At 38.5% G+C, this 141,714-nt stretch overlaps 14 protein-coding genes across 21 annotated transcripts in view; 6 read left to right on the top strand and 8 right to left on the bottom strand.

Annotated features, from left to right (window-relative positions):
- LOC140556139 (ATP-dependent zinc metalloprotease YME1L1-like) overlaps window positions 1-830 on the top strand; it is an 11,296-nt gene extending 10,466 nt beyond the window's left edge. For both annotated transcript variants that reach the window (XM_072679713.1, XM_072679712.1), the window contains exon 18: window positions 1-830. This exon is cut by the window's left edge and continues 598 nt beyond it. The gene's annotated coding sequence lies outside the window, so the exon portion shown is untranslated.
- Window positions 831-1,650: 820 nt separating this feature from the next.
- Window positions 1,651-11,182, top strand: pks1 (polyketide synthase 1). Its single transcript, XM_072678805.1, has 6 exons — window positions 1,651-1,705; window positions 1,786-1,939; window positions 2,677-2,837; window positions 2,945-3,148; window positions 5,308-5,489; window positions 5,620-11,182. Exons 1-6 carry the CDS (start codon window positions 1,657-1,659, stop codon window positions 11,134-11,136), a joined length of 6,267 nt encoding a protein of 2,088 aa, XP_072534906.1. The 5' UTR covers window positions 1,651-1,656; the 3' UTR covers window positions 11,137-11,182.
- Window positions 11,183-12,129: 947 nt separating this feature from the next.
- ptchd3a (patched domain containing 3a) lies at window positions 12,130-15,842 on the bottom strand. The gene is made up of 4 exons (XM_072678804.1): window positions 15,111-15,842; window positions 14,548-14,669; window positions 14,224-14,369; window positions 12,130-14,121 (listed from the first exon to the last, which is right to left on the bottom strand). Exons 1-4 carry the CDS (start codon window positions 15,840-15,842, stop codon window positions 12,161-12,163), a joined length of 2,961 nt encoding a protein of 986 aa, XP_072534905.1. The 3' UTR covers window positions 12,130-12,160.
- A 2,172-nt stretch (window positions 15,843-18,014) lies between these two features.
- fasn2 (fatty acid synthase 2) lies at window positions 18,015-25,198 on the bottom strand. Its single transcript, XM_072678803.1, has 6 exons — window positions 25,141-25,198; window positions 24,898-25,051; window positions 24,427-24,587; window positions 24,024-24,230; window positions 23,754-23,935; window positions 18,015-23,600 (listed from the first exon to the last, which is right to left on the bottom strand). Exons 1-6 carry the CDS (start codon window positions 25,196-25,198, stop codon window positions 18,015-18,017), a joined length of 6,348 nt encoding a protein of 2,115 aa, XP_072534904.1.
- A 7,759-nt stretch (window positions 25,199-32,957) lies between these two features.
- Window positions 32,958-36,497, bottom strand: LOC140555850 (patched domain-containing protein 3-like). Its single transcript, XM_072679170.1, has 5 exons — window positions 36,265-36,497; window positions 35,511-35,961; window positions 35,097-35,224; window positions 34,755-34,900; window positions 32,958-34,672 (listed from the first exon to the last, which is right to left on the bottom strand). The coding sequence occupies exons 1-5, from the start codon at window positions 36,495-36,497 to the stop codon at window positions 32,958-32,960; spliced, it is 2,673 nt and encodes an 890-aa protein (XP_072535271.1).
- An 856-nt stretch (window positions 36,498-37,353) lies between these two features.
- rdh12l (retinol dehydrogenase 12, like) lies at window positions 37,354-42,371 on the bottom strand. Of its 2 annotated transcripts, XM_072679710.1 has the most exons (7): window positions 41,694-41,982; window positions 41,292-41,404; window positions 40,964-41,119; window positions 38,827-38,931; window positions 38,529-38,738; window positions 37,823-38,015; window positions 37,354-37,688 (listed from the first exon to the last, which is right to left on the bottom strand). In XM_072679710.1, exons 1-7 carry the CDS (start codon window positions 41,705-41,707, stop codon window positions 37,586-37,588), a joined length of 894 nt encoding a protein of 297 aa, XP_072535811.1. In that variant the 5' UTR covers window positions 41,708-41,982; the 3' UTR covers window positions 37,354-37,585. The 2 variants fall into 2 exon arrangements, with proteins under 2 accessions (XP_072535811.1, XP_072535812.1); XM_072679711.1 differs by lacking the exons at window positions 41,292-41,404; window positions 41,694-41,982 and adding an exon at window positions 42,314-42,371.
- Window positions 42,372-43,141: 770 nt separating this feature from the next.
- ddx61 (DEAD (Asp-Glu-Ala-Asp) box helicase 61) lies at window positions 43,142-51,529 on the bottom strand. Its single transcript, XM_072679709.1, has 14 exons — window positions 51,402-51,529; window positions 48,823-49,654; window positions 48,133-48,196; window positions 47,751-47,855; window positions 47,354-47,483; window positions 46,958-47,104; window positions 46,733-46,827; window positions 46,250-46,372; window positions 45,832-45,960; window positions 45,501-45,617; window positions 45,338-45,401; window positions 45,145-45,246; window positions 44,773-45,000; window positions 43,142-44,021 (listed from the first exon to the last, which is right to left on the bottom strand). The coding sequence occupies exons 2-13, from the start codon at window positions 48,996-48,998 to the stop codon at window positions 44,786-44,788; spliced, it is 1,467 nt and encodes a 488-aa protein (XP_072535810.1). The 5' UTR covers window positions 48,999-49,654; window positions 51,402-51,529; the 3' UTR covers window positions 43,142-44,021; window positions 44,773-44,785.
- Window positions 51,530-54,860: 3,331 nt separating this feature from the next.
- Window positions 54,861-82,080, bottom strand: bcl3 (BCL3 transcription coactivator). The gene is made up of 9 exons (XM_072679720.1): window positions 81,227-82,080; window positions 80,306-80,411; window positions 67,767-67,872; window positions 59,290-59,494; window positions 58,217-58,305; window positions 57,891-57,968; window positions 57,261-57,428; window positions 56,834-56,900; window positions 54,861-55,921 (listed from the first exon to the last, which is right to left on the bottom strand). Exons 1-9 carry the CDS (start codon window positions 81,672-81,674, stop codon window positions 55,413-55,415), a joined length of 1,776 nt encoding a protein of 591 aa, XP_072535821.1. The 5' UTR covers window positions 81,675-82,080; the 3' UTR covers window positions 54,861-55,412.
- Window positions 82,081-82,719: 639 nt separating this feature from the next.
- On the top strand, window positions 82,720-105,275 carry cblc (Cbl proto-oncogene C, E3 ubiquitin protein ligase). 4 transcript variants are annotated; one of them, XM_072679724.1, is made up of 14 exons: window positions 82,720-83,215; window positions 88,909-89,021; window positions 89,113-89,219; window positions 95,248-95,394; window positions 95,666-95,822; window positions 96,708-96,829; window positions 99,009-99,146; window positions 99,229-99,316; window positions 99,470-99,601; window positions 101,120-101,302; window positions 101,766-101,921; window positions 103,316-103,362; window positions 103,603-103,652; window positions 104,614-105,275. In XM_072679724.1, the coding sequence occupies exons 2-14, from the start codon at window positions 88,974-88,976 to the stop codon at window positions 104,766-104,768; spliced, it is 1,530 nt and encodes a 509-aa protein (XP_072535825.1). In that variant the 5' UTR covers window positions 82,720-83,215; window positions 88,909-88,973; the 3' UTR covers window positions 104,769-105,275. The 4 variants fall into 4 exon arrangements, with proteins under 4 accessions (XP_072535825.1, XP_072535822.1, XP_072535824.1 ...); XM_072679721.1 differs by lacking the exons at window positions 82,720-83,215; window positions 88,909-89,021 and adding an exon at window positions 89,307-89,930 and having other exon boundaries at window positions 89,133-89,219; XM_072679722.1 differs by lacking the exons at window positions 82,720-83,215; window positions 88,909-89,021 and adding an exon at window positions 89,321-89,930 and having other exon boundaries at window positions 89,157-89,219.
- Window positions 105,276-105,368: 93 nt separating this feature from the next.
- Window positions 105,369-108,754, bottom strand: LOC140556145 (trypsin-like). Its single transcript, XM_072679726.1, has 6 exons — window positions 108,699-108,754; window positions 108,409-108,565; window positions 106,914-107,012; window positions 106,632-106,792; window positions 106,120-106,256; window positions 105,369-105,730 (listed from the first exon to the last, which is right to left on the bottom strand). Exons 1-6 carry the CDS (start codon window positions 108,736-108,738, stop codon window positions 105,578-105,580), a joined length of 747 nt encoding a protein of 248 aa, XP_072535827.1. The 5' UTR covers window positions 108,739-108,754; the 3' UTR covers window positions 105,369-105,577.
- A 1,424-nt stretch (window positions 108,755-110,178) lies between these two features.
- Window positions 110,179-113,455, top strand: LOC140556146 (serine protease 1-like). The gene is made up of 5 exons (XM_072679727.1): window positions 110,179-110,251; window positions 110,795-110,948; window positions 111,279-111,538; window positions 112,672-112,808; window positions 113,215-113,455. The coding sequence occupies exons 1-5, from the start codon at window positions 110,215-110,217 to the stop codon at window positions 113,362-113,364; spliced, it is 738 nt and encodes a 245-aa protein (XP_072535828.1). The 5' UTR covers window positions 110,179-110,214; the 3' UTR covers window positions 113,365-113,455.
- A 2,014-nt stretch (window positions 113,456-115,469) lies between these two features.
- On the top strand, window positions 115,470-124,008 carry irgq1 (immunity-related GTPase family, q1). Of its 3 annotated transcripts, none has more exons than XM_072678801.1 (3): window positions 115,470-115,523; window positions 119,811-120,521; window positions 121,565-124,008. In XM_072678801.1, the coding sequence occupies exons 2-3, from the start codon at window positions 119,818-119,820 to the stop codon at window positions 122,280-122,282; spliced, it is 1,422 nt and encodes a 473-aa protein (XP_072534902.1). In that variant the 5' UTR covers window positions 115,470-115,523; window positions 119,811-119,817; the 3' UTR covers window positions 122,283-124,008. The 3 variants fall into 3 exon arrangements, with proteins under 3 accessions (XP_072534902.1, XP_072534900.1, XP_072534899.1); XM_072678799.1 differs by lacking the exon at window positions 115,470-115,523 and adding an exon at window positions 118,841-119,118; XM_072678798.1 differs by lacking the exon at window positions 115,470-115,523 and having other exon boundaries at window positions 119,539-120,521.
- LOC140555538 (interferon-inducible GTPase 5-like) lies at window positions 116,409-117,596 on the bottom strand. The gene has a single exon (XM_072678802.1). The coding sequence runs from the start codon at window positions 117,594-117,596 to the stop codon at window positions 116,409-116,411; it is 1,188 nt and encodes a 395-aa protein (XP_072534903.1).
- An 877-nt stretch (window positions 124,009-124,885) lies between the features above and the next one.
- On the top strand, window positions 124,886-127,057 carry eif1b (eukaryotic translation initiation factor 1B). Its single transcript, XM_072678797.1, has 4 exons — window positions 124,886-125,114; window positions 126,158-126,321; window positions 126,544-126,645; window positions 126,730-127,057. Exons 1-4 carry the CDS (start codon window positions 125,084-125,086, stop codon window positions 126,772-126,774), a joined length of 342 nt encoding a protein of 113 aa, XP_072534898.1. The 5' UTR covers window positions 124,886-125,083; the 3' UTR covers window positions 126,775-127,057.
- Window positions 127,058-141,714: the final 14,657 nt, after the last annotated feature.

Raw genomic sequence — 141,714 nt, 5'->3', positions numbered from 1 at the left:
TTTGGGTGGGATTTAAAAAATTATTTTCCACAGTAATAGGAACTCTGTATACTTCAATATAGACATTAAACATCCTAGACCCCATTGATCTAATCTCACATCACCATCTCATTCTGTACTGATAGCTCTTGTGGAAGTGGAAGTGGTTGTCGTCTCAATCTCCAGTAATCTCCAGTTAGCACTTTACCATGTCAGGATACTTTTCTTTTTTAGAACAGCGAGGGCTTCTTGTTTGTTTGTTTGGGACACAATCTTTAAGGGACCTCAGTATCCCTGAAATGAAACTGGGATAGTTTGAGCTCTAGAATTATACTATCCTATTTTGTTGGAGAAAACAAAGATGTGGTTCTAGGAGTATGTGCAGGATTTTGCTATACAGCTAAACTAAGAGACGGATGTAACATCAGAACTTCAGTATTATTTTAACATCCCTTTTCTCATCCATGCATAGAGGGCAAAGTCCTCTATCTTTAAATCTAGAGGAAACATGTTTCTGATTTTGCCCTCCACTTTAGAATATGAAAAATCACACATCTGACCTAACTGGCACACGTAGATGATTATTTTAAGACACATGAGATTTTCTCACTTCTCAAAAGAAATGATGGGTGGAAAGTAATTAAGGTAGCTCACTGATGCAGGTTTCTTTTTTTCACATCAGCTGCAACTTTTTCTGAGGTGTGTGCATACACCAGCGATGTATTTATTTATTTGTCTAGTATTTGGCATGACGATGTTAAATACCTTTGCTTCCCTAAGTAGTGAAAAAGCTGTGGCAGCAACACTGTATATAAATGTGTTTGTAACTTTTTCTGTTGTTGTGTTTTGGGTGGGGCGGGGGGGTTTTACTTGGACATTTGGACAATGAACCAATAAAGTACTTTATTACCTATCTGGCTAATAAGTGTATTTTTAACATTCCTAAAATCACCATTAGAATGGCTTTAAATCGAACACCTAGCACTGCCTTAGTGCCTATTTACTGCATACATGTTTCATTAACAATGCTCTATTTAACTTCTCTCCTTACCTCAAAAATAATGAGGGGACTGTATTAAACAATAGCCTTTTCAGTTCTGTCTTAATGAAACGTCTGTGGTTGAGAGAGTCATCTGTATTTAAAAGCTATAGCATTCACTTGGCTATTTACTTTCCTCATCAGTAGTGCGTGTCAACATTAAAGCTCCTGTGAGAACTCAGTCAGAAATGAGACAGTTCTATACCACAGTATAGGAAGAAGGGGGAAAATGGGCCTATTATGCTAAATGTAGGAAGTACACAATAATTGGTTTTCTGTACTTTGCCCAAGCATGCAATTACTGGCTTTTGTTTCAAACCACTTTAATTGTGTGTTGCACTGAGGTCGTGGTATGCAACCAAAGACAACCCCCCCCTCCACCATCACCACCCTCCCCCTTAAAAGGACACCTTTGTTTAAATCCTTCTCTCTGAATTTGAGCCTTTATAAAGACTCTGGGGTGCTTTGGAGGATACATTTCAGAGCCATGGATGTGAGTACAAGTCCTCTGGCTTGCAATAAGTGAAGGTTGGTTTCCAGTTAGTATGGCTTTTACTGGGACCTATTTTACTTGGAAAAGATGGAAGTAGATGTTTCACTCTTGACTTTTCCGTCCTTGGCTGAGTAAGGAAACCACCATGGATGACGACATAGCTGTAGTTGGCATTGGGTGTAACTTCCCAGGAGGTAAGTGTTAGTGCTTTTTGCAATGGCTTCTTCTTAGGTGTGGTAAATAGGTCTGTCTAATGTTAGTTATATTCTCACAGGTGAGGGTCTTGACAACTTCTGGACAGTTCTTGTTAATGGGAGAAATTGTGCTGTGGAGATTCCAGAGGAGAGATTTGACGTATCACATTGGTATGATCCTGATGACAGTGTCCTGGGGAAAACACAGACTACTAAAGCTGCTTTCATAGATGGGTATGAGCCTGTTTTGTTTAATTTACAAGATAGAAACAGGATTGTTGTTGTAGTAGTGATAATAGCTTGTGAATGCTACAAAATTACATTTTCCATTAATTTAAACTTTACATTTCATTAAGGATAGAGTGTTAGAGAGTTCAGAATGTTAGCTTAAATATGAGCATATGTATTTATGTGTATTACCACATGACAACTTTAAGCACTGTAAATCTCTTTCAGTTAATGACCTCCTGAAATCTGTGACCCATAGACATCACTAGATCTTCCTGGTGCTGTTCTGTCATTCCAGTAATGTAGCAGTATGTTTTTAATCATTAGGCTGGGTGACAGAACAACTCAAGAGTTTCAAGGCATTTGCTTAATTTCTGAGCCTCATATCAGAATCCCTTTGGTTGCTACACATTATTTTTCATGCATTAAATATCAGGACTAGAATACAGTTAATGCAATTAATACAAATTGTTAATTCCATGTCATTATGTCATTTTCATAGTGTAAATCCAATGAATCCACTACAGTACGGAGCAATATTGCTGTGCAAATACATATGACTAGCAATGTGTCCAGTATTGTGCAATGAAGACAGAAGTGTAGACAAATACAAGGAGAGACTTGAGCCAAACTTTTACCATATACCATATATCCATATTGGACATGTTCCAGCAGCTGACTTCAGTAAATGATTTTCTCTGCTACAGAAAATAATGAATAATAGAATTATTGCTTTCCGTCAGGTTCAATGATTTTGATCACAAGTTTTTTGGCATCTCTGAGGATGAGGCTAACTTCATGGATCCCCAGCAGAAACTCCTTCTACAATGTTCCTATAGAGCACTGGAGGATTCTGGGATTCCCATGGAGAAAGTCAGTGGCTCCAGAACAGGAGTTTACATTGGTAATCAAACCATCCCAATTTTCATGAAATTATTTCAGTATTTAGCCAATTTAAGCACAGCATGTCTAATTTATTATGTTGCAAATATTTTTATTTTTATTTTACAGGGCTCATGAACAGAGACTATGAAACCATATTGAATAACAGTCCTGGTACAATAAACCACTTTAATGGCACAGGGACAGCTATGAGTATAGCTGCCAACAGGATATCCTATACTTTCAACCTCACTGGGCCTTCGTTTGCCATTGACAGTGCCTGCTCATCCTCCTTGGTTGCACTCCATTCTGCTTGTCAGGCTATAAGGCAAGGTAATGAAAATGTTAAACATGCTACTAAACATGCTGTATTTACCAAAGGGACACTTGCAGATATGAAAAAAATGCTGAACTGTTGAACTGCTTTTGGACATGGGTTTTGTTCCATTTGTTTGGACATTCGGAAGGAAGCCAGATAACTACTATTACTGCTAATAAGATCCACCCCAAATTGTCATTTTTAACAATGTCCTCTTAATATACCTATTGTGTATGTTTTTAATATATGCAATACAGGCCAGTTTCACAGATTGCTTAAGATATATTTTGATGCTTATTTTAACTGATCTTACAAATAAAAATAAATAACTTGGTAAATGAGCTGTTCTTCTCATACCCTATACTTTACTGCCCTAAGGTAGTAAAAAGATGATGAAGGCCACAGCAGGTTACAGGTTCTTATGTTTTTAGGTAGTCTTGCAACCTTGAGAATAGGCCTTCAGTTATTATATATATATTCTTTTTAAACTATTTGATTTATATATATATATATATATATACAGTGAGTCCAAGAAGTATTTGATCCCTTGCTGATTTTCTTTGTTTGCCCACTAATAAAGACACTATCCTTCTGCACTTTTAATGGTAGATATATTCTAACATGGAGAGACAGAATATCAAGACAAAAATCCAGAATATAATTTTAAAGAATATATTTTAATTAATTTGTATTTCAATGAGGAAAATAAGTATTTGATCCCTCTTGCCAAACACACTCAATACTTAGTGGCAAAGCCTTTGTTTGCAAGCACAGCGGTGAGACGTTTGTTGTAGTTAACCACAAGTTTAGCACACACACCAGGGGGAATTTTGGCCCACTCTTCTTTGCAGATCCTCTCTAAATCATGAAGGTTGGTGGGCTGTCGCTTGGCAACTCTGACCTTCAGCTCCCTCCATAGATTTTCGATCGGATTGAGGTCTGGCGACTGGCTGGGCCACTCCATGACCTTAATGTGATTTTTCTTGAGCCAATCCTTTGTTGCCTTTGCTGTATGTTTAGGGTCGTTATCATGTTGGAAGACCCAACCACGGCCCATTTTCAGATCCCTGGCAGAGGGGAGGAGGTTGTCCCTCAGGATTGTGCGGTACATGGCTCCATCCATCTTCCCAGTGATGCGGTGAAGTAGCCCTGTACCCTTGGCAGAGAAACACCCCCAAAACATTATGCTTCCACCTCCATGCTTGACGGTGGGCACAGTGTTCTTGGGGTCATAGGCAGCATTTTTCTTCCTCCACACATGGCGGGTGGAGTTGAGGCCAAAAAGTTCAATTTTGGTCTCGTCTGACCACAAAACCTTCTCCCAATAACTTGGTTCATCTTTCAAATGATCATTGGCATACTTGAGGCGCGCCTCCACATGTGCTCTCTTCAGCAGGGGTACCTTTCGGGCACTGCAGGATGTGAATCCATTGTTGCGCAAAGTGTTGCCAATTGTTTCCTTGCAAACTGTGGTCCCAGCTGCCTTCAGGTCATTTGCTAACTCCTGCCGAGTGGTTGCAGGACGATTTCTGACTGTTCTCAGCATCATTGCCACCCCACGAGGCGAAATCTTCTTTGGAGCACCGGGCCGAGGTCTGTTGATTGTCATGTTATACTCTTTAAACTTTCTGATAATTGCACCAATAGTTGTTACTTTCACATCCAACACCTTACTAATCTTTTTGTAGCCCATTCCAGCTTTGTGAAGGTCAACAATTCTGACTCTGAGGTCCTGTGACAGCTCTTTGGTTTTACCCATGTTGGAGACTTGAAATCTGTGTGATCTGTCTGATTCTGTGGACAGGTGTTTTTCACACAAGTGATTAGTGAGAACAGGTGGCTTCAGGTCAGGTAACAAGTTGATTGGGAGTGTCTAACTGGTCTGTAAAAGCCAGAACTGCTAATGAATACTAAGGGATCAAATACTTATTTCACTCCATGAAATACAAATCAATTAATATATATTCCTTAGATTTATTTTCTGGATTTTCTTTTTAATATTCTGTCTCTCCATGTAAGAATACATCTACCATTAAAAGTATAGAATGATCATGTCTTTATTAGTGGGCCAACGAAGAAAATCAGCAAGGGATCAAATACTTCTTGGACTCACTGTATATATATATATATATATATATATATGTTCTTTTTAAATGATTTGCTTTTTTATTAGGTGATTGTGAGATGGCTCTTTGTGGAGGTGTTAGCTGTATTCTTGAGCCACGGGTCTTTGTGGCTCTGAGCAAAGCGAAAATGATCTCACCTGGAGGTACCAGTAAACCATTCTCCAATACAGCAGATGGATATGGAAGAGGAGAAGGTTGTGGTATACTTCTGTTAAAGCCTCTGAAAAAAGTAAGTGTATTTTCAGGGAAATTGATATAATATTTAACATATTCTAAAAGCATATCAATAGCATGTTTTCAGTATATGGATGTATTAGTTACAGACTGCAAATCTTTTATTTGTTGGTTTGTTTTAACAGGCTCTCCATGATGTTGACCACATTTGGGGCATTATATGCAAAACTGCAGTAAACCAGGATGGTCATGCTGTTACGCCAATGACAAAGCCATCTATGGTCCAGCAGGAGGAGCTGCTCAACAGAATCTACTCTGCAGAGACCTACCGCTCTGATGTCCAGTACATAGAGGCTCATGGGACTGGGACTCCAGTGGGAGATCCAATAGAAGCAGGTAGCATTTCCAATGTCATTGCCAAGGCAAGACCTGCAGGTTTTGGGCCGCTCTGTATCGGCTCTGTTAAGAGTAACATTGGGCACACAGAATCTGCTGCTGGAGTGGCGGGACTCATTAAGGTTCTCCTAATGATGAAACATGAAACAATTGTTCCTTCCGTGTTCTACTCAGAGGAAAGCTCAGGTATCGATTCTAAAGCTCTCAATCTAAGAGTTCCCACCAAAGCAGAGAAATGGCATTGTACTGGTTCCCTCGGCAGGGTGGCAGGAATAAATAGTTTTGGATTTGGTGGCACGAATGCACATGCCATCATCAGGGAATATACACATGCTACGACCTTTAATTTAAACAATCTGAATTCAAGGAAATTGTTTCCATTGTCTGCTGCCACAAGTAAGTCTCTTGAGATGTGTATAGCTGATACATATCAAAGGATTAGTACAGACACCAAAACTGACATAAGAACTCTTTTGTATACATCAGCATGCAGAAGAAGTCACATGAAACATAAGTATAGGAAAGTGTTTGTTGCAGCATCTCTTTCAGATCTGGAGGAACAGCTGAAATCTAACCTGAACAAAGAAATTGTTCCGGCAAAATCAGACCTCAGGGTAGTTTTTATCTTTTGTGGAAACGGCGTCTCTTACAGAGGCATGTGCAAGCAACTTCTTAGAGAAGAGCCAATTTTTAGAGAAAAAGTCATGGAGATTGAAAACGTCTTTCAGAATTACAGAGGCCTAAGCATTTTGCAGAAGATCAACAGCTTTGACAATGATGATTTCTCAAAACCAGACGTTGTGCAGCCCCTTCTTTTTGCTACTCAGGTTGCCATCGCTTACCTGCTAAAGCACTGGGGTGTTAGACCTACTGCTGTTCTTGGGCACTCCATGGGAGAGGTTGCTGCTGCCCATTGCTCTGGGCTGTTGTCTCTTGAGGATGCAGTGAAGGTTATCTACTATCGGAGTGTTCTGCAATGCAAAGTCACTGGAGGCAAAATGTTGGTTGTTGGCAATATAGCTGTGCCAGACATTTTGAAACTTCTTCCAACATACCGAGGGAAGGTTTGCTTAGCTGCTGTGAACAGTCCAGTGTCATGCGTACTATCAGGTGAGAAAGATGCAGTTGAAAGTGTGTACCAAATGTTAAAGACCACATTTACGGCCAAGAACCTGTTCCTTCATGTCTTGGAGGTCCCCGCTGCTTACCATAGCCATATGATGAATCCAATACTGAGTCGCATTAAAGACAGCATAGGGTCTTTAAATGAACATGAAATGGAATGTGAGCTGTTTTCCACAGTGACTGGAAAGACTTGCTGCCCTGGAGACTTTGTAACTGGGGATTACTGGGCAAGAAATATCCGAAACCCAGTTGCATTTGAGCAAGCCGTGAAAGCTGTGGCCAACAATCAGAAGACTATAATCTTTGTTGAGATTGGCCCAAGAAGAGCTCTGCAGAGAAACATTGTGGAGACTCTAGGAAATGACACATTAGTGCTTTCCTCAGTCCAGCCAGACAAAGATCATGATACACTGCTTACGACTGTGTCCAAACTCTGGGAGCTGGGAGTATGTGTAAACTGGGATCAGTTCTACAGTGGCTTTGAATCCCCACCAACTTCTTACCCCAAGTATCAGTTTGACTGCCTTAAGAAAGAGGTGTATTTTGAAGACGTAAGACAAGGTCATAAAGTGATGTCTCGCTATCCTCATCCACTAATAAGTCCCAGTAAAAGCAGCAACAGAATGCTCAAATGCAGTCTGTCAGCAGAAACCACTCCCTACATTTGGGAGCACAAGAACAATGGCATAGTCATTGCTCCAGGTGCCCTGTATGTTGAACTGGCTTTTGCCTCAGTTCTTGAAACTGTAATCCCAAAGATGCCCCTCTCCTCACTTCAGCTCACTATCAACTTTCAGAACTTACTCGTTCTTAGTAAGAGCTCACATTTGCTAAACGTGCAGCTTGAGCCAGCAGAGGATAAGGCTGCTTTTCAGATACAGTCCTCTGCTGCAGTGCATGCCTCAGGTACTATCGCTTATACAATAGGACCAGCGGTAACTGAGCACCAAACCATTTTCTTGGATATCATTTTGAAGCGATGTTCATCAGTCATTGAAGGGGAGCAGGTCTATGCCACTCTTAAACAGGCAGGATTTGAATATGGGCCCACTTTTCGACAGCTAAATGACATCCACTATGGGGAGGAATTCAAAGAAGCAGTGGCCACTGTAAAGATCCCAGATGAACTGCTTAGCCAGCTATATGAGCACTGCTTGCATCCAGTTGTATTGGATTATTTTCTGCAGATGACCTCTGTTTTAGGCTTCAGTAACAGCACCATTAGACACGGATTTCCCTCTGCAATTGGCAGCATAGTAATATCTGCGCCTCTGTGTGAAGAAGTGGTCATCTATATGAAGGTTACTCAGGAGATGCCAGAATACTTTGAGGTGTGTGGTTGTTTCACAGACCAAAACGGACAACTCTTGATTGAACTGAAGCATGTCAGAATGACATTTCTAGAAGACGGTATAAAAATGACTGATTCATACTTCTTTCATAATGAAAGACTCCCTGTTCATGCCAGTTCCACCATTTACAGCAAGCCAAAAGCTGTTGTCTTTGAGGATACTTTAGGTATTGCTCATGCTTTGAAGCCATTCCTGCATCCTTCATCAGTGTTTTTGTCTCCTATTGATGTAAACTGGTCAGCTTCACCAGCAGAGCAGGTTATGGATTTGCTACTGCAATCAGATCAAAGTGCAGCAGAGAAAATTCTGTTTATCTGGAGCCTTCAAAATCTCAGCCACCTAAAACCCCAGGCAGTTTTAGAACACTTGATTGATGTCTGTGAGCTGTACCGTCAAGTTGTTTTGGCTATGAGGAAATGCAAGCATTTGCACACTATTCATGTCATAACGTACAGATCATCTGAGAACACTGTTGATCACATTAGTCCTGGATTTGTGCTATCTGGTCTGACCAGGGCCTGTGCTGCTGAGTTGTCGGAAATCTCTTTTCAACTTATAGACCTTGCCACAGTGTCAAGTGAGGACATAGAGGCATTAGTTTATGTAATTTGCTCCTATAAAAGTGCAGAGTACCCAGAAGTTACGATAAGAACAGGCCAGGTTCAATCAACAGTGATAACACGTACACCCATTAACACCGCAGCAGAATACAAGGGCTCTTTACTATCGGACTGCTTCACCCTACAGACAGCCAATCCCTATGGGATGGCTTCTTTGTCAGCCACACCCAATGATAGTGTAGTTAATCTCACTGATGGAAAAAACGTAGAGGTCCAGCTCTGTAGAATTTGTGTGCATTCCTCAGACTACTTTCCAGTTAGCATATCGGACTTGAAATTTGGTGACACAATATACTGGCATGAGCAGACTGTTCAGAACCACAAACTTTTAGCTCTCGACTTCAGCGGCATTGTCACAGCTGTGGGGAAAGACGTTAGAAAACTGAAAGTTGGAGACCATATTGCCTCTTGTTACCCCAGCGTAGCAACCTCCAAAGTTGTCCTTCCAGAAAATGCTTGCTACAAAACGAAGAAACTTCTGTTTTTGAAGGACATTCCCTGCGTTTCTTACGTTATACTTGCGTGGGAGATTTTGAACAGTGCTTTACGAAACGTCAAGCAAAAGAAGAGATTGGGCCTTTTCTCCACAGTTCCAGACTCCGCTCTGATGAAGGTCTTATCCTTCACAGCAAACAAGTCAGGATGGAATGTTGTGATGGAGAGGGAACTTGCTGGACTCCTCCAAAATTTAGACCAGTGTCCTGTTTGTGTTCTGATACCACCTTTTGATCAGTCATGGTTAGCACAAGTGGGCAGTTCTGCCAATGCAAACCATATTTATGTTGTCTGTGACAACAAGGACTCTATATCCTACCCATCAAGCTTTTTTCAGAGTGATAGTGAGAGTGTTTGCTTCCACTTTCTTAAGTTGGGTCACATTTTCCAAAAGGCTCATCTCAAGACCCAGAATGCTTACATATACAGATGGCTAAAAAAGATGACATTAGACAAGACATTTCTATCCTTACACAGCAACATTTTTCAGGTCACCCAAGCTAAAGCCATGAGTCACCAGACTCAGGATTTTGGGTCTTATTTCAGTGTGAAAACTGTGCCCTTGATTGTTTTGGGTAATGATGGGACCATGGCTGACGTTTCTCATATTGATTTACTACCAGAACGAAAGCAGCTCTTCACAAAGACCAATGTGTACATAGTATCAGGTGGTTTGTCAGGTTTGGGATTTGAAACAGTCAAGTTTATTTCACACTGGGGTGGGAGGTGCATTGCTACACTCTCAAGAAAGGCTCCATCTGAGGAAACAAAGCTGCAGATCAGAAGCCTTACCAAAAGATATGGAGTAAGAATCCTAACTCTTCAGTGTGATGTGTCTAAATCAGACCAGGTACTAGAGGCAATCACTATTATTGGACACAGGTTCCCTTCTTGTCCAATAAAAGGAGTCTTCCACAGTGCTGCCGTGCTACACGATGGGTTACTTGAAACACTTGACAAGTCTCTCTTCGAAAGAGTCTTGCGACCTAAAGTGAATGGTGCACTGAATCTTCACTATGCCACTCTGAACAGCAAAGTCGATTACTTTGTATGCTACTCATCTATCTCCTCTTTCACTGGCAATGCTTCTCAGGCTAATTACGCAGCTGCTAACTCATTTTTAGACACTTTGTGTCACTACCGGCGTAATATTGGACTTGCTGGACAGTCTATCAATTGGGGGCCTCTCAAACTGGGTCTTTTGCTAGACAAAGAGGACTTTCAAGCATTCCTAGAGGCCAAAGGCCTGATGATCATGGAAGTGCCAGAAATCCATGAAGCTCTGAAGCACTGCTTGTTAGAGAACAGGCCTCAGCAAGTTGTGTGCAAATTCAATTTCAGAAACTTGAGGAACAATGTTCTTTCTCAAAACGCTTCTCTAAAAGTTCGACTAACAGCTTTAGTTGAGAAAGATCTTGAAAGCAGGATAGTGAATGAGCCCAGGAAAAATCTGCAGTCTTCATTTGATGATTATGTAAGACGCATGCTCAGCAACATTTGCAATGTTGATGCCGATGAGCTTAAAGATGAAACTGTCCTTGCTACAGTAGGCATTGATTCAATGATGGCCATGACAATGCAAAATCGAATGTTCCAGGAGACTGGCGTGAACATTCCACTTGTTACTTTACTTGACCCTAACAACACTGTGTCGTCACTGATAACCCTTTTCAAAGAAAGCAGAGATGGATGTAAAAATGATGCTTATCTCTAATAATTGTTGTTTAACACATTTCCCCTCAAATGCTTTGTTTGTCCTAGTTTCTTAGCACTGATATTCAGATTTGATTGCTATCCATTATATTAATATGAGTCAGTTATTTGTTGAAACACAATGTAAATGCTTTGTTGTTCCTTATATAACAACTTTTATTTGGTTGATCATATTGATGCGATCATGAAGTATGAACATATGTTGAGGAATATCTGTCATTTGTTTGCAAGAGCTGAGATATATGTCCTATGTTGTAAGAATGCTCTGTTGTTAGGAATTTTAACCAAAATTTCATTTTGTCTGGACTGAGTAGTACAATTCAATACAAAAGTATGTGGCAAGTCAGAAGGGTCAAAGTGCAGTATTCTGCTGTACACATCTTAAATAGCTGTACCAAACTCACAAATCCACCCTGAGGTGCTTAGGCAAATATGAAGCATGTGCATGTACGGAAGATTTTAGCCACCGTGCAACCAAACACAAAAAAACGCTAGAGGTGAAAATCTGCTAATCCTTACTCAGACTGTTCTTTTGAAGTAAGACCATGAAGCTTGCCTCAATTTGGAATGTACCAGGAATGCGATTTGCTGGAAAGAAAAGTGGTAACAACACAAAGAGCAAAATGGAAGGCCCTCATGCATCAAAACATGCTCTCTTTTGAACATATTTGATGTGGACTATTGCTACATTTGTACAACAATTTTACTGTGATGTAATGTAAATTGGTTTAATGATCAATAAAATATAAAATACTGCATGGTACATTTGCATTTATTTATTTGATCATTGTTTTGGGACAGAACACATCAAACACACTCAATATAAATAATAAACTGGGGGGGGGTACTTATTTCAGAAAAAAGTTGAAAAATCTTACGCAGCAGTTCTACTATCAAAATTTACAAAATTCCAAATTTAGATAAAATACATGTAGGTAATTTCACATTCTTCTAGGTGATAGCAAAATGTTAAGAAAACTTAAGAGCATACAAAAAACAAATAAAAATATATGTAACTATGTATGTTATGATCCAGCTACATCTGAATAAGGGGATAAAACTGAAGGAATACTGTTAGCTGTAAAATGATTGACATTTCCAACACAGTTCTGATCATCAGGTCCGGATTTTGGCTGACCGTTGACAGCAAACACTGCAGTGTCATGGTGTGTGTACATGTGAACAGCATAGGTCTGACTATCCACTGTAAACATTGGAAGAGTGCTTATCATGCACATCTGGCTATTCTGGATGTTCTGGTTCATACCAGTGAGACTCCAGATTGACGGGCAGGGTTTGGGGTGACATGGTTCATTAATTTCAGACAAAAAAGTATGATTGTAGTAAATTTGCTTCTCTTTCAAATCACTTTCTTTTGTTTTGGGCTGAATGTTATTACCATGACTGTTTCCCGTGGCCTGGTCTTCCACACCTTGCCTATCCTTGTTGATTTTAACAGACATCCCACTACACATGTCGAAGAATGTTAAAAATACAGGGATGAAAGTGATGCCATGAAAAAGTCCGATAAAGATTACCAGAAACATTATTTTAAAGAAGGTTCTGAAAATATAGTTCTTCGAAGCAGAGAGCACTACCACGCCGAGGATAGTGGACACGGCGCCTTGTAAGATAGGGTAACCCAAACTGAAAAGTGCTTCTACGGCCTTCTCATTGGCGCTAAGCTTCTTGCTTGATACAAAGGCATATGAAATATGAGCAGAAAAGTCAACGGAAAACCCAATACAGACAACTAGAATGATCATGGAAATAGTGTCTAAATTAACATCCCACAATGCCATGAATCCAGTGACCCCCACAATAACAGAGGCAATGGAGAAAGTAACCCAAAGGGAACACAGGGGGTTTGGGATTAACAGGAGAGAGATGAGCAGCATGACAGCAGTAGTAACTGCAATATTCTGAATGGTATTGCTGACAATTACTGCATATTGATCATGATAAATAAAGGCAGGGTGGTACACAAGCAAAGGGACTGGACATCTCTGTGCGGTATCTCGCAATTTGTTTAACATATTCATCTCGTCAAGTGCGGTGGATATATTTACAGTCTGTATGAAGAAACGTGAGGCATGGATAGAATTATTGGTAAAATTAACATCCTGCCTGAAGTCAGAGTAGAACCTCAGAAATGTTCTCAAGTTATCTTTAAAAACATGTTCAGCACTGAGATTCAAATTTGTATGATATCCGTAATATTTGTATGACTTGATCCATGAAGTAAATATATCCTTTTCGATGAAAGATAAATTTTTGAAATCCTCAACACAGCTTTCCAGATCCAACATATTCTTTTCATCCCAGTATGAAAATTCCCCTCTTACGATGACCATTATATTCGGTCCATATTCAGAGAAGTACGCTTTTTCATCATCATAGTACCTCACTACATAGGAGTCGTCTGCGGCCAAATTACGGAGGTCAATTCCCTCTTTTATCTGAAAGCATCCATAAACGCTGACCGTCAAGTACAGCATGTAGAAGAGAATCACAAGAACCTTGGTCCCTGACTTTGTCAGGAAAGGACCATAGTACTTCTTGAAGAAGTGATTCATAGGCTGTACCTCCTCTGTACCAGTGTGGAGGTCATATGCCCCTCCAATGCAACATAACTCATACCACTTTGACTGGCCAATGGGGCACTCCTCCGGCACCTCTTTGCAGGTCAGCCAGTGCTGGTTCCTGTTCTCACGCCTCCCGTTTAGCACGAGGAACGCTCCAAAAAACGTGATGCTGTAGATGTAGCAGAACAAGATGGAAGTGCTGGTGTAGAGGCAGAAAGACTGGACGGACCGAAAGGGTGTCATGAGTCCAATGTAGAACGCTAAGACATCTGTAAGAGTGGTGATGGTGATAGAGATAGCTGCCTCTTTGTAGGTATCAGCCAAACGGTTTTCCACTCGATCGTGAACATTAGTCTGCTGCCAGCAGGAGATCAGAATGAACATATCATCAACTCCAATTCCTGAAACAAAACACATTGGAGAATTCAGACGTTTCTTGTACTTTACATCATACATGGCTCGTTTTGAAATGTTAACCCAGGGTAGTATTTAAAGACTGTTACCCAATATTAAGAAAGGTGAATTAGCCACGGTCATGACAAATGGGACTCCAATATGTAGCATCATTCCAAAAGACGAAAGCACAGCAAGCCCAGCAGACAACACACCAAAGGTAGCCACCCACACCTTGTTTCTCACACAGTCGAATCTATTGGATTATAGGTTAGAATGAGTTTTTAGCCAGCTATAACAAACCGTTTTACAAAACTGCTGTCTGTACAAATGTACACAAATCAAGCAAACTATTTTCCAAATCACCTGGAGATTTTTTTTACTACAGCAAATGCTACAATGATATTTTCATATTGGAAGACAGTTGCACATACCTTAAACAAGACAGGATAGAAAATGCAATGGCAATGACATATGTAATGGAAAACAAAGGGATGACATCTTTAGTGTTTGCTTCAAATTCCACCTGCCTGGACAGGGAAGTAGAGTAGGTGACCTAGAAGTACAAAATCATAACAAAAGATTATGGTCAGATTATGGTGGTTTTAATTCTGTAAAAAACAAAACAAAACAAAAAAAAAAACGAACCATGGCTGCCTTCACATGTTTGAGCTCTCCAAACCTTTAACAGCTTGTAAGGCAGCCATGTTATCACCTTTCCCTGTGCAAAGCCACTGTGTAGAACCACTGTTGTAGAACACCACGTGCACCAGGAATGTGAGGATTAATCAGTGCAAATCAGTCCAAGATATCCTCATTTTCCACTGAGCTTATCCTTGCTGGATGGTAGCACAATATGTGAAGGTTCATGGCTGAGGTGGAGATTACTGATTACCCTCTCCTGATAAAGTCACAGTGATGTGCATAGACATGGACACAGACAAAGCCTACTGATACATTTAGCTGACCAACAAGCAGGAAGGAAAGGTGCTCTTACCTTAATAAAGTTGGATGACAAATTGGAGGGAAACACCTTGAGGAATTCATTTAGCCACACATTTGTCATGGAGCGATTATCCTCCTTCAGAAAATAAAATAAGCGAATGGCTTTGGCACTCTTCAAAACTGTCGAGTTCACGCTCACCCCACCAACAGAATATCCCAGGAAAACGTGAGTAAATCCGAAGCGAAAGAACGGGAAAGTGAGCTGCGTCTTTTCGAAACGATCCCCGTAGAAATTATAAACATCCAGGATTTTGTTGGGAATGCACTTCTTGTATTTCCGGGCGCAAAGGCCATCGAAAGTGAGCACTTCACTTCCCACGGACACGTTCAGCGCTCTGACCTTCTTGTCTAGACTGATGATTTCCTTAAACGCGGCGTCGCTCAGGATGCTGGAGGATGTTGCCGCCGCGATGAAGGATGCGTACACGCCGTCAGTGTACAGCCTCTGGTTTGAGAAGACGGAGTCGTTCAGTGGGAAGTTCTGCTGGACGAACTGCCTCTCCAGTTTGGCAGGACCGTTCACAGGTGTAAACTGCTCCTCGATGTCATTGGACTCTCGGTCTTCTAGGAAATAAAATCCGCTCCCCAGCACCGCAGATATAATAAGAGGACAGGTGAAAAACCACCAGGGGTTAGTTCCAACAAAGCGTCCAAACTTCTGGAAACCGATGGAGATCGGCCTCTCCACGCAGTCTGTCTTGCACCCGGCCATGTTCACCGGCATTTGGAAAAATTACATAACACAAACATTAAAACCTAATAAAATTAAAAGAGTATCTGAAGATCATTATAGAGAACATCCTGTATAATGCAAGTATAACCGTCTTAACATCGCCTATAGTTTTTTATCCAATCCAGAAGTTTTGATTTTGCAAGTACTCGAAAGCATAATGCCTGGGTATTAAACCATCCTGACGCACTTGTGTGTGTAAATCTGCAGGACCTGCAGAGAGCGACCACTCATGGGAAGAACTGAGTGTTGAATATTCATATTTCAGTCAATATGTTTCAACTGAATTGAACAGAATAGAAGTCGATAAAATACCTGGATAAAAAAAATAAATAAGAAAAATAAAGGTTGATGATTTCACTATGACTTTCACATTCTTGTTACATGCAAGTAGATAAACTGGCCTGTCCTCCATCGAACTTATTAACTCTTTAATAACCCATGCAATGAAAGGATGTATTAAATTGAACTGATTTAACTGAAGTTTTCTGAAATATCAGTACTAATAATTTTTTAAAAAGTGCATAGACTTACGCGGCATGTTGAGATCTTTTTGGTGCAGAACCCAGAGTGATATGTGACTGTGAGGATGATCAGTGAGTTCATTAACGAGGAAAAAGCTCTATTCATGACAACAGAGTATGTGATTCAATTACTGTCACAAAATGGTTTGAAGGGGCCAGCAATTAGCAGGCAAATCTTTGGCCTCTCTATGCTCTGGCATGGAAGAAGAGAGAAATAGGACAGAGTAAACATAGAATTATAGTCAATGTATAAAATTCATCCATTTACAATTCTTTGAGAATAATTTTACTCATTACAACAGTAGCTAAATGATATTGAACTGGACAATAATTTATGAAGCAAGAATTTAATTATATTTCACATATAAATACAATACGAATAAATTAACACTTTTGCCTATATGTTTATTTAACTATTATCACAGCATGAACACGTATAGCACTGTGTAAATGTTTTAGGCCCCTAAGCACATGAAAGGGTTTTTGCTTGTGAAAAGTCCAGATCACATTAGAATGGATAAAAGTAATGTGAATACAGTATAAAATGATTGAGAATGTCTTATTTTGAAGAAAGTAGTTGGATATCTTGGTTCCAGATTTCTACTGGATGTCCCCAGCCAGTGTGTAGATGTATTAAATTCCATCACCAGCTCACCTGATTTAACATTATTAAGTACTGATTTACCAAACCAGCTGTTGGACGATAACTATACATATTTGACTCCCATTATGAAAATGGTTTAATGGACTTGTTTTGAGCTTTTTACAGGTACATTTTTACTTTAAACTTTTTGACAGTTGGAGAGAGGAGAAAAAAAAGCCATCAACGGTGCCACTGACACAGCAGAGACAGCTGCAAGGTGGCTGTGGCTCAAGAGAGGAGAGCTATGGGGCAGAGGAACTAGTTTGTCACCTGAACGCAAGCTTAGGTCTGATCAGCCCAAGCTGGGAGGAGGGTGTATAATTTTGAAAGGGCCGAAACACCCAATGAGTTAAGGAACATCAATAATGATATTTTTCCAGTATCAGAAGATATATATGCACAACTATATTCAGAAAAATATTAAAAAAGAGAAGTCATGTCATGTAGAACATATGTTTTTTAATATATAGTATAATCAAATGAGAACACTAATCATTATGAAAACTCCGTTTATTGAATTACATATATACATACGTCCATATGTAATTTGCATAATAAAGGTGTAAATTAACTTAACAATACACCATAATAGGACAAGAAAGGAAACAATCCAAAAAAAAATAAACAATTCAAACATTATTATGTCTGTCCATTGGCATGATGAGATATTAATTACTAATTACTAAATTAATTACTAATTAAATATTCAATGAGAAACGTACCATAGAAAGTCTTAATAGGTCTGATTCTGTTCACATTCTATGTAACAAGTCTCTGTATGTTTTTAAGCAAACCAGACCAGGCCACAACATTTAGTATACAAAAATCCTCAGAGGATGTGACACACAAAATATCCCAAAATATGCAGCTTTAATTATATACACAGTACACAACAACTACTAATCTAGGATAGAGGACTCCTGTAACCAAAAACAATAAACACATAACATCATCTGAATGAGAAGGAATCTGTTCAGTCTTATATAAACAACCACAAACCTAGAATCTTGTACTCTCCGCTCTGTTGTGTGTGAGTAATTTTTTGTCATCTTGATAATTTCTCTCATTCTCATTTTCTCCCTCACTCAACATTTTTACTAAGTCTGACAATGTGATGTCTGGATCAAGGAGGTTTACCAGAGGTATATTAACTCCTTTCTCCTGGAAGATAAGATTCTGCAGAGTCATGGCTAACATAGAATCAAGGCCCAGTGTTGACAGAGGAGTGTCATCATTCAGTTCATCTTGTTCAACACCAATAGTTTCACTGATCACCGACTTGATATATTCATTAGGCGATGAGACTGTGTTGGTCTGCTCAAGCCTGGAGTCAATCATATTAGCCTTCTTAAGGCCCTCCTCTACCAGTGCTGACAGCCGCATGGTGAGGGATTTGTTTTGTGAAAGAACGTTATACCTTATGTTCTTAAAATTGAACCTACACACAGCCTGCTGTGGTTTGTTGATCAGAAGGCACTGCTCAAGACTTTCATGAATTTCTGTCACTTCCAGGACCATCATTCCCTTCGCCTCCAGAAATCTTTGGAAATGGTCCTTGTTTAAAAGGAGACCCAAATTTAAAGCTCCCCAGTTAATTGACTGTCCAGGAAGGCCGATGTTCCTGCGGTACTGACAGAAGGTATCCATGAATGTGTTGGCCGAAGCGTAATTTGTCTGAGAAGCATTACCAAGGAAGGCTGAGATTGAGGAGTAGCACACAAAATAATCAAGATTGCAGTGTTTTGTGGCATGGTGAAGATTGATCACACCATTCACTTTTGGCCTCATGACTTTCTCATACAGTGATTTGTTCAAGCTTTCTATGAGCCCATCATGAAGGACAACTGCACTGTGGAACACACCTTTGATTGGATTTGATGGGAACAGTTTGCTGATTTGAGCAACAGACTGGTGAACGTGCTCTAATACTGAAACATCACATTGTAGGCTTGTGATTAATGACTGGCATTGATGTTGGATCTTATTTATTTCCTGTTCCAACAGCTGGTTTGGAGTACTTCTAGAGAGGATAACAATGTTCCCACCTCCTCTTTGAGCAATGAACTTCACCGTCTCAAAGCCAAGCCCTGAGAGACCACCTGTCACAATGTAGATAGAATTCTTCTGAAACAACTTTTTAGCTTTTGGTTTCAGTGGAATGACAGACAATTCACCTCTGGGGTCTTGTCTTAGGACCACCACAGGCAAGATCCGGTTTCTGAAGTAGGATTCTGATTCCTCTAAAGGCGAGCAATCAATCTTTCCATTGGCCAATCTTTGAACAGTCATTGATTCAAAAAAGACAGGCCTTCTGTCTAAATGCATGTTCTTCAGCCAGTGTTGAATGCATGGCTTTCTCGCTGTTATTGACTGCTTCTGCATTATGACTGAAGTGAATATGATTTTCACATGAACTCTGGCATTTTGACCGCTGAAAGCCAGTTGACTGACAGAGGTTTTCAACTGGTTGTCAAAGACAAGAACAATGTAGCGGACACCATTAACACTACATGCTTTAGCAATGAGAGTTTTGTCATAGGGAGGCAGGAGCACAATTCCCACCATCTCCTTGAAATCATGAAGCAGCCGACCAGCATTTGTGCCCACACTGACACCCCAGCCTGATTTGCTTGCAGTGAGGTGTAAGATCTTCACCAAAATCGAGTCTGGAATCGTGGAAAAAATACCTAACTTCATCTGTTGTTTGGCCTTTGGTAATGCACTGTGCAAGATCTCCCAAGCAAGTATAATGTAGGAGACACAAGGAGAGTCCTGCAAAAATGGAAGTCTCTTTGTTTTGTAGCAAGCCGCTGCAGGAATAACAGCTTCGCTAGAAGCTTCAACAGGGTAGCAGCAGACAACATGATCTCCAATTTTTAGCTTGCTAACATCCTTTCCCACTGCTGTCACAGTTCCACTGAAGTCAAGAGCTAAACAGCTGTGGTTCTGCGATGTGTATTTGTTCCAGTATAATGTCTGACCAAAGTTAAAGTCAGATACACTAACTGGAAAGTAGTCTGAGGAATGCACACATATTTTAGAGAGCTGCACCTTCACATTTTTCCCTTGAATGGGTTCAACAGATGTATCAGAAACAAATGCTGTCAAGTTTGTCATTTTGTAGGGATCAGAGGTCAGCAAGGTAAAACGTTCACACTCAAATGAGTGTATGCTTTGGGAAAGGTTGTCGGTAGTTACATTTGGTGTGTGGCTAATCTGAGGTTTCAGGATCTGGCCATCTTTTATGACAAGCTCTGGGTATTTGCTGCAAGGGTATGATTTGAGGACCTTGGCCAAGGCTTTGATGTCATCTACAGAAACTGAGCTCATGTCTATCAGCTGAAAGGAGAGATCTGGCAACTCAGCTGCACATGCTCTTGTCATTCCAGAGAGTACAAAACCAGGACTGATGTGGTCTACTCTGTCCTCTGATGACCGATAGGTTACCACCCTGATGGAGTTTCGGAAACTCATTGCCTTGAGGCCTGCAACAATCTTTCGGAAAATTTCACAACATGTTGTCATGCAGTCTAACAAGTTCTCTGTTTTGTATGAAGTTATGTCTGCGCTGCCCCACATGAACAAAACTTCAGCAAAATGTGTTGCGAAATTTGGAATTTTCAGTTGAGAGAGGAACCTTTCAAATTCCTGTTCCAGTAGTACTTTTGTTTGTGGGGGGGAAATGTATTTAGATAATGGGTCCAAGTACTGCTGCAGGCCTCCAGCAATTCCTACATCATCAGCAAAGACTAACGATGTTGGAGTTAAGGAGATGCTGTCATGTTCAGCGACAATGCTGTAGCTGTTGTGGTAAAAATACTCCTCTACCACATGAGAGCGGCTCCCTAGATATGTGATTGTCACATGCTTGAGTTCAACCAGAACTCTGCCGTCTTTGTCAGCAAAACAGCCACAGATGTTAAGTTCCTCAGTTCCCACAACTGTTGCTCTTAAATACACAACCATCTCCTTCTGCAAAGGCTCAAACACAGTTAAGCTGCCTATCTGAGAGGGGAATCCAGGCCTTCCCAAGTAGTGATATGTTCCTGTTACAGGGAGAAGTTGCATGAGGTAGTCTAAGACTACAGGATGGAGATAGTAGTCATGAAGCTGGGGCAACAACTCCTCTGGGACAGTCACTAATGAATAGGTTTCTCTAAGTTCCTCTCCATAAAAAACATCCCCCCTGTTTTTGAAAACAGAACTGTACTGAAATCCCCCCAAAGAAAGGTACTTATAGAACTCTTCAGAAGTTATAACTGACTGGCATCGTCTATAGACAGCGTCCAGTGAAATATATTGCTCCTCAGGCAGCATTCTGTGCGTTGACTGGACTTTGCCAGATGCATAGTTCACTGATGCCGAATGTACCCTAAACTGAAAGCTCTTTTCTGCTGTTTTTTCAATTGAATCCAGCTGCACTTTAATTTCTGGTGTATTTTGCGACAAAACACATGGAGTGTGGAATCTTATACTGAGCTGCACTGATCTAAGGGGCACTTTTGGTTTTGCAATTGTCATAAAGGTTGCCAAGCCCAACTCAACATAAAAAGCCCCAGGGATAATGGCAACACCTTGGTGTTTGTGGTCATGTAGGTAGGACAGTGACCCAGAGGAGATGTCACAGCTGAAAACTGAGCCATCTTTACTCATCTGTGTAATCACAGGATGGAAACTACTGGTATCAGAAAATGTTGCTTCAACAAGTACATCTCTCCTAACACTATCAAACTGATACGTCGGGAAAGGAATTGGCTCCATCTCACAGCCTTTATAGAACTGGTCCCAATCTACATTGACTCCCATCTCAAACAGTCTAGATACAACAGTGAGCATTGTGTCAAGATCTTTATCTGGTTGAACAGATGAGAGCACCACTGTGCCATTTCCTAGAGTCTCCACAATGTTTCTCTGCAAAGCCCTTCTAGGACCAATCTCAACAAAGATCGCATTCTTTGTCTGTTTTGCTGATCTAACTGCTTGTTCGAATGCGACTGGCTCTCGAATATTTCTTGCCCAATATGTGCCATTGATAAAATCTGTTGGGCATGCTTTATCTCCTGACACTGTTGAGAACAATTCTACCACCATATTCTGAGCCTCTAATGATCCTATACTATTCTCCACTTCTGCTACAATAGGATCCATCATATGGCTATGATAAGCAGCAGGGACATCCAGAACATAAAGGAACAGCTGTTTGCCATTATCTAAGTTGCTCAAGCTCTTGTGCAAACTATCAATGGCATCTGCATCTCCTGAAATGGTGCAAGACTGAGGACTGTTTTGTGCTGCCAAGCAAATCTTTCCAGAGTAAGAAGGGAGAATTCTCAACACATCTGGTACAGCCATGTTACTTACAACCAGCATTTTCCCTCCAGTTACCCTGCTTTGTAGACTGCTGCGATGGTACATGACCTTCACTGCATCCTCAAGTGTCAACAAACCAGAGCAATGGGCTGCAGCGACCTCTCCAACAGAATGTCCGAGAACAACATCTGGTCTAATTCCCCAGTGCATTAGCAGGTTAGTAATGGCAACCTGAACTGCAAAAAGGAGAGGCTGGATAATTTCTGGTTCTGTGAAATCATTATCTTCGTCAGACTGGTTCTCCAGCTTCTCCATTAGATTAATTTTTCTGTAGCTTTGGAAAAGACTTTCGATTTCTCTAATTTTCTCCCTAAAAACAGATTCCTCTTTTAGAAGCTGCCTGCACATGCCTCTGTAAGTAACACCGTTCCCACAGAACACAAAAACTAGTCTAGGATCTTGCTTGGATGGCACAGTGGGTTTGTCCAGAGCATGCATAAGCTTTTCTTTCAAATCAGGCAAAGACAAGGCACGAAACACTTTTTTATATTTGTGTTTGAAGTGACTCCTTCTACAAGCAGAAGTATATGCCAAGCTTTGCAGATCAGTTATGTTCCCTGCACTGATATTTTGTACAGTGTCTTCTATTGTCATTACAATTGATTTCTCAGTGGCTGCAGAAACTACAAAAAAATGATGTGAGTTCTTGACAGCCTCTTTTGGAAATTCTGTATGAATATACTGTCTTATAACCACATGTGCATTTGTTCCACCAAATCCAAAGTTATTAATCCCTGCAACTCTTACTGAGTTTTCTCTGGTGACCCATTTCTCAGCTTTGGTGGGAATTCTAAGATTGAGAGCTTGAGCATCTATAGTTGAGCTTTCCTCTGAGTAGAAGACTGAAGGAACAATAGTTTCATGTTTCATCATCAGGAGAACCTTAATGAGTCCCGCCACTCCGGCTGCAGATTCTGTGTGCCCAATGTTACTCTTAACAGAGCCGATACAGAGCGGCCCAAAACCTGCAGGTCTTGCCCTGGCAATGACATTGGAAATGCTACCTGCTTCTGTTGGATCTCCCACCGGAGTCCCAGTCCCATGAGCCTCTATGTACTGAACATCAGGCAGGTAGGTCTCTGCAGAGTAGATTCTTCTGAGCAGATCTTCTTGCTGGACCATAGATGGCTTTGTCAGTGGAGTGATGGTGTGACCATCTTGGTTCACTGCAGTTTTGCATATAACTCCCCAGATATGATCATGGTCTTGTAGAGCCTGTCAAAGCAAGCACATATATATATATATATATATATATATATATATATATATATAATGTCTGAAATAAGTGTTATTTTGTAACATATGTTTACTAAAGAGATATCTTAATCATTAAGTTTTAAGGTATCTAGTTTATGCATAGGGTAATACCTTTTTCAGAGGCTTTAGAAGAATGATTCCACATCCTTCTCCTCTCCCATAGCCATCTGCTTTGTTGGAGAATGGTTTGCTGGTGCCATCACGTGAGATCATCTTTGCCTTGCTTAGAGCCACAAATACTCTAGGCTGGAAAATGCAGCTAACACCTCCACAAACAGCCATATCACAATCCCCTGTTGAGCATGGTACAGTAAAACTACAATAAGATTTAAATAGAAGAGAAATATTTTACAAAATTATGAACAATGTTGGTTATTTTACCTTGTCTCATGGCCTGACAGGCTAAATGAAGGGCAACGAGAGAGGAAGAGCAGGCACAGTCAATAGCCAAAGACGGCCCAGTAAAATTGAAGATGTAAGAGATTCTGTTGGCAGCTATGCTCATGGCTAGACCAGTACCAGTGCAGTGGTTAATGATGACTGGGTTAACACTTGCCATGGTAAGCTCATAGTCTCGGTTCATTAAGCCTGAAACAACATGCATTTGAATTTGTTTAAGTTAAGAAGTTTGTAAGAAGTAGATTTGCATTTGTGCTTTATTTTGTGTGTTTTCCTTTAATCATTATTTAGATTATGTTTGATATCCATATATCTCTATAATATAGTCCATTCTATGTATTTAATATAACATTATTAAAATAAAAATCAATTAAACTAGTATTACCTACAAACACTCCTGTTCTGCTTCCACTGGCCTTTTCCATAGGTAGCCCAGCATTTTCTAATGCCCTATAGGTACACTGGAGAAGAATCTTGTGCTGAGGATCCATTTGCTCCACCTCAGCTTCAGTGATGCCAAAGAATTTGTGATCCAACTCATTGAACCTGTAGCACACAAAGAGTCAACAAAGAAATGATTTTGTATTAATAAATACATTTGTGGTAGTTCTGAAAGTAAAAAAATGTAAATACGTTTTTCTATACATTTAATGTTTTGCTAAAATAAAATAATAATAATAATAATAATAATAATAATAATAAATGTAGTAGAAGAATCTACCACAACCAGAGTCTAGAATCTTAGTTTATTCATTTGTACCATTTGTACCAGTCTCATTAAAAACTTTAATGTATTTTGTAATTTTCTAGTTTTATAATTAAATTTCTCCCTTTTTATAAAGAGTACAAGGCTCACCCATCAGCAAATGCTGCTTTTTCTGTCCGTGACTTCCCTGGTTTAGTATCATCTTCATCATACCACTGTGTCCAGTCAAACCTCTCAACTGGTATCTGCACTGCACAGTTCTTTCCCTCAAACAGAACTTTCCAGAAATTATCAAGACCCTCACCTAGAATACATGAGGGTATTCATCAGCTTAGACAAAGCAAACACAAAGACTCAGTCTGGATATAAAGTGCTGGAACTGAACCTTCTTACCTCCAGGAAAATTGCATCCAATTCCAACAACAGCAATATCTGGATCATCATCCATCATGGTCAAAGTGATCTAAAATCATGGAATGTTGAGGTACAACGATGGAGTGTACAGAGGTAAGTGAGACAAACATCATTTGCGAACTATTGAACACGTACCATCTGTTGAAATGTAAATGCCTAACTCAAATATATGAATGGAAATGAAAGGAAACGTACCTATGTAGCCACGTCTCATCATAAAATTGTGAAAATCAGATGCTCAACTCCCTTATAAGCAAGGGTCATTGGAAAAACAGCTAATTATTGACTGAAACAAGGACAAGGAACAAAGACACTTTTCATTAAAAAAATATGGTTAATGTTTATGCCAAAGACGCATGTGCTTGATAGACTTTACACAATGGAAAAAAAACAAGAACCACAATAATACAGTCCAAGGTTCAAAACACTAGCAAACGGAGAACTTTGTTATGCAGAATTATTAGACAACATTGAAACAGACGGCTCAACAATTCAAATGGGAAAATAATTTTCCTGTTTGATTTCATAACGTGCAATTATCATTAAAGATCTATTTCTATTAACAAAAAGAAGCACTGCTGAGGTAAAGGCAGCAGCAGGATAAAGCCAGTGGTCAGTAATCCAGCAAAGCTGAGTGCTGATAGATCAAAGAGTGTGTGAATGGGGGGTGGGAGGTATCACTATCAAAAGATATACAAGTAATCTTTTCCATGAGGCACTTAAGATAAGATATATGATGTTCTTGGGAAAGATAACTTGTATTATGATAAGCTCTATTAATAAATAAACAAATAACATCTAATATCTTTTACACACAAAACAGATTTTAGATTTGTAAGATTTTTAATTAGCCTAATTTAATTACGTAACTTATCAAACTAACACTGTGTTTCCTATGTGTTAAATTCTAAACGCTAATGATCATCCATGTGAGGTGACAGCCCAGTGCTCAGTGTTCTGGATCTGTAGACAATCCAGTCAACCTTACAGTTCTTCCTGCTACAGCATGCCCTGAATAACCCATGTTTTAAGTAAATACAGAATCTGGTTGGAGACAAACGGCAAAGTCCTATGAGGAAGAACCTGCTCGCTTAGGCAGGAGGGTGATGGGACACATCTGACCTGAAAAACAAATGTTTGGATTAATATTTCACATTCTTTCTTTCTTTCAACGACAGAAGCTGGATCAATGTCACGTTTTAAATATTGTTTTTCATGTGTATAGCTTTCTGTAATATACCTCAATAAAGTATGAATAGAACTAATCCATTAACATTACAGTGTCATACAGTGGCATGCAAATGTGGACACCCCTGGTTAAGCTTGAAGGTAAAGGTGACACATTTCTGTAATATTTGAAGTGTTTTTGTGTATTATTTAAAAAATGCAGAAGCAGACTTTTGGACACCCTGCATGTCCTTTGATTTATGAGGTTCTCAGATAAGATATTATAAGATAAAACAGATTAATATATAAACAATTAACTTGTAATATGATATAACACACAAAACAAGTTTGGATTTGTAATCATTTAATTAGCCTAATTTGATTCATTAACTTATCAAACTTTTATTATGTTTCCAATGTGTTAAATTTAAAATGCCAGCTCTGATTGATCCAGTGCTGCCAATATGATCTAAGGGTTGCTGGTTGATTCCCAGGTTATGCTACCTGCCATCAGCAACCGGAGCCAGAGACAGCTAAATTGGCTTTGCTCTCTCAGAGCTGGGTACCCGCTTTCCTCCGAGTGCATTGGTTGACATTACATTCAACTTCTCTATGAATTCACATATTCAGATTCACTTTCAAAATAATTTAAAGGCAAAAGCAGAATCCTGACGATAGAATCTCAGGAAATGTGATCTTAAGAAATTATTCCATTATTTCAGGAAATGTTCATTGTGATAAAAACAAATTGCTCCAGATCTAAAAAAAACATCTATTTTACTCATTATCAAGGAGAATCTTTGGGTCTTTAAGGCTTCTGTAGGTGTAAGGAACACCATGTTATCTGGTACAGCTACTAATCCTTAACTAAAATACTTAGTAGGGTGCTGAACAAGCTGAAACATAACTATAGTACAATTAATTTGTACGGCATAAACTTTACATGGCATGAACCTTTACCATTGACACTTCAATGTGTGAAAATCTGATGCTGATGCTGCTTTCGACAGGGTCAACAATTCTGACTAACTGTTACCTGGTAGATGAAAAGGTCATCATATACAGCAGTCCACTAGGCTAAAAAGCCAAACAGCTATCTGTTCAGCAGTGAAAAAAGCTCAAAAATAGCTTCTACAACAACAGTGAACAATATTTATTTTAAAAGAATGAAGTGTAGAGGATACCAGCAAATCTTCATAGCATCAGAAACTGAATCAGAATGCTGCTGATATGTCGAAAACTTAAAACAGAAGAAAAATTCACTAAATAAATAAGTTAGAAAGTAAATAATTTTTTTAGAAGACACACTGATTAATGACATAAGGGTAGAAAACACACATACAGGTATATATCTTGTTGCATTAATTACTGTATTAAAGAAGCCAGAATGTCTGTCACCATAAAGCGCAGTTTGGACCTACAATAGCATAAAACGTAGAACTACACTCTTAAAAAGAAACCTTTTTAGTGCTATTTTGAACATTTTTCAGAGTATTTTATAACTAGAATCTATAATAATGAGCAGGTAAAGTAGGAGTATCATATATATATTTTTATTTATAGTATTTAGAAATGATCTTTAAATAACAGACTAGCTAAGTAGTTCACTGATTACTGTAGTCAATGTAAATCTCCAAAGAATAAGAAATCTACAGCCATGCTTCACATTAAGCAAGGTGTCCTTTTAACGAAATGCTGTTTGGTTTTCTTTAAAGAGTAAGTGGTTCTTGGTTCCCCACTGCAACACCTTTTCTAGGTGAGAAGGTACAGTTGACCCTGCTGAGTTGCTTCTACTACCTTTTAGCAATTTGAGCCAGGATTCAATTTACATAGTAATTCTCTCTTTCACAGGGGCTCCTCTGTTATTTTATTCCAGTCCAGATCAGCCATGCCTGTGTTTTTCTCTGTCGTCCACTGAGAAAGTTACAAGTTGAATTACCTACTGTTTTTCACTAAACTTAATAGTTGTGTGATAATGTTAGTCCTGTCCGGATTCACATGTCTGTGTTTTTCCAAGTCAGAAAAGGCTGCTGCTATTTGCTGTGTTTAGTCTCCGATCACACATATCAGATATCAGATATCATGGATATTAAACACTTTCCAAATCGCTAAACAAAAATGTTCTGAAACAAAAATTAAATCAAATTATTAAACCCAGCAGGTTTGGATGTTGGACGCAGCTGTTGTGACTGTGATTATGAATCTGGACAAGCATCTCTCTTATAGAACTCTCTTATAGCAGAACTGCTATCAGTCACCAAGGGTGTCCCTCAAGGATCAATTCTTGGGCCAATACTACTTAATATCTAAATTAATGATGTTGTCATCTCTATTGTCATCCGTAAAATACAGTTATATGCTGGAAACACAATTCTTTGCTGCTCTGATGACAACACTGGTTCTGCAGTGGAACTACACTTAAACATTTAAGTTCTGTATATCACTCTGCTTTTCAGTCATTGCTGGTGACCCCTACAACACACATCATTGTTTACTGTATGAAAGGCTGGTTTGTCTTCTCTTGCTGTGCGTCAAGAAACACACTGGTATCTTTAAAGCACTCACTGGCCATATGCCACCATATATCACAACAATGCTCAATGAAAAGATTGCAACTTACCAGACTCGTTCCAGTGGTTGGCTCACCCTTTAGGTCCCAAGAGTTTTTACTGAACTGGGAAAAACTGCTTTTAGCCACAGTGCACCAGCGAGCTGGAACCTACTTCAGGAAACTCTTGAGCTCCGATTGCTGGTGTCACTCAATCATTTTAAACTCTTAGTCTCTAACTCCACACCTCCACACAGCTTGCAATTGTTTTGCAATTTGTTTTAATTGTTTATATTAATTTCATCATATTTTTATAGTTATTATTTTTAGATTACAATTTTGTTTTATTTTTCTACTCATTTATTTTTTATGTTTTTGCTCTTTGACGTGGTTTCATTTTTACTATTTTGTATGGTTTGCTTAAATTAGTTTTTTCACTCTTGGATTGAATTATTATAATTAATTTTAATTAATTTGATTTCTTATTATAATATTAGATTATGTAATCTAATAGGTTTTGATTCTAATAGGTTATGTAATCTAATTGATTGATTGATTGATTATTTTTATCAAACAATATAAACTCGCTTAACCTCTGGTGATTGTATTGCTGTCCAGATGAGGGAGTTTAATCACTGAGAAGACGTGTAAACATGTTTTACAGGCGACTCCCTAAAAACTTTTAAAATCGGAATAGATAACCTTAGCTAGCCTTAAGTGTGTTAACCTGGACCAAGGCTTTATTTTATTCTATCATTTTTTTGTTTGTTTGTTTGTTTTTGGCTTACAAATGTAAACAACAGTAGCAAGCTGTGAGCCATTAGAGCTAGGCTTTCAGTTCAGGCTGTAAACCCCTATGACATTAAATTTTTGGCAGTTTAGAAAGAGGCAGAGGCTGGCTCCATGTGTCTTGGAGTCAGCACATGCTAGTCTTCACCCTCCCAGGGAGCTTATAGAATGAGAAATTACTCATTTGGGTTGGAAAGAAAGACTGGGAAATAATAATAATAATTCAAAAACGGTTTAAATTATATTTAGTTGATTTTCTTACATATCCTCTACAGATTCTGTGCATTTGTTATACACACTTTCTCTTTATTTGCTTACTGATTGTTGTAATTTAACATAACTCCCAAATCCTACATGCTACAAGCCAGCTAACACTGTAGTGGTGAATGATGTAAGGGTAGAAAATGCCGAGTTTTTTCTAAAAACTTTTTATAAAAGGACAAGGGTTCTAGCAACAACCTCTGTTAATGGAAGTCATGCCTTTCAAGCATGATTGTCCATGTAAGGTGGCAGCCCTTCTGAAATTCAGCCCAGTGTTCAGTGTTCTGGATCTGCAGACAGTCCCAGTCAACCCTACAGTTCTTCCTGCTACAACATGCCCTGAATAACCCATGTTTTAAGGAAATACAGAATCTGTTGGTTGGAGATAAATGGCAAAGTCCTATGAGGAAGAACTTCGTTTAGGCAGGAGGGTGATGTGACACATTTGACCTGAAAAATAAATGTTTGGGTTAATATTTCATGCAGCTGTGCTTTCTTTCAGCCACAGAAACTAGACCAGTGTCACGTTTTTATTAATATTTATTTCAGTATATATTGATTTATGTAATATACTTTTAAAAAGGTTTAAAAAGTTCTTCCACAAAGTGGACATTATACAGGTCAGCCCAATAAACTATGAATAGAATAAATACAACAATACAGTGTCAACATTTTTGTTATAATTTAATGGCAAGAAAACATTAAAGATTACTCTTTTTATTTTACATTGTTTACAGTTTTTTTTAATAAAAAGAAAGATAACATTTAAGCAGCTTTTATATATATATACATATATATATATATATATATATATATATATATATATATATAGAGAGAGAGAGAGAGAGAGAGAGATTTTTTATTATATGAGGTACTTTGAAGCCAATGACATAACCTGCAGTTTTTGCCTCTTGGGGTATTCCATTGTGGATTTTTAGGTTTACTTAATTCATATCATTGTCCTCCACTTTACATTTTTATGTGCCATGTTTACTTTCATAATTTGTCTTGAATCCTTTTTGTCTTCTACCAGTGAAGTGTTCTCAATGCCTGTGGCTGCAACACAAAACACCAAAGCATGATCGACCTAGCCCGTGCTTAGCAGTTGGAGAGGTCTTTCTGAAATAATTCTGCACCTGTTTTTCTTCAAACATATATTTACAGTCCACAGGACTGTTCCTTCAAAAATTGTAATGCTAAATGTTCTTTTAGAAAGTTTTTTTGCTCATCCAGGCCACAGATACCGTGAAATCTCAATGCTATCCTCTTTTGGCCGTCACCTGTTTTGTAAGCATCAATTCTTTTCATTTTCAGAGTGCTAGGCAGCTGCTTAGAGAGCCCATAGCTACTGATTTTTGGGATAAGGTTTGATGAGTGAGAATATTTACTGTTTTTTTATTTACTTTATCTGGACTTTCCTAAAGATGACTGTGAACAAGTTACAGCTCTAACAAGCAAATTATGATCTGTGATCTTGGTTAATGCTATCTAAGTGCTCCTTTCCTTTTTCACTTTAAAATGTTAAAAAACTAAAATAAAACACTAATTTTACTTAAAAGTAAAAGCTTAGCACATTAACAGAAACCAGGGGTGCCTTTTGCATGCCACTGTAGGTATAATGGAATACATCTGCTTAATGTTGAATGTAAGTGTTTTAGTTGTAATATTTATCTGAAATATAGCTTGAAGCTAAATAAAATTATAGCAGTTTAGTTTAGATACAATCTGCCCATAAATATGAGCAGTTCAGGGGTTCTGAAATTCAGGCCAGTATTCAAAGTTTTGGAACTGACAACAATCCAGTCAACCCTACAGAACTTCTTACTATGGTGCCCCCAAAAAACAAATACATAATCTCCTGGTTGGAAGCAAATAACCACGTCCACTGCTTGTTTGGGCAGGAGGGTGACACACTCAGTGATCATTGTGTTGAAAACGTCTGGCTTGTCTGAGAAAAAAAAAGATTAATATTTGATGCATCCTTTCTTTCATCTACAGAAACAGTAACTGAGTCATATTAAATTTACAGGAACATTTATTTTGAACATTAGTATTGCTTTTCAGGTTCTTTAGAAGAACAGATTTGTCAGTAACCAGGTAGTGTGTGCCTTTTCTGAATGGGTAGAGCTATTGTTTAACCTGGACTTCCAATCTAATCTTCTTAATTGAAACCATTCACCCGCTTTGTGCGCTAATAATTATTAGAAATTCATTTCAAAGAGGGTTCCCCTTTTCTTGCAACTGTGTTTTAGTTATAGCGCCATTATAGTACATATGGCAGTGTTTTTTATATTGGTATTATATTATACTATGGCAGTGTTTTTATATTGGTATTATATTATACTATGGCAGTGGTTACTAGGTAAAATACTTTTTTTTCTGTAGGAAAATATAATTAATCTGTAACTAAAGCTACAGCCACACATTCAAACCCAACCTATATTGCCAGATACACAGATTTTGGAGAAGATCCTCCTACAACCAAGCTGACCAGCTTTTCAGGCCAGCTGTAGTTATATAACATCCTGTTTTTGTTTTTTTTTTTACCTTCCCCTAAACAACATTCAGCATTTTCATTTCTCTCTTTGTACACAAATGTAAACTGAGACATAAGTAAAAAAAACATGACTACATAAGAATAAAGAATAATGTTTTTAATAATCATTTTTATTAGTCATCATTCATTAGATTACATACTTTATAATTTGTATGCAATTTAGTTTAAAAATAAAACATTGTTCATACATCTATAATGGTTTATCTAATAATAAGTAGCTGTAAAATCGAACTAAATCTACATATGCATATTGAACACATATATTTAAATAAAGCTGTGTAATACAAATATGACAATTTGTCCTAAGAGATGACCCTCGGACCTCAGACTCCTTAGGTAACTCTTTCTGAGATTTTTGTATTGCTGTATTATACAAGTACAAGTACAGGACAGTAAACAACAATTCACAAAACATGATCTACTCTGAAGGAAAGAATCCTAGAAATCAGCCTCAATAAATACTGGATCATTGCATTAGGGACAATCAGGATCATAGTTATTCCTAACTGCTGAATTGCCGTCTTCCCTTGCTAATTCATGTGTATTCATTTTTATTTCGGGTGACTCCTTCTGATGAGTAAAATCTTTGTTTGAGTAAGGATAAGTGAACGGATTGTTCATATTATTGGGCTCATTTTCATGTTGGATGGAATTAAGCGCCTTACCACAATCTCCAAATAAGGATAGAAAAACAGGTAAGAACACGATTCCATGAGCTAGCCCAAAAAGAATGACCAAAAACATGATTTTAAAAAAAGTCCTGAAGATGTAACTTTCAGCTGTTGACAGCACCACTATCCCTGCAATGGTGGACACTGCTGCTTGTATCATTGGATAGCCAAGTACATAGAGAGCATCTACAGCCTTCTTATTTGCTGAAGGCTCATTACTTGAGACAAACGCATAGGATATGTGAGCAGAGAAGTCAACAGAAAAACCAATGCAAATGACCAGATTGATCATAGATATTGAATCAAGATTCACATCCCAGAATGTCATAAAACCAGCCACACCCACAATGACAGATGCTATAGCAAAGGTAACCCATAGAGAACAGAGGGGATTTGGAATCAACAGCAGCGAAATGACCAACATAGCCAGAGTAGCAACAACTACATTTTGGATAGTATTGCTAACTATGATATCGTACTGGTCAAAATAGATAAATGCATGGTGGTACACAAGCATATAACCTGCTTCTGATGAGCTTAAACATTTTTTAGCAGTTTCTCTAAATGCATTCAGCATGTTTTTTTCAGCCATTGCTGTACTAATGTTCACAGTCTGAATGAACATTCGAGAGGCAAGAATTTGGTTATTAGTAAAGTTAACATCCGGACTGAATCCTGAAGCTTTTAAAAATCCAGACAGATTTCGTTTAAAGTTTTCTTCATCATTTAAATCTAAATTGTGATTTTTTGCAAAAAGCAAGTAAGAATGAAGCCAAGACACAGGAGAATTTTTGGAGGTCATGGAGAGATTTCCAAACTCCTGAAGACATAAATTAAGGCTCTCTCGTGCACCCGTCTGCCAATACTGAAAATTCTCATCTTTGATAACCACCATGACATTGGGGCCATACTCTGAAAAGTACATTTTCTCATTATCGTAGTACTTAACAACATATGAATTATCTACAGCTAAATGTTTCAACTCAATTCCCTCTTGGATTCGGAGGCATCCGTAGATGCTTGCAGCCAAGTACACAGCATAGAAACAAAACACAAACCCTTTAGTCCAGGAATTTGTCAAAAATGGCCCATAATACTTCTTAAAGAATGAATGGATTGGCATTTCTTTCTCAGCACCAGTCTGTGTATCATAGGCACCTCCCACACAACAAATATTACCATCAGGACAGTCCTTTTCTTCCAGTACTACCTTACAGGTCAGCCAGTGTCTTCTGGCCTGTTCTCTTCTTCCATTCAAAGCTAGAAAGGCACCAAAAAATGTGATGTTGTAGGTGTAGCAAAATAGGACAGCTGTACCCGTGTACATACAGAAAGACCGCACTGATCGAAATGGAGTCATGAGGCCAACGTAGAAAGCTAGAACATCAGTCAGTGTGGTTATGGTGATGGATACAGCTGCTTCTCTATATGTTTTTGCAAGACGATCTTCAACTTGATCCATAACCTTAGTTTTCTGCCAGCAGGAGATCATAATGAACATGTCATCAACTCCGATTCCTAGAGAGAATACATGAAAAATGAGGTAATGTATGGCACACATAAGCTAACACAACATGTGAAATAGCATAGTACCACTCACCTAGAATCAAAAATGGAGATGTGGCCACAGTCATAGAAAAGGACACTCCACAGAAATGTAACAAGCCAAAACTGGACAGTACAGCCAAACCAGCAGAGAGTACCCCACATGATGCAACCCACACCTTGTTCCTCACACAATCCAAGCTACAGAAATTAATACATGATTGATGACATTTAAAGAAAAATAAATAAAGAAAACAAAACTAGCTTTTCAAAATAAGATTTAACAAAAACAACATTTTAAAGCACACCCACGTTTCAAAATCTGTTAAAACAAGGACATAAAAAAAATCAGAAATGCATTTTTATGTAGAGATTTGTGTATTTTTCTGTAACATACCTCAAACAGGATATAATTGAGATGTTAATGGCTAAACAATAAGTGATGGAAAAGAACAGAACCACAGAAGCTGAACTGCGTTCAAACTCCTCATCTCTTGATATTGAAGTGAAACAAGACACAGACACCTAAACAGACAGTAAATACAAATCAATTTGGCAGTTCATGTTCTCACTTTGATCATTTAAATAAAAGTTACCAAGCTTCCAAACTATAAATGTTTTCATTCCTTCTTAAAAATTGTTATTTTTTTTTCATTTAGTCACAGTTGATGCTAAACAATGCTACAAAAAAATCAGTCTAAATGACAGGTCCATCTAATTGATGCAGGCTGTATAAATGTAAGCACATCTTCATTTACTGGCAGCCACTGACAGACCAACACAAGACAAAAAAACAGCACAGTCTACTTACCTTTTTAAGTGTTTTGTAGTTGGAAAACAAATGTATGAAAGCCTTCAGCCATGTAGCACTCTCAGTCGAGTTTTCTCTCAAGAAATAGAAAAGTCTAGTAGCCTTTGCACTGATAATCTTAGAGTCTGCATTTAACTGTACACCCCCCATGGCAGACCCTAAGAAGATGCCTTTATGCTCTGGATATGTAAGAGGCATATTTTCAATTTTTCTGGCGGTGTTGTTTATCACGTCTAACACTGGATTCGACATGCACTTTCCCCTGCTTTGAGCACAAATGTTCGCAAACATTTTCCCTGAAAGATCTTTAACGTCATCGTCTAATTTAATTATTTCTGCAAATGCATCCACTGTTAATATGTTCTCCTGTTGCAAGCCTGTAATTATCAGGGAGGCATATGTTCCTTCGGTTGAGAGCCGTAACTGGGAGAAATCTCCAGTGTTTGGGAAAAGGATAAAGGATAAAGGTGCACGTATTCGTCACTGTACAGTGTGGACTGTACAGCGAAATGTGTCCTCCGCATTTAACCCATCTGGTAGTGAACACACTCACACACACACACGTGTTAGGGGCAGTGAGTACACACACACACCCAGAGCGGTGGGCAGCCAACTCCAGCGCCCGGGGAGCAGAGAGGGTAAAGGGCCTTGCTCAAGGGCCCAACAGTGGCAGCTTGCCGAGCCCGGGAATCGAACCCACAACCCTGTTATCGATATCCCGGCGCTCTAACCGCTGAGCCACCACTGCCCCAAGTAATCTTGTATAAACTTCCTCTCTTGTTTAGCGGGACCATTCACAGGTGTAAACTGATCCTCGATGCCATTTGCCTCCCTACCGTGAAGGAAAAAAAATCCTGCTCCTAGACCACCAGACAAGAACAGCGGTAAAAACAAAAAACACCACGGATTTCTACCAACAAAATGCCCAAGTCTGCTAAAGCCTAGGGATAATGGCTTTTCTAAGCAGTCTGTCCTGCATCTAGACATATTCCTGTGCAGGCTGTAGGTATGTCTAATTCAGCTGTTTGAAACCTAGTAAAGCCCCTGTCCCACAGCCTACCACACTGTAACTAAGCACTGAAAAGGGATACTTCTCAAATATATAAACAAAGGAACCCCTCAGGGTACTGATTAACCCACCAGGATACAGATTAACCCTGTGATGACAAAACATTATCATCAACTTGTCAAGTTCAAGTTTTTGCAGTAAGACTGACTGGGTTTAAAATGACAGTAGTAAAAGTCATTGTTGAAAAAGTCCTGCACACACAAGGCATAACATGTAAGGAATCTGAAAACCTATAAAAAAGTATTTTAATCAGCCATAACTGAACAATCTTTTTTTTGTCATGCACGTCCCACGTACGCTTGATGGATGGAGAATATGGAGGCCAAGACAACACCTTGAACTGTCTTCCATGTTCTTTAAACTATTCCTGAACAAAACAGTAGCTATTCTGTAGGATCGGAACAGACAGGTTAGCCTTCATTCCCCAAGTGCAGCAACAAGCCTTGAGCGCCCAAGTCAACTGTTAATTTGTTATTCTTCCTTGGACCACTTTTGGTAGGTATAAACTACTGCCTTCCTGGAATACTCCACAAAACATGTCTGATGTTTTGGAGATGCTCAGACCCAGACTGGCTCAGAGTCTTAAGCTTGGCCATTTTCCTGCTTTTAACACATCACCTTCAAGAACTGACTGTTTACTTGCTGTTTAATATGTAGCTCCCACCCCTTGGCAGGTTCCACTGTAACAAGATCTATCTGTTAGTGGTTTTACTGCTATGGCTGATGGTTGTGTATAGTATACCAAACAAGCTAATTCATGTTTAATAAGCCAATACATTTATTTGTAAACTTGTATTAAAATAAGACATCCTCCATTAAATCACTTTTACAGCTGTGAAAAATGTCAAATACAAAAAAAGCTAATAGAATTACATACACCTTCAAAACATAGTGTTCATGAATAAAGTCACTTAAACAAGCAGTGTTTCGTAATTGACAGTGCAGAGGTAAAACATAACAGTAAACGGTTCAAGCTAACGGCTCATTCTATTAAAGAATGAGTTGTTTAGTCCCATGTTATATTCAGCATCTGGCAGCTGAGGTCCCAGAGACGCTTTGCCATTTCATCATCCATAGCAGCAGCAGAGCAACTTGCAGGTGCACAGTCACTGTGGATAAGACAGGTGAATTAGATTGTTTAATCATTTTCAAGGGGAAAAAAAACATTGTAACAGACACTTCATCATGAAGACAGTAGTTTAGGTCACCACTAACATTGCTGTGTAATTCCTACTGATCTTACCTGTAATATTTGCCACTCTCGGTCTCCAGCTCAGGAGCTACTGCACAGTAGATGGTGGTTTGGGCTCCCTGCACGGATGTTTTGGTAAATGGCTTTATTAACCACATAGCTCCCTGCTGCACCCTATTAAGGTGTCTCCACAGTTCTGTCTGCACTACACCAGGGTGAAGGACATACGTTGTCACACCTGTACCTGTAGACGTGAAAAGTCTAAATAATTAAAACTTTAAGGGAAGGAATATGGTGCTCTTCTGTACGTAATAAAATGGCCTAACAAATCAGAATGTAAGAATAACAAATCTATGTAATAGAGAATAGCAGGCCAATTAGCATTTGCCTTAAAATAATTAACAAATACTCTAGAGGATGTACGCTGCCCTCCATAGCAACTTGACAGTATTCTATGACAGTAATATTTACTATTTGTCCAAATATACGTGAACACCCCTTCTAATGAATGCATTCAGCTACTTTAAGGTGTACCAATTGCTTACAAATCTGTGCAAATGCACATACACAGCTTGTCTAATGCCCATAAGTATTGCCAAAAGAGTATGTAAATATAAACCCATTGGCACCATGTCTAAAGACCCCAAGCACTGAGCTGTAACGCAGTGAAACGGTGTTCTCTGGAATGATGGTGCTCCATCTAATACTTTTTGGACCCCTAACGACAGATGTATAATTTAAAGGAAGTGGCACTTACCCTCTAGTTTTTTAGCAAGGCAGCGAGTGAAGAGCACATTGGCCAGTTTGCTCTGACTGTAAGCTCTTGACTTATCGTAGCTCTTCTCGCTGTTGATATCATCTATATTGATGCTCCCCCACTTGTGGGCCATGGAAGACACATTGATGATCCGAGCTGGTGATGATCTTTTGATCAGGTCCATTAATAGAAACGTCAACAGGAAGTGACCTACAAGACCATGAAGATAACAATGAGTGCTTCTCAGTGACTACATTTTTGTGTCAAATCAGTCTTATTTAAAGCAACTCAGACACACCCATGTGGTTGACCCCAATTTGCATCTCAAACCCGTCTGCGGTTTTCCCATATGGACACACCATCACTCCGGCATTGTTAATCAGGATGTTGACTTGCTTCTCCTCTAACAAAAAAAAAGTCAGATATGTTTTTAGGAAATAATCATACACAATACAGTATTTCAAATAAATATTTTTTTAGGTATGGTGACTGTTAAGTTGACTGTTAAATGAGCCCTAAAAACTGTAACTGTCTCCACTGTCCAGGAATGCTTTACTATATTTTGGAGCACTGCTGTGAGGATTTGATTGCATTCAGCAACAAGAGCATTAGTGAGGAACACCTGGCGTGGGCTATACGTCTCTACAGGGACTTGTAGAGTTGTGTGTGTGTGCATTTGCACATCTGTGTCAGCAATGGGTGCTGAATGCATTCATGAGAAGGGGTATCCACAAACAGTTGGACCTAAATGCAGTGTATAAATACCAACGGTTACCACAAAACACAGCAAAAATGGTCAAATCTACACAGTATTTGTGAATGTAATGCCAAAAGTACAAGTACAGAGTGTACTCTCCATATGTAGCACACACATATGGAGTCATATGCGTAGCTCATGTTTGCTCTGCTATCTTGATGTGTTTGGCTTCTGCAGCTTGGCCTTGGGTGAGTTTAATTCGCTAAGTTGGACGGTCAAGGGCCTTGAGGACTGCTAAACGCTGTGTTCAGTGCAGGAATAACAACCTACAATTGCAAGGAGATGCTGAGAACAGTGATTTTTAGATTTAGAGTAACATTTACAACAGTTACCCATCAGTTGCTAAACAGGCCAAAATACATTATGATCAGCAGTGAAACTATGCAGAGGTGGAAATTACACTGCACATATTTCAGTCATCTTCTATCGTCTTCTGTGCTTCACAGGCACAGTCTAGATGAATAGTCAGGTTTTATGCAACTTTGTAAGTCATGAAAGTAACTGATATTTCACCACAGATACTGAGCAATCTGACTTTGTGCAATCTAAAGGATGTTGTTAGAGCAAGACAAACCTATCGCAGTCACATCTTAGAATAGGACAAATTACTTTTATTGTTCAGAGAGGCATATATAGCCCACAGTTTGCTATCTACATGTTATCTGAATGTATAAAAGCATGACCTAACAGTATCTTGTTAAGTCAACTACAGGAACTTCTACACAGTGTTTCTGCGTATGACTCGACAGCCAGAAAGAGATTGCACAAGTGAATGGTTTAACTTCAAGATTTAAAAAAGACTGTACAGTTGACAGCCATCAATTCCCAAATGTGGAGAATATATATAAAAATACAAGGCTCAATTATTGATCCACAACACAATTAATGATAATTTACACAATGTAAGATGATACTTGAAAAAGAATATTTGTCATTATACAAGACAGCAATACCTTCAACCACCACAGGGAGCACTACATATAAGTAGTAGCAAGGTGTGATAAGGGCATTCACATAACAGCCACTTACGTGCTTGCCATACTTTAGACTGTTTGTGGTTGGTGCAGTTATGCTCCTCAGACCTTAGTTATACACCGATCAGCCATAACATTAATACACCTATTGTGTAGGTCACCCAGCTCTGACCCGTCGAGGCATGGACTTCACAAGACCTCTGAAGATGTCCTGAGGTATCAGCCATCAAGACATTAGCAGCAGATCCTGTAAGTTGTGAGGAGCAGCCTACGTGAGCATCAGTGAGACGTTAGTCTCCATATCACCAATGGTCCTTCCGCACTTTTGGTAGGTACTGACCACTGCATACTGAGTACACCCTGCTGTTTTGGGATTGCATCAGATTTGGCCTTGATAGAGTCACTCAGATTCTGACGCTTGCTTTTACCCATTTTTTCTGCTTCAACACACAAATAGCAGGAACTGACTCTTGTCTTGTCGCCTCATATATCTCACCCCTGACAGGTGCCACTGTAATGAGACAGACAATATTTTTACTTCACCTGTCAGTCATATTAATGTTACGGCTGCTCAGTGAAATCAAAGGGGTGGGACAGGCAGCCAGCAAACACTGGCAGCATAGGGACCCCCAATTTCACACAGGTTAAAATTCAACTTCTACAAGCAGGAAGCCCACCTAAGACAAGATGTTTAGCTCTCTTACCACTATTAATAGTCTGAGCAAATTCTCTGATTGACGCGGAGTCAGCGAGGTCAAGGTTTTTGGTGACGACATTCTGATTTCCAGAAGCTTCAATAACCTCTTTTAAAGCAGCATCAGCTTTCTTCATATCTCTACAAGCCATGATGATCCGTGCACCTGTCGGAAATTGGAAAAAGGATGTTAATCCCTGTCTTTACATTATACAAAACCTTAAAATGGCACAATACATGGTACATTTTGGGGGGAAATGATGGCAAAGGTGTACTGTATAAAATATTCCAAAACCACTGAACAGGAATCAGTCAGCTGGCCGAATCAGGTGGACTACCTCTCTTTGCCAAATCAATGGCAGTGTCTTTGCCAATCCCAGTATTGGCTCCAGTTATTAAAACAGTTTTTCCGTCCAGTTTTGCAGCAGACGACCACGGTCGGAAATAGTTCCTGGAGGGAAAAACACGGGAGATCGTCTCTGGATATATCGCTAGCTACACTGGTTTTGAGTGTATATATATGTATATTTACTATTAGTAAGTTTCGTTAAAGCGCTATCACAAGGGCATACACGCAGATGTTATTTAGTGCTACAGAAATCAGATCACTATAATAATCAGGTTTATCACATCTCCCTTCCTGCTCTCAGACAGCAGGTTTGGAGAAACACCAGCTAGCGTCAACAGGTTTCAGGGTAAAGGATGTCACAGTGTAAGATAACACGACTTCATGACCCTACCTCAGTCCTTGCATGTTTATGACGGGCAAAACGCCGATATAGGACAAAGTTAAAACTACAGACACCCCAGTCTCGTGCTGTCAGCGCTGAGTGAATGTGAGGCAAGTTGCGTAAACAGGAAGCTGAACGATTCCCTCCCATTCATTGGCTGGAGCTTCCCTGGAATCCACTCGCTTCACTCGCGGGTCATATTTGAGACTTTCGAGGTTTAGATCTTTCCAACACCACACGAGGAAATATATTTGATTTATGTAGTTAGTAATTCACGGGAAAACCACGAACGAGGTCGTATAGCGAAACGTAGTTATTGTATTTATACGTGTTGGCCACAAGAGGCCAGTAGAGGGCTGAATTTCAGCGCCCTCACCCTCCTGAAACGGCAAATTCAGATTATTATATATATTTAATAAATTAATTAATTAATAAAAATGAGCTGAACTAAAACAGGAATACATTTTACTAATGTAAACAGTGTAATTCTACTGCAGACTACAACTAAAGAAGAATACAAATAGCATTCTGTACCAACTTTGTGTTATGAGTTATTTACACAAGATATAGTAAAATCAGTACATTAAATAATATTAAATACAAAAATAAAATTGTAATTGAACACTAACCTAGACAATACATGCTCCGTCAGTGTCCATGATAGTAAACCTGGTGCTTATATGGTCCCTCACTGCGTCCAGAAATATGGCAGCTCTACTCAGAAGCCGAGTAGTACTTTTAGCATTACACTCACAAATATTTGACTATTTTCTCCAGCGTTCTGTGGTAACCTTTGGCATAAATTAATAGTGCTGAAGGCATTGCTCCTCTGTACTGTATCTGGGAGAGAACAGGATGAAACAGTTGTAATTCAATCCCATTTCATATTTATCACTACATACATTAAGATAATGAGTGTTATCGATTTGGAAATACTGCAGACCTATGCTAACATTATGATTTGGTCTGTAATCCCAAGGGTTTTAGTTTTACTCTCAGGTTATTTCCTTGTTGAGTTGCCGGAGGTCCTGCCACATTGGGGTAGTGTTGGGGATGCGTTGGTTTTTAAGGTACTTTCTGACTGCAGACAGTAGAAAAAAAACAAAAGCAAATCTTGTTTGTCTATTGATTGTGCTGAATGGCTGGCAACCTTATGACATACCATGACATAAGAAGCAGAATGGCAGGTCTGATTACAGCTTTGATAGTCAGTCTAATGCCACACCCTTGCAATATAAAAATTCCTGAATCCTGTTAACTCAAGATCAGAAGATCTTGAGTTAACAGTAAAGGATCTGTGACAATAATTGTTAAATGAATGCACATTCACAATAAAAATAAACTTAAGTGTATTTTTCCCCCCTTTTGAATTGTTTTCGTAAAGACTAAAACCCGTTCCAGAAAAATGGTCTTTGGATATGGAAGCATTGCCAATATTAAAAGAAAGACAACAAACATGGAGAAAACATTGGACTTTATTTATGTTCAAGAAAATGATGCAATGGGGATGCTGGCATTGGCATTTGGTGCAAAAAGCTTTGGCTAATCTCTCTCACACATCAATAAAAGCAAAGGCTTCTACTGCCAAAACATGACAAAGGGTACAACACAAATAAGGAGGAGAGGGGGGGGGGAAAGGGAAAAAAAAAGACAAGAAAAAAAAGTAGTATTCATTTGGCTCAAACTGGCACAGAACAGCTTTAAGAACTACACAGGTGAAGAAGGGGGGAGGGCAAAAAAAATACAAGACAACAGCCAAACAAAATTCATAATAGGGAGTTTTGCATTGGTCTGAGTGATCCAAAAAGGTCTTACAGAATTTATTTCAGAATGTGTTCTAGAAAAGCAAGACCTGATCAAGTTTACACTTTTTGTCCCTCAGCACACCATTAGGTCACTTGATCCCAAACCAGAGGATGCACAAGCTGACTCCACTAAGGCACCTGCAATGATGCAAGGACATTAACAGACTGCTGGAACTGAAAGCATGTACACATGTAGCTTGTAACATTTTGATGAGTTTGAAGTGAGGTAGGTTTCACACAGAACACTTAATGGTGTGGCTTTTCATATTTGGTAACAAGCACAACAGCATTACAATGAGTCAACTGTGTGGAGAATTGGCCATGCAAAACTCACACCTTAATGGCATGATTCTGGCAGGTGTAATGCATTTAGTCATAAGTGTCAGTATCCCCATGTGAGAGTCTGAGTTTGGTAGAGTCAGAAAATAAAAGGAAGTGACAAACTTTTTACAAATAACAAGAAGGGGTTTCATCCTTGTGCCTGTGTTTAGCAGAAGAAGCACAATATGCCAGTTACCATTCATCCATTCTCCTGTGGGAAAATTTAAAAAGACAAAGTTGGTTATTAAAACAAGCCTAAAAATGAACCTTTTAAAAAATGAAAACTCTGGGACTTTTCCCCAAAGCACCCCCTCACATGTCTATTAAATGAGGTATTTGTTCAAAGGCCAATTGCAGCAAAAAAAATATGCAGGTTTATTTATTCAATCTGTAAGTTAGTAAATAACCATGCATGGGTTAAAGCAGGGTTAGACTAAGACAATTCTTAACAAAATTGTAGTTCAAATTCTAAATCTGGCTGAGTGTGATGTTTGGCTCTAGTCTGCAGATCTGCAGTTAAAGTCAACAGTTGGGAGACAAACTCCTGTGGTGTGTGAGAAGCGACTGCATGGAATCTAGTAACGCATGCTGATCTGCAACTCAGTCTTGATCACTCAATAAAACTGACTTATTATATAAATCAAATGAAATGGCAATTAAACAGTCACAAGTGCAGTTTTTTTTAAATGGTGGGAACACAATAAAAGGTCTCTACAAACAACCATATAGCAATCCACAAACCAAAGGGTCTTGCATTTGCACAGCTTTGTCAGCAAATGGGTGCAACTTAAAGTAGCTGAATGCATCAGCTGAATAAAAAGTCTAACCTGGATATCCATAATCAAAGAAACTGTGACAAACTTAAACAGCCAAATAAGGCCAGACTCTAAAGTATTCTGTAACCAATGGATTAACTCCAGTAACTAAGCCCACTGTTTCATAACTTGAGCTTGCTCGCTCACCTCTTGTGGTACATTATGCTCTGCACTCTGCTTTGAGTGCAGCATCCCCATCCTCCTCCTCCTCCTCATCAGGGTTGGTGGAGTGGAACTCTGCCACATACAGGCTCTTATCAATGGACCCAGGAATAGGTTTAATGTCAGTCACCAACTGCTCCTCAATGGTCTTCAGATTGAAACGATCATCTGAAGTGATCAGGTTGATTGCCAGACCCAGGTGCCCATACCTCCCTATTTAGAAAACAGAATAGAACCTTCAATAATTGCAACCCCCAAAATGATAATGCAAGTTACATTAATTGAAATTAATTTGCAACGTTTTAAATACAAACTGAACAGACTGCCTTAATACAGGTGCAGGTATAGGACACACACCTGATCTACCAATGCGGTGTAGGTAGGTCTCTGCATTTTTGGGAAAGTCAAAGTTGATGACCACATTGACAGCCTGGATGTCAATTCCTCTTGTGAAAAGATCTGTAAAAAGCCAGCATAATGGTAAGCCACAATATGACAAATGTACAGAACTTCAAATGAGAACAGAATGCAGAAGACAGGTTTTCTTTACCTGTGCAGACCAGGTTCCTACACAGGCCATTTCTGAAGTCATGGAACACACGATTTCTGTATTCCTGGAACAATGCAATACATTTTTACAAACATTCAAAGACAGAGTCCTAATTTGTTTTGCAATCCTTCTGGAGGTAAGGGAGAGTGAACCTTAAACTTACCTGCATCATTTTTGCATGAATGTAAAAACAAGAGTAGCCCAGCTGTGAAATCTTTCTAGCCAAAAGTTCCACTCTCTGTGTGGAGTTACAGAAGATGATTGACTGATTGATCTGGAGCTGAAAAAGAGAGAATGAGACCACGGCATGACAAAATAGAATAATTACATCTATACAGTGTCTGGCCTATTTAATTACGAATCGACTCTTAAACAATTGGTTTGCTGGCCATATAAAGAAAGCACAAGAGAACGAGGTGCTCTTCAGTTCCACAGTTAAGTTTCTGAAAACAAACAAGCAATAAAAAAGAAAGATTGATAGTTTGCACTCCTACCCTGGAGAAGAGGGTGTTGAGGCAGTGCACTTTCTGCCTCTCTGTGACATAGGCATAGTATTGAGTAATGCCCTTCAGAGTCAACTCATCCATCAGATTAATCTCATAGGGCTTTCGGAGATGCTTAGCCTGAACAGGAAAAATGATCACACACGAAGGTAAGCAAAAATTAGGGGGGGGAGGCACAAAAGGCATTAAAAAAAAAACAAAAAAAAAAAAAAAAAACAATTCAAATTCAACCAACAACTCTAGCCCTTTCAGTTTACACTTGATGCTAAAACTTTGTAAAGTTTACACAAACATGCATAACCCAAGCTCAGATGGCTCTACTCTCTTACAATCTGAAAGTGTTCAGATTCAACATAAACCAATTGTATTCTTAAGAGCAACATATCTTCAACCGGTTTTCATTTCTCACCATAAACCTTTGTACGCTGACAGGGAAAGTGGCTGAGTAGAGCAGAATCTGACGATTCTTGTCCAGAAAGCTAATGATGTCTTCAATGAGAACAACAAAATCTTGAGAGAGCAACTTGTCTGCCTAAAGAAATAAATAAAGTGACAATGACATTCATTACATATATTTATAACATCAATGTGAGCAGTATTAACTTAAACATGAACTAACACCAAAAACAGAAGATTTTGATTTTAGATCATATCACCCAGCACTACTGGCTACAGACCAAGACCACAAAGCCTAAATTAACAAACTATTACCATGAACTCAAGATTGATGATAATTGGCAAGATGTTCCAACACTTTAATAAAGGCTGGTCCTTGTTTAAGTCTAGTTGTTTCACATAAATTGAAGCCAACCTGATTCCTAATTTGTTTAATGATTTAATGGGAAATTTCTGATAAGATATTAGGTAAAGAGCAATAAACCGATATACTCACCTCATCCATTACCATCATTTGGACTTTGTCAACTTTGGCCACACCTTTTTTTATAAGGTCTAGGATCCTGCCTGGGGTGGCTATCACAACATGAACTAGGTAAAAGCGAAATGACACAATGTTATGGTGAAAGAAAATCTCATCTCATTAGTCTAAACGTTACACACAAAAAAATAAAACCACACACATTTTAAAAATACACCAAGGTCATCTAACTGTATTTACCCGTCTCATCCAGACGCATGATATCATCTCTCAGGTTGGTGCCACCTGTAGTAGCCATGGTCTTAACTCCACCCATGTGCTTGCTCATGGTGATACAGATTTGGCTCATCTGTAGAGCCAATTCACGAGTCGGCACCATGACTATGGCTAGAACACACAAGTAAGTGAGAGAGAGACCAAACACAAATGTGAATACTTTATTCTAAACATAAACTGCATTACATAAAGGTCACATTAAATTCAGCTAGAGGAAGACAAAATTTAAAATACAAAATATGATGTTCTGATTGCAGATGTTTTGTAAGGTACGACTGATCGGCCATTGCCAACACAAAAAATTGAATAAAACAAATACAAAAAACAAATGAATAAATACATGACATAAAACAGCCTTACCTTGAATGTGATCCTTCTTTAGGTCTATCCTCTCCAGGAGAGGAATGAGGTAGGCTCCGCTCTTCCCTGTGCCATTCTTGGCCCGTGCTAGAATGTCTCTTCCTGACAGGGCAATGGGAATGCTTTCCTCCTTTAATACAGATGGGATTTAAAATATAAATAATAAAAAAAATACTTTCAGGTTATTGTTTATATACATTCATATGTACATAAAATTGACATCTAGTATTTATGCACACATTTTGTTGTATTAATAATCTCTGACGACTGGAAGATCTGTTAGTAGATGATGACCAAGACATCACTGACATGTAAAAGGAAATAGAAAATTCATTTCTGAGTTGCTGTTTGGACAGTAGACCTTGCAGTGTTACTGGGTCTAAATAGAATTACCTACCTGGATAGGTGAGGGCTTCTCCCAACCCATTTCAAATATGCCCATCAACAATTCACGCTTAAGACAGTAGTCTTCAAAATCATTCCCCTTAGTTGCCGTAACATCCTGAAAAGAAAAAGGCAAACAAATAATTTTAATAAGCAATGAGCAATTTCAAAGTAAGCTTAAAACAAATGACAGGAATAGTGGCTGTCTGAAGAGGACACTGAAACCTTTTTAACAACATTAATTTTGTTAAGTAAGCAGAGTGAATAAAGATAAAGTTAATATGTCCCATCCTTGTTTGGCATTTAAGGTAAAAAAATAAAAACAAACAAACGAAAATATTCACTGCCACATGATACAATCATCAGTCAAAGGAGTACAGAATAGACTTTCTTACCGAGGTTTTCATTCTCATGTCTTTTGGTGGTAGTTGCAGGGACTTTTTCCAGTCATCTCCAAATCTGGGCAGAAGAAAGTTTATTATTAATAAGCCAATTCACACCGTTTGACAACCATACAAACAATTCTGTCAAAAATAATTTAAAAATATGACCAAAAACCAGGATGTGGGGTGCCCAAGATGTTTTTAGATTAATTAATTAATTAATGTTTATGCAGAACAAAGGCAATTCCAAATTAATCAAAATCTCAATCCAAATTATTAATGCTAGTTACAGGAGAAATATGTCAACACTTAGGGCATCACTCCCTACTGTGTAGCTGCAGTCATGAGATTAACTGAGTTTTCTGGGGTGGGTTTTGCTTATGCTAAGCCCTGACCACTATCACAAGTGTCAACAACGGAAGTACAAGTGCCTGGAGTGGACCTGGCAGCAACGGTCTTAAGAGTTCTGCTTTCTTTTGGTATGATTTGTATGGCTGGGTCCAAGTGTGCAGTTTAACTCTGGGATGCACTGGATCTGTGGTACCTCCACCTCGCAACCAACAGCAATTTAACATAAAACAAAAGACAAAACACTGATGCTAATGTCTTGGTGTCATACCACAGGACACCTTCATAGGTTTAGCAGAGTGAGCTGTTTGGCTCACCACGGTAATACCCCAAAATCCATCTTCTGAAACTTACTTGATACCACTACTGGTCTGTGGTATGCTGCTTCCTTTTTGAGGGTCACCAAGCACTTTTCCTGGTTGGGTCAAGCCAGTGACTGGTCCTGATTGTAGGCCCACTGGCCTGGGCTGTCCATTTTGTTTGTTCAGTCCCAAAACTGGAGCAAATAGCTCGGTTCTTGCTGTGGCCATTTCTAAAGAAACTCCTCCTGACACAGTCTGTAAGTTCCTGCAGGCTGCCGTCTAGCTGCTGTTTTTGTCCTCACACCCTTTCACTTCTTCTGGTAATCTCAGTGCTCTGCTGTGTAAACAGTTTTATTCTGTACCTCTTTAGCTTGTACGTGCAGACCTCTTGAAAAGAAGAGGGGCTGACACATGAAAATATTATAATAAAACTCTCCCAAAAGAGGAGAAAATAGTATTTATATGAATAAATAACCTGCTGCAAATATTCAAATGAATTCAAATGGGACTTAATGGAAAAGCACAAATATGCTTTAGTTTTCCCTGAAGATTTTAAATGTACTTGCCTTGTCTTAAATCAACTTAATATTTTGCCTGTTTTAATCTTAGGAGTTACAACCCTTTTAATATTACTTTGATTCAACTGCCTAAGAGCTTTTCACATTCAGAAATGATGATTGTAGATCTTCAGGACTTTCAGAATTCTCTACGAGGAAAATGCTCTTACTGAACCAACTGAATTACAACTGCAAAAGCAAATTTCAGTTGGAATGTCAATGCAGAATTAAACTAATTCTGATTGTATCAGTTCTTTGTCATCTCTCTGGTTTGTTGACTCCCTGAACGCCGCAGTGAGGGAAATCCTGGTCTCTGAAGTCTGCCACCTTAAAACAGAATAAAGTAGCATTAGATAACATTGATACTGAACCAATCACCCCCACTGGCAAAGCAATAGACAACTGGGGATAGAGGTGGTCAAAAAACTTCAAAGATCACATTTTTACAAACAATTAGTATCTAAAATGACATAAGGGTCCATCTTTAATACTTTAAATCATAAAGGCCTTTAAGTGAGTCCATACTGCAATTCCACATTTTAGCTGTGTAGCAGTTACTGAATAATTAAAATTAGTTACAGAATAAGGTCTTCAACTTCAACTGATTTTAAAGAATAATAAATAAGAACAATCCTAAATCCCAAATGTTGTGTAAAATTACAATTTCAGCAAACAACCATCTTCTTAAAAAAACTAAATGCCCTTTAAAACATCATTTCATAATTCAATTCTCTACTCACTATTTTAAAAATTTCATGACAATATCATTATTGACAGCCTGAGTCAAAAGAAGTAGTTTGAGTTAAACTTAAAGCAGCAAAACACAGACAAATCCCATTCAGATGTATGATCCACAAATTTACAAGATGCCCCAGAGGCCCAAATTAGGAACCTAACAAAATAATACATATTTTATACACTTATCAGTGCATGTCATTTTGTACTGACATACATATGCAAACAATCACATATTTGTTACAAGAATAAGATTTTAGTTAAGACTTTTATGATCATTAGAAGTTGATTGCAGCCACAGGGAGCTGCCAGACTGAAAACTGTAGAGAATGTGGCTTTTGTGGAGTTTACTGTATTTTGTACAATTGTGATGGATTTTAATTTCATTTACTTGAACATACCCTTACTGCTTTCATTCTTGTGATCTTGTGTATACATATAAGCTACATACAGCTACATCCTATATATCCTTTTGTCTTCACCTTCTGTAAAGCACTTTGATGTACGCGTGGTGTTACACATAATTTGCACTCATTATTATTATTATTATTATTATTATAATAATTATAAACATGGGGTGTCGTGCTTGCGGGCCTACATACTTTATGACCTTAAAACCAGGCAGAAAAACACTTAATCAAACGAGAACTACAGAAACCCTTGATATCCTATCAGCAATTCCAGCAAAATATAGCTAGCTGTGTCAAAAACCCTGGTGAATACCATCAAATCGAGTCGGTCGTCCACAACCGGAGACAATCAATACAACAGAGGAGCTAATTAAGCCTGCGGTCTAACACCACTAAGCAAGACACGTTACACGGCTAGCACCACCTGTGTCCAAATACCGGCCTAATAATTCACCATTACTTCTGAAGTTACACAAAAGCTGTGAACCACATCACACTGGTAATCAGATGTTTGCTAACTTCTCCTCGTGTCGTTTGAGCACCGTTAAACAAGGGCAGTCGCGTCGTTCGCGCTTAGTAGCTAAAACAACGTTAAAGCTAGCTAGCGTCTGTAGAAGCAGCATGAGTGTTAGCTAGCTAGCTAACCAAGTAAAGAAAAGTAAACACTAAACTTCATGGTAACTTTTAACTACGATTTACACTCAAGTAACGTCCGTTCAGATTATCTTTTAAAAGAGACACGCACGTATATAGCTATGAAAAAAGCAGTAGGATTGAACTCGCTAGCGTTAAAAAATAGTCATGTTCGGCAGCTTAGCCGCTGAAGTTAGCGGACTACCATTAGTAAACTTCGCTAGTCAGCAGACCAGACTAGTTTAGACGAACAGACTGACGGCTCGTCAAACTTAAACTAGATTCAAGTGTATTACCTTCTCAATTCAGAGAGTTTAAGCGGTCTTCGCAGAATTTATGAACTCAAACCTCCCCCTTTTTCTTCACAAACTCTATGGCTGTAGCTTCACTTTATCCTTTTGTCTCTTCCGTCCTGAATTTTGGTAAGTAAATATGGCCGCGCGTTGAGAAGTTCAACACTGCAGTGACGCAGTGACTCAGACAGCCAATCAGAGCGCTGGATTTCAAATCCTGAGCGTCCCCTTCACTCTTCACCAACGAGTTCACTTCAGTTCACCGAACCGATTCTTCACAGCTCAAACCTGTATCTGAACAAAAGCGTGTTATACACCCACTCCACAAGGGGTAACACACTCTTATATTAGCCAGAATCAGTGAGAGAAATTGATTTTTACTGTGATTTTTACTACCAAAGTAACTCAGAAAGAAATCAGATGCCCATTTTTATATTTTGAAATATGATAGGTTTATATGTATATAAACCTAAATGTTGTAATCGTATATGTAAGTAACTCAATCGGACACATTAGCATAATATATGGATCATATAGCATAATCTCACACTCAACATTGTAGAAAAATGTAACTCTTAACTCAAGTGAATAAAAAAAAATAAACAATTTCTCACTAAGAAATAATTAGTTTTCAAAAAAGCACTTGTTCCACAGTTATTGGCACCCCTAACAATTCCTAGAAAATAAATGTAATGCATGCTAATGAAGAATTTCTGTCAATTCTACTGTAGTTTATAAAGTTGATCAGATTATCTTGGAATTTAATTAATATTTTACTTTATTCAAAGTAACTCATGCCTATATTTAGAAATATATGTATATAGGCCTAAAATTGTAATCGTATATGTATGTAACATATTGGACACATACGCATTATATATGGATCTTATATCTTTTGATTGATATATGTACACATGTGTAGTAAACATGTAATGAAAAATAAATTATAGTACAAATGCAATACATGTAGGATATATATCAAGACTAAAGATTTACCTGTCCATAGCACATTGTTCCTGGTCTTTGTCTATGTGTTCTCTAGCTAACTTTAGTCTTACCCTGATGTTTGTTTGCTTGTTTGTTTCTTTTGGTTTCCTCCTTGTACACCTCCCATGAAAATCAAACCTGTGCAGTCTCTTTCTGATGGCAGATGCTTTACTTTGACATCAACTGTGGCAAGAGCTACCTGTAGGTCCCATAAAGACATTTTAGTATTGTTGGAGACTTACACATCTTTTGGTCTGCGCTTAAACTGTGCTTGCTGGGATGACCTGGCCATGTTGGCAGTTGTTTAGCTGTAGTGGAGCGGTGGAACGATTTCTAACTGCTCTGAGATCTTTATTTTTTATTTATTTCTTCCCATGTATCCATCTAATTTTCTTTCTTAGGGCCTCAGTGAGCACATTGAATCCTGTCACTGGCAAGAACAAACCAAACTAGATTTCTGTGGTAAATTAAGGTTTAAATGAGACACTCTCGTTCACTCATCTCTAATTGTGTTCTAGTAATATGCAGCTGATGTGGTGAACCTCATCGAATTTAGATGTTTTAAGTACTAATAAATGTAGTCAGAAATGTATTTAATCAAAAATATCTAAATACATTTTACGTAATTAAAAATCCAGTAGTAGTAGAAGATCAATTTAGTCTCTATTCATCAAGTTTACAAATGATTTTGACATATATCACATTTCTGTATATGAAACTACAGCCTATAAACCACTGATGTTTGTTATGGTAGGGCTCCCAGGTGTAGTCTTGGTTGAGGAACTATGTTCAGAATAAGGTGAAAATTGTCCAGTCTGTAACCCAAGCCACAAACCTCCATGAATCCCTTTCCATAACCAGGTGTACAATCTTACTATGTGCAATAACTTTATAACTGGATTCTTGTTCTGAGTATTCTCTGGGCACAGATTTACAGTGCTAGAGTCTTAGCATTATTGAGATTTCAGTGACATTCAATGAGCCTCAAACAGTGTTGTGTCCTCCTTCAAAAGCAAAAACCACATAAGTAAAATGGAGATGTAAAACTGGCCAATTTCAAAACCCCCAAACTGTTATGTCAGAGTCAACTCATAAAATGTATGCCCCAAAACAAAAAAATGCTAAAAACAAATGCTAGCCAACTGAGTGAAGCACTGCTCAGAAGTGAGTCGTGGTGATGAAGCTGGTCTGGTGATACAGCCAGCCAGGGGAGCAAACCAGTAAAGTGTGAATCCTTTTGCATCTAATGTGTCTATTATTCTGTATTTCCCTTTTAACACAGTGTCTCTCACATTTCTTTGCCAAACTATTCGGCTCTCACTAAGTGTTGAGAGTTTTGGAAGCGTTCCATAATTTCACTCAGATGATGACTAATTGTAAAGGTCTTACAGTAGATTTCAATAAGTGGTTGTGGAAAAAGTTGTGGGACTTTTTAGAGTAATTTCCGGACGGTGTAGTTTCCATACAGAATAGAGTAAAGCTTCATAGAACAGAAAAACAGATCACTGTCAATTTACAGTTTGTAACTGATTTACTTTAACCTCCAGCCATCAAGAAACCTTTAGGCTCAGAGGTTTGAAATAAACACTATATGTCCAAATATAATTTACAAATAAACTATTATTTATTAGAAGGGGTGTGTGGACACCCCTTCTAACTAAGGAATTTAGTTGCACCTATTGCTGACACACAGATGTGCAAATGCACACACACAGCTTGTCTAGTCCCTGTAGAGAAATACTGCCAATAGAATAGGAGCTGGAGCAGGCATGGGCTAGAGGGGTCTTAAGCCCTGTAAAGGAGTGGAACTATGTTCTCGGAAATGATGGTGCACCATTCATTACTTTTGGGATAAGCTGGGGAGTTGAGGATGAGGTAAGGTGGTGTTCATCCAACATTCTCACAAACACTCTTGTCGCTGAATGCAATTAGATCCTCACTTCGGAAGAAACAATGAATTAGCAGGTGTCACCATACTTTTGTCCATATAGTGCATTTATGAACAGTGGTTCTCAAACTGGTCCCTAAGAGCCAATGCAGGAGGCTGTGAATGAAATGAATAGGTTTTATTATTCTGTGGTGAATTAAGTAAGTCTCCCATTTCAAAATTTAGATGGATTCACATTCAACCAAAGATGAAACTGCAGTATGGACTTAAATTATCTGGAATTGAAAATAAAATGATATATTCACAGGTGAACCACTGCACAAATGAGGGCAATTCTGATGGGGTCTTCCACCAACAAGGTGTCTGTGAAAGAGTCTTTGCATAACTTTGCAGGGCTATATTAAAATGTGCTGTGGACCTTTTTTAAAGGCTCTGTTGGAAATTCCAGTCATTGCCCGTAATTTGCTGTGAATCTGAACAAAAGAGTTCCTGACTTGGCTTTAAGTGACCTATAAGAAATTGATGGAATAAGTAGAATCTGACTTACAACAGAAGAGGAGAAAACAGGAAACTGAAAAAAACATGAATTTCTTGAAAAAAATATTTATTTTCTGTCTCAGTAATCGACATGTTTTTATATTTACATTCATTTCAAAGCATACACAAAACCTGCAAACACAAAACGCTGTGTCACAATCAGTAACTGTTATGGAGGGACTTTCCACTAGAATTACTGAAAATGCATCATTTTCAGTGACCTAAGAATCAATGATAATTCTTTCACAGCATATGCACATCATTTCATAAATGATGCACCTTCACAGCTATATAAATAGTGCCCAGTCATGGCCTTTTCAGGTTGTAAAGAGTATGAACAGTCGTCAGCATTATTAAAACCACTTAAACATTACAGATGTTTTGCATACTTTTCTAATCTTAAATCGAAATACAAACACAATAAAACATGTGGCATTTATCATAAATTATAAGCTATTAAAACATCTCAAAAGATGGGCCTGCCATATCTATTCATACTCCTTAATCACCATTATAAGTACTGGTTAAACCTCACAGTGCAGAACAACACAAGTACAACATGTGCAACTATAGACAGATCTGAGGTTTATAGTTGGTCATAATCAACTTATCCCTTTTCCCTCGCTGCTCACACTCATATTAGATACATCTGATTCACTGTTATGACTGGAGGGTCGTGACTGTGTGGCAGTAGATGTTGGGGGCAGGCCATGAGGAACAACAAGTGGCTCACCTCTTCCAAGACCAGCTGGAAAGACGATGAATTGTGTGTCTGGGGAATAAGAATGCCTTTGCAAAGCAGCTGGATAGTAAGCAGGGTGACCAGGCAGTATAGTGGGCAGGAAGGTGTCATAGCGAGGTGGTGAGAAAAAGGGATAAGAATGAAAGGACATTCCATAGTCTGCTCTGTCTGCTGTCATGGTATGAAATGTGTTCCGTTGCAGATCTTCTTTTTCCTGACTTTCTGTCGGTGACTGGTTCCCTGACATGCTTTCACCAGACTGGCTGTGTGGTGAGTGTGTACATGGAGCCACAGGAGAGACAGAGACGCTTCGGTGAAGGGTGGCGGTGGCCAGTGGAGAATGGCTCAAATTAACTGGCGATGGGGCACCTAAAAAAATAAATAAATAAATTAAAAAAATTAAAAACAACGGGAGGAAGGGTTCTAAAGAGCTTCTCTCCAAGCAGAGGCTCTAATTCAGTGATGCTCAGTAAAACAGGAAAGATGTGTGGCAGACAGAGACACAGAAAATTTTCATAATGAACTTCTTTTTTTCTGAGAAATATGCTGCAAAAAAAAAATGCCGCTTGGATTCTGTGATCCAGCATAGCATGTGGTAAAACATGCTTTTGGAGAGTAGCCATCAAGTTCATGTTCTTTAAATAGCAGTTTTTAACTTTTAACCAAAATGTGAGACGGGAAAACTATGCAAATTCGTTATTGAGTAGGTTAGTTGTAGGATAGTTTAGGTTAGGTGTCTTGCAACGTGTAGGCCAAGTAGGCCAATTTTCTCATCAAGTAGTAGAATTCTGTTTCTTTTTCAGTAAAACTGCTAACAAACAGTTTGATTTTCATGTTACGTGGTGCAGGGACGCAGACAATTTAAGGGGCTGTTACTGCTAAAAGGGCCCAAGCAGCTCAGCCAAGTAGAGCAAACGGGCTATTGCCTGGGCCAGGGTTTCTCAACTCTGGTCCTGGAGGCACCCTACCCACATTTTGTGCTTTCCCTGCTCATTAACAACCTTGTCCAGAGTTGAAATGGGTGTGTTAAAGAAGGGAGTCCACTAAAATGTACAGGGCAGGGCCTTCAGGACCAGGGTTGGGAAACACAAGGTTGGGCAACTTTAGGCCGGCATTGTGCACACGGCTAGTGGTTCTAGAGAACCGCACAACTGAGACTCAAACTAGAGGGTTCATGAAGAAGAACAACTAAAGCTGTAGTCTTTTAATAGTAGTCTTGACATTATGAGAGTGATCATGACAGTTTTTTGTAAATAAGTGTATAATAAGCTTATATCTCACCATTAAAGCTGTGCTGGGTTTTCAGATGATGGCCTCGCGTAGTCTTCCCACGCAACACATCAGACACCTGACCAGAAAACCATTAATTAACAACAGAATTTAATTATTCATTAGTTTATCCTAATTTACCCAGAAAGAACTATACTATGTGATAAGAAGCCCTGGGCTAAATGTAGCAATGTGATAAAACTTGTAACTGCTGGTGTTCGCCACTAATGGGCAGCATTTCTATTCTATTAAGCTGATGGACAGTTGCTTCAGTTTAATTTCTCAGACATATTATACATAGATATTAGTACTATGTAAAAGCAAAGGCAGAAGTAATCTATGTTCTTCTTTTAAGAAAATAGGTAACTTGCAGATCATAGCCTTTTCTATAAAACCTAATGCTAAAATGCAAAAAATCCAACATTAACATTAACATTACCTTCTTGTTCTTGGCCACCATGACGGCAGTGTCATTGTGGTAGTTCTTTAAACTGCTGTCAGCACCATTTTTCAGAAGCACCCTGACAGCCTCCACCTCGCCACGGCCACATGCACTGTGGAGAGCTGTGTTACCACTGTATGACTGTGCATTTACATTACAGCCATTCTGAGAATTAGAGACATGCAGAAAGAAAGGAAATGTCATTTTTGTTTCTAAAAATCACACAAACACAGACACACACACATACGCACAAACTGCCTGTCATGACATCCCTTCTGAGATTTAAATACACAGAATAAGCATAGTGATTTCTTGCTGATTATAAAGAGCTTTTATAGCCCTTACATATGAATATCAAGATACATTCATATTTTAAACTATATTTGACCTCTTATAAGTCCTATTTTACAAATACAGTTATTAAACCCTTCATAAAAGAAAAACAGGATGATTCATGTGTGGTCCATTTTTGCATTTGATGTCTGTGAATTGACATCTTGTGGGATCCAAAAAAGGAAGGTATAGACTTTGCCTTCACTTCCACTGAATTATTTTGGAAGGCCTGAGCAGAGGACCTTAAAACTGAACTCATTTTCAGTGGAAACATATTTATATATATGACCACACCTCAATGAGAAAGTTGACCATCTCCATACAGTTGTTCTCCACTGCATGCATCAGCGGACTGCGACCACTCTTAATGTCCTGTGAGGGCACATGAGAATTCAACAATAATAACTGATTATGATAACAAAACACACACTACTGACAATAAGGATCTCTCATAACTTGCATAAGTTAAAACCCATTCATGTATCAATTGCAGAAACTACAACACCACAAACAACAAAGAATGAAACAGACAACGGAAGCTTTTGTGTGGGTGGAAAATGGTATGTTTAACACTGGTGGGGAATGAGTAGAGAATAATTCAGTAGAGAGTTCTCACTGACCACAGCATTGATATCAGCTCCACTGTCCAGTAACATCTTGGCAAGCTTCTTTTTTCCGTCCTGAACAGCCAAGTGTAGAGGGGTCAGGCCTGAAAATGAAAAGTAATTTAATAAACTAAAAATAAAAGACTTGGTCTTTTATAGGAGGGAAATAAAAAGAAAAACCAAAACTGATCTGATAACTCTCTCAAATCTGATAACCCATTCCACCAGGCTTGGACTTGCTTTACTGAGCAAAACACGAAGACATATACATGCACACACACACACACACACACACACACACACACACACACACACAAGCACGCGTGTACACCCACACATGTTCACCCACATAGCTCAGCTGTTCAGACCCTCTTTCTGTGGTTCTAGGGGCTTTCTGTACCTTGAAGTAGGAAAATTAAGATGACCATGGCATGTTGCTTAACAAGAAATACCCTCCCTGATCCTTTTGCACACAGGGCCACCGTACACACTGATACTGATATTCAAAGCTAAATAACCTTGAATAAAACCACTTACTACATTTTGCAATAATGGAAGGCCTCAGGGATTTCCACATACTGTTGCATGAATTAATGGTGAATTAGAGTATGCTGCAGGCCTTATACCGTACCTGGATACATTCATTAGCTTACTGATCATACTTCTCTGATAAAAGACACCTTACAGATCATAGTCTCTACTACTACAGCATATGGCTGTAGTGCACAACTATAGCATATGGAAGATGGTGTTTAACACTATAATTACATTTTCCAATTAAAGGCAAGGGTCCCCACTTCAGTTCTGTACCCACATAACTTACATATGTTCTACAGTATTTAAATAATTCAGAATTATTCATAGTAGTTTGTAAATAATGAATCTTAACACATAATTTATTAACTAAATAGTAAGCCTGTAACAGTTAGTTGAAAGGGTTAATGTTGAAATCTTAACAATTAATTTGACTAATTAATATTTATTACAATATTGCAAGCTAACTATGAGCTATTTACCCTAACACAGTTGAATACAGGCCTTGGTGTGGTAGACCCCTTGTCCTGGTTCAGTTTGAATTCAACACTCACCTTCATAGTTCCTGCTGTCCAGGATGGATGAGGGGTAGGAAATGTGGGACAGAATTGTAGACAGGCAGTCGTCCTGACTGTGCTCGCAACAGAGATGCAATGTGTTCTGTCCATTACGGTCGAGTGCTCCAGGGTCAGCGCCACCACGCAGAAGAGCCTGGACCACAAGAGGCTGATGAGTGATTACAGCCAAATGTAGAGGAGTCTGAAACCAAGAAATGAGACCAGGGAATGCCACTTTAGTTGATTTAGTAATTACAGTAGTATTAGTGTAAATCGGTGATGATGAACTCATATGAGAGGAACTGAAGTGTGGACCCACATATATGTCAGTGTAGAAATGTCATTATGTGCATTTCTCCAGCAACAAATGAATAACCTTAATGCTGAATGTATATTATTAATATAAATCTGAAATATTTTAACATATTAGCACATTATTTAAAACAATAGTCACATTGAACACATGCAGGTAAACATTATTACAGTAAAAAGCAACAAGAATTCATTTATAAGAAAGAAATTAGTGCCAGCGCATGGATTTCTTCAATTCCATCACTAGCTCACTTGATTTAACATCATTAAACAGTCAATCAAATTAATTAATCAAATAAACCAGGTGTTGAATAAAAACTATAAATGATACTAGACTCCCATCACTAGCTTTGGAAATGTTTTAACATGGACAAACATTTTTGGACACCTGCTCATTCACTGTTTCTTCTGAAGACAAGCATATACAAAAAAATAGTTAAATAGTTTTTAATAGAGTTACCATCTCTACTGTCCAGGGAAGGCATTGCATTTTGGAGTATTGCTGTGAGGATTTGATTGCATTCAGTGACAAGTGTGCTAGTAAGGTCAGGATGTTGGTGGATCACCACTCCACAACGTCCCGAACTCCCCAACTCATCCCAAACGTATTGGACGGAGCACAATCATTCCAGAGAACACAGTTCCACTTCTCCAGAGCTCAATGCCCCTCAATACCCCTCTACCCCACACCTGGCATTATGTTTATCTGTTCCAGAGAGTCCAAGTCTATTGACAATACTTCTGTACAGGGACTAGATAAGTTGTTAGTGCACATTTGCACATCCGTGTCATCAACAGTAGCTGAAAGCATTCATTAGAAGCAATGTCCACAAACATTTAGACATGTGTGGTGTATATATCGTCTAAGCCTGATGTACAGTATAGCATTAGTCTGGCCCGTTAACGCTGGGCAATTTAATAATTTAAGACAGAGCAAACAGTGGGCAGCTTTCCACACTTCATCTGGCACATCATCCAGCAATAACTTGTTTCTGTGCATTTACCAGTGTACGGGCACTAAGAAGTGCGGCACAATTTGCTGGTATACTGCAGAAGTGTTCGATCTGAGACGCAACATGAGACCACTGCTTTCAGCAACAGTGCCTTGCTCTAATCAGCTCGCGTTTTAGTCATTTGCTGTTTGTTCCAAGTAGCTGAATGCATTCATCAGAAAACAATTAGATATAACAATTAGCACTGCTGCGTTTGATCCACTTAACGTAACAGCGCAAAACACACAATCACACCATGTCAGTTAAGGTTAAGGTGCACATATTTGTCACTTTACTGTATACCGGGGAGCAGAGAGGGTGAAGGGCCTTGCTTAAGCTTGCCGAGCCCGGGTATGGAACCCACAACCTCTGGAGCTTCAACACTGAGCCACCACTGCCCTATACACTCAGTGTCACTGCAGTGCAGAGAATGACCCACCACACAACTTTACAGAAGTCAATGTAAAATAAGAGTTCATTTAGCACATTTTCTATTGGTCAGTGTACAGGGCAGCTACAGCATTTTGTATTGGACAACAGCAATATATTTATATTACACACACACACACACACACACACACACACACATATATATATATATAAATCACACAATGAGGGAACATTCCCATGCCCACTTGTACATGTAAGTGTACACTAATCCACTATAAAAACAAATCAGCATTGACTGACTGGTTTGTTTGGCTATGCAGGGTAATTTGGGTTGTAAATATGAATCACATCCTGGTGGATTCCCATCATCATCAGCTCTCAATTAGAACACGTCTAACAGGTTAAAGGTCAATGCCACAGAAAAGTGACAATGAGATAAGACATACCAGATACAAATACATACCACATCCACATCACACACACATGCACACAGACCTGTCTGTTACATGGAAATATGCATATACAAAGGCATGCAATGAACTACCTAAACCTCCTATTATGTGTCGGCAGGTCAGTGTTGATCTAAACGGTACAGGAGGGTGCACACCAGAATTTCTAAAGTGTTTCGAAGTCTAGTCATAGTTAAGGATTTAACATGGCTTTCATACACAACAAAGTCCCACCCCATCATACAAGAAGGGAAACATCTACATGTCTACATCTATATATATCCATAAGAGGAAGAACAGAGAAGAATTAAAAAAAAAGAAAAGGATCAAAACTGGCATTAATTTCAAAGGGTGTGGAGAGATTAAATAAAGTTTTTAAATGAGTCAAAGTAACATTAGTTTCATTTCAGTTCTGGCAGGTAAAGGTAGCACTGGACAGGCACACTGTTGACTAAGGGAAGGGGAGGGGCCAGTGTTCCAGTAAAAGCCAGAGGTAAAAAGTACAGAGACACAGTGCAGAGAAATTCCTCCAGTGTCACAATGCCTATGGCACTCCCTTCCTGTGAAAAAATGCTCCAATTTCCCTGATTCCTGTCTGAGTCACCATACATCACACAGTCGCACTGTTCTGCGTATGTAAAAGAGCACATGCATGCAGTTTCTCCTGACTGTTTGAACACTACTTGAAATGCATACAGATCCAAAGAACACGGCCATAACAGCACATTATCATAAGAAACCCTCCTTTATTAAGAAGCTTATCAAATGTAAATGTGGACACCACTACAGTAAGGCCCTTCTGTTCCTGATATATACTATGATACTGCCATGTAAAGCTGGAGGAAACAGCCCAGAAGACAAACAACATGGTTGTAGAATCAAGATAAGAGCATAAAGAGTGAGAAGAGGGGAGAGAAAAAAAGAAGGGAAGGGTGGACGGAGGGCAAGTGAGGGTGGGAGAGGAAGAGCCGGAAGCGATAGAGCAAAGGGGAGACCGGCGGGGGGAAGAGAATGGGACACTCAAGGAAGAGTGGGATTATAAAGGGAAAATCCCTTTTCTTTCCCCTGCAGAGTATCTTTAGAGTCACATTCCTGCCTGGAAAGGGAGAAAAAAAAGAAAGAAAAAAGGGGGTGAGCGGATGTGCAGGCCAGAGGACTATTTACATAAAATGAAGCAAAGTGACATCATGAACCTGTGACATTAAATGCAGCAGTCTTGATATAAACATAAGGGAAAGCATAATGCAATGAAGTTTGTACTGAGATTGATCTAAAAGTGGCCTATATATATATATATATATATATATATATATATATATATATATATATATATATATATACATACATATATATACATACATATATATACATAATAAAATATAAAAAAAGAAGTGATAGAGAGAAAGAAAGAAGTATAGATAGATAGATAGATAGATAGATAGATAGATAAGAAAGAAAAAGGAGAGAGAAAGTGAGAGATAGAGAGAGAGAGAAAGAGAGAGAAATAGAGAGAGAGAGAGAGAGAGAGAGAGAGAGAGAGAGAGAGAGAGAGAGAGAGAAGGGAAAGTCCCTGTTTCTACCCTGAACCACAACAGAAGGTATGTTGAGAAACAGCCCAGAGAGCAAGGGGCATCATGTGACTTCTCGGAATGAGGATACTTAAGTTCATACGCACACACGCGCACGCGCACACACACCGCACACACACACACACGCGCAGCAGTGGCTTTAACAGATCACAACTCACAACACATGCTCATAATGCTCACACTCTGATGCAGCCTGTAGAGTGACAGTAAAAGTACAGGGAAGCACAATCAAAAAATGCATAAAAACATACACACACACACACGCACACACACACACACACACACACACACACACACACACACACTCAAGCACTCTGAGGTACTACACTGCCTTGGGATTAAACACATGCAAAGCAATAACATACAACACAATAGACACTTTCATGTAATGGTTAAGCTCCCATTTGTCCTTTGCTAGGGCTTTTCCTACAGTACACACTGCAGCAAACACAGCCCCCAGTAAACACAGGCTGAAGAGTCTATGTCTATTTTAATGGTAGCGTACATGGTGGTCATGCTAGACCTGTGGGCGTGAAGACGGTGTAGAAAAAGGAAGAATAGCACAGTAATATAGAGACAGTGGTAGCAGTAGTAACACGTTCTCAAAATTCACCAGTCAGCTGAGAAAACAACGACATGCTGGCAGTTTTACACTGACCCACTGACTGACAAGCTCACTCTGTCTGACTGGGGTTTTGCTGTATGAAGCTAATTTGAATACTGAATAGATCACAAGTATTGAAGGATTATTTATAAATTAATAAAGCATTTATTTCATGAGCATTTCTTATAATTTACGATAGCATTTAAAAATCTAAATATCAAAAATCTAATATTTCTTTTTAAATCTTAGTTACTATACAAATTCAGTAATACTTCTAGACCAAGAACATGAAAAAATATAGCAAGTTTTAGATTTCTATTTTTACATTTTGCATCTAAATAAAGCCTGAAAAAATAATTTTGTTATTGGGTTGTATATATCTTGTTGCACTGAAACCATGCAATCATACCAAAACAATCTGAAGTTTGAAACAATGTAGCTTAACTATAGCCACAGTGTCAGCCTCAGATGCTCCGCCCACAATTAAACAAAGCACTGAAGCTGTGAAATTGCTTCCTTTTACAGTAATAGTACACTATACAGTGTGTCAGCCATTCTGATGATTTTAAAATCTCAACAGAATATAACATTCCCTTATAGTTCACTATGAAACACCCATAATGTACTGCAAAATGCAATGTACAGACAATGTGGCGTCTTACTACCAACAAAGAAGTAGTTTGTTGTGTTGTTTCAGACGCAAAGTCCTTAAAGGAAAGTCTGTTCACTCTGTGGCCATCTTTGCACCGCCGGGCAGTCACACAAGACAAGGCCTCTATCTCAATGAATGAGGAGAGACTAAAATACTGAAAACTAAACTTAAGGTCAAACCACTGATAAAATCTTTTTGTTTGTAGACTTTGGCTCAATAATGCACAAGAAACATGATTTTTTGGCTTGTAAACATTGAGGGAGGCTTTACCCACTAGTACGTTGACTCTCCTCAAGGCGATAGCTGTGTCTAAAGCAGGATGCATACATAAATACATACATACATCTGTAAAGCATTGTGTACAACCATTAACAGCACATTCATCGGTATGCCTTATTATAATTTTGAATGCATGGCTTAGTGGCACGTAGTACACTTAATTGTGAAAGCACAGATCTGTACCAAGATCCCTTCAAGCTTCAAGTATGGCTCGGCTTGATCCACCATCCTTCAAGGTATATGGAAGCAGGGCCGGCCCAAGCCTTCATGGGGCCCTAAGCAGATTTTCATTTCGGGCCCCCCATATCACCATCTCAGCACCAGATACTTCATCATTTCACAAGGAGAGATATATTGTACAATACGCTGGTGTGCCAACTATGAAAATAAATGAATATAAAACCCCTTTAACCTGTGAAATACCCCTTTGTTTTATTAGTCATTGTTATTTTCAAAATATGTATTTTTTATCATGATATCTTGGTGCTCTTGGGGGCCCCTGGTGGCATTGGGGCCCTAAGCGGCAGTGAAATTCGAGTCCGGCTGTGTATGGAAGACAAGCATCCAGACCTTTTTTTTTTATCTTGGCATCTAAATGATGGGATGAACTTCCCCTGGGTGTCTGAACTGCAGAGTGGCTTGCTGTCTTCAAACGCCAAATGAAGATGCATCTCTTTCAAGAGTACTTAAATCAGCACTTATTAAATGCTTATGATTGTACTCATGCCTTACATGATTTGACATTCTGGCAAAGTGTTGTATGTTGAACACTGAGTATTTAGGTTTTTCCATGCTGATTTTTAAAAAAAAATTTTTATTATTTGGCAGCGTCCAAGCTGGAGGTATATTTTGGATTCTAGCCTATACCAACTAGCTAATGATATTTTCAGAGTAAGCAGCAAAACACTTTTGTAATCCACTCTGGACTTAAATTTAAAAATAAATGCTTCACTGATGTCAGTGTTATGTCAATGTTTAGTGTTGCAATGATGTCAGTCAGTCATGTTCGAATCATATGGCAGTATTTGAGGCTCCTTTAAATGAAGGCCTAGTTTATTGAGATAAAATGCTAATGGCTAATGCTAACACAGCCACATGCCAACAGGTAGCAGTAAGCTGTTGACACCTTGGCAATGTCAGGACATACTATTGTCTTCTTCATTCGGTAACAGAACCCTTAGATGCTGCTCTAACTTGTAAAGCACTGACTTATGAGACAGCATGCGTAGCAAGAGACAGAGGCAGCAGTCTTGATTGCTGCATGGATTCGATGCATTTGTTCGTTGAATACAGTCCACAAAACCAGCCTGTTTTACAGTCAGTGTTTGTGTGATGTCATGAAACCAACACATTTACATTTACACCACTATTCATTCCTCAGCAGTGTAGCCCTGTCGCTTTCACGTTTAATGTATAAGAAGTGTGTCAGCTTGGATTGCTTTTTTATTTATTTAATTATTTTAAATAAGACACAATGCTTGGCATCCAGTCAGATTTCAGTCACATAAACCAGTCTGTAACACAAGCAGCCTGTTTAATTTTAAGGGAAAAGCAAAGTGGAAAAATGGTTATTTAAAGAAAATGGGGTTTTGGTGTATAAACCAACATAAACATGACAAATGTACCTCAGTGTAAAAAGAATGAGAAAAACACTGGATATAAGCCTTTTTAAAAAAGACTGCATTTGCTCTCTGTGCATCCATCTCTTTTATGCAAACACTGATTAGTACATGCATAAACATATAGCGGAGTGGACATGCATGCTCACACACCTGCATGCACAAATACACACAATATTGCTTGGAATGTACAGTGCTTCAGTTCTAGGGAAGTTAAGCGAAAGAAGACAGGATATCACTCAAAGCTAAATGAATCGACAGAAGAAGAAGAAGAAGAAGAAAAAAAAGAAACAACACAGCAGCCGGTTCATAGGCAGGGCTCAGACGCAGCTTCTGGTAACTGGCTTGCAGTGTGTGTGCTGAGTGAAACCTCAGAGGTGAGGTGATTTTTGAGGTTTGGTTAAACATGAAGTGGCTATCACTGATGATGAGAATGAGTGTAGAACAGTGGAAGTGCAGAGAGAGAGAGAGAGAAAGAGAGAGAGAGACAGAGGGAGAGCGAGTGAGAGAGAGAGAGGAGAGAGAACAGAATGTGAAAGCTTAGGGACACTCCGCAAGGGGTGAGCCGTAAGCACAGCCCGCTGTGGGAAAGAGAAATAGCAGTTCCCAGCGAGAAGAAGTGTGTGAAGAGTGTGTTTGGTGATGTGGTGGCTTTGAAGATGTGGGCTGGTCACTCTAGATGCTTACATAACGACCAGAAGTGAGGTCTGAAATGATAGATTACCAGGAAAGAAAAATGCTTCCTCTTTTGCATGCTCATGATTCCAGGTCCTGCCCTCAGATGTTATCAGCCTCCCTCTCTCTATACACCACTTTAATCTTTGTGCTAGTTCTGTTTATGTTTTGATTATGACAATAAATGTTGATGTGTGTACATGGGAGCCGATTTCTGGAATGAAAACTTAAAACAGCTAATAGAGATTATTAAGACATTCTATTCTATTCTGGATTTTATTAATGAAGGTTTTTTATAAAAAAAACACAAAAAAAAAAGAAAAGGTAAAACACTGCCAACATTTTGAAATATTGCAGATCACACTGTAACTGCAATGTTAGCTCTCACCACGTTGCTGGGGTAGCTGGGGATCGAGGTGGCTACCTTCAGTTTTGGACACAGCCAATGTGGTGTGCACCGAAACCTCTTAATATGCATTTCTGTCATTTATTAATTGTTTAATTAAGTGATTAGAAAACAAATCAAGAGCTAAAATTGATGTTACACTACTATTATTCTTGTAATTTTGCAGATCACATTGTACACACATCATATACCTGCTAAAATGCCACCCATCAGAAGCTGAACCTTACCCTGAATAAATTAAAGATCAATATGCAATAATAAACGGATTAATCTGGATGTTTTGCCTGCAATCAAAAACAAATAAACCATATCCTCATTTATAATCATTTATACTTGTAGTGCCCCTACATTTTAAATTTCTGTTTGACAGTGTACTTAAATAATCACACTGTTTGTTGCTAAAACTGCAAGGACATTGTCCCCCATTTTTTGGAGGTAAATAAATGAAAATATTCAGAACACCTAATATACAGTATAAGCACCAATTTGTGTGTGTGTGCATCCTACCTGTCTTAAGTTGTTATATGTGTCCAAGTCTTTGTGACCCCGGCAAAAAATTTGGATCAGCCTGGAAACTACTGCCTTGCCCTGGACCACAGCAATGTGCAGAGCCCTGAAATAACGCACACACATAATTCATGCATCAAAAACAGTAAAAAAAACACAGACAAATTATATATATATATATATATATATATATATATATATATATATATATAAGGGTAGCTGGTGTTTTTAAACCATAACAATATATAAATAAGACTATCGATTTTAATATGACGTTAGATGATTATGTATCATACTTTAAAACTAGCCTCAAACTAAAGCAAAAAAGCCAAATACCTGTGTTCAACTGGTTTTCTGAAATCAACGCAGGGTCATTATTATACAAATGGGACCAAACACATACATACACCCACTTAATAATATATCAGTTAATTTAAACCCAAAACACCTGCCAATATCAAGGCCTCTTAATTTCTTGTCATTACCATGATTGACTACGGCTTCTGGGTGCCCACATTTAAAGTGTCTGACAACACTCACTAGATTGACCAACACATGATACAATTGGAAAGTCCATGAAGCTCAGTGAAGACCTAAAAAGGATGACTGTGGATTTACACAAGTCAGGAATGTCTCTTGGATCCATTTCCAAGATTGTACAAGTTATTAAGAGAAGCTAATGACTTTGCCAAGGTCTGGAAGAAGACCCACATTTCATTGGTGCAAGGAAGTTGGTTCAGAACGTCCTCATGGAATGAAAGACTGCTGTCCAAGAATGAATGCCCTGCCCTAAAACTGACAGCTTTACGCTTGACTAAAGTTTGCAGCTGAACCATGGATAAAGAAAAAGACCCCTGGAGGAAAGTTTTAGGAGACCAGATAAGACCAGAGACACTCAACGCTGTACCAACTGTTAACAGGACAATAACCTACCATCAAGGTAGATGTGGAATCGATAAAGCAGGCTTTAACATTAAGCCTTTAGAATGGCCTTTCCAAAGTCCTGACCTCAACCTACTGAAAATATCGGGAAAACCTGGTTTGTGCCAGGAAATTTAAATGAATGCATTCAAACTCTACCAACTAGAATTCTGCCAGAAGATTTTTGATGGCTGCTAAAAGCATCTGGTGAAGGTGTAACTTGGTACGTTGAACTAAATGTTGGGTGTGATACTGTCGGTATATTTTGACTCTGTGTTGATTTCAGAATTCCCCCCACAAATTTGATTGCCCAATATTGTGACAACATTCATTTCTATGATGAGCATATGCAAACTTCTGACCACAAATATACATACTTTTACCGACATCCTAGAGTGTATAATGGAGGGACAGTGCCAGACACTGTTCATCAAACTTTTACTTTGAAATACTCCTGCTTTGAAATAACTACTGCCAGTTAAATCTCTAGACATTGCGTTTGGTCACCACATGTTTTTCTTTTTTTTCTGTAATCAGTAATAACATTTTCAGTGAGAGTAAGAAAGCTAGTTCCTATGGCAGCCATCATATTATGCCTTGGATCATGGCGAGTTCTTTCAGGTACTTTTTCTAAAACAACAACTGGAGTGTTCTATTCTTGGCATTTACTGGTTTTGCTTTTGTGCCATAACTTCTGCTTCTGCAAGTGTAGTAACATGAAGGTTGGGTTTTGGTTTTGGAGATTGTCCCCTATTTTTCCCTGATCCCTGAAGGGAGTTTCCTCAAAATATTTTATCTAAAGTGTCAACATAACTCTTACTGGCAATATGTCATGGTAAAATCAACAGTACAAAGCCAACATTACAATAAAACAACACAAACTGACAACAGTATTGCAAGCATACACTATTAAGCATATATTATATTTATATAAAAACTATAAAAATATTACTGTTAATGTAAAATGGGTTGGGTCCTTTTGGTACATTTCTATTTGCCCATTTTTACAAGAATCCCAAACTGCAGCCAGCAGACTAAACCTGAGGGTATTTTATCCATGCCCAACCCTATTACTGAACACAATTATTCCATAACTGTTTCTTATTAATGGGCTACTACTACACCAAACACTATGCTTAAAAAATAGGTGGTACTACATCGGTCAGCCATAACATTAACACCACAGGTAAGGTTACACATGAAGTGAAAAAACGTTGATTATCTTCTTCTACAGTGGCATCTGTCAAGATGTTGGATGTATTTGACAGCAAGTGAACTGTCAGTTCCTGAAGGTGATGTGTCAAAAGCAGAAAAAATAGGTAAGAACACGGATATGTATTGGGTCAGACCATCTCCTAAAATGGCAGGCAGGTTTTGTGGGGTTTTTCTTGTATGCAGTGGTCAGTACCTACCAAAAGTGATCCAAAAAAGGACAACCAGGGAATACTTGACAGGGTCATGGGCAGTGATCCATGGAGGCCCCCACCTCATAACATACAGGATCTGCTGCTAACGGTACCAGATACCACAGGCCACCTTCAGAGGTCTTGTAGAGTCCATGTCTTGAATGGTCAGATGGGGACCTACTCAGTATTAGTCCGGTGGTACTAATGTTATGGGTCAGTGTATATCTTGGTATTATATCTATCTGAAATAACTAAGCCAAAACAAGAATGAAACTTCATGCTCCAAATTTTTAAATCGACCCTGCTCCCAGCGTAGGCAAGAGAGATGTTTCAATAAGGCAGGCTGTTACTTTTCTGGGAAGTGCCTATTCTTCATACTGAAAGTACTCCAATACTTGCAGATGGGTTTAGTTACGTATACACATACAGCAGCATACCTTCATACACACATACATGGAAGCGTAATAGTGTCTGTGACACATACTAATATGTTGCTGACCAGTGCATTTCCTACTTCTGGTCCTAGCAAGTGTGGTTTCGACAGCTGAGTGAATGGACTGGTTAACATAGTTATCCATAACCTGATTCTATGAATGACTGTTTACTAAACCTGTATGAGTCATTCTGCAGACAATGTCCACATGCAACCGATCTCGGTGAGTACAGGGAAACGCTTATCTCCCCATCACTTCACAGAAAACCTCCATCTCTCTGTGAGCAAGCTGAAAGCAGATAGAGGTGAGTCTGGATAAAAAAAACGAGTCAGGAACTCTTGAACTTTTGTGTGTGATTTTTTTTTTTTCAAAATGCTTCCAGTAACAGCCACTCTGGTTTGAGGTGACTTCCTGATGTCAGGGACAATGGTGTATTCTGTTTTGAATAATAAATCATCCCTTTGATTACTGTCACTTTATAGGGGCTTTCAGTGTGCTTTTCAGTCTTTCACCTCTTTTTTTGTGAAACTCTACATCTACAGATCTACAGAGAGAGAGAGAGAGAGAGAGAGAGAGAGAGAGAGGGAGCCCATCATTGTGAATTCAGTGTATTTTAGTTGCCTTGCAAAAACCTTGCAATGTACCATTATGTAAAATATAACACATATGAAAATAAAACAAAATAACACAAATACAACAAAATAAAACAAAATAAATAAAATACATCATTAAAACAAAGCTTTTATTATGCCACACTTAAGATTTCAGTTTTCCAAATATGTTTAATTCAGCAAATAAACAGTAATCATGTTTTAAGATATGCAGATTGTTCCAGGCAGTACTTTAACTGTGTAACTGTATGTGTAGCATTTTAACTAGTGTAACTGTATTTTAACTTTTGCATAAAACTGTGGACATAAACAGATGCATTAAAATGTTTGGACATGGGCACAACATCTAAAGACATATTTTAATTTTTTTCAATGAAGCATCACAGCTTTTCACTGGATTTCCACCCATTATTTCTGTCAAAAGGCTTCTATTTCTGTGGGATTCTTGAGCCATTTTGCATGCTTTGCTCTTTTGAGGTCCATTAACAGATTTCTGATTTCTTTAGGTTGTGCATCTTGAGGTAGACCACTGTAGATTATTAAAGGAATCCATTTTTACAGTGAACCACCACTTCAGAGCCTGATATATCTTCCTGAATGTCTTTAGCAGTCAAAGGTTTTGATTTCCCTTTCTAGCAATCCCACTAGAAGTTCTCTTGAAGAGAGTTCATGGTATTCCAACTTGACATCCAAAGTTTCTGTTAACTGACATTTCTTAATTACACTATGAACTGAGGAAACGGCTTCCTGAGAACACTTTGTTATCTTCCTATAGCTTTATCTTGCTTTTTGGCCTCAATGGTTTTTAAAGTGCTAGGCAGCTGCTTAGAGGAGTCTACAGCTGCTGTTTTTTGAGAAAAAGGTTTAAGGAGTCAGGGGTATTTATAAAGTTTTGAATTGTCTTTCCTAGTAATAATTATCAACAAATCATAGCCTAAAGGCTCAAATCTCTTGAGGTGCCTCTTGATGTGTATTGTAAAAGTGTAAAAAACAAAAAAAATCATGCTTAAGTTGTTAAAAAGACAAGTTGAAAGAGATCAGTCTTCTAGCAACATGCTGTTCAACAAAAAATTGTAAAATGGTGTGGCCAATTTTTGTACCATTATCCACAAACTGTTATTTACAAAAAGCATCTGTAGTTTAGTCCTAAAAGCCCTATGACTACAACATTGAATTAACATAATAAATTATTTTTGAATCTATATTATTTACAGAATTCAAAAACATATGAATACATTTAGTCCTATTTTAAAATGTCAAATACAGATAGAGGAAAGCTTTGTTGCTTAGAATATGGGAAATTCTTTGTTTTAAACCATAAATTAGAGCCTACAGATAAAGAGTGATAAAAAAAAAATCATATTTCCTCCAGTGAACTACTGGATGTTGTCCTGGAGCCATAGTTACTTCATGTTGGCCATTCCACAGAAAGTTTTCAACAAGGAAGGGGATGGTGACACACCCAGTGTTATAGGCACCATCTGAATGTTCCACAAATGGTGGTGGTGGGGGGGGTCTACTATCGCAATAGAGGAAATAACATAACATAACACACACACACTTAAGACAATAAAAAGTTACAAAGATCTAAAAGTAAGTAGTGTATGTGTCACTATATGACTGTTCAGTGCCCTAGCCAGATTGCAAGAGTTCTACATTTTACAGTAATTGTACTGCTGTAAAGACACTACAAGGCATCAAACTAAACAGAAAAAGAAGGGTCAAGTGACAGAAGCCACTTTATGTAGATTTACATTTACATTTAAAGCATTTAGCAGACGCTCTTATCCAGATTGAGTTACAAAAGTGCTTCGCTATTTACCCAAGATAACCTCAGCTAGTTGAATAGATTGAATAGATATTTTTGAATAAAAATTCAAAGATACCTCTAAGTTTAGACACTACTAAACACAAGTCAATATGGAGCCATAGTACTCTACTCTACCATATATGTGACCCCAGACCTTACTTTCATATTTAGAGACATCGTCTGTCAGTAAGACAAAAAAATGCTATGTCACACTTTCTCTGTTCCCTGGTTCGCAGTCTAAAAAGCAGAAGATCATTCAAAACTCACTTTCCATCCCGTAAACCACGTCACCACCTTGACTGACTTCACCTCCAGAATAGCTCCCATTTGTTCATTGGAATCAGATTGCATCAAAGGTATCGCCCCTTTAACCCTGTGGATTTCCATTTGAGTATGAGCGACATGGGCAGCAGCCCAAGGTGGCATCTTGTGGGGGGTGGCACAGGGCACCCAAACAAACACATCTGGTCAATATATCATCATGTCAATGACAAATTAGCTTTGTTAGAGTGGGCGCCTAATAGCTCCTCTTCTTATTATTGCCAGATGTTCATATTTCTGTCTCTGTTTTGTTTATTCCTTTGAAATCCTTGTGTGTGCTTGTCTGTCAGTTGTGTACAATATCTCTATGCCTTCACAGATGTGCTTATATGACTGCCTATTTGTTAGCCTGTGTTTTGCTTTCAGGGTAATTATCTTGTGTTTGTGCTTTTGTTTTAATAAAGTCTTGCATTTACATCCGTCCTCCTGTCAGTTTGTAATTATGGGTAGGCTGACCTCAGATCTCCAAACTGGAAGCCCAAGGTAAGAGAGAATCCATTGAATAGCCCATCAGTTGCTATCACCAGTCACCAGTCTATCCATTTAATTAATTAGGATATTACAGACAGAATTATAGTTAGTGATGAAGCAGTGGCGGCTGAGAAGGGGGTCCAACCATGACACCATGCAAACTAGAACACCACTTATTTTATCTTATTTTAACTAGATATTAATTTAATTTGATTTGATCGGATTAATGCCAGTATTAAGTAGTACCAAAGTACTTGCCACTTGATAAGTGCTGATATTTGCATAGTGTGCCTTATTTATATTACGCTGTATTTTAATTCATGTTAATTCATGGTGTCTCTGAACCTTCTTCATTATTGCTCAAACTGTGTGAGCTCCAGAAGCAATCATCTCAGATTAAAAGGAATAATTACACCAAAATGTAAAAGCATAACAAATTTGCACACTGACCTCATTCAAGGAATTCTTTAACATTTTACATTCCTACAAAAAATGAGAGAAAACTAGGAGACAGCTATGTCAGGATTTTGCAAGTCAGTATTAGCAATTGTAAGCATGTATGTAGTTGTGGTAGTTGTTTAATTCTAAGGGATAAATTAGGTTGGACAATGACTGTGTCCCCTGTATTATGACTGTTTTTAACATAAACCTACATAAGCATCATAAAAAGGCCTCAATTTTGCTCTTGGGCACCCACTGTCCTGCACTGTATTTCCTACTCCAGGATGCCTGAGCCAGTTTATATAGGTAAACATGGAGCCCTTCATGAGCTGCATAATGTGTGCTGGGGCAAGGAAAACAGCTAAGACTTTGCAGTGAACATATGTGTTTGCTAATTAACCTTTAACCCATTGACCCAGAACAAAATAGCATCCTGTCAGTTTCTTGCTTCAACATTTCAGTGGATCACAAGTAAACAGAGTTTAACATCTGATGCTGCTGTAGTATGTTGTTTTACCCCTGCTCTTCATGATCCTCCCATTCTCACAATCTCATGGTCTTTCTGTCTCTCTTCTCTAAAGATGAAACACTCTTAAGTTCCTGGAAGTGAGTGAGAGTTAGTTAGACCGCAGGCCCAGATAAAGCCATGGCTGCGTATGTGCGGCATCCTGTACAGGCCAGAGACACACAAACCTCACATCCCTTGTGGCACGGCCCGCAGTGGCAATAAACAAAGACAGAAGGGAAGCTGAAATATGGCACAAAAAGCCTGAGGCAAGCACTGTATGGCACTGTTTACCAGAAACCAACCTGGCAGCTGAGGGAGTTAGCCCTTACGGCAACAGTACTGAAGACCGGCCACAGTGTCAAAAAAAAAAACTGCTGCTGCATTGTTTGCATCTTGCATGCATGTGTGATTCACACACTATGTGGGAATAAGTATCGGGACATCTGCTTGTTCATTGTTTCTTCCAAAATCAAGGGTCTTAAAAAAGAGTTCATGGTGTTTTTATTACAGTAACTGTCTACTAGACATTACCACCACACCTCAGTCCCAAATCGTCCAAAAAGTTTTGGATGGGGCACCATCATTCCAGAGAACACAGTTCCACTACTCCACAGCTCAATGCTGGAGTGCTTTATTCCCCTCTAGCCCATACCTGGCACGGTGCCAATAGGTTCATGTTCATCTGCTCCAGAGAGTCATATTCGATTGGCAACACTTCTCTACAGGGACTAGACAAGCTGAGTGTGGGTGTCCATTTGCACATCTGTGTGTCTGTAACGGGTGCAACCTTAAGTAGCAAAATACCTTTACTAGAAGGGGTGTCCACAAACATTTGGACATATAGTGTTTAACTTATCACTATATGTCCAAAATAAATGAGTGATTAGACCTAATCCTGGTGTTTATTTTGCAGCCTGCAGGCATGTATATCATTATATATACATGCCTGCAGGCTGTATATATCAATATATATAATTTTTTAATCGGTATCTTACATCAGTATCAACTGCATCAACAGTGATGCATCTACTGCACCCATCATACAGCTCATTAGTTGGGGTGTTAAGGACCTTTCCTTTGATATGCACTCAGCCTGCTAAAAAAAATTGGCCTAATATGGTATAACAATAAAATGATAACCCAAACCAAAGCCACATGAAAAGGGAGGTATTAGAAAAACAACTTGAGCTGTGGTACTTCTCGATACCACCTGACCCTTCAACTTCTTCTCGTTCAGGCATAACTCACCACTTGTACGTCAGTCACACATCAATGACATCAAACAACAATGTGCATCTGGCCCCTGATGAATGCTGCAGCCTGCTACATGTAAATTAACTTGTTTTCTTGGGCTTATTGAATGCCCCAGCACTGTGTGTATAGTGCACAAGAAGACCACAAAAACGCAAACCACAGTGTACCCCAAACTTACAGAATCCATCCAGGACTAGAGGTGTTAGAAGTAAACTATAGAAGTAGATGGTTTTTAATATTTACTACTATATAGACTAATACTAATAATATTTTAATAGTTACTAAATGATAAATAAATAATATGCTTGTATGTTCATCTCCTGAACTTGACTTGGGAGGAAATCATAAATGACCTATTACTCATAGATTTTTGCTATGAATGTCCATGAGCCCAGAATTTACAAAACTGTCATTTTCCAACAAAAAAAGGTTCATTCACACAGCAGGTAAAAGTGGCCCAAATAAAATCTTTTTCATTACATATGACATAGATGTGTTATCTGTGTGGCAGCCTGAACAGCGAAAAACACAATGAATCTGACATTTTCAGTTTCAATTTGGGCCACTACCACATGTGGTATTGATAAACAATACATATCCGATATGCGGCATGGAGACTCCGTCTCAACAGCCAGATTGGAGTTCATGCGATTTTTACATCGATCCAACTGGGGGAAAAAAAACGGACATTAATAATGAGGGAGGTTTCTCAGTGGCGGGATAGCAACCAAGGTAACAGACCACATAAATATTTAGGGTGAAGTTTTTGTTTAAACTAAATTAAAAGGCACATATCGCCACCGCTCCGTGTTTAGGAGCGTGAACTGTTCAGACGAATGCCGGATGTAGGTCACATTAAAAAGATAGTGTGAACAGCCTAAGATAAATCGGATTTAGCCACTTTACCTGCTGTGTGAACGTAAAGGAAGATATTGTTTCAAATGTCAATACAATTTATCACAATTCCTTTGACATGTCCACCTGACTTTTTAATTTTATGTGAGATCATCTTGAGGGGCTGCAGAAAGGTTTATCAAAGAATTTCAGTAGGAGACCATAGAAAAAATTGGATTAGGCAATAAAATTTATATAAATATGTAGGAGTATGTATTTGAGGAAATGTGTATATGTATGTGTATACGTATGTTTGTGTATACATTACACTCATTCAGCAATTTATTAAGAAGAATGTATTCATTTATTATTAATATGAGGCAGGGCCTCATGTTGATCTTTGCTTGAATTTTAGTTCATGCTGATATGAGGTTCCTGCACTTCCATGCTGCTAGTCCACATTCCAAAGAGGCTCTAACAGATTCTGATCTGGAGACCAGGAAGACCACTGACAAACAATTAACTCATTGTCAAGTTTCTGAAACCACTTTGAGATAACTTTTGCTTTGTAAACTGGCAGATTATCATGCTGGAAGCAGCCTTTAGAAGATGGGAAAATTGTGGCAAAGAAGAGACACATATGGTCAAAAGCCATGATTGGTTGCCATTAAAGTTGGTTGCCATCAGTACACCACTTCCACCACCCTGGAGCATTGATAGAGAATTTGGTCCATGTTTTTATGCTGTTGGCATAACATTTTGACCCTATCATCTGTGTGCCTCAGCAGATATTGAGGTTCTTAAATCTACTCAGGTTTGGTAAGCCTGTACCCACTGCAGCCTCAGCTTTCTGTTCTTGACTGACAGAAGTGAAACCAGACGTGTGTGGCCTTTTGCTCTTGCAGCCTATCCACCTAAAGGTCTGAGGTATTGTGCATTCTGAGATGCGTTTCTGCTTAGCACAATTGGTGGTTATCTGAGGTACTGTAGCCTCGTCGGCACGAACCTCCATGGACCTTTCTAACCAACCAGGTGTTTCCATCTGCAGAACTGCTGCTCACTGGATGTGCTGTCTTTATTGCACCATTCTGAAACTAAACTCTAGAGACTGTTGTGCTAAAGGTTTAGCAGGTATAGAAATACATGTGCCAGTGTTTCTAATGCTTGTTAGAGCTTGTGTGGTATGTGCATGATATACCTAGACCAATGGCATACTTATACCATACCATTTACATGCATTATATACATGCATACATAAAACACAATAAATAAAAAGTGTGCATGGTATATCATGCATTAGAGCAGACACAGAACCTGTATGGGCAAGAGAGGGAGAGAGAGGAAGACAGAGACAGAGAGAGTACAAGAGAGAGAGAGAGAGAGAGAGAGAGAGAGAGAGAGAGATGGGGGAGAAAGCGGTGTGAAAGAGGAAGTGGGGAGCGGATGTTTGGGTTTTGAGCCCATTCATTTAAAAAGGGCTGAAAAAAAAGAGAAGAACACCGAGAGAGAGAAAGACACCTGAACAAACCACAGACTCGCACACTCACACTGGCTTTCCCGAAAATGAGGGTCTGTTAAGCGCTGAGAAAAAAACAAGGTGAGAGGATGAAACGCCCATTGACGTAACAGCCATAAGGCAGCAGATTACAGAGAAGGGGTAGATGGTGCGTATGTGTGTGATTTTGTGTGTGCGAGTGTGCATGTGTGTGCGTGTCAGCCTGCGCTTGTGTATGTGTGTGTGGCTCAAAGTTGTTTTCTGCTGAAGTCTGATCTCTGACAGATACTGATGTAACGCACAGATACAGGCCAGGAAATTGGGCTCTACCGGTAATAAGAGTTGCCAGCTTGTGAAACATTTCATTCATTAGCATATGTTAATACCAGATTCCTCTCAAGGGTTAGAAAAACAAGAGCAGTGAGAAACAAAATCAGTGCATGCTCAAAATCATCACCTGTCTAATTATTATTCATTTTTTGTGCAATAAATTGCAAGCTTATCAACTGAAAACTAAAACCTCAGCAGAACTGTGTTGACCTATGACCCAAACCCTGCCGACCTTGTCAAGGACTTCTCTCGAGGGGGAGGTGAATGTGTACACTCATACAAGGGTCTCATTTGCTTACTTGATAAAAAAGCTTAAGACACATGTTGACTAAACCAGGGTGTCAATATTGCATGACAGCAGGTGTCGTTTTTGAACAGCCAAGTTTCACTCACATGAGCTCACAAAGAGCAGTACTTTCATAGTTGCCATCATGTGGGAGGATGTTTGGGTCTTACAGTAAGGGTATGTGTGTCCATGCATGACCGAGCGTTTGTATTCATCTGTAGCCTTGGCCTTCTCAAATGCTTTTACACCACACATTTTCAGCATTTTGCTCAGTCATCCTGCTGTTTCAAGTTGCCCCTTTGCAACCACAATGCAACTCAGCACTTCAGCATTACTACTGCAAAGACTAATGTGCCCCTTCGCCTTAGTCAAGTTAAACTCATTCTACAGACACTACAGGTACTTCTGTCCTGATATAAAGCCAGAGGATTGCGTTAGAGATACTCCTCCTGCTCCTGGATGCTCATTATTTATGATCTATGCACTTCCCATTACATTCAATTAGATAGGAAAGGAGTGTATATCTTAGAAAACAGTTTACCCTCTTTCACATACAGTCAGATATGAGCTGTAAGTTGAAGGGGGAGGGACAAACACTGATATGTTTGCAACATGTACCTTTGCACCTTGAATGCCTCATGATTGCACTCTAGGAAGTGACCCTTGGCGTCGACATGAGAGATAAAAACCCTGCCCAGTTCCCATCTTCACATCTGAATTTTGCCTTACTTACAACAAAGGGAGTAAGTAGAGCAATCACAACGATTGTACATCTCCATGAGGTCAGCCGGTCTGTCCCAATCTTCTAGCCACTCCCTTTTTCCCTTTCCTCTCTTTCTCTTCCCTACCTGTCTTTCACACACATGTACAATACACCCACAAGTCAAAATCGAGAGGAGCGCGCCTCCTTTCTAAACTCATTCACTTATTCATGCTTTACTTTTCCTTTACGCTTGCGTCACAAAGAGCCAGTGTGATGAATCACAGCAGATAGGAGCTACAGGGCATCCTCCCTACAGGAAGTGAGATTCATGTAAAGCATATGCTGGGCAGAATCCAATAAACAATATGTGTCACTAGAAACTAAACCTATAAAGTCCCAATCAAGACGTCTTGTACTGTTTAAGTCCATTCTGAGAATTTGTCACACAGGTAAAATGGTAAAAAAACAAACAAACAAACAAAAAAACAGTATAGTTCACACACTTGTTACCAAATGATCATGCTAGAGAACCTTGGGTTATGATATGTGCATTTTCCCCTACTGTTAGTTCAGAGGTACAGTGAATGGGGGTGGGGGGGGTAATCTTGTTTGAAGTATTGAGGAAATCAGTGTGCTGTGTTGCGTACAATGAGTACTCGAACTTCAACTTTTCAAACAATGACAAGTGAATTTCCTGATGGGCAAATGACTTACGTGTCGCCATCTTCGTCCTGATGTGTTGCCAAAGCAACTTCATTCAGCAGGTGATCGGCGTCTTCCACTACATGGACACTGTGGAGTGGATATACGTACGTATAACCTGTGATGACGCCAAGATAAAAGAACCATCAGCAAAACATCAATATGAGCCGAATACAGCTCTCATCACCCGAAGCAAGTCACCAGTATCAGGTGGTGATCTGGGTATACCCTGGTCAGTATTACACACAACTGTCATAGTAAAGATGACTTAATCAGAGAACCATAGAGAACTGAACTGGGTGTTTCTGAAATGACAAAGAACCTCGAGAGAATGGTGTAAAAGAGGTATTTCATATCGTCCTATCTCCTGGTTATAAATATACGACACTGTGAACTCATCTGTAGCTGTGGGATGCAGTGCAGACGCATGTGCTGACCCACTGACATGTTTTGCAAGTGACTACTAAGCAAACCTCATAACTTCCTGTTGATTGGCTGAAAGTTTCACAATGACAAACTATACTGGCTGGACTGACCATGACTGCGCAACCTTCTGTTTGCGACACACACACACACACACACGTAGATCTCGTAACGAATAAGCAGGACACTGAAACTAAACACTGAGATCTCAGACTGACCACTCGGTCAGAGGAAGAGCAAACCTCAGAGGAGAACACCAACCTGAAGAAACACCTAAGATAAGAGATAAGAGATGACGTTACATTTCTATATGATCGTGTCAGTGGGTCAGTTTAACGTCCCTTGTGTCCAAAACTTTAAAACAGCCCCTCTAAACACTACTTTTCCATATTTAAGAGAGAACCAGTTCAGTGAATGGACCAAACATATTGAGGCGTTCTTATGGTTTACGCACAGACACTCACACACACACACAAACACTCACACATAGACGCAAAAGCGGCTACTTACAAAACGCTGGCGCGCCGTATCGTTGTTGACCGTGGCTGTGTCCGGACGCTCCTGCCGACGCTGGACTCGGCGAGACGCGAGTCGCCCGCTGCTCCGTGCCCAGTCCGTTGCGCGCGCTGCTGCACTTGGGCACTTTGGCGGGTCCCGGGCTCCCTCTGGATTCCTTCTGCGCTTCTGTTTCCAACTGGTTCGTCCGGAGGGGCCGTTTTCTTATCGGAAGTTCGGAGGCAGACTTTAGATCACTGCCACACTTCATTTGAGAGGGCTCGGTGCCCTCCTTTGCGCTACTGTCAGTTGTGACAGCGGGGGAGGCTGCAGGGGCGACTCTCAGGCTGCTGCCCGCCTCTCTCTGTCCGCCGCTGCTACCGCCGCCCCCCACGCGCTCTCTGCCTTTGGTCCGCAGGTCGAGCGGCGCAGACGGCTCGGTGCGGTCACCGCTCATGGTCATGGTCAGGAAACTCTCACTCTCAGTCAGCCCGCCGGCATCTTAACACACTCCTCCTGGCTGTCCACAAAGCACCATCAGCAGCCTTTCAGGGCAGCCCATGGCAGTGAGTCAGTGGTGTTTGTCAAAGTAAAGAAAAAAAAAGGCAAAAAAAAAGAAAGAAACGGACGAACCAACACTGCCGGCTTCCCTTCTTTAGAGAAATGTCATGTGGGCGCTTTAGGCTCCAGCAAGAGGGTAACCGATATTAGCTAAATAAAAGCCTCGTCTCATTCTCACAAAGCTCTACTCTATGGTTTGGTTAGATCGCCACAGAGAGGCATGTGCACAAGCAAATGAGGCTAATGCTCCAAGTGCAGAACGACAACACTGCACACTGTTGAGATGTCCTCGATTAATCTGAACTGAAGTTTCTCTTCTGTTCTGTTCTCTCTCTCTCTCTCTCTCTCTCTCTCTCTCTCTCTTACACACACACACACAAGAACACACGCGCGCGCGCACGCACACACGGGGCTTCCCCTTTCACACAATTATTCAGTTGCTATCAGCTGTAGCCCTCATACTCCTTCTATACCCGTGTTTACACTGTACTGAGCTCTACAGTTGTGTAGTATTCAGTCGTATTTAGGCTCTGTTCTAGCTGCATAGTGGACACACGCGTGTGCAGCCGCTCAGGTAGTCTGTCTAAAGTTCATAATAAAGGGCTTATTGCTCGTACGAGGGAAAGAGAAAGTCAGTATGACTGCTGGAGGAGGCTTGTCGAGACTGCGGCGTATTTACAGATCACTGTCGTTGACCGAGGCAACCTGAAGAGCACCGCTTGCTTGGTTAGCCTGTAGCCGTTTGTGCTATACGATGGGCTATGTGGCTAGTGCTACACTGGAGGTGGATTAGCAGAGCTGTTGTTTCTGTTTCCTCCTGACCTGCACCTCTTTCAGTTCGCTTCGTGCGCAACTAGCCTTCCTTTCTCTTTAGTGGTTGAGCTAGCCTTCACCACTCGGTTTCTCAGCCGGCAAGCGGCGGTACTGAGCGGGCAGGAAGCGGGGATCTCCCTCCAGCTGTTATCGGGAAACCTAGCACTATATATGTATAATGCCAAATTATATATATATATACATATATATTAATTAGGAAGTAGTAAACACAGCAAAGAATCAAACATAAAACACAATATATAGCAGATTCTAATGCACAATTACAATTTCAATTACAATTTCAATTACAATTTCATCAGAATAAAAAAATAATCAAAACAAAAACACTTTTTCTCAGACCTTGATTAGATGCCATCAGCTGTATATACTTCCCAATCCTTATAAATGATCGGCCTCTACAACTTTGTGCTAAGACTCAGAAAACAAAAGTCAGTGTCAGCAAGGCAGACAAGGGCAATAAGAAGATTTTTAGCCTTCTTTTAGCCTCACCCTGTGTTTTTTACTTTGCAGACTGTTATTAAGACATGTTCTGGTTTCAGAGTGACTCTGGAGGTCAAGGTGGTATCTGGAAGATCCAGAAAACGCTCAGAGGGAACTACTTGTATACTGGTAAGAAAGACGAATCAAAACTCCATATAACTTCCAAGAACCTGCATGACTGTCAAGAGAATGGTGCACTGAACATGATGTTGTCATGATCTTCTGAAGGAAAGCTCCTGCATCCTCATTGCAAAGCTCAACCCAGAAATTCTAGAGAAGCCAGATGAGTTTTGGAAGGGCTGTGAAGTAACACAGTCTGAAGAGACCTCTTTTAGAGAAAAAAGGAAGTGCATGTCGTGGAAAGAATAGCTCTGCAACTGTCAAGTATGGACGTGGGTCTATCGTATTCTGGGTGCATTTCTCTGGTAGAGGTTTGCCATGGCCCTCACAGTCCTCCAAGCTAAACTTCATTGAAAGGAAGAAGGAAGAAACACTCAGTCGCCATTTGTGCTGCACACAGGAATTTTTCAGCCGTATTTAACCCAGTGAACACACACACACACACATACACACTAATGAGCACCTCGAAGGGAACAGTAAGCAGCCATAGCTGTGGTGCCAGGGGAGCTGTTAGGTGCCTTGCTGTCCTGTTGGTTCAGGGGCTCGAACCAGCAAGCTTCTAGTTACAAGGCTGCTTCACTAATCTTCAGGCTATGGCTGTCCCTAAAATCGGTGAAAAAACCTCAAAATAGTAGTACGTGCAGGACGGCCCGAGATTCTCGCAGAATCAGAAGCCTTTTGCAAGGAGGAATAGGTGAAAATCCCCCAGAGGTCAGAATCTCAGGCTGGGATCCACCCCTCTTTTTCACTCTCACACCCTCTTTTCCACTGCCTCCACCCAGGGTCTCACCCAGTTAAGGGCTTTAATTTACCTGGGCCCGTTTGGGACTTTCCGGCATTGTAAGGGTGAGTTAAACGACAAACGGAAAAACTTAATGAACATTTAAAGTCCCTAAAATGCCATGAAGAAGCAATTGTGTGGTTTTTGTCCGTTTATAATATGTAATATCATCTTCATGGCATGACAGCATAGCAATGAGAATCCAACACCCATGGGACAACAGGATACTAACAGAAGCAAGAACGTTTCTCAAACTTCACTATGAAGAATTTGCATGATACCCTGAGAGAGGTAGGTAGTTTCCTACAGGGCAGGAGCAGTATGAGAACAAACATGGGCCTAAAACAAGTCTTTGGAAAAACACATTTGTTATTACACTAAAATGTGTTACTGCTAAATGTTTTATTGAAATACATTATTGTAATACGTAAATATCTGTGTAAAGTCTGATGTTTATTAATCACATATTATTCCAGATTGTTTGCATTACAATCCCAGTAGCTTTAGAGATGGAAGTGTATGTTCTACAAATGCAAAGCTTATATTATGCAGCAGAATAAGTAATACTTATATTCATGCTATATACATAGTATATACATTGTCCCTTTTTTATTATGTAGTTTTTGTTCCAAAGATGTGTGTGTGTTACATCAGGAGATGTTTGTACAAGGTCAAGCTGTAAGCTCTTTCAGTTTATGTTAAAGAGGGCCCTCTGTTGATGAGAACTGACTACAACAGCCCATTTCCTCAACCATACAAATGATTTACTGCAAGTCACTTTAAACTCAGAAATATTACTGTTTGCATTTTGCAGAACAAATATACTGTATATACTGCCTCATATTTCAGAATTGGAGAAATTGGAAAATTAGATTTTTATTACAAGTGATTCATAAAACATCATAAAATATGCACAATGTAAAAAGCAGAAAATCTTTTAAGATTGTTGGGAACATCTAAATTGGATTTTCAATGTTTTGTTAAAAATCAGTAGGTCCATGCATCTAAAAAACTGTATTTAATATGATAAATCCCCTCCTCCCTTTGCATGGAGGGGTGACTAAGTTGGCAGGGGATGTTATTATATAATATAAAAGTTGTATAAAACTGGAACAAATGCAGTATGATTGCACCACTGAAGCAATGCTGTGGTGATTGATATGCTGTTCCATATGGTTGCTATTCTGTTAGCTAAGCAATTGCTAAGCAATTGGTGGGGTGTTGCCAGGTGGTTACTATGCTATTCCAAGTAGTTGTTATGATGTTGCTCATTCCAAGTGGTTACTGTGCTGTTGCTAGATGATTACTATGCCATTGCTAGGATGTTCCTATGTTTCTTTGGTCATTTAGGATGTTGCCATGTTGTTTTAAATGGTTAATATGGGAGTGCTACTTAGTTGCTATGCATTATCTGAAGGTTGCTAGTGTGTGGCTAGGTGGTTGCTATGTGGATGCCACACCACAGCTGTTCTATGTGTTTACTATGGTATTCCATATGGTTGTCATGATGTTACTAGTGTGATAGAATCACAAAAACATAGAAAGGGTGCAAAATCTTTTCTCCAACATTTAGCCATACGTTCCAAGGGAAGAAATTGGCCAATAACAAAATCCCATACAGATAAAGCGGTCCAGAGCTGTGTCAGAGTCGATATCTGTGGGAACAGCTAGCAGACAAAAAATTATATTGACAGACTCACAACAACTGAATTCTGCATTGATACACTGCAATTACATACAGTGATACACACTCAAGTTTGGGCACCCATGCCACTGACTGCAACACAGGTCCAAAGCATGATCGGTCCTCCCCCCTGCTTAACAGTTGCACCCTTTCTGTACCCTTTTTTTTCCAAGCATACCTTTGCTCACTGCGGCTAACACAGATCAGTGCACAGGACCTGTTTTCAAAATATATCAGGCCTGTTTAGCTATTTCTTAGTCTGATGTTTATTAATCACATATTATTCCAGATTGTTTGCATTACAATCCCAGTAGCTTTAGAGATGGAAGTGTATGTTCTACAAATGCAAAGCTTATATTATGCAGACAAAAAATTATATTGACAGACTCACAACAACTGAATTCTGCATTGATACACTGAATGATGCTTCTCCAGAAATGCATGTAAAAAACATGTCTTTTAGGGGTGAATTTAATTTGCCAACTGTAGGGGAAGCCCAAGAGCAAGAAATACCAATTCTTACTGAATGTTGTGTAGGGTAGCAATTACATACAGTGATACACACTCAAGTTTGGGCACCCATGCCACTGACTGCAACACAGGTCCAAAGCATGATCGATCCTCCCCCCTGCTTAACAGTTGCACCCTTTCTGTACCCTTTTTTTTCCAAGCATACCTTTGCTCACTGCGGCTAACACAGATCAGTGCACAGGACCTGTTTTCAAAATACATCAGGCCTGTTTAGCTATTTCTTAGCTGTTCCTGACTTTTGTTGCTGAATTTTTACAATGTTTTTCTGATAACTCTTCCAAGAAGGTCATATTTGTGCAGATGTCGCTGCACAGTAGGACAGCGCAGCACCACTCCAGATTCTGCTAAATCCTTTTAAAGGTCTTTTGCAGTCAAACATGCTTCTCCTACTTTGCCAGCATCAATGACTTTAGAAAACATGGACAGCACAACATCTCTCAAAAGTGAAACAACCAAAGGTCTAGCGCCTCTGCTGGCTAGTTGCAGTATCATGTGTAGCTCCGCCCATCCTCATATGTTTCAATGATAAAACTGCCTATTTTCCATCTTATTTTTCTTCTCTTTCTCATCTCCAGTGTCTAATTCCAACAGTTAGGTTTTTTTCTGTGCTAATATTGACATTTTTTTATTTTCCCCCAGAAATAAGTTTTTAAAATGTTATTCTGCTGCCTTGTAAGAAGGCAGGGTTCAAATCTGTTCATCGCATAAAGTAGATGAGTTGGAGTCGAACTTACGTGAACTGCACTTTTTAACTGTTGAACCATTACACTTACCAGACGAACTGGGTATCCAGGGGAAAAATCCACTTTGCTCTAGCTTTGTAAGATCAATAAAGGCGGTCTGAGATACACTTGTTCTGTAAGAAGGGGTGGTGCTTACAAATGAGTAGGCGAGTCTGGCTCTGTCGCTGGTCTCTACTGCTCAGACAGGTTGCAAATTTGACAACATGGCAGATAATGTTGCTGTCATTTTTATAGAATGGAAGAGAATGGAACCATTGCAGCATTGTTTTTTACAGTCATTGGTGGGCCTGTTATTTTAAATTTGAGAGTGTTAGGCATGCTTGGAGGAGGCAATGGATGCTGATTGTTAGGACAAGAAATATGCATTACCTGGCCTTTTCTAACAATGGCCAGAGCCCTAACAAGCTAATTGGGGTGGTAAAGGCTATCTGAGAGCTCAAAAAACTTGGGTTTGCTAAATATTTGCATGGTGCTCCTTTTCTTTTTCCCAATGTAAAATTTGACAAAACAACAAAAAAATACAGTAACCTTTAACTTTTGAAGATCAGTTCATCTTCAACTCACATAAATATTTACAGTAAATCCTGTTTTACAGTCCCCCTGTTTCAATTAAATTTGATTGGACATTTTCACAGGCTTAAAGGTCATTGGACAATTGAATAGTTTCATGTCCAGGTCCAGGTCAAACTCTTCTATTTATAATCATATTTGTATGTCCAATTACCTGGCATGTGAAAAGCATGTAAAAATGGAGGAACTATGTGATACCAAAATTGTGTCACTGTCCTCAGACTTATGTAACTACTGTAACTATGTATTCAAGTGTTCGAATCGGTGGTACAAATAAGGCCATAAAACACTGAGAATACAGTATATAATGGAGAATCCTCCATAGTTACAAGGTGTTAGGCACAGTGGGTTTAATATTTGTCAGTAAGATTAATGTATAGTCCAGTAACATATAACTTTTTGTCTGGACTGGATTGTTTGTGAAGCCTGTATCCCAGCATTTTTTTCAGCAATGTTTCCATAAAAAAATAAACAAAAATGCTTAATATCTATTAAGACAATATTTTAAAAAACTAAATAATAAATGAATGAGATAAGTAGGTCACGTAATACAAATTCTGGCAGGTAGAGGGCAGTCGATATTCATAATTCAATATATCTGAATCAGGGAAATAGAGAAAGTACAAGTAGTTGCTGATACTTTGATTATTGAACATTATATATTAGTATCATGTGTCCTATGTATAATTTACGGTCTACCTAAATACAACCCCCAAAATACCTTTATATTATGTGTTGTCTCAGCTTCACACAAGTGCTTCTTATAAATATCCTGTTGAAAATAACTCTCTCTCTAAATCACAAACTTTTTTTGTTGCATTTAGGTGGCAGTGCACACATGTCTATTATGGTCGTACACTCCTTCTGTCCTCTTGAGGCCTGCACCAACCTGTTTGTCTGCCTGTTTGCTACCCGGAAACTGATCAAAGAGTTGGTGCAAGAGGGAGAGAGAGAGAGAGAGAGAGAGAGAGAGAGAGAGAGAAAGAGAGAGAGAAAGAGATAGAGAAAGAGAGAGACAACCAAGTTAGTTCCGGTCCTGAGCACACCGAGAGAACCTTTTTAGACACCTATTTTTAGAATTATGACAGAACAAAAGAAGGTGGCCAGCAAAAGTAATAAGTGAGATCTCATGGGTGTCAAAAAGGGTGAGTAAGAAGGGGGCGGAGAGACTGTGAAGGGGAGGGAGTTTGCTGGAGCAGGCAGAAGACAGCATTTTCAAATTATTTTTCCATGTCTGAACTGATAGCAGACGAAAGAAGCTCTATGTGATGTAAATTTGAGACTTATACATTTTTATTATTTTGGTTTTTCGATGAGATCATGTGTCTTCAGAAATCTCTAAAGGTGTTTTGCACAGGTCACTCCTTGTAGAGAACATTATCTGCTTCATCAGCTTTTAGTGGTCGATCAGGTCGGTGAGACCTATGACATGGGCTGAGTTGGATTACGCAACAGCTTATGAGACGGACTTCAAAAAGGAAAATTGAATCAACAAGTATCAACAAGGTAAGACAACCTCTGATAGACATGCATTGATACAAGTCAGCTCAAATTACTTGAAGTACTGTCTAAAGTATCTTTGTGCCCTTCTTTGTAGTTAAGAGGACAAAACGTGTCTCAGGAAGCGCCTTCACATGAACTCAAAATGCAGAGGGAGAAACAGAGGCATTGGGGAGCTGCTCACTTTGGCTACATGACCTCTGGGTGAGTAGCATGGCTTCAGGCACAGTACAGTATCATCTGTGATAGAAATTGTAGGTAATGTTATGTTAATTGTGTGTTCAAATTAAGGGCTGCATTATTAGAAGGATCACATTTAATCATTGGGCAAAGCAAGACATGGGCAGTCTTCAGGATGCGGTATAACGGAAGTGATTGATATCAAGAACCCTTGAGCATCACTGCCCTTTTAGGCACATGCTGCATCTTCACCAGACTCCAGACAGGACCTGCCGCTCTATGTACATCTCTTTGTGTAAAGTCATTGGATCAACAGGCCTAAAGAGAAGGACACCATCTCACATTCATCATGGCAATGGCTAATAGTTCAGGGGGTTTTGAACAAGGGTTTGAGCTCGAGCCATTCGGCTCTCCATCTCAGCCCCTCACCAGCGCTGACCGCAAACTCCTTGAAAAGGCCCTTAAAAAACTATCTAAACTGCTCACACTCTGTACTGACCCTCGGCTAGGTCTGAAGAATAGCCCACCATACCTTCCTGAACTGGTGTCAGAGACTGTAAACCTTGTCACCGAGGTATGGGATCCCTATAGGGGCTTATCACCATCCGTGCCACGGGGGGATGAAGCGGAATTTCTGAAGGTCCATGTCCGACACCTGCTGGACAAGACGACCAGGGCCGTCCTGCTTTTCAAAGAGGGCAAGGATAAGATGTTTGAGGAAAAATCGAGCTACAGGTGAGACCGGACTCTTGAAAAGCGATTTGAGGTGGAAGCATGTACGTTAATTTTCCAAAGGGAGATAGGTATATGAATAAATGGATAGCTGTTTGTTCTTAGTTGATCTCCATGGAGATATTTGGGAACCACAATAGCAACTGAGCATGGTAAATGTGGTAAAAAAAAAAAAAGAAGCAGCCTTTGCAGACTTACTATCAATGGAATTTTCAAGAAAGTTGTTTTACTTCCTCATTTTTAAGTTCTGTAAAAAATGACCCATCTGGTATGTAAATTACTAAAATTTAAATTAACACAATTTATCCCAAATGTTATTAATTAGCCATGAAATGTTTGATTCCGAAGTTTGTTTTTTAAGGTTTTCGCTGGGACTACAAAGCTAACGTAGATAATGTAACTAACAAGTAATTGAAGTTTAAATTCATAGTAACTTAAATGATATTAATTTGTAACTCTAGTACAAATCTAAAAAAAAAAAAAAACTTCAGACAAGAATTATGATTAACCTTAAGGGTAACTGTTTTTAATAAAGAGAACGCTCCTCACATGAAGAGACTATCAACACCGCTTTATACAATAGAAATATAAAGACTCTAAAATGACTTCTATGGCTGAATAGATAAGCTGAATGGCTAATGTGTGCACTGTTTCCAGTGAAAACTGCAGGATCTATGTAAAAGTCCCCAAAGAGATCTTCAGTGCTACAATAAGCATTGTCTCACAAGAATGTTTGCTAAAAGTTTTAAGACAAGCACTTCTAACAAAACTTGCACTTGCTGTGCTTATTTTCAGTTTCCATTGGAAAAAATGGTCAATTATTCTAAAATCTAAAGCTAAATAATTTTTGCCCTCAGCCTTGACAGTTTAAACAATTCGGTGGTCCTTATTCATTGTCAAGAACCAAAGTGGTTTCTAGTTTCTTTTTAACCACCACATGAACTGAAAATAGCATGCCGGATTTGTTCCTGTTTTACATTAAGAGTGGACCAAGTTGCTGTTCTACTCTGACTACTAATGGCCCATTTGTATGAATACTGGAAACCTCGGCCATTATGATGCTAATGAAGGGAATCTTCTGGCTGTTAAAGCCAGTGGCCTGGCATCAAGTCCGAGCACGGACATCGGTTTCTTGAAGAAGGCTACACACAGAAATGTCATGCTTATTTCAATGAATCTGTCATTATAGGTTTAATAAACATGACCAGATAAAAGGAAAAAAGTACAAATAAATGTTGTAAACTAATAATAATAAATGTTGAATATTTGGATTGCAGCTAAGATAATTTATATAAATTTCATAAGACAAAATGATCAAGATCAAGATCTGATTGAAAATCTGTTTAAATAAATTACCCAAACTTAAGTTAGCATATAAAAATGTATTTTTCCTAATATGTTAGCCTGTCTTTTACATTAGCCTTAAAGCCAGAATCAGGCACTAAACATATCTTAGCTGGACTAAGGGGTTAGTGGAATATATATATATATATATATATATATTTTTTTTAGTGAGCCATTCTTTTACAAAAGATATGATATATGATAATATGAATGCAAAATGGAGGGAATCTTCCGGATGTTAAAGCCATTTGCCTGCCATTAAGTTAGAGCACAAGCGCTGGTCAGAGCACAGGGACAGCAAAATGTCATGTTTATTTTGATTAATTGGTCTTCACATGTTTGTCAAGCTTGATCATATAATAATGTTTTAAAATAAGCTGATTATTAATACGGCATCTAAAAACCCATATGAAATGAAATCAGACCAAAAAACCTGCTGCAAATTTGAAATATTCCATAAGAAAATAATGTTACGTCCCACAATGCTGTGTTTCAACTGCAGGAAATGCACCTTTGCTGCATGTCAGAACAGTCTAGACTTGTTTTTCTCATCTGCAACCAGTTTTCTGGCATTTACAAGCTCTTCTTATCAGATCTCAACAATATGGGAAGTCTGCGTATGGAAAGGGTTTTGCGACGATTGACTTCACTTAGAATTACACCTTTCTGAATGAATAATACATTACATATATTTTACATTTACAGAAATCCTATAGACACAATATCATAACAAAACCAGCTTATTTCTCACATATACACCCGACTCGTAGATGGGTTTCCCACCATTAAACGGTGAAGTCCACTGGTCTTGTGGCAATGGTTAATGTAGTGTAAGTCTTGCTATCCTTATTCTCCACAGAATTGGCGTACACTGTTTAGAGTCACATGAGCACTGTTAACAGTATTTTTTTTTTATTAAAATGGTAAAAGCCTAAATGGAAAAGACCACAGGCATCGTCTTACAAGTCCCTTTGTTTGTAGTTAGTTTGTATTAAGTTTTTTTTTTTTTTCTGTAATACGCTATCCCAATAACTTTTCATGACTTGGGTGACTAGCAATTAAGTCGCAAACTGAATATCTTAGGGTTGGTGAAGAAATTAATATAGTTGTGACATAGATCTTTGTTTCTTCTGAGTTTCCATTCTGGACATGCTATAAACTCTAATATTGTTTAAATAGCTGTTTCTAATTAGATCATTCTATATGCTAAGTCTGAAGCAACCTCAAAAGCTGTTTCCTTCAGTAGCTGTATTATCTAGATACAGAATATTATATATATATTATATTATATATATATTATATTAGGGGCAGTGGTGGCTCAGCGGTTAGAGCAGGGTTGTGGGCTGTGGGGGAGCAGGGTTGTGGGTTCGATTCCCGGGCTTCTTCTTCTCCTGTAGTGCAAAACAGGTAGACCTGGTAGAGCCATTCATTCACATATACTAAAAAAAAAAACAAAAATTAATAAATGTTACTGTTAAGTGAAATGATAATGATAAATGATGTGTCCAACAGTTTGTAGACACATGCTTCTCCAGAGTTGCTTTTGAAACCAAAGAAAATAATAGGGAGTTTGTTTTTCCTTTGCTGTAGGAACAGCCTCTACTCTTCTGCAAAAGCCTTGAACTAGATTTTGCTAGAACATTGCTGTCCGGATTTGATGGCATTTGGTCATGAGAGCATTACTGAGGTCAGGTACTGATAATAGATGATGAGTTATAGATCAAAAATGCCACTTATACTTATTCCAGAGTTATTGGCTGGGGCTCCAGCGCTCTCGAGAAGTCAGTTCCACTGCTCCACAGCCCAGTGCTGCGGGGCTTTATACCCTTGTATCTACGGGATGACATGGTGACTTTATACTCATGCATGGCATGGTTTGATGATCTGATCAGTTCTCACTAACGATTGATTTTTTTTAGGAAAGGAAAACACTGCTTTATGCAAAATAGTCTTGTTGAACTTTAAGTCTCTGACTGTGGTGTAATTTTATAATCTTTACTGGTGATTTACAACATTAACCATATTTCATTAACCAATATGAATCTAAAAATAGAAATGCATCATTTCATGACCAGTGGAAACTTCAGCCCTAAAAAGAAACCCCAAAACCCTTATAGCCTGCGGAAGGACTGAAAGGTACAGTGAAGCGGTTGTGGCCAGGAAGCTGCTAGCCTAGACAATGAAATAACTGTGCTTAACCTGTCAAGATGGAAAAAAAAAAAACTTTAGCAGAGGTGGTCAGTTAGAACCCTTTTTGCACATGGTTTAAGCTGCCAGAGAGTAAGCAGGCCTACTTTTCACCTGAGGTTCAACTGACCTGAATTTAAAAAACTTGAGAGGCCCAAGGCTGAGGAAAGAACAAGATGCATAATGTACTTCACATGGCTTCCAGCTGATCATTGGAAAGGTTGTTACAGCATACAGCTCCAGAATATCTGGAGTATGTAGACGAAAATGTCAGAAGTTTTAAGACTAAATCAGAAAGTTGTTTTTTTTCCCAAATATTAATTTATTTCTGTGGCTACTATTGCTGCCGTGGGTGATGATCATGTTGACAGCACTTCTGTACAAATATGACAGGACAATATAGTCTCATTTTGCTTTTGTCATTATGAACAGTAGGCAGTGAATTTCCAATAGATTTATAAAATACTGCTGATGGCCGGAATAATGGTAAACAAAGTACACATTCTGCACTTAAGTGAATGTAGAGATGCTAGTAGTAAACATCATCCATTTATAATTCAAGTAGACTTTAATTTCAAATGAATTTTCTTTCAAAATGTACCAAGTATCAACAAAACATTCACTTAATAATTATAGTATAATTCGATTGGTCTAATGTGTTAATATTTTGTTTGTTTTTTATGCTAAAACTTTAAGAAGTTAGTGATAATAACTATAAAGGACTCTTTTAGCCAACAGATTTGAGAGAAAAAGAAAACCAAAGGAAATTATAATTTCAGGACTTGCAGATATGAAAAACAGCTGTAAACGTTCCTGTTTATAAGATTCAAGAGTTTATTGTCAAAAGTAATATGCAAAAAAACAAGCAGTTACATTGTACAATGAAATTCTTACTATGCAGTTCCTCCATTTACCAACAATCTTATAAATATCACTACAAAAGAGAGAAACAAAATAAGTACAGTACAATCAATATATATATATATATATATATATATATATATATATATATATATATATATATATATATATATATATATATACACTAAAGTTAAGAAAACACTTGTAGCTATACAGCTTTAGCTAGTTATGTATCTTCTATGTAAACACTTTAATAAAGTAACTGTCACTGTCCACTGCTAAAATTCAGTTTCAGTTTCATTCATTGTTTAATAGTCTACATGAATTGAATCAAGTTGAATTAAGAATTAATTGAATTGAACAAAATACAGCATTAAAAGGTGGTAAAACAAAACATGAGTGTGTTGTTCGAATACTGATGTTGCCATGGCTGTAACCTATGTATGGTCATTCACCAGTGGAAAATTCTCTCAGACAACTACAAAGATCCAGGACAGGAAATGACAGACTGTGACTTCCTGTTTGTAGTAGTTAGCAGGCATGCATTAACATGGGGATATGTAGAGTACATCCTTTCTCTCTTAAATGCACGTGTTTGAACATGTATTGACTCTAATGGTGTAAAGATAATAATATAGCTTTTTAATGTGTGTAATGTCACAGGGTGTCAAGGAAATTTGGGACACATCTTTTTTTGGCACTTTGGTTTCCTCCACAAACCCTAATCTAAACCCAAGCACATGACAACACTTTGTTGGGACTTTACACTGTCTGAAATTAAGTAAACTCACCTGATAATTAACAATATGAAGTACTTAGGTGTTATATATTTGATTCACTGCAGTTAAAAATATTCCTTTTCTATCAAAGGTCTACCTAAATTTGATGTATATACACACCTTATGAGAATCACATGTTGCTCTTTCAGGAGAAACCTGACAAAGCTTTCACTGCTGTTCAGCCACATGTTGTGGGAGCTGCGAGCCATGTTTCCTGGCGGTCGATTCCAGGGTGATATGTACAGACTGACCAAATCAGAGGCACATGAATTCTGGAGAAGGGCATTTGGATACAAGTGAGTGAATATGACAAGAAATGTTTCTGTGTATGAATCATGGTTATAAATCAACATGCTGCTGTTAAACAGCATTATCTGTTTATTTAAATTGACTGCCAGAATTTACCATAACACTCATTTTTTTGAAGTCTTTTTTGTGGCTTGTCATACAACCAGTGCAATTCTCTGGGGAGCTGGCTTCATGCTTCATGCATTTTAAAGCATAGGATGATGTGTTGTCTCAGTAATGTAAGGAAGTAAACTTCCTATTGTTCTCTTTCACTCTTAGGTGTATAGTTCAGTGGAGCAATTTTAAGCAGCAGTTAAAACGGGTGCACAGCTTTGAAGAGGAAATGGAGGCCATGGCTCTGAAGTCGACAGTTGATCTCACTTGTAACGATCACATTTCTGTCTTTGAGTTTGATATCTTCACCAGGCTCTTTCAGGTACATACAGTGACAAGAACTTTTTTGACTGCAAAATTCACTGTAAATTTTTCTACAGGAAGATATAAAATAAGCATTACGAACTGGTTCATCCAACGTTTATAATATTAGTTAGATATAGATGTAATTACATGTAGATGTAGATGTAATTACACTTTAGACCTAGATGTAATTACTGTAATTACTAGTCACTGTTTGGTCAATCTTGCGCAGTTCACTACCATTATAATTATCATGTTTAATTTTGAGCTGTATAATAAAGTATATTACCACTATCATGATTTTTTAAAACCTCTTAAACTCCTGGGAGAGATAAGTAATTAATTAACTATATAAATATATTTATTTGTCATTTTAGATCTAAACAGTAAATTAATTAAACAGTTTTATTGCAGTATGAATATATATTTTATATATATATATATATGGTAGAATTCTCGCCTGCCACACGGGAGACCCGGCTCTCTACTCCCTTGTGTGTGCTCACTGCCCCTAGTTCACTAGTGTGTGTGTGTTCACTACCACAGATGGGTGAAATGCAGAGGACACATTTCGCTGTACATAGTGAGGTGACAGATACTTGCACCTTTACATGTATCTCCATTTTTGAACCCTGTAGCTGCTCTGCACACTGTGTAAATAATTATGGAAAAATAGACCAATAGAAATGCTCTAAGTTACTTGGAATAAACATATTTTACATTAGCATCCATTCAGAATTAAGGGACATTTAATGCCTTCTCCTGTAAAATCACCATTTTGCAGATACATGTTTTTCATTGGACAGTGACGATATATTGTTTTTGCTTTCTTTTGTTCAACTTTTTCTTCTTCCCATTCCTCATTTTGTAGAAAGTAAATTAGAACGATTTTTCTTCTCCTCAGCCCTGGTCAACACTGCTCAGGAACTGGAATCATTTAGCGGTGACTCACCCAGGATACATGGCCTTCCTGACCTATGATCAAGTCAGAGCTAGACTGGAGCACCACAGACACCGCCCTGGCAGGTAAGTAATGTTGGAGAGTCAGAACAGGAAACAGGACATAGCATGAACCCGACTGACACAAATCAAAAGTCTGTTCTTTTCCAGTTCATTTAAAATGAACCAAACTCATTTTTTCCCACCTGCGTAATTATGGGTAGTGTTCATGTTGAAGGCCTCAACAAAAATAAATAAATATACATAATTACATAAATAAATAAATAAACCAACAGCACCAATAAGCCTGAAAAGGTAGCTCTCCTGCATGATAAAAGGTAACTGTGGTATTTAAGATGGAACAAAAAAATTGGAAACAATAAGCTGACGTCTAAGAAGCCAACAGCATCAGCAAATGTACATATTCGGTCCCACGCAGCAATCGAATTTTAGTCTGACGGGGTCCAAGGGTCATTACTACGCACAGCAGCCACAGGGCTAAAGCAGTGCTAAAATAGCAATAGCTATTATAATAGTGCTACAGGTTCTAGCACCAGGTTATCTCCATATACTTTGAATTTGAAGATTTGTTTGCACTGCTGGCAAAAGAAAACATGTATCTAAAACATATATTTATACACATGGTTAGGGGTAATAGGGGCTGATGAACATTTAGGTTTAGCCTCGTAAAACCAGCATAGCGATACCTCTTTTGTTGCTGCAGGTTTTCATTAACTGGGTTAGCAGATGTTGCTGTTCAATTAGTTAATCTCAGTCTTTTACAGTTGCTCATGTGTACGTGTGTTTATTTGAAATGAAAACCTGCAGCCACCCTGGCGTTTGGTGGAAAAGATTGGTGACCCCTGGTCTAGTAAGACTACCAGCATGCCAGCAGAGTGGAGTGGAGTAGAGTTCAGTCTGTGTGACGCCCTCTGGAAAATACTGATTTAGATGTGTGCAGTCTGGCTATTTTAGAACAGTTCTATTATTACTATCCCTGTGGTAAACAATAATGTTCCAAACCCGATACATTTTTCAGCACTGTAAAATATATTGTCTTTAATGTAATTTAATGTTATTATGATATTACAGTTTGCTTGGATAAACTGAGTGTTATTAATAGCATGACATGTTGGATCATTGACATCTAGTGACTTTTGTTGAGAATTTCTATATTTTTAATATTGCAATATATATTTTGGCAAAAAAAAGTATTGCAATGTCATTTTTTTGCAATATCGTTCAGTTCACATTTTTTAGTTTTGCATCCCATTTTGGTCAACGATACACATGGACATGAACCTTAAAAACATTAGTAAATGTGCTGCAGCTGAAATTGTTTGAAAATGTTGTAAGATCTTTAGTTTGCCCCCCTATGTTTGTTTACTGTTTATTTCCATCTTACAGATTAAACAGTCTGTAATACACCAAATTTATATGTTTGACTTGACATTCTGTTTTCTTTATTGACCACCCCCTGTCACCTGCAGTCTTCCTCTTGTCTTTGCTTGAGTGTTAAGCCAAGTTTACATTTCATCACAACATACCAAAGAGCTAATTAGGGCTGTTCTCTCTTTGGTGTGTGTACTTAGATTGTGTTGTTTTCTCACTCCTCCCTCATGCCTGTGTGTTATTTGTGTTGAATTTGCCCTGTTTGCAGGTGTGCAGAAAGAGTTTAGAGGATGGCCAATGTGTGTGTATCAGTATCAGACTTGTCTTATTGGCAAATGATGAAAAGATTTAATTAACTATGTTTATATTACCAGTCTTAGTGAAATACTGAATATAGAAACCTGGAAATTAGCACCACAGCATAAGTCAGCAATCCAAAAGCACAACGAAACAGGAGAATGTAATTGTAACTTGCGTTTTTAACAAACGTGGGTGGTTTCCTCCTCTGTGGTCTCCGTCTGGTTCATGGTATTCTGAGAAGAAAAAGGCTGAATAGCTTTGTATTACTGCGCAGTGGACTTGTGAGCAGATTGAATTCTACTGTGCAATTCTGGACCAGGAGAGCAGTTAGCTGCAAATGTACTGTGCAAGCTTGCTAACCAATTACTGACGAAAACCAAGCCAAACTGTTCATATTGCACTGGTCTCTGAAAAGGTGCTTCCTTTACACTGTATATACCTATGAATCTCAGGTGTCAAAATAGAAAGCACCAGTGACTTTTTAGGGATCTTAAATGCTCTTGTTCAAGTCACCAAAAACTCTGGCAAAAGTGTACAGCAGTGTTTAGGATCTGTCCTTGTTTTGTATTTGCAGCTACATCTTCCGTCTCAGCTGTACACGAATGGGCCAGTGGGCCATTGGTCATGTGAACTTTGATGGCAGCATTGTACAAACTATTCCAGAGAATACACCCCTCTACCAGGCCCTGATACAAGGATTCAGAGAGGGATGGTAAGTGCATAGTATCACAACATCCATGACAGAAATGGAAAGTGTGAAATGATATGATACCTAAGAATGTGTGTATCTGCAGCTACTTGTTCCCAGATGGACGGGATTTGAACCCTGACCTAACTAGCCTGTGTTTGGCGCCTCAGATGGGTCGAGTTAAGGTCACAGAGGTAACTGATTTCATCAGAAAAGCGTATTGTAAACACTACTAATTATTGAGTCATAGATTTGAATGAAATCAACGACAATCCTGAGATACAGAATTTGGTTATTAACACTTAACTCTCTCTCTCTCTCTCTCTCTCTTATATTTCTGTGTGCAGGAGCAGTATGAGCTGTACTGTGAAATTGGAAGCACATTTCAGTTGTGTAAAATCTGTACCGAGAGGGACAAGGACACACGCATCCAACCCTGTGGACATCTACTCTGCCGGCCCTGCCTCACCGGCTGGCAGGTATTCTAGATCCATTTTCTCACCCTTAACCAAACAAATGCTGCAGTATCATAATGTATTATGAACGAAGTACATGCTATATATAACAGCTAATGGTAAACAAGACAAACTAGGCAAGACATCTAAACTATGTATGTAAAAGTGCTTACACAGTTAAATCCCATGAATGAAACTCTCAGATATTCAAGATAAAAAAAATAGAGATTAGAACCAATAGAGATTTAAAGTAAACACCCACCAGTACAACTGTGCCAAAAGTCAGAAGCAAAGTAATTTTATTTGTGTTGTGTAATGTGTACTAATATGATACCTGCACTCTCACAAAAATATCAGTTACTAAAATCATGCCGCTACAGAGTCGACCAAAGGACCATAAACCATTTAATGTAATATAGTATATGAACAAACGGGTTGGTCCTCGGTGCAGATCCGGTAGAGAAATGTATATTTGTACTGAAACGGTGGTCCTTTGAACACGCAGCCTCATTTGTAAGATGTTTAAGAGTCCATTGAGTGTGTAGCACCACCTACGGTTTGTCCTGAATGACAGTTGCGCATGGGCATTTTTACATTGGCAGTCAGTCGGAGACCAAGCCCAAGGCCGATTCTTAATCTGCGATCTTGTCTGTTCGTGTGTTCCTGTGGACTTGTGAAACGTCATCAGTTGCAGCCTAAGTTTTGTTCCGTTCAGAAGTTCACATCTAGCCGAGTACAGTCTGAATGCCCGGATGTGCTCTTGTTACCCCCACGTTATCGAGGATGCATCAGGATGTGTCTTATCCAGAATGCATTTCGCAACACGCTGCAGTTTTAACTGCAAAGCTGTATCGGTCCCGGGAGAACACCAGTCCGAACCTCTGTGCTGCAAATTGTTACATTTTTGCACAACACAATTAATTTATATTTCTAATTTCTACAACACAATTAATAATTTCTTGAAAAGAACAATTTGAGAGCTAAAAAGTAAAAAAAAAATCTGATTACACAAGGCCACACATGAGAAAACTGAGAAGCCCCCCCTGTATTCATTCAGATAATGATGTATTGTGAAAAGACAACATGACCTAACATTTGGGCTTGACTTCCTGTCTGTGCTTCGTCAAGCATGTGTGTGTGTGCGTGTGTGCATATCTAATTTTCCACTGCTTTCATATTCATTGTCACACCCGAGAACAAGCGAGCATTTACATTTTCAAGAACAGGACTGGGTCACATGTGTCCCTGCTGCTTCTTACTGTAACACTCCTTTCCTATGAACTCACCTCTTCATGCATATCAATTTATTAACACATCGTTCAGCTTGCATGTAAAACTATTTCATGTGTTTATGATAAAACTTATAGGCATTCTGGAAATAACTTATTTTGAGACATTGTGCAGCATAAAGTTGACCTCTTTTGAGGATGAAACAGAAGCACTTGCTGAGCTCTCTTTTGCTGTGTACAGATGACTGTGTTTGTGTGTGTGGGTGTGTGTGTAGATGTTCAACATTATTGCTCTTTATTATTGCACACATAGAAGTCAGATGGGCACACCTGCCCTTACTGTCGCTGTGATATCAGAGGCACAGAGTCCATCCTTGTTGAGCCGTATCTGCCCACAAGAGACACAATTACCGAAAGGACAGATGAAGATGACGATGAAGACGAAGACCATGAAGATGTGGAACTAGTCATGAAGAAACTCGCTGCTATGAAAAGGGTGAGATGTATTGCTCTGCATAAACTAGAGTATTCTGGTGCTGTGTGGTCATGTCTGGGTGGCGTGGTGGTATCTGCACAGTTGATATTTTTGGTGGACCTTAGAGAAACGGTTCAGATGGAAATGTATGCGATGATAGATAATAATACAGGTGGTTTCCATTTATTGTTAGCTATGTGGTTAGGCTGCACATTTGAAATGCTTCAAATTCTGATATTTGTGATTTTTAAATCAAATGAAATGATTAAAAATGAATGACATTTGATATTTTGGCATTCTGTGGCAGGTTACTTCAGACTAACAAATGATGAACCCCCAGTAATAAAAACAAACTACCCATGTAATGCAACGTGAAGACCATTATTGGATAGTTCTATTGTTTTTGCCATAGTTTTCCACCGTATTTGCTCTCTGTCTTTTTTTGTTGTTTACACTCTGATAATACTCAGTTTGAATTTAACAGGCATCTCTGGAGGAGTACCAAGTCCCAACTCCCAGCTTAGGACCTCCTCCCCTCCCCCCAAAACAGATCTCATCCACTCTCTCCCCTTGCCCCTTGCCCAGACCTCATATCAGCTCTCCCTTCAGAGGAATGCTGACTAAAGGCCACAGCAGCTCAGTGAGTATCTTTACAGCAGAAATGGCACTGTTACCACTGTTGCCGTTAATTGTACTCCCACATAGATGGGTTTCTGTGTAATGTCATTACAAAGATGCATGCACAATCAGGGGACAGAAAGCATTTATGCAGTACCAATCAAAGATTATTAAAAGGTGTTTAATATTCCAAGATCACATCCCTTTGCCAAAAATTGTAAAAGAAAAATGAAAAAACAAACAAGCATACCCTACTCTGAAGCTGTATGTTATTATTGAGTTTGAAAACAGTTTGAAATCTACCTTCATTATTGCAGTTGACTAATGTTAACAGTGACAGGCTTTTGTCCCCTGGCTGTGTGCGCACCCAGTAATGTTTGTAAACAGGATGTAAACCCATCAATTACTTCACAGTTATAAACATAGACAACAGAAATACCATACATACCATAAATAAAGACATAGACAACAGAAATACCATAGTTTCCTAATAGTAATAGCAAAACCTTGACTTTTAATAAAGGATTTGTTTCCTTTAAAAACATGTTTAACCAAAGTGTATAAAGCTAGTTGAACAAAGAAAGACATATGAAAACTCCACCTAAAATTAAAATTATGACTAGAGGATCACTGGTCCTAATCCCGGTCATGCTGCTAGCCATCGGCAGCTGGGGCCTAAAGAGAACAATGGGCCTTGCTAACCCCAGGGTGGGCACTTTCTTCCCACATCACTCCATTACAATGCTGTCTGGCACTGGCGTCTGCTGGCCAATGCATCAGAGCCAGGTATACAGAGCTTTCCTTAGAGTGTGTTGGTTGGAAAAAGAGGCGATGGCTGGCACATTTCAGAGGAGGTGTGTGGCGGTCTTCACCCTCCTATCGTATGGAGCATTGCATGTGACAGGGGGAGAATATCTAGGGGTTGGGTAATTGGTGATCCAAACTGGAGTGAAAATGAAAGTAAAAAATTACAAAATTAAATTAAAATAAAAAGAATATATGTTTTTAATATATAAGTTACACAAAGATATCTGTCATGACCACAGCAGAAACAAGCAGTTACACTGTACAATGTATTTTTTACTTTGCAGTTCCTCCATTTACTGACATAATCTTATAAATATCAATATAAAAATTTGCCCATGAACAAGAAAATAGTTACAAAATGTACTGTTGAAAGGTATTAGAGCATCTGCTTCTAATACTCTAGAAATAAGAAATGTATAGATCTGAATGAGAAGTAGTATAATTATATGTACAGTATTAATACTATATTATTATGGTATTAGAACATAATATTCATAACTACAAAAAGCAATGCATCTCCTATTAAATAGAGATATATTCTAGAGAAATATTGCTTTATTACTGTTAATGCTTTGATATTTTTAATGTAAGACACTGCTATATCTACAGACACGTTCAGAAAATCAGCTAAATCAAACAGAGGCATCCTTCAGCAGGTAAGATCACAAATGTTTTCTTTTTTAAACTTATAACAACTTACACACACACATACACTGTTCAATACTCTGAACGTATGCAATGTTTTAAAAGAATCAAGGAATCAAGGTATATCCTATAATGCATATATAATATAATATAAACTAAATAAAATGACAGGGTTATGCATGCTGTCCTAAAAGATGAAATAACCCAATTTAAGATGGATCTCTCTCTATCTCTCTCTTTTTCTCTCTCAGTGAGGATGCATTTACCGACCAAGCATCGTCCTCACAATTAGGCAAAAACAGTAAGATAACAGCTGCAATGTGCAATGCTTGAACACAGAATATTTGCATTAATCATAAATTTGCATTAATTTCACAGTACCATACATTACTGCACACATTCTGAGAGGAAAAAAGCATAGTATTGAGAAATTACCAGCAAAAATAGCCAAACCACCATTACCAGCAAAAATAGCCAAACCACAGTTAAGCTTGACTACTCTACTGACTCAAGCTGGTCTGAACTTACTCTTCTTGCCCGTACTTCTGTCTGGTTCTCATAAATAATGTAAACTTCAGTTCACCACTTAAAGTTCCATTTTGACCTTGATCTAGACTTCCTCAGAGGCCCATTACTTTCAACAGACCCTGTTACTTTTAGAGGCCCCTCACTTAGGACCCTGTTACTACTCTACTAGCAAACACCTGAAAGACCTTATTTACAACTGTATCATGCTGGTACAATAGTAACACTTTGAGGGCCACTTCCTGCTCAGATCTGAGGTTTGATGCAGGTTCAAGACAACAGAGTACAGTTTATATTTACAATATACCTTCATACTGATATTCTTTCTCAGCAAATGTTTATTACTACAACAATACACCCAATGAGCCTTTAACCCCTTATTTGTGGTGTGATGCATTCAATTACTCGGTTTCTTCCATAGCTCAAAAGCATTCCTCACAACAGAAATGATATGCACTATGCAGATTGACCTATTTTGCTGACATGACTCAGTATAAATTATTTAATTCAATAATAATAAAAAATAATTTATATGTATAAATAATTTAATTTAAATTAATATATTTTGAAGGAAGCTTTTAATAATTTTACATTGCAGTTTGTTTGTTTGATTTTTACCATAAAATGAACTCGGTTTGAATCCCTATACCGCAATTAAAACACAAAAATCTGTTATTTAACAGTGACATCTTGTGGTGAGCATTAGAATTATGCTAAAAAATATTTTTCTTTCTTAGCTGGAGTGCTGTGGGCAGGACCTGTAAATTCAGTAAAAAAGAAGAAGGACAGAAAACAGGAGGCGCAAACTGAAGAGGAGAGAAGAGACTCGGATACATGGCTGTCAACAGGAAGACACAGTCGTAAGGAATCAGACAGACACATCCCATCCTGACAGTGTTGCACAGATCTGCAGGACTTCATTATAGAAAGTGATATAAGGGCGGGTTTTATTGTTGTTCTCATATAGTGTGCTCTAGAGATATCATCCGCCTTCATATTACAGCCATACAGAATTCATGGCACCATCAACATGTACTGAAATCATGTTTAAGTGGCTGGCTGTCTTAAGGTTTAGATTCTACCTCACTCATACTAAGAGTAGAAATACTGTGTACTGCTGTATACTGAACAATCCAGAATATAACAGTGTGACCTATGCATTTAAACACACCACACACATAATTACATCAGAATTTACATTCCAGGGTAGGCAGCTCAAACAGAAAGATAATAACTGTCTGTTGTTATTATTTATCAGGTTAAACAAAAATGTGGATATTTGCAGATCAGCTCTAGATAATAAATGTATACAGTATTGTCTTATTGTTTGAGAAACACTTAGCAATTGCCACTGATAACAATTTATTACAGAATTCTTAATAAATTGGAGAATATTAAACATGTTTAATTTGCTGGCTCATACATGAAGAATTAATGGTTCATACATTGGTCTTCCATGCTGAAGTGAGTCAGGACTCGTCAGACGTGTGGCTTGGGGAGTTTATTTTTTAATACCATTTGCATTGTTAATACAATATTCAGGTATTTTTAATGTATGAGGAAATCGCAAACACAGTGAAGTTTAGAAATGGTTTAGGATGCTGGATTGAGGACAATGAACAGGAGGCAGATAACAAAATAAAGTGTGTGGAAAAATGGGGGACATCAGGGACAGTGGACAGTGGAATATTAATATAAACTCTAGGGGTTGGCTGCCATGACATCTCGGATCCAGTAGAGGAACTCACACACTTTAACATAGACACCAGGGTAGCCTGGAACGCCACAACCCTGACCCCATGACACCAGTCCATGGACCTCTCCATAGCACACTAACGGACTGCCAGCATCACCCTGACAAAGAGAAAAGCCCAAGATTTCATTAAATCTCATTGAAGGTTCACTGTTGTGTTGATGAGTGACCCAAAATCAGTCCCAATTCCATCCAGTAAAACAAAAAAAATACAACTGAATGAAGTAGCAGTTAGTTGCTGGATAGTTGTTAGCTCATTTTACATAATTGGACGCTATTACTAGAACTAGCCATTGCTGTCATGCTGCATATGTCCAACGTGTATTTGGATCTCACTGTTCTTTTTGCATGCCCATTAATTAGAAATGCATCCATTATAATAGATTTTTTGGTTTTCACAACTCTGAAATACAGCCTTATATATGTTGTTCACACATTATTCTGCATTATTTTCACAAATCCACTCACACTCAAAAAGACCAGGACTTACAGCACAGGCGTCAATGCCTCCCTTTGGATGTCCAGCACACAACATCCTACGAGTCAGCAAACCAGGATATGACTTCTCACACTCCTCTTCACTCACGACTGGGACATCAGCACAGTGCAGACGGAAGGGCAAGAATGCTGATTTTAGAGAACAGAGAAAAAACAACAGATGTCAGCAACCTCTGGTAGACTTTTCCCCACCAAAAATATTTCCTGCTCTCAATAATGACTTTCTAATAAACTAAAATAATTATTTGAAATAGCTCTATTGCATTTATCCAAATCATTAAAGCCAAATAATTAGCTTTAGCTCCAATGCAGATCTAAAGAAGCAAATTTCGTTGCATGTTTTGACTGCTTCGCTGCATTTGGAAGCAGAGGAAGTGTGCACGTTTGACTTTCTCCTGAACTGTTCCTGTAAGTAGCACAGATTCCTGATTGGTAGCATATAGTGAATTAAGCATTACATTTTCAGAGTTCAGAATTTTGTATGGATAAATGAAAGTTACGCACAGGTGTCGGCACGGATAGATCCCCATCCGGGCACAGTACAGGGCATTCCTCCATGAGGACATCCGTCGGGCAGAGAGATAGGCCTTACTGCATCAGTCACCTTCACTGGGTGGAACAGCTTAATCAGCATGATGTCATAGTCCATAGTCTGATAGTTGTAGCTGAAGGCAAGACATTAGAGCGCAGTTTAAGACTTATGCTACTAGATATCAGCAACAATCCAGACAGGGAGGACACAGAGAGTCCTGTACGTAAATGTGGTGCTATGGAAACAATACTTGCTTGGGGTGCCAAATAATGTTATTTGTCTTCATAAACTGTTCCGTTCCCTCAAAGACACGGACATCATGATCTCCCAGAATGAGCTGCATGCTATAGGGGCTTATAGAGAGAAAGATAGAGAAAAAGAGAGAAATGATTTCTCCTTCTAGGTTGACTGCACATTAGTGGAACATCCAGTACTATGAGTGACTACACATGATGGCTAAATAATGAACATCATATTAAAAGGACTGAGAGAGAGATCAACTACTTGATGCCTGAATTGAAGGTGCATTGTTAATAAAAGTGTTTAATAACACAGTGCCAAACATGGATAAAATGCACATGGACCAGATGAATAAGTGGCTGCAGGATATTGATGTTGTACATCATGAGCCACCATTCAGAAACAAGAAGGATTAGATGGTGTTATTTCCAATCCAATTTGTACATCTTTTATTTATAGGAATCTAAATAAGCCAAAAATGTCTGTTGCCAGTTGCTGGTAGCACCTAATCTGAAGGCTGTCTACATTGTGACATAATGCCATGCATAAGTGACACAATGCCATGCATAAGCACTGTATCATTTATTTTCATTAAAAGTAAAATACTTATATTTTGTATTTATGGACAACAGTAATCACAAGAAAACACTGGATATTCTATAAAATACATGGCATTGTATTGAATGGTCATAGAGCAAAAGACAGAGATCATTTTCATACATATTTTATCTTATGTTGATACTAGTAGTGGAAAAGATACAAAAAATAGTATTAATAGCAATTCAGTATCACCATTATGTGCTATTTGAGTTATTACAGTTGTTTGATTATTTTGATGACCTTGCACTTTTATAGCTGAATTTGCAGCACCAAACTCCTTTTGCCATATATACTTTGAGACTAAATACACACTTATTAGCCATAACATTAGTAACACCTGTTCCACCACTAATCTGACCCCTTAAGGCGTCCTGTGGTATCTGGCACCAAGGCGATAGCAGCAGATCCTTTAAGTCCTGAAGTCCTGTTAGTTGTGAGGTGAGGCCTCCATCTATCATATCAATGAGTCTAGGGTGCCTGTGACTCTGCCAGGTTGGACCACCTTTGGTAGGTGCTGACCACTGTACACCAGAAAAACCCCACAAGACCTGCCTAATGTTTCGGCGATGCTCTGACCCAGTTGTCTAGTCATCATAATAGATGTAGATGAAGATGTGTCTTTTGACTTCACCTCTCAGTAGTACTAATGTTGTGGCTGATGGGTGTATGGAACTAATACATGACATTCCTAATTAGGCCTCTGTCTAACATGATGAGTTCAGTATGTCAGTATTCCTAAAAGAATTAAAGAGTTTCCGTAGGCCAAAGTGGTGCCAAAGGTTATTGGGAATGTGCTATTAATCTTTGATCTTACATTGCAATGATCTTACAATGATAAATGAAATGTCTTCTTGTTCAGTGGTGATGGATGGGCTACTTTGTTACCCTTTAGCTTTTTGAAGTACTTACTTATACCAGCACTGGGCAACAGAGAGCACCCACTGCTCATTGATGAGCACTCCTCCACAGAAGTGGTAACCATAGTTGAGAGAAACCATCCAGGGCTGTGAGTGAGGAGCGCACTCTTCACCTCCAACAATCCTTTCATCACTTCTGGGGACTGCCACTGTAACAACACACACACAAACAAATAGATGCACATGAGGAAGGTACAGTAATTATTTATGAGTTTTAGGAGACCTGCAGGTGAAAATGAATTCATAAACACTGAAATTCAGCCTGTGAAATGACTCTTTTACCAGCAGCTCCCACTAGTGCCAGCACAATGAGCAGTTTCATGATGGTGATCGCTTCAGCAGCTGAAAAGGTGTCTGTCACTTCAGGCATTATATATAGCGTCTTATCTTCACCTGGCTCTCCTAGTCAGACACAAACACCAAATTCAGCAGGTGAGCAGTAGTGTTAATGGTTAACGTCCAGTTAGAAGAGTTGGCATGACCACTGTTTGTTGGAACAGCAGGCATTTTTCCTTTAACTTTAACTTTAAAGTACAAATGAATCTTAACAGCCAGCTTCATAAACCTCCTCAGTCAACCTACAACTGCAGGAAGGAACATTCTCCTCAATATTACACACCTTCAATTAAAACACAGTGATGCCTGACTTGTCCCGCTCTGTCCAGCTGCCATCATTATGCTTCCAATTGTGCTTGAACTGATGCCAAGTTCTGTGTGAAAAAAGCCACATGCTGTGCTGACCCTGATACATCCACATAGCAAAATATGCTTTAGTCCATATTTCAACATCTTCAAACAGACAGTGCCAAGGTTGAGACTCAAGCATCTGTGGAACATGCTGATGTAGAATTAACTGTTAAAGCATCAGTGATAATGATAAAAAAAGGAACAGGCATGTACATGTTTGTTCTGCAGCTGTTTGGAGTTCCACAGTCGAAGTTGAACAAAGTGTTATCCAGTTGGTTTTAGAAAGTTGCTCAACAATAACCAGGGGGGCTACCAGGGATATTGGGCCCCATTAAAAGATATTACACTGGGCCCCACAACTCAAAACCCTTAATTAATACATTTTTAGGGCCCCTGTCAGGCACAGGCCCTTAGAAACATTCTGACCCTCCCTCCCCAAACACTTTGCTGATAAACACATAGCCTCAATTAGTACTACTAGATATTTTCAAAAAGATATACATATAATTTATATCCAGATGCATTACAGTGATTTTTTTAAATGTCTAAGCTTATAAGAATTTTTGGATCCTAACTCATACAAACTAGCAAAGAAAATTTTCTGAGTAAACAGTGAAGCACTAGATCTAGTCAATCTAGATAAGAGTGTCTGCCTAATGCCCTAAATGTAAATGTAAAATTAAAATATTTGAAGATTTCAGTCCAGTGTAAGAGCATACTGTCAGTGCATTGGAAAACCATGTATCTCCATATTTTTCACTTTTTGACATAATGGAAACCTGGCAGTTGTTTTTCATTAATTGTGACTTGAAGAACTGACCAATAAAATGCTTTAAAGTGATTTTTTTTTACATTGACATCTATTGAAAGTTCATTTGTAAAGAAAGTTCATTTTTTACAGCACATTGACAAATACGCACATACTACAGACTGACCAACCGATAATGGATATTTGAGTGTTAGCATACATAATGAGCAAGTGGGTGTATCAGAGAGAGAAAGAGAGAGGGAGAAGGAGAGGGAGAGGGAGAGAGAGATAATCAGATACACACACTGCTATAAATACAGCGTACCTAAAGCACTGTGTCCAGTCAGCGGGACAGAAGGCAGCATGATGATCTTATTGTTGGCTCTTCTAGGTGCTGCAGGTAAGAAAAAAACATGACTAGAGCTCTGTAGATACATCTCTACATGAATATGTAATTTTGGCACTGATAAAAGATCAGCAATTGTGTAGAGTGACCTGAACTCCAGTAGAAATATCATTACTTTGGTGAAATAAAGTGAAAAAAGTATAACTTTAGTGGAAGGATTAAAAAAGTAGTACTAAGTAATTGCAGTAATTATAGTAAATTATGCAGTAATTACACAGTAATTGAGTAAAAATTTGCACTGAAACATCTTTGTACATCCAGAGTAGACAAACATAAATGTATTATGTGTTATTCTTCTCTTTTTGAGGTACAGAGGCTGTAATGGAACATTCTTAATCATTATTAACATTATTAGTAATTAATTTCCTCACAAATACACTTGAGTACAGCATGTTAGGAAAGCCCAAATGTATGTACTTCATGAGAGGATTTAAATAATCACCACCCACCTCTGGCGATATGTCAGTACCTTAGACTAGTTTACACATTCTTTGGTTTTCCTTTATGTAGCTTTTACTCTTTTCCCCACTCTCTCAGCTGCAGCACCTCTGGATGATAAGATAGTTGGTGGTTATGAGTGTAAGGCCCACTCTAAGCCCTGGCAGGTCTCTTTGAATACTGGATATCATTTCTGTGGTGGCTCCCTCATCCGTGACCAGTGGGTCATCTCTGCTGCCCACTGCTGGGTGAGGTTAGTATTACTAATGTGTTACTGATTCATCATCATCGTCGTTCCCCAAAAAATGTAACAATATTTTGGTAGAATCTGGTGGCTATCAGGAATAACTCGTAAAACACTGAAAAGATAGAGTGTATGCTATAAGGGTGTGTATTTATGTGACAGTCAGTTTTCTTTGTTTGTTCTCAAACAAAAGTGCTCTAAAACTAATCATGATGACATGTTGAAAAAGTGCTACATTGTGTTTGCAGTGTAAACTACGGTAACAGTAATGTATGCAGACTATTTATTAAATATGTATGTGAATGAATCAAATCACTTACATATCTTTATATCACTTAGTCCCTATTATCAGATTGTTATCCTGGGTGAACACCATATCTGGGAGTATGAGGGCACAGAGCAGTACATGGCAGTAGATGCCATCTACTGGCACCAGAGCTATGACTACCAGACACTCGACTTCGACATCATGCTGATGAAGCTGGCTCATCCTGTCACTGTAAATCAATTTGTTAAGCCCGTTGATCTGCCCAAAACCTGCCCCACTGCTGGAGAGATGTGTGTGGTGTCTGGATGGGGTAACATCTACTCAGATTCAGGTTAGTATAAGTGCTGTGTTTTATATACTGATGCCTTCGTCCTGTAGATTGACCTGGGTGAGGGTTAGGATTAACTTTTAGGTTTTATGTGCTTTTGAACTGCAGACTGAACATAAGACCTTCCAAACATGAGTACATGTCATTAAGAGGTGTAGCCACTTTCACAAAAAAATTGACTGCAGCTGACCACACAGACAAAGAAAAAGATGTTTAGAGGAGCAAAAGTATGACAGCAACATGCTTTGGGGCTGTTTTTTGGAGTGGGTGGAATAATGAATAAAGAAGACTACCTCAGACTTCCTCAGCATAACCTAAAACCATCAGTGAGACAGGTTGACATTTGGTTGGTGTGGCGCAACAGATAACACCACTACCTGCCAGTGAGCTACCACACCATGTGGGAGACTCAGATTTGATTCCTGGGCTGTGCTACACCAATAAGAGTCCTTGGGCAAGACTCCTAACACTACCTTGGCCCACCTCTGTAATACGAGTCACCTTGTCAGTCGCTCTGGATAAGAGTGTCAGCTAAATGCCATAAATGTAAATGTTATGGAATGCATAAAGCAGGCTAACTTTAAGCTTTTGGACCGCAAATACATATGGACTGTACTTAAATGTTGGGTCTGTGCCAGTAAATTCTACCTTTTGTGCCAAGAAAAGTGGTCGAATGTCCAACCAAAATTCTGCCAGAGCCTTGTTAATGGGCACCAAAAGCGTCTGGTAAAGGTACAACTTGCCAAAGGACATTCAACCAAACATTAAGTCTGCTGTGACCCTGTGTGTCATGTTTTTGACCCTGTGTGTACAATTTTGACCATGCGTTTCAATTTTTAATTTCACCCCTGCCCCCATCGAAATTCTTTTTTTTATCAATGATCAATCAGATGAATGTTGTACACTTAGTCTGCCCCGGAAATGAACAGATATTTCTATGACATGATGAGTGTATGTAAACCTTTGACCATAACTGTTAATATTGAGATACTCACTGTTTTACTGTTTTAGTGTTACTGTGGAAACTACAGCTCACATTGTTGTTCACTGAAGAATGGTGGTGTTGTAAGATTACTGTAATTGAAAAAAAAACATATACTACACACAATGTTCATCTTTACTGTTCTCTTTTGAAGTGTTCAACCCGTTCAACCTCCAGTGTCTAGAGGTTCCCATTCTCTCTCAAGAGGTTTGTGAGAGGTCCTACCCAGGACAGATCTCAAAGAACATGGTGTGTGCTGGTTATCTGGAGGGAGGCAAGGATTCCTGTCAGGTATGCTATATATCTGTCAGTCATGTACCAACAGTGTACATGCACTGGCCTATACGTTTTAAAATAGAAACTTTCATTTATATATCTACTATAATTATGACTTTTTTGATAAGGTGAATGGGTCCATACAGTGAAAAATGCAAAATGTAAACACAGTTGTTCAATGTTAAATCCACTCCTTATAACATCAATTTTCTGATTGGCTGCTCTGTATTATGCTTCATTAAAAAATATATATTTCTTTAAGAAAATAGAAAAAAATTAATGCTAAGTATTTTTGGTCTTTAATCCTATATGACAAAATGGATATGCACATTACATTTCATATGCTATAATGAAATAGCTTGTGGTGTAAAACATAATGGCACATTTTTGATGTAAACTGATTCCTTTCTCTCTCTCTTAGGGTGACTCTGGTGGTCCTTTGGTGTGTAACGGTGCACTGCAGGGCATTGTGTCATGGGGTTATGGCTGTGCGCAGCCTGACTATCCTGGTGTCTATACTAAAGTTTGTGCTCTGCTGCCTTGGATCCATGAGATTCTTAACAGTTACTAGAACCAAAAGTCTGTGTATAAATAATATTTCTGGTTTTGTAATATGTCCTGAACTCTTGGTAACAGCAGAGAATAAAAAAGAATGAAAAATACATTCAGAAATCCTTATTTCTCATAAAATGGAATACACTGCAAATATGCTATTCTCAAATGTTATCTGACAACCTTCTTACACACAGAAACACAGTGAATTTTAAATGTGCTCTTGTAAAGGCACTGAATTAAACATCACATAATACAAAAAGAGTAATCGACTCCTTATAACTATAAAATAAGCACTTCAAGCCCAGATGTACTTTATGTTCTACATAACTTTTCTCAAAATAATTGAAAGTAATACATTTTCTTATTATATAATATATAATATTTTCTTTATAGATGCACAATATGGCATCACTCAAAGAACCCTTTGTAGCATTTTTATTTTTAAGACTGTACAGCAGAATAACACTGCAATGTTACTCTAAGGCCAAGGTTGGAAATCAGGTGCAAAGAGTGTGGTTAAGAAACCTAAAGATGAATAAAAGATCAAGTTAGAGCACAAACTGAGCGATGCATGCAAGGTATGCAATATCATGAGTTATACTGTGAGATGCACAAGATTAAGGGGAGTACTGCGAAGGTATGCAAGGTTATGAGGGATATTATTTATGTTCGGTTTCAAGTCTTATTAGTCAGTAACTGAGGAAAACAATGCAAATCACCAAGATCAAGAAGAACTTAAGACCCGTTGCCATTTCAATGTTCCCCCAAGACCTCAGAGCAACAAATTCACATGACTTGTATTTACAGGACCACACATTAAAAGTAAACAAGACATGGACTTCCATTAAACAAGAAATTGTACAATAGTTCAATAGCAACTAATACAGCCCAGTCGTGAATACTGTAGAGTGAAGAACTCCACAGAGTTACTTATTGACGTATTAGAACATTCAGGACTGATTGACAGGCAAATGGCTGTTAAAGGGTTAAGCTAATTCAACAGGGCCTTCCTGTTTACTGCTTCCTCGCCAATCCATACATCTGTGTTACACCCCCACACTATTCAACATTGCTAGCTGCCACAATTTAAAGGCTTGAATCTGCAAAGGATCCCAGTTTGGGAGATGTGGCAGGAGAACTGATCTTCAAATCCTAGGCTACTTCATACTGCTAATCATTAGATTCAGAGGGAATGTGATTGGCAAAGGTGAATGTAAAAACTACCAATACAAAGACAATGATAATGATAATAAGGGGAAAAGTTACTAGGAAACGATGACACACTAAAGCTGACAAAACAAAAGTATAATGCTTTGTTGTGAACCAGGTTCGGCGTGTTCGATCATAAAGTTGAGATTCTAAATAAAATGTTGGACAAACACTTCCTCTCGGTGCTCATGGCTTCTCTTCCATCTCTGATCAAAACAACACTAGGACAGCTTCGGTTGGCGTACCATTATGGTAATTGGTTCGGGCTGTTTTCTGTATGGCATCTGAAACCATGCAGAGCATGCTGTTAGGAGAGAAGTTCCAGTTAAGACAGCTAGAGGTTTTGTGTGATCTCAGGGTTGTGCATTGGTGTGTGTAGCTGTGATCAGCTCAGGTGATCCACAGAGGGCAGTCTTGGATTTGTTCTGGTTTCTTATCAGGCTCCATTATGAGAAAATTACAGCTCCCTATCATAGTCCTTCAGATTGAATGGTAATTAGTTGTTACTTAATTTTACTTTTAATAAGTAAATTACTTTTTTTTGGTTAATTGACTATTTAGACACACCTCTATCGAGCTAGCGGTAAACAAAGGTCTTCAAAACCTGATACCTCTTATCCTATATACATTCTTCTCCCAAATATCCTCAGAAACATGAGGTCACTGACAAGTACAAACACAGATGTTTTACAACTTATATAATTCTTTTGTTCAGCAAATTGATTTGCTTTTTTTTTTTAATGTATATAAATTTAGGATGAACAGTACATCAGGTTTATAATGGACTAACTAGGCTAGCTAACAACAATGGATGGTCTAAAAAAAAGACGCTGAAGCATTTGCTGACAAGTTTCTCTTTCTGTTCTTTGTTTTTAATGTCCTTTCAGCACCCCTACTGTTTTTGAAAAACACCTTGTTTGCAATTGATGTGGACTAGTCATTCTCCTGAAAAGACCTGCATTTCAGGTTGTATGACTTTAACACTTCCTATCCTATCCACTATCCTTTAACCTTAAACATACAAAAACAACAATTAAATTCAAAGTGGAACACAACTGAGGTTTCTCATAAAACTTTAGTTTTATTGTATATGATATATTTATTTGTATATAGATATTAGTTTGACAGTGCACATGAACTTAATTACAACAATATCTGTCTTTTTTTCATTTAATTTTTGGCATCTTGACAGCAAAGTTTCTTTGATGACAAGAGTGAATGCGACTGTGGGACAGCTTTTCCAACTACAGCATATGAGTTTCCGTAAAACATCCCTAAATTACATTTAGACATTGGATCTTGTGACACTTTGCCAGCTATTCTTAATGGAAATCTAATAGTCACAGGCTATACAACTACATTACTTCACAAACATTGCAAAATGTTACTCCATATGTTTTATTAATATTTGTAAAATATTAATTTCAAAGAGTATTAAAAACATATAACTTGTAACTAAAAGTACAACATCAAGATGCTTGTGGAGTTAGAACTGGACATGCATTCATATAGCATTCATATAACATTGCTGTTCAGCCATATTACATATTCATATAGTCACCTATCGTAATTTCTGACAGACAACCCTGGAACTGGGTAGTCAAAAAGAAATAAGACCAATAAATGTATCTGTAAGAGATTATGCCATGAAGTTACTTGTGTACTATAACCATAACAGCACTTGCACACTGCACATAACTGGAAACCTCACACTATTTCCACATTAAACCTCACAACACTTACATATAGCTGTTTTGCTTCTTATAAGCCACATTGTATATATAGTATAAAATGCTGTGTAATTATAATGTGACATCATCTGTATCATTGCCTTTCACTGTACTTATTTTTTTACTCCAGTCCTGACACATTTAGCACTTCTTTGGCATCCTCTTCCATTTCATTTAGGCCTTTGTTCAGTAGATGATATATTGTGGCAAGAGAAATTCCCCCAGCTGGTAGAGCCCCAAATATCGGTATGCTGCTCAAAACATACTCGACCTTCATTGCGACGCTAACTTTCGATGTCAAGAAAAATGTGCGAACCACATCAACAGTGATTCCACTGGCAAAGCAAGACTTCATCACTGATTTAAGCTCACTCACTGGCTTGTTAATCCTTTCTGATAGACTGTGTAGGGACTTGTCATCCAGACCAAAGGCCTGAAAGCTTCGATTGAAAAAGGCCATCACAATGCCAATGTCACAGCCCGCTGCCAGACCTGGTATAGTGGTCATTGCAATGGCGCCAGATCCAAAGGCTGTCAGCCAAATCATTTTCTTTAAGTATTCTTTCTTCTTCTTGAGGACTTGCATGGAACAGACAGGCAAAGACTGGACAAGGGCAAATCTCTTGTGTTCTGGAAGGTCTCCCTCCAGGTGATCCATTAATGCCTGAAACTCATATTTCTCCAATTCGTGGGAGGAAACCAAAAACACTTTCGGATTCCCAAGCTTCTTTAGGTTACACTTACAGTCCTCTTTGATTTTGGAGAGTACTTGCTGCTCATCGAACTTCTTCCTCTTCTTTTCACTGCGGATGTCATTGTCTACTTTCGAGCGAACAAAGTAAAAGGACTTCTTCTTCTTCTTAATCTCTTCAGCAAGCATTAGGTCATTTTCCTTGAACCTGTCTGCTGAAAGGATTATGAAGAAATCAAACCTATCAAATTTCACCTCCTTCAGGTACTGCTTTGCCTTGAATTTTGGGCTCCCAATTCCAGGCAAATCCCAAATTCTCACATTTGGCATGCTAGGATGGGGAAACATGGTAGGAACCATGGTAGTTTCAGTCACTCCAGTTGGAGATGACTCGACTTCATCATCGTTGAGACCTCTTAAGGCATTGATGAAGGTGGACTTTCCAGCTCCAGTCATACCTGTTATGGCCACATTGAGTGAGATATTTTCTAGATCATCCATATGATCCTTCAGCTTTGCAGCTGCCTCTTCTCCAGTGGAGACATTTAGGTTCTTTATGAAATCATCTGGTTCCAAAAAGATATTATCATCTGGATATAGTGTTGTCTCGTAAGCCATGGTGGTCCTACACAGAATACATCAACATAAAGGCAAGACGGTATACTATAGCTTCCAATAAAATAGAACACACTAAATTTGGAATATGTTTTGCTATGTTTAAACCACTTATATTAACTATGCTTTATTGATATTATGTGAAACGTGACCCTAAAAAAGTCCATATCAGCAATGAAAGGAAGAAACCTGGCTTCATATAAGTAAGTCATGTAAGGCATATCTGCTAAAGATGATTAATGACACCTCCGTACCTGTGAATCTCTGCCATTAGTCAAGTAAGTGGAAAGATTTGGCAAATAATTGTCTACATAGAAAATTTAGAAACATACTTAGCCTGATTAAATAGAAAAACCTTACCTACACAGTACTGCCAGGTGATACACCTCGAGTCAATGGTTTAGGTGACAAAGTGTGGCTCATCAAATGCCTTAAATAAGAGGGAGGTGTTTTGAGTTGTCATAAGTAAGAACTCACAGACACTCCTACAACATACGTTACTAACAGGCAACTGGAAAAGTGCTAGGACATTGTATCAGATTATATAAATCATCTGCATTAATTTGGCTTTTATAATAATTGAATGCAAAAATTGAAAACCAAGTGGATTTTAAATTTAATTTTTCCATATGAATCCTAAGTTTAAGAAATCTAATGGAATTTCTTGCTTAAATACATATTTTACTTCTTTTTATTTTCTGTCTATGTAAAGTTTTTAATTATTTATGTTCTTATGTAGTTTAATATCAGATGTTAACTGCTACCCTGCTAACCAGACAGACTTTTTCCACAATAAAGGGAATCTGAGGTATTCCTGAAGAGGAATTAAAAGGTTAAAAAAAACATTCCAACAGAAATTCTTGAAATGATCTGGCTGGATCTTGACTAGAGTTGTTGAAGCGTGTGCATCCATTGCCATTAAAGTTTTTTTTTACATCTGTCATCAACAGTAATGAAAAGTAAGCATGAGCATACTTTTCATTACTAGAGACAGAGAGGTGTCTGGTGGCAGGGGTTTGTTTGGTAGAGTGGTATTTACATAATGACTTTCTTTAAAAAAAAAAAAAAAAAGGGAAAAACACTTCTTAAATTTAAATGGAGACCAAAGTGAAAATGTTTTTATTCCTAGTCATTTTGGAGCATTTCTGTTGGTCTTCATCATGAATCGTGAATTTCTAGCAGAATTTAAAGATCATCTTCCAGACTCTTATTGTATTAAAAAGTGAGACACAATGTAACCCGTTGCTTCACTGCATTTATTGGCTAAGCGGACTGGCATGTTGATCCGTATGACTTGCAGATCAGGTAAACCAAAGCACTACAGATGGGAGAGGAGCGGAGGCTCTCTGTGTCTTTCCGATTTTAGAAACGTTTCGCCAGAAAAGTAGCTAGATAACTCTTCTCAACGGGTCTTTTAGTACTGACTGAATCGCTGAGATAGTGTCAGTGTATTTAACTGGTTTAAAAAACACGTATGTCGCTTAGTTTCATCTACTTTCGCTTTCACTGCCAAAATGGACGCCGGGTGAGAAGAAGTTTTTATGTAATCATGTACTTTTCATTTTGTTATGTGAAGAGAGCAACTTAATGAAATGAGTTTTTCAGTACACGTTTATTTTATTTTATTGTGAAATTAAAAATAAATAAAGGTCGAGATATGCTAGCTAGCTACTTTCTCGGAGGCGGTATGCCAGCTTGGCTGAAGTCGCCTTAAGTGAAGTCTTCAACCTTTCCCAAGACATAGCCTGTGTTTTCAGCTATTCTTGACCTTTTTAATTCTCTAAAATATCATTGCAGTTTTATTTATTATTATTATTATTTATTATATATTATTAATATTTATACATTATTTATACATTATATTTATATATATATATATATATATATATATATATATATATATATATATATATATATATTTATATATATATATATTATTATTACAGACTGAAGACGGTAAAACAGGGGATATACAGACTATAAGATCTAGCATGATCTGAATGAAGGCACACCTCCTTTAGTTGTTCAACAGAGTGGATAAAAGTGTACAAAAATAACCATTTAATCTGTGCTATAGATTATAGATAGCTAAAAACAAGGAGGAAAAATGCACACCTCACAGTTCACCCAGAACCGGTTAAAAATACTGTGTTCATCTTTGAAGTCAGGTGAAATGTCAACTTCTATGTCACCTGTCTTTATTTTGTCCTCACTTAGATTTGACATGCCAAGAAAGATCCCAGAGGAAATCACAGAAGTATTGGAGTATATAAGCCCTCATTCGTTTATTACTCTGCTGGATGCATTCAATCAGTTCAAGATGGACATAGCTGTAACGGGGGATTCAGGCTCAGGGAAATCTACACTCATTAATGCACTCCTCGGGCTGGACAACGATGATGAAAACGCTGCTCCAACAGGAGTCGTGGAGACCACGATGAAGCCTGCAGTGTATGAATACCCAAATAATCCCCATGTAAGACTGTGGGATCTTCCCGGCATGGGCACACCCTCCTTTCTCTCAAACCGTTATGTGGAGACTATGAACTTTAACCTGTATGACATGTTCATTGTAGTGATATCTGAGAGATTCAGAGAAAACAACCTGCTTCTGATCGAAGAAATCCAAAAACATAAGAAGCCGTTTTATGTTGTGCGGACAAAAGTAGACAACGATATAGTCTCACAGAGAAAAAAACACAACTTCAGTGAAACCGCTGCTCTGAGTCTGATGAGAGATGAATGTTTGAAATATCTACATGAGAAAGACCTGCACCCCAATGTATTCTTGGTGTCCGGTCATGATACAGAGAGCTATGAAATGCAAAACCTCAAGGACGCCTTTGAGAAGGAGGCTTCAGAGCTCAAAAGAGTGGCTTTTCCCATCTTTGTGGACAATTTGTTGACCGCACCTTGGAGGAAAGCAATGTGAGTATTTTTGGAATACAGCGGTTTGATGAGAGCTATGGTGATGAACATCTTGCTGCGAGATTATGATGTTGGTTTTACATGTATTTATGGCAATTGCAGCAAAATGGTCTGCAGAGGTATTTTATTTCTACAGATATACCTCTATTTTACCTATTCGCCAATTTGCCATAACAGTAATACCACCTCCTTGTGTCTCTTTGTCCATTTTATCAGCTCCACTTCCCATATAGAAGCAGTCTATAGACTGTAGTCCATCTATTTTCCTGCATACTTTCTTAGCCTATTTCACCCTGTTTTACATTGGTCAGTACCCCACAGTACCATCACAGAGCGGGTGTTGGGTGGTTTTGGGTGGTGGTCATGTCATAGTGGTGGTTTGTTAGTCAGTGTGTTCCGCTGGTATGAGTGGATCAGACGCCGCTGTGTTGCTGGAGTCCTCAGCATCACTGCTGGACTGAGAATAGTGCACCAAAAAGAAATATCCAGCCCAGACCACTGATGAAGGACTAGATGATGACCGACACAAGCTGTTCAGCAATACTGTGCAGATGACTTTACATCTACAAGGTAGATCAACTAGGCAGGGGTTTGGTGTTTAAAAACTCCAGCAGCTCTGCTGTGATTGATCTACTCAAACCAGCAAAAAACACAAATAACACCTGCTCTGTGGTGGTCCTGTGGGGTCCTGACCATTGGAGAAAAGAGTGAATAGGGGTTTAAAGTATGCAGAGAAACAGATGAACTACATTCTGCACAATAAGTGTAGAAGCAAGAGGGTGGTGTTAGTGTTATGGCTGATCCGTGTATGTGTACCACTACTGTAAATATGTCTGAACCAGTATGTTTCTCTACAGTGCATCATTTCACATAGAACCACTCCAACTTTGTTTACATCTGAACAGTTGGATTATGAATACATTTGGGGGGGAAAATAATTTTCCTTTTAATAACAAATAATGATAATTAAAAACTGCTGCTAGCCTGAATTCTGCTTACTTTTAATTTAATTTCTCTCTCTTTCTCTCTTCCTTACACATCAGGGCAATTAAGCGCCATGCTTTGCGTAGTGGGAAACTGAGCGAAAAGGACTTCCAGGAGCTACAGAAAATACGAACACACTTTTCAAATGGAACTGAGAAAGTCAAAGCGACACTGGAGGCTTTTGACCTCTTTCAGCTCGATGTGGCCATTTTAGGCGAGGCAAGATCGGGGGTAACCACTCTAGTGAAGGCCCTAATTGGTGGTGCCAGTGGCTCAACAGGTGTCGAGATCCCAGCAATGAGTCCTGAGTACCCAGAGGTCCGATTTTGGGATGTGTCTGGAATAGGAATGAATAATTCATTGGAGGAGATAAAACTCATGTTGGATCATTTTGATTTTTATGTCATTATTGTGTCAGACTGGCAGAGGGGCTATCACATAGAGCTTGCAAGAGCTATACAAGACTCAAGAAAGCACTACCACTTTGTCCAGGCAAAGATTGATCACCATTTGCAGGCACAAAGAGACTTGTGTTGTAGTGAGACTGAAGTTCTGGATGGGCTTCGAGCTCAGTGTGCTGAAGAGCTTCAGAAGGCAAACGTTGCAGAATCACAGCTGTTTCTCATTAACAGTTTGGACAGAAATGCCTTTGACTTTTTCAGTCTGAAGAGCGTATTGAGAAGTGACCTGGAGACTGTAAGGACAAGTGCTTTTGCATATCATGTTCCTAGAGTTGCCAAACAGAAACAAGGACCCCGCACATGTCAGATATCGTAGCTCCTGAATTTGAGCAGTATCGGCATGAGGAACATGCAAGTTGTCAAAAAACTGAAGAGGATGAAGTGAGCCTTCAACTACCAGGATCTTTAAGGACTCTGGCATTCAAGATGAAGACCTTTACAGCCTCACTCACCACCTAGTGAGCAAGACTTCTCACAACTCTTCTTGGTCTGTTTTTAAAATCTAGATAGATAAATATATGTCATTTATTGATCTGAAGGAAACGTAGCAACCTATCTATAATAGACTTAATTAATATATTGTTTAATTGAACGATTCTATATGCTGCTCAGTTTGCTCAGCTGACTCTGTGTTTGTGGTCTCGTCCATGTTGCATGTCGTAGACTGGATGAGCCAGAGTCACATGACTACATACACAGTAGTATGTTTTTAAGGGGACAGTACATGAACACACAGTGGGGAGTGTAATAACAGAAAGAAATATCAGAATAGTCAACAAGGGCAAGATTATGTCCATCAGAGGTTCTAATTTCTTATTTGTCAATTAATTGCCCAGCCCTAAATAGAAGTATCATGTTATGGTATTTATATATGTATATACTGTATTTAAGTTAAAGGCAGGAACTGTCTAACGGAGATGTGTGGACAACAAAATATCTTTTGGTCAGTTGCTTCACATGTTGCACTTGTCAAAAACATTGAATGGACTCAGTGTCACCCCCTCATGTTTCTTGAAGCCAACCTAAACCATAACTACCTCATTTACTGTACATGCCCTAATCTGTAGTTTAGGTATTCCTGCTTTCCACTCCAAACTAAATTCAACTAAATGATCCAGTCCTGGAGGGCTGGTGTCTGGGGTGGTATTTCACAAAGCAGGATTTCTCTGTTTGGCAAGATGCCTTAAGCCAAAAAAAAAAAAAAGAATAGCTTGGGGACATTCTTAGCGGCTGGTCTAGGGAAGTGGGTAACAACAACACCATTCCTGTGGCAGACTAGCACACACTTGGTTGGGCAAGCACACCACACTACACCAATTAAAAGTCCTTGGACAAGACTCCTAACACTACGTTCTCCTAATTGTGTAACATGATTCAAGTGTAAGTTGCTCATGATAAGAACTTCAGCCAAATGCCTTTTATGTAAATATTGCACCGTTCTGAACTTTGGGCTGGCTGGCACCCTGAGAAATGCTGTTTTGGGAACTTTTCTCTGCACACATGCTTACATACTTTCCCTGCTAAAACTACTAAACCTGTCAACTAGGAGATGAGTTGAACCAGTTGTTTTTAAGCAGAGAAATCGCCAAACTGCACTGGACTTCAAACCTTCAGGACTTTAAGAGTTAACACCCCTGATCAAGACCATTTTCTGAGTCAGGGGTGTTAAACTGGATTCTTTCAGCCACTTCACATTTAAATAGTGATTTAACAAAACTTTAGGTGACAGTGTGTGTAGATGGATGCAAGTTTCAAACCTGACATACAAACTAAAGTGCTGGTGTCACTTAGGCATTACAGTGCACAGATTGTAAATGTGTTATATTAAAGTTTTGTGTTTCTATATGTTGTATGCAAATGCTAAGAATGTATGTTAAGAACATATTTAGTATTTAGTATTATATTTAAGTATTTAAATAAATGTGGCTCCAGGCTTTCATTCTGATTCTGAATTGTAAGGGGGTTGTATTCTGCTTTAAACAGGAGAAATCAATCATTAACTAAAGGAAACAATCATCTGTTTTAATCATCATCTCTGAAGGTAAAGCTAATACTCTAAATAAATTAAATATTAAATGTGAAAAAAACCTACTGCGTTTGTTGTAAATATACTGTATATTTTTCTACATTTTATATTGTACAAATCATTCACTTCTAACAGGCTGCTTATTGCACAAGCTCACTGTAATTTAATTTTTATATTCTTTGAAATGATAGAGGTCTTCTATTCAAGTGTCTTTGTGAGAAAATTTATAGTTTTACATTTTATTTCTTTAAAATTTTAAAGAAATAAAAGATCTTTTATTTGTTTCTTAAAGATAAAGATTGATTAAAAAAAGTGCTGCATAGGGCTGAGCGATATGGTAAAAATACTACATCACGATATTTAAATCATGTAATCACAGACTAAATATTCTTAAAAACTACAAAATAATAATGTGATTTTTATTCAACACCTGCTGCACCTCATCTCATTTCACCAGTCTAATCACACTGTTCACAATGAAACTAGCAGTTGATCAGTGTTTATTAAGCACTAACAGTATCCTCGATATGCTTAGAAAAGCAGATTGTGTATCACGATACAATAAAATATTATATATCATATTTCCCAGCTGTAGTGCTGCATGTACTAAGAAGTTAGTGAAGTACTCGGTATGCTTCTAATTTCTGAAAGGGTATTTTTCCCTCCACTCTAATCATTATTTCACCGAAATCACAACACCTTTACTTGCTTATTTAGAGGCCATTCTACCTAATCTCTGGCTCCCAGATAATTAACATCATCACTAATCACTAATAGGCAACCAGTAGTCCCGACGACCTCAACGACGACCACAGAAAATCTTAAACCCCGCCTCTGGCCGAGCTCCAGTGAGGTCCGCTGCAGGAGGAGGGGGAGGCTTTAGCTGTGTGAGCGCCGCTCTCTGTTCTTTTCCAGCCGTCGCTCTGCACCGTGTGCTGCTGTAGCCTGCCAGCGCTGGAGGTTGCGTCAGACTGTTAGGCCTTTCTCTTCGCCTTTGTTGCTGCCAGAGCTTTTAGGCTTAGCTAAGCCAAAGACAGACGGCATCAAGCGCCGGTATCTTTCGTCTATCAACGTTATCGTCCTAATATCGCATGTCCTCTATCCAGAACCTCCAGTCTTTTGGTAAGTCTTCGCGTACGTCGTTTTGCACGGATCGTGCGGGCAGCTTTATTTTCCTCTCGAAGGCCGTGTTTAGCCTTGAGCAACAATAATCGAGATAAAGGGCTACTCGAGCTCAGGTAGTCTAACCAAATAATACAGACTAAGTATCGTTACATGTAGCTGCTTATCTAAATACTGGCTCTCGAAAGACAAACGCAGCATATTACAACACTGTAAAGCGAGCCGCACAATAGGTGTGGTGTCTCGAAGTTGAATGCGGGCGATTATGGTAGCTAGCTAGCATTTTAGCTAGCGCTAGTTAGCTTACTAGCTAGCTACTTCTCAAAGGTGGCAAATCCACCCCGGTGTTTTGTTCCAACTGCATGGCTGGATCTGCTGCAGCTGACCGGTGTGGGCTGCTGGAACGAAATCCTGGGGTGGATTTGTACTTTTTGGGCCTGGATTAGCAATCTCTGCTGCTATTTGGGTGGTGGGCTGCTATAGCGTCCTGGCTGGCTCAGAAATGACAGTAGTTTGTGCTGTAGACAACTCCTAATTAATTTGTTTTACTTTTAAACGTTTTAATCTGTACAGGAAGATGTCTGGTGGCGATATAACCTAGCCAGTTAGCATGTTTAGCTACATAAATCTCAGCTAAGGCTGCTAATGCTAGCTAGCTAGCTAACTGCATCTACGCTAATCTAGCTAGCTAGTAATCAACAGTTTTTAGACCATGACCCACCAAGACTGGGATCATTCATTCAGTTTAAACTAATTTGAAGATCTGATTGTGTGTATGTGTGTTTGGACATGTCTGGTCTGGGAGAAGGTGTAAGGGCTTCTCCTCTTCTCTGGCGTTTTGTTGTTTTCTTCCACACAAAGGCCTTTAATCCAATGATGCATCAGTTTTCCTCAGGAGTATGAACACTTTGTAAATACTGACATCTTGTTTAAGATAACTGATCGGGACAGAACATGACATGTATTTGAAGAACACAGTATGTGTAAGACTCTAGTTTTGTCAGCTTATTAATATGAAGGTATTGGCATTGTTTGTTTTCCAGATCCCTTTGCTGATGCAACTAAGGGTGACAACTTGCTCCCGGCTGGGACAGAGGATAAAATCCACATAAGGATTCAGCAACGAAACGGGCGTAAGACTCTTACCACCGTGCAAGGAATCGCAGATGATTACGACAAGAAAAAGCTTGTGAAGGCCTTCAAGAAGGTATATTCTCTTGAAGAGAAAAATGGTTGATCACTTCCAGTTCAGGAGGCCCAGCAATGTTTTCATCTGCTTAAATGGCTGCAAAAGCAGCAGCCACTTTACAGATGAGTGGAATCAGGCATTTGTGCAATCAAAAAACCTAGACTGTGCTGAAGTCATTTTGTGTCTCTTAAACTGTGTCTTTAGGTTTTATTTCTAACGGTTTCTTTTTTTGATTGACAGAAATTTGCCTGCAATGGTACTGTGATTGAGCACCCTGAGTACGGGGAGGTAATCCAGCTGCAAGGAGACCAAAGGAAAAACATCTGCCAGTTTCTTCTTGAGGTAATTAATTTTTATTTTAACATCTCCTAACAAGTTTTCAAAGTGGCTGTAATTTGCTGATGTCTTTCCTGCTCTGTTCCACAGATAAACATTGTAAAGGAAGAACAGTTGAAGGTCCACGGCTTTTAAAATGATGGACTTGCCAGAGGACCAAGACTACAACAGTTTTTAGGACTCCAGACTTGATTAGGGCTCTAAAGTTTTCTGACCATATGTCATGGCTGTCGAGATAAATGTTGACTGTATAATAAAGTTTTTATAGGTATTCCACGTTAAATATTTTGATAAGTTGTATGACCGCTTCCAATCAGGGACTGACATTGGTGTTGTTGACTGTAACTAACACATTATGATGGACATGCTCAGCTTAATATTTCTATCCAGTACACAATAAAACCATATGACTTTGGCACATTTTTTGCCAGCAGTTTCAATTCCTGTTCAATCATTTTCTGGTTTACCATGTGGTGATGCAGAAGTGTAATTTTCACTTGCTTTCTGGGAAGAAAAGGCTTGGGACTTCACTGCTGTTCATCTCAAGTTCCAGCATCTTTGCATTTACTGTTACTCTCTCAGTTCAAGCATCACAGCTATGTTTTGTGCCCATGTCAACTCTCTCTTTAAAGAAATGTAAACCTGGACCCCCCCAGCCACCTTTTTCTCAGCGACGTAGCATTCGTCTTGCCCAGTCCTCGGACGATGCTGGATTTTAAAGTGGCGTTTTCAACCCTGGTCGGGGAGGCACCCTGCCCTGCACATTTAAGTGCTTTCCCGGCTTCTCCACATGCTCCCTTGGCTCTGAAAGGACTTGGTAATGAGTTGGTTTGTTGGGAGCAGGGGAAAGCACTAAGCTGTGCAGGGCAGGGTGCCACCAGGGCCAGGGTTAAACAATGCCCTAGGGCAGCTATCACATTTAAATGGCATGCTGAAGGTGGTTCTCCAGAAACGGGGTAGGGCTGATTTGAGTTTTGTATGTTTAAGCTGGGTACACAAAGGTGTGCTTTTAGTTGTATCCCAATTTCTCAGTTGTAAACAGCTTGTGTATCTGCTTAAGCAAGTGATTCATCAGGTTCAGCTGTGTTTCTGCACATGCTCTTTATCCTGCTGAACTGTCTCTGTAGCTAGTTAGCTCATGCCAGAGAAATGGTGCTCAACCTGTGTAGTAAAATAGCGATGGAAGGGCGTCTGTATACATGTGTAAAACCAGGTCTAGTCTAACCTTATAGACGTTCTGGAGGTTGAATTCCCCTGCTTTGAAAAATGTCCACACAGCAGTGAAATAGGTTTGGGACATGGAATCCCTGAACTTAAGAATACAATAAATGGGTAATGGCATGTACTGTTCTCTCAGACTTTTCTAGACCGTATAAATAATTAACCTTCAATCTCTCCTTGCTCTAGCTGCCATTTACAGGTCTTGTTTTTATGCTCCATAATCCTATTAGTGTTGACCTAGGCTGTGACCTGTCCTGCTAAAGTGAAGCAGAAGAGTAATCCTCTTTGAGGACCAATGTATTTTTGTAGGACTGGTCATTTAAGACAAGATTCTGCCAACAGTTAGATTATTTAGAGCAGTGCTGTTCAATCCTGGTCCTGATCTACCACCCTGCAGAGTTTAGCTCCACCCTGAATCTAACACACCTGATCCAGGTAATGAAGGCCTTTAGAAGCAACTGAACATTAGAGTCAGCTGTGTTGGATCTGAACTCTTCAGAGTGGTAGATAAACTAGAAAACTGCAGTAAATGTTTGTTTACAAATATTTCAGCCATTCTCACCTTAATAAAGTCAGGTCTAGATGTTGGATGATTACTTCTGGATCACAAATGCCATTCAAACAAATTCACCCTAAAAACATTGGAGCACTGTCATTTCAGAGAATGCAGTTTCTCTGCTTCACAGCCCAATGCTACACCCACCTCGAGGTCAACACACTGGTCAAGCTGACCTTAGGCATGTTATGTGAGATTGCTCAAAAAAGAGCAGGGAAACTGTGTTATCTGAAATGACAGTGCTCCAATGTTTTTAGGGTGAATTTATTTGAGTGGTATTTGTGATCTATGGAGATTATACAGTAGAGTGCCAGTGGTGGCTAACACAGGCCTCATCAGCATCAATGTGTCCTTGCTCCCTGTGCCCTGACTACATGCTGGCTGATGATGATGTAAGTAGCAGCATTTGGTGAGTAGCTCTAGAGAGGATAAAGAATAGATTGTAGCTTGTTAGCTGGAGATAAATCACTACCTATCAGGACAATCTTCAGATTAAAAACTGCAAATTCACTTCTCATGTCTTAAAAAAAATAATGAAATAAAATAAATATATACATATACAGTCATTATATACACACTGGCTAGTTATTATCTGTAGAAAATGGTTTAATCAAAGTGAAAATCAGCCTTTTGTTCAGTGAGAAGTGGACTTCCACAGTGTGGTCTAGTCAGTTTTTGGCGTCAGCAGTTTGGTGGGACTGTGTCTCGAAGACGAAGAACAGACGGTGGAGGCAGTCCAGCCTCAGGCTATCCATCGGCCTCTCTGTGCCACTCAATTAATTTTTGCAAGAGGATGCAGGAAAAATGCACAAAGTTAATGATGGATGCTTCATTTTAGTCACCAGCCATTTTCATTTTTTTCCTTTTATAAATATATAGATCTTTCTTTGTTTTCTCTACACTTAAATGGCCACATCTTCGAGTGGCTGCATGCCATGGGTTGATCTTTTTCAAACTGCTGAGAGTGCCTTTTGTCCAGAGCCATTTATAATATATTTGGGTGAGGAGTTTATTATATCTCTAATTACCTTTGGAAACGTCTACAGAGCGGGCCAGCATATGCGTGGATTTTACTAGAGATCTTGATACGCTGTATCCCAGAATTATTCAGTGCTGGCTTTGGCAATCAGCAGACTGTGTTGTTTTTGTGCAGTTTTAGCCAGAGGCCAGCCAGCTGTTACTGTTTTGTCTTGATTGCCGCCTAACCACTTACACCCCCCAGTTTTTATTTAGCCTACCTCTCTACGCTGGTGCCAACATGTTGGCTTCAGATGGGGGTATTAATAGGTATGCTCCTTAACAGAGGAGGCCAGTAACTGCGATCTTTTGTTTCCTAAATAGAAGTTGTGATCTTAGGTTTGACCAGCAGGGGGCGCTACACATCCACCTCACCAGTCGAGTTAAGCATATAACACTGTTATAACACTGTTGACAAAGGATGACAAAGTAGATAATGTCCACCTAGTAGCATTATACACACACACACACTATAAAAAAAAAAAAAAAAAAAAAAAAAAAATATATATATATATATATATATATATATATATATACCAATGTATAGACCAATAGAAATGCTCCAAATTGTGAAGGGTTGTCTCAATGTGGCAATCGGGCACTGCAGTAGAAGTGAACATGTTTGTTGTATGTTCCTGGAGGAAGAAGAAAAAAATGTTATGACCAGTCTGTCAAATAGGTGCATGATAATCACTGTGTACCAATGACAGACTGACTCTAATAGCACTCCACAAAGTGAGGATTGTCTCATTCTGATAGTGTTAAGGTAAAATTGCATATGTATCACTGAGATGCCAGATGAAATGATTGTAAATAAACACAAAGTGCAGGCACGAGCTCCCGAAATGTCTAAAATACAGTTAATTAAAAAGTCTGTACTAAAGAGAATGAAGCAGCTTTCTTTTCCCCCTGAGGCTTATGTGCTGTCGGACGCCCATGTTTTGAAAGAATAATGTTGCATTTATTAATTAATGCACTTATCCACTGCAGGTGTGGACTTAATTGAGACTCACACATCTGGAGTGTGTGCCAGTGTGACCTTTTGAGCAGCACAGCTTGTTGTGTAGTGAACATTTCTCTGTCACGCCTTTACAACCAGCTTTATTAACACTGTATGTCAGACAGGGCTCACTGTCCATCTTTATCTACTGCATCCACTGACATCTCTGTCACACATATCACTCAAAAGAATTATCCTGAGTGTGAGCAATGTTATGCAATGTTATACAGGTGATCATATTGTCCCAGGCACTGGTTCATGACTAAAATAGCAACTTTACAGAAGAAGGAATATATACATATAAGATATTTGCACATTTTAGAACAGTGTTAGACAACAGATCAGTAACAACAAGCTATTCAGAAGGGTTACCTCAAGAAAGCCCCTACACTTCACCAAGTGCCTGGACGGTTGCCATTAGCTATTTGCACTTGGACTGGGAGCAGGTGTAGGGGTCAGATGAGAGTAACACTGGACCCTTTTGCCCACAGTCATAGGTATGTTTGGCACAAAAAGAGGGATGCATAGACACCACAAGAGCCGGCCGCTGGGAAATGCAATTCTTTGTTGATCTGTGGCCAACTAGGACCCCTGGGGCGCTTATGAAGATCGATGACATTGTGGATTTTCAAAGTCTCTTGCCAAGGAGGCAGTGCATTAGCCAAAGATAGATCCTTAGTCATGACAAAGCTCTTCAAAACTATGAAAAGATTAATGATATAGTAAAAAAAACAAATTAATACATATTTATTTTTGCAGTGAACAGAACATAAAGCTAAAGTACACAACTAAAAACCATATGAAACACATTTAGAATCTTGGCTTTATTGTCTGAATATGTTTGCTCATGCATTTATCCAGTATTACAACCATGGATAAACCTTGTATCTCTATTTTTCCTGTTTTTCACTTTTTGACATAATGAATCTGGTATGTTGTTGTATACATTAAGTGACCTCCATTAAAAGCTAAACAGAAAGTAAAAAGAAGGTGTTTTTGGTGGTGGAGTGAAGTTGGGTTATTTTGAGCCTCAGGTCAACCTATTATTGAAGGAACTATACATTCAGTTCTGAAGCTGAAACATAATTGGGTTATGGAGCAAGACAATGATCGAAAACAGAAAAGCAAATTTACATCTGAATAACTGGAACACAGAACTGCATCCATAAAAAAGATGCTTTAGCAGGAATTCATACAAAAAGATAATGCTTGAAAACCTAAAGCAGTGCTGAAATGAAGTGTGGGATAAAATCTTCCCACAACAACATGAAAGGCTAATTCAATTTTCTATTACAGGAAATGCTGGTTTCTGTTATTGACACTAAGGCTCATGCAGAACCTTATACGATACGATACGATACTTACGATACAATACTTTTATTGTCATTGCACGATGTACAACAAAATTGAGCAGCAATCCTTAAGGTGCTTAAACATACAATAAATAACAACTAAAAAATCTAAAATATACACACAAATTTACACAGTGGATGATGAAAATATATACAATATAATTATAGGTTTTAATGGAGCAATTATATTTGATTAACATAGTGGATTAACAAGTGTAACAATATGTGTATTCACAGTGCATCATATAGGTTATTGGTCACTTCACAAGACCAGGTTCTGTATCAAAATATTGTTAAATTCAATGTCATGTTGTCATTTGCACCCCCTAAAGAGAGAAGAGCTCTTCAGGATGCCCTGATTAGTATTTTGACTGTAAGTTTACAGGTTTCTCTAGTTTGCATTTGGCTTAGTATCAACATTCTGCTTTCTGTCTGAATTCATTTACTCGCCATTACTTTTGCATCCACCAGATGGCAATATGTAATTGACAACAGGAACAGCCCACCTTGATAATTGATCATTTTTGATAGACTACTTCAAATATCTATTTATTTGTTTATTTGTGTATTTATTCATATGAATATATGTGTGACCAGAGACAAGAATGTTAAGAGCATATCTGCACATATTCGGACATTCTTTGTATGCCAAACAAGGTAGGACCTCATGAAACTGTAATCAATGCTGGCATAACATATGGTGTAGGCTTATAGGCTATTCCATGGAGACAAATGCATCTTCCCCTTCCCCAAACTCATCTTAAAAAACAGCAGCATGGCTGTGGCATAGTTCCAGTTTTGTAGGAGTAGTATTATAGTCCATCAGCTCTTGATCTGCTGTATAAAATGTCAAAACATTCTTCCCTGTGTGTGGTTGTACAGTTTAGAAAAAAAAATCAACCACAGTAACCCAGAAGTACCTGGTGCAGCGACAGAATGGATCAGTGGGTTAGTGGTGTTTCCTTGGGAACTATGTAGGCACACAGCCTCTGCTGCTAATAGCCCTAAAATATCCCAATTAAAAGTGGAGACGGGGGACTATGTGTTTTCATTGGCCCATGCTCAGAGTGTTGGCCGCTGCCAGCGAAAGGCAGGGTCTGGTTCTGTTGCAATATGTTCCTTTGAGCGTTCCATTTTTAGAGATGAGAGGTGGGGAAAAAAAAAGGATCCTGCGAGTGTCTTTGTACCATATGCATGTAATAGTTGACACACAGCCATGTACTCCAGGTTTTTTTTTTTTTTTTTGCTGCATCTTGTACATATATCGGGTTAATTGGTAAGACATGACAAACTTGTTTGTAATTATGTCTCACATTTTTCATTCCGGTCTCTCAAGAGCTTTGCGGACATTGCGGGCACACCGGGCATTTTGCAAGCTGATTAGTGCTGCCCGTTCTGTGCTGGTGGATATAAAATATTGCAGCTGAATGTGTAAAAGCTCAGTCTGTAATTGGCATTTATTTTTAATACATTAATTAGATCAACAACATCATTTAGATTCTGTCTGTTTTAGTCTTTGGTTTTCCAAGGTGTTATCAGAGCCCCTTTAGATCATACATACAACATCATAAATGTCATATTTACCCCAAAACTGAAATATTTTTAATGTTGAATGCTGGACAAAAGGGGTAGAGTAATCCAGATGGGTTTTATAATGCAGGCTGCTACACTTTTGAAAATAAAGGTGACATACACTAGATGTTGTAACATTACTGTGAGGGTTTGATGACATTTGGCCACAAGAACATTGTGGTCAGGTACTGATAATGATTAGTTATAGATCAGAAATGCCACTCAAACCTTTTCCGGAGAAATTGGCTGGAGCTCCAGCACTCTAGAGAAGTCAGTTCCACTGCTCCACAACCCAGTGCTGTGGGACTTTATACCATTCTGTCTACTGGATGGCATGGGGCGTGGTGACTTTACACACATTTTTATATATATATTATCTCAATTTGTGAAATTTGTACATTTTTGACATTGTGAATCTGGCAGTTCCTTACATTGTGTCAAAATAAAGTGACCAATAGGAATGACTTACAATCAGAGTCATGAGTAAAATCTTTTCCCATTGACTTCCATTGAAAATGACGAAGCTTTAACATCTTGTTGACATTTTAGAAATGCAGGTTTATGAGTGTTTTTGAACATAAATGCAGCAGAAATAAAATGTAAGTTAATTGTTTATGTTTAAAATGTACCTTTAAAGTTTTTAAAGTATTTTTAATTTATATCATATCTGGACACTGTTTTCCATTTCATTATTTATTTCATTATATTACTATGATATATTGCTCACTTTCTCTCTCTACCATGATGAGAATAACATTGACATGTCTGTATATTGTCTCAGTTTGCCATATTTGTACCCCAAATCATTTTAATGATAATTTAAAGACAAAAAGGCTGAGAAATGTTTATATATATATATAAGGATATTATAAAACAATGACCACTTTCCCTTTTTTAAACTCATTTTGTTTTTTTTAATGAGCTGTTTGAGTTTAACAAACCTTTTAAAGGCCTTCATAATGTAAAGTTTCTGTACTGGCTGAAGATTTCCCCTACAATCATTCAAGCAAGCCAGAAACCTTTCGACCTGTGTGTGCAATACGAAACAATGAAACAACATGACTTGTCATATAAGGAACTGATGTATAACTCATGTTATTCACAATCATATAAACAACCTCACCATGTTTGATATGCTCCATACATGACAGCATGCTGTATTTGGCCCATTTGCAGCAGTCGATGTTGCATTCAGCATGTTACAGGGTGCGCGTGGAGTGAGAGGAAGCCCCCTGCTGAGCAGCTTCACTGCACTGACAGGTGCTTCACAGAGACTGTGAGTGATTTACAGCCATGTGCTCCCACTCTGCCAGACACAAAGCTGTCCAATGAGGCCCAAGCGAGTCCTGCATCATACACCTGTCCTAAATTGTGCACAGAAGTGGTTCCGGTGCAGCCTGCTAGTACACTCCTGCATACATGTCATAGCAGTTTATTACTTTATACAGATTGTCATATATCATTTTCTATGGTTATGTTCTTTCATATTTTTTTTTTTGGGTGTTTAAAGCCACCAAGTGCAGGTTTGACCTTGAGCTGTAATGCAGATGTTATTATATGTACAGCACATGTCACTGTGGAAACAAAACTTTTCTCTTTTAAAGAGAAACTATAAAAAGTATTTTTAATGTGTATTTAATGTAACACTTTAATGTAGGGTAAAGTCACAAGATTTTGTTCATTCAGTATGAATTGCACCTGTGTGGCCATTCACGGTGAAACCTTCACACAATAAAACGAGCAGCGGGACATTTTGCACCTTGTTTGCATATGAGAGGCAAATTAATCACAACTGTATGATCAAGAGCTTGCCAAGTATTTTATTTCATGCATATGACTTTAAAGAATTTAGATTTATTAGATGTATTATATAATGGGTGACATCGGAGACAATACTCTCAATACAGTGATGTTTCCAAAATGTATGAATTACACCTTTTGACTCTAACAGTTAACAGTAACAGTGTAGAAGGTGTGTCTGCTTATCAAACCCAAACATGGAGGGAGTATCCAATAAAATGGGAAGCATTGTTTTAGGTACACTCTTAAAAATAAAGGTTCAACACAAGGTTCTTTGAGAGATGCTATAGAAGAAACATGTTTGTATTAGAGGTGTGTGAGTGTGAAGAACCGTTACCGTATACATTAAGTAAAGATTCTTTAGACCTTTAAAATGAATGTACCTTTATGTAGTATGTATCTTAATGAATGTATATGAACTATTTATATTAGACTACTAACAGCTCAATAAATTGGTGATAATGGCGCAAATACCAATGATTAAAAATAAGGAGAAATTTTACTTTATAGAAGAACAAAATAACATAGAAAACATAATTATACAAAACATATTTTAGCCTTTTACTATTAGTTATTATTCTTATTCTACAACCAACTACTAATGGCAGGTATAAATTAAACAGATATAGTGAGGAAATGTGGTGTGTCGGAAACAGTGTTTCTAGTCTCTCATCTGACCATGCCCTATTCAGCAGCTTGAAGACCATCTGAACATGCTGTCAGGATTTGCTTTATTTCCTAAGGTTTTTAAGCACAAACACATTCAGCTTTTCTAAATGAAGTTTCTCAAAACATCATGGTATGGAGATTATACTCTGTATAGTACTCTTAAAAACTGTAAAATGTCTTACTCCCTTTATTCATCTAAGACACTGGTATTTTGAGAACTGCCTTTCATGATGGAGTGCTTAACTATTTATTTATTTACCATTTTATATTGACCACATTTTGGTGTCAGCACAAAGGACTTCAGTGATTGCACGCTCAGACTGAAAGAAGATAACAGAGGTAGAAGATTTAAAGCAGCTCCCCCCCCCAACAGATGGTGCTGTAGCTCTGAGTGTGTGAGGCTTGTGCTTTTTTTATGTCCTGTTAAATATGAGACAAAATAATTGTTTAAAATAGATAATAACATTAATAGTAGTATTAATAATGAAAATCATTGCCATCATCACAAATCACATAGAGATGATAACGTTATCAGCAAAAATACATTAAAATTGATGGCCAGAGAGAAAACACTTCATTCCTGAAAACACCTCATTATCTGCATTATAAAGTAAATACTTGAAAGCTGAATTCAATTGAACTAAGACAACAATAATGGAAATTCTTATTATTATACAAGTATATACTAGACATAATACAAATGATGTGTATCTCAATTGTTCCATATGGACCACACTGCTAAAATCTCTCATTTATACCTCAGATGATGATGGGCCTCAGAGGATGATTTTCACATCCATTTTATCCATTTTAAACATTTATCCATGTTAAACTAATGTGACTTGTTCCCAGTGCCTATCCATATAACAACTAGGCTATTTAAATCCATGTATAGGAATCTGTAAACAACTTTTATCAAATATGAAAATCAATAATAATAATAATAAAACATTACATAGAATTTTAAATAAACGTTTGTTGGTCTGAAACCTTGATAAAACCTGGGCACTTAAATCTTCTGAGCTGCCCAAAAGAAAAACAATACACTAGTCCTGCTAAATATGTTTCATCTTTTACATTTTGCCTTTTGGAGATCTGTTTTTCCTCTGTCCACTTAGCTATTCACAGACATCCTGACCAGGAATGACCAAGCTTTTGCTGCCGGGGAGTCAATATAGGAGTGTATATTCTGTTTATATAAATGTTTCAGTAATTCTGGTTGCTTTGTGATTACATATGGAGAAAAAATCTTGAGTTGAGCTCTGGTTAATGAATAAGGCAAAGAACTGCATTAAGACAACAAAGAACTGTAGCCTTCTTCAGTGCCTTGATCTTTCCTAACATTTTCACCTTCATCAGACTTCACACATCCTTAACAGACTCACACTAAAATATTTCAGTTCTTGTAGTTGTTTTTTCAATCTTCCCTGCAGAAGGTCTCTAGTTCTTGTTCTTGGTCATCTTGCTGCAGATCTAGCCACATGTTTTTATAATATTTTGTCATTGTTAGTTTGAGGGCAGTTTTAGTTTGTGTCTCTTCAGATGGATTTGTGGAGGATTTGAAGTATATATTAAGTCATTGTAAAGGGCATCCCCCTTTCAGGTTCAGTCTGTTAACAAATTGTTTGACAATTGTGTTTATTGCTATTTTGTAGAATTCACTCATCACTTCACCTGTGTAAAATTGCAAATGTCACTGGCAGCAACACAATAATAGATTGTCACAGTCGACAAGGTGTTCATTTCATGACATGCCGTTCCTTTTTTCCTCTAAACATATCTTTGCTGGTTGAGGTCAAATAGCTCTGTTTTTAACTCATTAATCCTCAGCACTTGATTGCATATTTTAAACATAAATTTTCCATGAAGAGTTTATTTGTGCAAGCAACCCTGCCCATCTTATCAGTCATGTTGGGTTTGGATTTGAGCAGTTTTTTGTTTTTATAAATTTCATCTTGACTTTTTTATATAACATTATGAAATTGTCTTTCTGCACAGTACAAACTGCAAGCTACAATGCCGTTAATTTTTGTATTTTACATCTTAAGACAGTTGTTTTGAGGAGCCCATGGTTACTGAGTTAGCACAAGATTTGAATTTATAAATTTAGAAAGCCTGGAAATTTGATTTAGCTGACAGTTCTCAATTACTATTGGTGGCATGCCTCAGGCTTGATTTGTTAATCAAGGTCTGGGATTTTGCCAACAAAAAAATCTAATCCTTAGCAATTCGTAGGGTGTCCAACACATTAGTGCACAGGACACAATTATGATTTCGCATTGTTAAGGTATGACAGAGTGATTGTGTATTAGGATTAGGATTTGCTGAAAATATTGAGTTTGATGTTTTAATAGCTACAGAGGTTGTGTTTACTACTCTACTACAATAAAACGTGTCATTTGGCCAAGAGTGCCCAACCTTTCACATACATTTTTGGAGGTAAAATTTAAAAGATGTTTTCTGGCTTAGTGTTTATAATGTTGTAATATAACCCCTATGATTTCCTCTATCAACTGAAATCTGAGACTAGAATGGAGTGTCATTTGACAATTTAGCAAATGAGATTTAGATTTGGATTCTTCATAATGTTCTTTCAGAGAGTACATTTACATTATCACACTTTTGCAGTCAGTCCAGTCAGTGTTCCAGTCCAGGAAGTAATAGCATAGACAGTCCAATCATGAGGTACTATCAAACCTGAGCCCACAGTGAGCAGTGACTTACTAATGAAGGTTATTAGGTTAAAAACTATCCAAATCTTATTTACTATCCTTTCCCGAGGAAGGAAACAATTTGCCTCTTAACATGGACTGAAATGAAACGATTTAAATTTTGGGTTAAGGTCAGGTTTTGGGTTAAGGTTAGGATTTGGGCCATGATTTGGGTTAGTGAGAATTTAGGTGAATCTGCTCAATCTGCTCATATTGAGTCTAATTTTTGTAACATATCAACAGTACATTTACTTAATGGGAGTAATGTTACTGATACTATGTTAAAGCAGGATTATGCCAAAATTGACATAACATTTCTTGCTCCTGGGCTCCGTCTAAAGTCAAGAAGTGTAATTCATGCTTTGATATAGTAAAGGACATGCTTTACACATACATTTCTGAACAAGTTAAGAGAAACAGAACTGGTATTGGAAGGTAAATAATTATGTGGATTTTTTACACCAATTTTTGTTCTCGTAATAGTTGTCTTGCACACTTTTCCAAAGTGATTTTTTTTTTTTTTGTAGCAGTGATAGAGGCGTTATTCTCAATATTACAAGTCAGTAGCGCATCGGCAACGATTTTGAAGCTGCTCTTTTAAAGCTGCATGCTGTAGGCAGTCTCACTGCAAGGGTTAATACAAACATTAAATATGAAAATTTAAGATGGAAAGTCACTACAGGTCTACCATTTGCTCCTTTTATTCTGGTGGTCATTTGCAACATTTTACCCTTTAACAGCACTCTTACTCTGAGGCTTGACAAGTAAAATTTTCTATTTTCTGTCTCAAAGTAATAAAGAACAATAAAGAATGCAGATACATTAAAGGTGTTACATGCATATACGTCTCTGTTCTCTGTTTATTAAACAATTACAATGTGTGTGTCTGCATTCTGGTGGCTGCTGAGTAAATGTTATTAGTACCTTGGTTGGTTGCTTGTTTGAATTAGAATTAAACTTCAAACTCTCGTGTCTGTCTCATTCCATCTCCCCTGTGTTTGCTAAATTTGTTTTCATGCTTTCAGATGCGCTTTTGTGTTTGATGATTTGTTTGTATGCTTTTTATTTTGTGTTATGAATATGCTGCTTTGTTATGCATGAGCCGGCCATTGTAATTTAGTAACAGGAGAAACAATTGTTTATCACACCCATTAATTGTTCCTTAAATGTTCTCTAGACAACAGATGTCTTTCTTTAACATGAACACAAGTATGTGGTTAAAAGTTGCTGTGATATCAGTGATCATCAGCAGAAATTATATTTTTACTTAAATGTACAAACTGCAAGAGTTTCAAAATAAAGTTTATTTATTCTGTAGCTTATTTAAAAAAAGTTTTAGTGGGTGAGAAAACCGCTATATTGTTTTTTTCCCCTAGAACCACTGTCAATTAGATAAAGCCAGACTGTGTATATGCTAATTGACTGAGCGAATAGTCTTCTCGAACATAATGTCAAAGCACAGAACATCACAACCTGTCTAAGGCAAACACTCTAATGTCTTGTGTAAATATCTGAAACTTGAAGCTTTACCTAATTTTTTAATTTTTATTTTATTTGCTGTTTGATAAGTATTTCCGCATGTGTTTATTAGAGCTATAGTTTCATTTCTTTTTTCAGGGTTCCTTCTTGTTCTACACAATCTGGAAAACCTGGAAATATAGAGGCTAGTTTTCCTGTTATGGAAAATGCAAAAAATGCTAAACATATTCTGGAAATATTAGTGAGATCCTGGAACAGCTGAGCTATGGAGCCACTGAGATTACATATTTTAGCTGCTGATGTCCTGTTTTTGAAGGTTATCATATGGACAGATCTCAAGTCCCTACTCATTGTACAAATACTTGTGATTGATGAATAGGACACTGCTTAAACACATATTGGCAAGTTGTTTGTTATAAACTAAGCTGACAAACATTTTCCTGCTAGATTGCTAGCTCCTAATTTGTTAATTTGTCCGCATTTTTAAAATAAGGAGTTAGGGAGCTATTATACCACATTTATCACTAATAATGAACACACAGAAACCTCACATTCACAAACACCAACAGATGTACAGAGGGATCTAATGTAAGCATTTTGCATAGTACTAGGTGTTAACTAGTACATCCAGTTGTCAAGTGTGTTTATTCTGAGTTTATCCAGTTTATACTGGATACAGAAATACATTTTTATACAGAAAAATATTTACCTGAAATGAATGGAACCTTGTTTTACCTTGTTTTGTTTTAGCACACACACACACACACACACACACACACACACACACACACATATATATATATATATATATATATATATATATATATATATGTGTGTGTGTGTGTGTGTGTGTGTGTGTGTGTGCTAAAACAAAACATATATATATATACTCACTAGTTTATTATGCATACCACATGCTGTAACTTAATTGATTAAAAGAACCAAATGTGGGAACATCAATGAATGTGAATGAGTGGGAACAGCAATGTCAGTGTTTAGCAATGTATGTTTAATATACTAAAACAAATAATACAAAACAACAGTGACAATTAAAAATGAACAAATGTATACTCTCTGTTATTAAATGCATGGCCATGTACATTGATTAGTATTAAATGATTAGTATTAGATGCTTGGCTAGAAGTGTTTCTGAACCTATACATTTCTTAATAGATTTTTTAATCTTAAGATTTTAATAACAATAATAACGATCATTACAATGTGCATCTTTTGTTTCTATTTATTATTTAGTCATCTCATTTTAAAACTCTGATCCTCATTGTAGTTGTGTCAAACTTTTCAAAAGTGGACCAAAGTGATTTTAAATAGCATGGAGTATGACTAATGGCAGGAACATGTTAAAATCATTGCAAGAAAGTCCTTGGAAGACAAATGAATTTTCAGCAGAATAATTAACTTAATTAACAAATTTGCATGCATATTCATCAAGCTATTCAAGTCTCTCCAGCTAGGCTTGATGAACGTTGGTGTAATAACCATCTCATTTACATTCTGCCATCCACCGCCATTTGTAGATGAAGATGAAAAATAAAGAAAATGGCACAGACACAGACACAGACACAGACACACACACACACACACACACACACACATACACACACACACACACACATATACATATATATATATATATAATCTGCATGACATTGAATTCAATATATATATATATATATATAT

The sequence above is a fragment of the Salminus brasiliensis genome, chromosome 5 (assembly GCF_030463535.1).
Source record: "Salminus brasiliensis chromosome 5, fSalBra1.hap2, whole genome shotgun sequence".
NCBI classification, from domain to species: domain Eukaryota; kingdom Metazoa; phylum Chordata; class Actinopteri; order Characiformes; family Bryconidae; genus Salminus; species Salminus brasiliensis.
This window is presented reverse-complemented; position numbering and strand designations above follow the sequence as displayed.

Bases quoted from the DNA above. Each gene is read 5' to 3' on its own strand.
- fasn2 (XM_072678803.1), bottom strand. From the start codon at position 25,198: ATGATGGATGATGATCCAGATATTGCTGTTGTTGGAATTGGATGCAAT. The intron at 25,052-25,140 runs GTAAGAAGGTTC...CATGTATTCTAG, and splicing joins TGGATGCAATTTTCCTGGAG to GTGAGGGTCTTGATAATTTC. The intron at 24,231-24,426 runs GTAATACTAGTT...ATGTTGTTTCAG, and splicing joins CAGAACAGGAGTGTTTGTAG to GCTTAATGAACCGAGACTAT.
- eif1b (XM_072678797.1), top strand. From the start codon at position 125,084: ATGTCCTCTATCCAGAACCTCCAGTCTTTTG. The intron at 125,115-126,157 runs GTAAGTCTTCGC...TTTGTTTTCCAG, and splicing joins CCAGAACCTCCAGTCTTTTG to ATCCCTTTGCTGATGCAACT. The intron at 126,646-126,729 runs GTAATTAATTTT...TCTGTTCCACAG, and splicing joins TCTGCCAGTTTCTTCTTGAG to ATAAACATTGTAAAGGAAGA.
- ddx61 (XM_072679709.1), bottom strand. From the start codon at position 48,998: ATGGCCACAGCAAGAACCGAGCTATTTGCTCCAGTTTTGGGACTGAAC. The intron at 48,197-48,822 runs GTAAGTTTCAGA...TCTTCTGCCCAG, and splicing joins CAGACCAGTAGTGGTATCAA to ATTTGGAGATGACTGGAAAA. The intron at 47,105-47,353 runs GTAAGGCTGTTT...TGTGTGTTCTAG, and splicing joins AAAGAAGGATCACATTCAAG to CCATAGTCATGGTGCCGACT.
- bcl3 (XM_072679720.1), bottom strand. From the start codon at position 81,674: ATGACCATGAGCGGTGACCGCACCGAGCCGTCTGCGCCGCTCGACCTG. The intron at 59,495-67,766 runs GTAGGATGCACA...TCTTGGTTTCAG, and splicing joins CATATAACAACTTAAGACAG to ACTCCTCTACATTTGGCTGT. The intron at 56,901-57,260 runs GTAATGTTAATG...TTTTCTGGTCAG, and splicing joins TGGTGGCCAAGAACAAGAAG to GTGTCTGATGTGTTGCGTGG.
- LOC140556146 (XM_072679727.1), top strand. From the start codon at position 110,215: ATGATGATCTTATTGTTGGCTCTTCTAGGTGCTGCAG. The intron at 110,252-110,794 runs GTAAGAAAAAAA...CCACTCTCTCAG, and splicing joins GGCTCTTCTAGGTGCTGCAG to CTGCAGCACCTCTGGATGAT. The intron at 111,539-112,671 runs GTTAGTATAAGT...TCTCTTTTGAAG, and splicing joins TAACATCTACTCAGATTCAG to TGTTCAACCCGTTCAACCTC.
- cblc (XM_072679721.1), top strand. From the start codon at position 89,545: ATGGCAATGGCTAATAGTTCAGGGGGTTTTGAACAAGGGTTTGAGCTC. The intron at 95,823-96,707 runs GTACATACAGTG...TCTTCTCCTCAG, and splicing joins TCTTCACCAGGCTCTTTCAG to CCCTGGTCAACACTGCTCAG. The intron at 101,303-101,765 runs GTGAGATGTATT...TGAATTTAACAG, and splicing joins AACTCGCTGCTATGAAAAGG to GCATCTCTGGAGGAGTACCA.
- LOC140555538 (XM_072678802.1), bottom strand. From the start codon at position 117,596: ATGGCTTACGAGACAACACTATATCCAGATGATAATATCTTTTTGGAA.
- irgq1 (XM_072678798.1), top strand. From the start codon at position 119,701: ATGCACACCTCACAGTTCACCCAGAACCGGTTAAAAATACTGTGTTCA. The intron at 120,522-121,564 runs GTGAGTATTTTT...CTTACACATCAG, and splicing joins GCACCTTGGAGGAAAGCAAT to GGCAATTAAGCGCCATGCTT.
- LOC140555850 (XM_072679170.1), bottom strand. From the start codon at position 36,497: ATGTCTAGATGCAGGACAGACTGCTTAGAAAAGCCATTATCCCTAGGC. The intron at 35,225-35,510 runs GTAAGTAGACTG...CTGTCTGTTTAG, and splicing joins ACTACAAAACACTTAAAAAG to GTGTCTGTGTCTTGTTTCAC. The intron at 34,673-34,754 runs GTGAGTGGTACT...TATTCTCTCTAG, and splicing joins ATCTCCATTTTTGATTCTAG to GAATCGGAGTTGATGACATG.
- rdh12l (XM_072679710.1), bottom strand. The intron at 38,932-40,963 runs GTAAGAGAGCTA...TTTTTTTGTTAG, and splicing joins TGCTCAGACTATTAATAGTG to AGGAGAAGCAAGTCAACATC. The intron at 38,739-38,826 runs GTGTGTCTGAGT...ATGGTCTTGTAG, and splicing joins AATTGGGGTCAACCACATGG to GTCACTTCCTGTTGACGTTT.
- ptchd3a (XM_072678804.1), bottom strand. From the start codon at position 15,842: ATGCCGGTGAACATGGCCGGGTGCAAGACAGACTGCGTGGAGAGGCCG. The intron at 14,670-15,110 runs GTAAGAGCACCT...TTGTACTTCTAG, and splicing joins TGTCATCCAACTTTATTAAG to GTCACCTACTCTACTTCCCT. The intron at 14,122-14,223 runs GTAACAGTCTTT...GTTTTGTTTCAG, and splicing joins TTCACCTTTCTTAATATTGG to GAATTGGAGTTGATGATATG.
- LOC140556145 (XM_072679726.1), bottom strand. From the start codon at position 108,738: ATGAAACTGCTCATTGTGCTGGCACTAGTGGGAGCTGCTG. The intron at 106,257-106,631 runs GTGCGTAACTTT...CTCTAAAATCAG, and splicing joins ATCTATCCGTGCCGACACCT to CATTCTTGCCCTTCCGTCTG. The intron at 105,731-106,119 runs GTAAGTCCTGGT...TCTCTTTGTCAG, and splicing joins GAGGCATTGACGCCTGTGCT to GGTGATGCTGGCAGTCCGTT.
- pks1 (XM_072678805.1), top strand. From the start codon at position 1,657: ATGGATGACGACATAGCTGTAGTTGGCATTGGGTGTAACTTCCCAGGA. The intron at 1,706-1,785 runs GTAAGTGTTAGT...ATATTCTCACAG, and splicing joins TGGGTGTAACTTCCCAGGAG to GTGAGGGTCTTGACAACTTC. The intron at 5,490-5,619 runs GTAAGTGTATTT...TTGTTTTAACAG, and splicing joins TGTTAAAGCCTCTGAAAAAA to GCTCTCCATGATGTTGACCA.